At 32.1% G+C, this 143,685-nt stretch overlaps 11 protein-coding genes and 1 pseudogene across 12 annotated transcripts in view; 8 read left to right on the top strand and 4 right to left on the bottom strand.

Moving 5' to 3' along the window:
- The first annotated feature begins 31,083 nt into the window (after positions 1–31,083).
- LOC112719729 (protein STRICTOSIDINE SYNTHASE-LIKE 10) lies at positions 31,084–38,108 on the top strand. The gene is made up of 3 exons (XM_025770397.3): positions 31,084–31,488; positions 35,982–36,251; positions 37,012–38,108. Exons 1-3 carry the CDS (start codon positions 31,115–31,117, stop codon positions 37,607–37,609), a joined length of 1,242 nt encoding a protein of 413 aa, XP_025626182.2. The 5' UTR covers positions 31,084–31,114; the 3' UTR covers positions 37,610–38,108.
- A 1,519-nt stretch (positions 38,109–39,627) lies between these two features.
- Positions 39,628–44,358, top strand: LOC112719728 (cytochrome c1-2, heme protein, mitochondrial). Its single transcript, XM_025770396.3, has 8 exons — positions 39,628–39,795; positions 40,796–40,863; positions 42,389–42,603; positions 42,749–43,028; positions 43,116–43,187; positions 43,611–43,727; positions 43,842–43,907; positions 43,991–44,358. Exons 2-8 carry the CDS (start codon positions 40,807–40,809, stop codon positions 44,105–44,107), a joined length of 924 nt encoding a protein of 307 aa, XP_025626181.1. The 5' UTR covers positions 39,628–39,795; positions 40,796–40,806; the 3' UTR covers positions 44,108–44,358.
- A 1,957-nt stretch (positions 44,359–46,315) lies between these two features.
- LOC112719727 (choline/ethanolaminephosphotransferase 1) lies at positions 46,316–52,275 on the top strand. Of its 2 annotated transcripts, XM_025770395.3 has the most exons (20): positions 46,316–46,471; positions 46,925–47,118; positions 47,608–47,617; positions 47,717–47,767; positions 48,043–48,120; positions 48,378–48,453; positions 48,541–48,563; positions 48,647–48,747; positions 49,066–49,160; positions 49,264–49,332; positions 49,714–49,783; positions 49,895–49,958; positions 50,039–50,079; positions 50,195–50,279; positions 50,418–50,480; positions 50,847–50,905; positions 50,987–51,039; positions 51,287–51,359; positions 51,546–51,591; positions 51,963–52,275. In XM_025770395.3, exons 2-19 carry the CDS (start codon positions 46,982–46,984, stop codon positions 51,565–51,567), a joined length of 1,170 nt encoding a protein of 389 aa, XP_025626180.1. In that variant the 5' UTR covers positions 46,316–46,471; positions 46,925–46,981; the 3' UTR covers positions 51,568–51,591; positions 51,963–52,275. The 2 variants fall into 2 exon arrangements, with proteins under 2 accessions (XP_025626180.1, XP_072063963.1); XM_072207862.1 differs by lacking the exons at positions 46,316–46,471; positions 46,925–47,118 and having other exon boundaries at positions 47,598–47,617.
- A 402-nt stretch (positions 52,276–52,677) lies between these two features.
- LOC112723712 (transcription factor bHLH10) lies at positions 52,678–55,123 on the bottom strand. The gene is made up of 3 exons (XM_025775163.3): positions 54,272–55,123; positions 53,424–53,843; positions 52,678–53,001 (listed from the first exon to the last, which is right to left on the bottom strand). Exons 1-3 carry the CDS (start codon positions 55,121–55,123, stop codon positions 52,918–52,920), a joined length of 1,356 nt encoding a protein of 451 aa, XP_025630948.1. The 3' UTR covers positions 52,678–52,917.
- Positions 55,124–58,369: 3,246 nt separating this feature from the next.
- On the top strand, positions 58,370–59,063 carry LOC112723920 (uncharacterized). The gene has a single exon (XM_025775277.3). The coding sequence runs from the start codon at positions 58,506–58,508 to the stop codon at positions 59,061–59,063; it is 558 nt and encodes a 185-aa protein (XP_025631062.1). The 5' UTR covers positions 58,370–58,505.
- Positions 59,064–62,224: 3,161 nt separating this feature from the next.
- On the top strand, positions 62,225–63,090 carry LOC112719725 (probable calcium-binding protein CML15). The gene has a single exon (XM_025770394.3). The coding sequence runs from the start codon at positions 62,427–62,429 to the stop codon at positions 62,943–62,945; it is 519 nt and encodes a 172-aa protein (XP_025626179.1). The 5' UTR covers positions 62,225–62,426; the 3' UTR covers positions 62,946–63,090.
- Positions 63,091–64,251: 1,161 nt separating this feature from the next.
- On the bottom strand, positions 64,252–70,759 carry LOC112719724 (putative phospholipid-transporting ATPase 9). Its single transcript, XM_025770393.3, has 11 exons — positions 69,327–70,759; positions 67,757–69,114; positions 67,563–67,673; positions 67,140–67,416; positions 66,966–67,054; positions 66,761–66,869; positions 66,204–66,416; positions 65,985–66,110; positions 65,768–65,866; positions 65,473–65,664; positions 64,252–65,207 (listed from the first exon to the last, which is right to left on the bottom strand). Exons 1-11 carry the CDS (start codon positions 69,726–69,728, stop codon positions 64,575–64,577), a joined length of 3,609 nt encoding a protein of 1,202 aa, XP_025626178.1. The 5' UTR covers positions 69,729–70,759; the 3' UTR covers positions 64,252–64,574.
- Positions 70,760–76,126: 5,367 nt separating this feature from the next.
- LOC112723710 (ubiquitin carboxyl-terminal hydrolase 20-like) lies at positions 76,127–78,818 on the top strand. Its single transcript, XM_025775162.3, has 6 exons — positions 76,127–76,738; positions 76,872–76,986; positions 77,514–77,639; positions 77,765–78,222; positions 78,303–78,422; positions 78,543–78,818. Exons 1-6 carry the CDS (start codon positions 76,253–76,255, stop codon positions 78,633–78,635), a joined length of 1,398 nt encoding a protein of 465 aa, XP_025630947.1. The 5' UTR covers positions 76,127–76,252; the 3' UTR covers positions 78,636–78,818.
- Positions 78,819–78,863: 45 nt separating this feature from the next.
- LOC112719723 (putative phospholipid-transporting ATPase 9) lies at positions 78,864–85,362 on the bottom strand (annotated as a pseudogene).
- A 38,620-nt stretch (positions 85,363–123,982) lies between these two features.
- On the top strand, positions 123,983–126,823 carry LOC112719722 (F-box/kelch-repeat protein At3g23880). The gene is made up of 2 exons (XM_025770391.3): positions 123,983–124,527; positions 125,550–126,823. Exon 2 carries the CDS (start codon positions 125,626–125,628, stop codon positions 126,790–126,792), a length of 1,167 nt encoding a protein of 388 aa, XP_025626176.1. The 5' UTR covers positions 123,983–124,527; positions 125,550–125,625; the 3' UTR covers positions 126,793–126,823.
- An 11,499-nt stretch (positions 126,824–138,322) lies between these two features.
- LOC112719721 (uncharacterized) lies at positions 138,323–140,628 on the top strand. Its single transcript, XM_025770390.3, has 2 exons — positions 138,323–139,802; positions 140,416–140,628. The coding sequence occupies exons 1-2, from the start codon at positions 138,360–138,362 to the stop codon at positions 140,500–140,502; spliced, it is 1,530 nt and encodes a 509-aa protein (XP_025626175.1). The 5' UTR covers positions 138,323–138,359; the 3' UTR covers positions 140,503–140,628.
- A 1,523-nt stretch (positions 140,629–142,151) lies between these two features.
- LOC112719720 (phosphate transporter PHO1 homolog 1) overlaps positions 142,152–143,685 on the bottom strand; it is a 9,469-nt gene continuing 7,935 nt past the window's right edge. Inside the window, exons 13-14 of the mRNA XM_025770389.3 lie at positions 143,402–143,538; positions 142,152–142,526 (exon numbers count right to left, since the gene is read on the bottom strand). Of these exons, the coding sequence (XP_025626174.1) occupies positions 142,436–142,526; positions 143,402–143,538 (228 nt within the window). The 3' untranslated portion in view covers positions 142,152–142,435. The remainder of the gene's footprint in view (positions 142,527–143,401; positions 143,539–143,685) is intronic.

Genomic DNA, 143,685 nt, shown 5'->3' with positions numbered 1-143,685 from the left:
ATATGCCTGCTCTGACAGAGATCTTTGGAGATGATTTCGTACTCCAATTCGGTGGTGGAACCTTAGGGTTCTGTAATCGTTTGGGTGTATTTCTGAAGTTCCATTATCTTCAAATTTGGCAAGAAACTCATTTTCATGGAGGAAGAAGAAGAAGAGTCGTTCATAATGCATGGTGAGTAGCGCGCTTTGGAAACAGGAAGTGGTTGAATAACGTGCGTTTATTTACTCTTGAATGTGGGAGTGTAATGCGTGTGTTTTGTTTGACTTGTAAGACTTGTAAGCCAAAAAGACTTGTATGTGTAGCAGGCCTCATAAATTTAAACTTAATTTGCACATTTACACATAAATTAAATCAATCAAATTCAATTTATACTCAAAAAGTTCTAAATAAATAAATCAACTCCAACTACTTCAATTTAGTAATGTAAGAGTTTAGAATTTGGTAACTTATTAAATCGATGCGGTCAGGATAAATTTAAAAAGAGACAAAGATATAGATAAATCAAATCAGCTTAATTTGATTTATGTCTTAACGCATTACAAAGTAAGATAATCTGATTTAACAAGTGTTATGTCCTATAAAAACACCTATAATATTTGCTATGGTCTAAAATCAAGAGTGTTAATGGGACGGGTAGGGCAGATTTTTCTCTACCCGTCCCCTCCCCGCCCTATAATAAATAGAATCCACATGCTTCTACCTGCGGGTAGTAAAAATTGAATCCTAACTAACTCTCATGAGTATCCATTTCGTTTCTACTCACTCCTATAATTACTAAAATTCAATAAATAAAATTAAAATTAAAATTTTATATAACCATCGTTATATACATACATAAATTAAAATAAAAACTTAAAAACGATATAATATTATTAATTATTTTACATATATTATATATTAAAATTATATATATTTATACCGAGGTGGGTAGGGCGAATATTATTACTAAATCTGATCCCGTCCTGTCCAAGATCCTTACTAAAAATTCGTTCCAAGCGGGTAAGATCGGGGTGAAAATCCGTGAATTCGAGTAATATTGTCATCCCTATCTAAAATGACACTCGCAATAAGTAGTGATGATAATTTCTTAGTTCTTGTTAGTTATAGAAGAAGGATTAAGAAACAAAAAATGCAAGAGATAATAAACTTAACTAATAAGAATTCAATGAATGTATGTCTTTTTTTTTTTTTTTACAGAAAAAAACTTTCATTTAAGAAAATAGCCAAACGGCACTTACATATTGCAGAAGAAATATTAGATCTAAAACTAAACAAGAAAATGGATAAGTTCTATGTTGAACTATTGTCTGAAAAGAGGTGCAAAGTTCGATTACAAAGAATCTTATATAAGAGAATCAGAGATTCGTTACAATCTCTTTTGTTTTTAAATCTATATAGGAAGTGTTGCACCACAAAAATTTATATTCTCTTCTTCTCATAATCGGTCTAAATGCTATCTAAAACTGTAAATATTTCTATAGATAAAAGGCTCTCGTTGTATCTTCATCCTAAATATGCAAAAACATCACCAACATACCCATAAAGGAGACCAATACACCACAAATGGGAGAAAAACTCCACAAAAGGGATTATTTAATCTAGATCTGGATCTCAGATATAGATCTCTATAAACAGAAAATAACAAAACGAACAAGCAACAAAGCAACAACAGAATAAATAAGGAGAAACAAAAGAAAAGAGTTGCGAAGGGAAGAAGAGAATGATAGTGGAAGGTTGTGGCCGGCAGAGAGAGAGAGAGAGAGAGAGAGAGAGAGAGAGAGAGAGAGAGAGAGAGAGAGAGAGAGAGAGAGAGAGAGAGAGAGAGAGAGAGAGAGAGAGAGAGAGAGAGAGAGAGAGAGAGAGAGAGAGAGAGAGAGAGAATGTGGCTGGTAGGGGTGTTCATGGCCCGGCCCAACTCGAAGACTCGACCCGGCCCCGAACCTTTTAGGGGCTAATTTGGTGTGATTTCACCAGGTATAGGGCTGGGTAAGGGTCTCAAAATTAGATCCGGTCATTATTTCGGGTCAGGTCCGGACCATAGTTCATGTCACCCGAATTCGGCCCGGTGGCCCGGTCATCATACACAATTAATATTTTGTGTTATTAGTGAATGATGATGACTATTCTTATGTGAAATTTAAGTATTTTAAACCTTAATATTTTGTGTTATTAGTTATTATAAGACTATAAGTTAATGTTTTATGTTTAAAATGCATAAAACTTTAGACTAATGCATAATATTGTGTTATTTGTATTGATTTAAATATTTGGTGTTATTAGACAATATTAGTATTGATTGTGGTTATGCTTTAATTTTAGGGAAGGGTTGGTTCTTGTTATATTTTTCTAAGTGAATTTTACCATGTCAAATCATGGTTGGAGTCTTGGAAATTTGGATATTTTCACATGCTAACTTATAAGAAGGTAATGTTAACGACCTGGTTTTCACCCAGTATAATCGTGACCCGAAAGTGTGTAGGTTTCATCGGGTCTAGGGTCGGGTTCGGATCTAACAAATAGGCCTGGTATATATTTTGGGTCAGATCTGAGTTACATCAAATTCGGTTTCACTCGACCCATGAACACTCCTAGTGACTGGTGAGAGTGAGAGTGAGACACTGAGAAGGGAGATATGAATGGTTTGGGAGGAAGAGAAAAGAAAAGAGAACATGAAAAAAAAAAAGGAAAGATATTTCACATAAAAGAAAAGTAGTAAAGGAGAAGAAGAGGGCCACCGTAGCCCAGACTGAAGCGATGGCGGCGGCCCCCGGACCGCCCAGATCCCACGAGTGAATAGAAAGTTAGATCTACATTGAATCTCACCTGAATCGTCCCATCTATCCTCATGAGGAGAAGTTTGGTTTCAAACCCCAGTTCGAACAGGAGAAGTACGCCATGCTAATGTGCCTTGGATGATCCACATCTCAGGGTCAGGCGCCGATGAGCACATTGAACTATCTATGTGGCTGAGGGGCGCGCTCTACCACTGAGCTAATAGCCCGTCGTGTGGGCCTCGGAAGACTTCAAACTTATTTCTTTTGCGTGAGAGAGAACTTCAATAAATGTATGTCTTTATCTAATAGTCAACTAATTTTGAGAATAAATCAAATTTTAGCTAATTTGATTTTTGCATAAATTTATAAATCGAACTTAATTAATTTGATTTACATATATTTAAAAAGAACAAACACGTAATTAAATTAAAATAAGGATATCTATATAATTTTAAATTTTAATTATTTTATTAAGGTAAATTACCGTTATTCGAAAGTCATTTTTCTTGTATTGAATGGCTTTCAAAACTTTCTCTTTTTGGTAAAGTAGTTTAAAATTAATTTTTGTGGTTGGTTACATATATATTGGTAGTAATTTCCTTTTTATTAAGAAAAACTTTAATTGGAATGGTAAACTATCTATAGTTCCCAACCTGAAGGTGTGGTACAGCCCTAAATTTTATTTCGATTGGATAAGATTTATTTCATTATTTTCGGTTTCTAATTAAATATAGATAAGTGTGATTAAGTATTAACGAAAGAAAAACTGGAAAAGATATAACCAATAGACATTGGTTAAAATCTAAAATGATTTGTGAGTGCAAGTAACTACAAAATAATATAAGTTTAATTATTCTATTTGTTGAGTTTACAATAGAATTTTGACTTCTAATAGATACAAAGTAATATGAAATTGAACACTACTTATAATGATGTACTCGTTATATATTTTGTAAAGAGAAAAAAGAATATGAAAGATTTCTTCTAACTAACTCTATGAGATGATGTGAATAAGGATATTGTTATTGTTATTGACTTCAATTACAATTCTAGAGACGTATATATATAGTATTTTTATGCTATAATTTCAACAAATAAGAATAAAATTATCCGATAAAAAATTTCTTACTAAACATTTTGAATTCTCTCGCATTAAAACTCATTTATTTTACTTCCTAAAATTACTCTTATCCTTCCTTTATTCTCACAATTCTCCACCTCGGTCACAATTTAAAATCTACTCAAATTTTAGACGATCAAAGTATGGTATTTGTATCCTCATGCCTAACATGGAATAATATTGAGCAATTCCAAACAGTGTTGGAACTTGCTTCCTGATACTACTTTAGTCAGCATGTCTGCGGAATTTTCATCTGTGTGTACTTTTACAAGAGAAATGTTGCATTTCTCTATGACATCACTTACGAAGTGATATCTTACATCAATATGTTTGGTACGAGCATGATGAACCTGATTTTTAGCCAAATGAATTATACTTTGACTATCACAACTCAGATTCAGGTAATCTTACTGAAACCCCAAATCATCTAGAAGACCCCTTAGGCACAATGCTTCTTTCACCCCTTCTACTACTGCCATGTACTCAACCTATGTAGTAGATAGTGACAATGTAGCTTGTAACATCGATCACCAACTAACTGGAGCACCTTGTATTTTATATATATAACCGGCCGTAGAACGTCTTCTGTCTAGATCACCAGCATAATCAAAATCAACAAAGTCGCTGATTTGACATGATTTTCCACTAAAGCATAAACTGAAGGTTGTGGTAGGCTTAGAGAAGGGGGGTTGAATCTATGCCTTCCTTTTTAATTACTGTTGTTACCCTTTTAAAACAGATTTGCAATTCTGATTCTGTTTTAACTTAGCAGCGGAAATTTATGAGACAATTTATTTTTGTCTCATGAATATCAGAAAACAGAACACAGCAGAGAAGAGAAAAGCTAACACCAGCATGTATCCTGGTTCGGTTGCCTTGTGCTATGCAACCTACATCCAGTCTCCTCCACAACTGTGGAAGAATTTCACTATAGTTAACAGTATTACATACACCAATAACACAGGATTGACCCAATCCTTTCACACTCAAGTTCTAACCTAACTTGACATTGGCTATGCTAATACCTAACTATACCTCTTAGTGCTAACCCAACTAAGAAAGGGATACCATTCAGATACTAGATACAAGACACTTAATCAACCTAAAGAAATCAGAAAATAACTCTAGGCTTTTCTCTCAAGTGTATCTCTCAGCCTTTTTCCACTCATGGCTTTTTCTCAAGCTTTCTCACAATGCCTTTTCTCTCAAGAAATTACAGAAAGATAAACATTGAAAAGAACATTACAATCAGTAAAACATGAAGGAGATTGACTTCATCAACAGCCTCTGTGTTATGCGAAAAACCAGATTAGCAAGCCTCTGATTCAGTTCTTCATACTGGCGGAATGCACCTTTGATTAGGTTACACTGTCCAGTTAGTTGAACTTCTTCAAAGAGCTCTCTCAGAACAATAACCTCTATTCACTGGTTTTCTCTCCTTAGTTTCTGAATGAACAGCAAGCTTCTTTTATCTCCTTGCATGTGGCTGAGTTCTTCTTCCAAGGTCAACACCTTGAGCCTTGAGCTTCACCAACCCACAAGCTTACTTTTTCTTCTCAAGCATCAAAGTAGAACCTTTGCTTCTGACTCTTCCAACTTGACCGAAAGCCATGAAGAAGTAACCAAAATTGTTTTTCCAATGGTCAACCAAATCTGAACCATAGAGATGCAACTTGGTTCCCAAGTTTTGATTAAGTCCGTAGATACACAGCAGAATGGGGCAGCAAACAACTTTCCCTTCAAATCCATTTTCGGGTAGTGCAGAGAGTTGGGAAGAAGGGATAAAGATTTGATGCATGCAAGATGAGATGGATTACCTTTCTTAAGCTTGATTTAGCTTGGGATTTCTGTTTTAGCTTCTGTGCTTCAAGCTTCAACTCTCTCTCTCTTGCTTCTTTGGTTAATGGCTTATGGAAGAAGCTTTTCTTCTCTTTCTCTTTCTTGCTTTTTCTGAAATCTTGATGTGACTTGATTAGAAGAAAGAAGAACGTTGCTTTTGATTAAGCATGAGAGAGGAAATTTCAATTCTGAAACCGGTTCGGGCTTGGATTGGGAATTAGTATGTATGGCCCGATTTAATTTCTTTGGTTTCTTCCTTTGATTTTGCTTGGGCTCTATATTTTGCTTTCAGCCCAATATTCTTTGCTGAATGCTTTTTATTCCATTTGGGCTATTAACATTTGGCCTGCAACAATAAACAATTAGTTAATAAGTAGATATAATTAATCAACACTAATTATTTATTTTGCTCAAAAATAATGTTTGTCATCATTAATTAATTTAGTTAATTTCTTAACTCAACAATCTCCCCCTTGATGACAAACATGATTTAAGTAATAATCAAAAGGAAATAATTCTGAGTTAGGTTTAGAAAACTCCCTTTGATTTTATGTTGCTCCCCTTATCCTTTTCAATCGTAGCTCCCCCTTAATCTTTGCTTCCCTCTTTGTCCCTGTTTCACATTGTACTTAAAGAAAGCACAATAAAGAGTTATGTACAATATATCTTGTACAAGGGATATCAAATGAGCAACATCACATAATCAGCCCAACATGAGCAACATCACATAATCAGCCCAACATCAAGCTATTACCATCAGCAAACAAATTCAGCATGTGAGAAACAAGTAAATAAGTAAAAAAATAAGTAACAAAGTCTTGTATCATTACTCCCCCTTTTGTCATCAAGGGCGGATAACATTGCAAGATCAACAACAAAACAACACTATAAACCCTGCAAGAAAGGTTAGTGTACAGCCAAAATAACTGTCTAAATAACCAAAAGTGAATCAGTGTTCAAAGTTATTACAGTTATCCAAGACAACAAAAGTATACCAAGCAGTAGCAAAATAAACAGAGTTTATGAGACAAAAAAATGAGCAGCATCAGCAGATTTTATGAGACAAATCCTAGGCATCAGAACCATTCCCTTCCGAAACAGCATCCTCTTCAACATCAGTGGCAGCATCTTCATCAGTTTGAAGGTTATCAATGAACGTCATTAGTACAGCCACCCTATCCCTTGACTTCTTTAGGAAGTTCTCATGCTTGCTAGCCAGCTTCCTTTTCTCTTTGCTCAATTCAATCAAGTGGTTCGATTGAGAGATAAACTCTTGAGCAACATCCCTGACCACATTCAGCAGAGTGGATTTCTTCCCAGTGGAAATGGAAGTACCCTCAGTGGAAGGAGCAGTGGAATCCTCAGGGACAAAATCCTCATCTTCATCATCTAGGACGACTCGTTCAGATCGAGTGGGTCCTTTATTCTGTTTCACTGAACCACCCCCCTTTAGGTATGAATGTCTATTTTCATATTTCTCATTGGTCAAGTCAACACCAAAATACTCAAAAATACAAGTTAGAAACATGCCATAAGGTAGAGCTTTGTCCTTTTCACTTCTAACAGAATCAAACATGTATCTAACCATCAAATATGCAAATGAAATTTCAGTTTTGGTGAGAATGGCATATAATACAAGAGTGTCAGTGTATGAAACCCTTTGATATGAACCACTTTGAGGAAGAATAATGTGGTTGACCATGCGGTGCAACTGAGCACGTTCATATCCTAGGGCTTTGTGTGTGGGTGTAATGCCATTTATCAAGGAGATATGTTCACAAATACTAGCCAGGGCATCATTGTAAGAGACACCAACTCCTTCATCCCACTTAACTGACGTGTAGGCACAGGGCCCAACATCAGTATACTTCAAAGCTTCACTGATGGTCTCATTGTTTAAAACGATATCGCGGCCCTTGACATACGAATGAGCAGTGCCCTCATGATAAGTCATGTTTGCATAAAACTCTTTTACCAACAAGGGATAAACAGGTTTATTGATATCAAAAAGGTGATTCCAGTCCAGAAAAATCAAGTTATCAACAAAAGGAAAACCTTTTCTTTTCAAAGATGGCAAATCAGCGAGAAAAGAGGGACAAAGGGTACGATACTGGATAACCTTCTCATAAAAATCATTGTTCATGGCAGATTTGAATCTATAAGGGTTATAGTTCGAATGAGAAGTCAAAAAGTGAGCTTTGTGATCAAAAGGTCCAATGTCTGGTTCTTTAACATTCTGGAGAGGGACTCGAGTGTTACCTCGTTGAGATCGCATTGGAACCGACCTGGATTTGGGTTGTGTTGGCTCGGTTATGGGTTCCTCTGTCGCCTGACGTTTGCCTTTAGAGGAGCCAGGTTTTGCTGAACTTGGTTTTGAGGAGCCAGGCTTGGAGGGTGTGGCCTTCGGTGGTGGCGTCGGCTTGGCAGAGGCAGGGTACCTTGGGGTATTCTTGGTTCGTGCCATGGATGCTGTGCGAGGAGGAGAGGTAGGAGGAGAAGGAGAAGGGGTAAAGGTGCGGTCTTGAGAGCGAGTGGAAGGCTTTGTGGGCAGCTTGAAGATCTTTTCACGAGGAGGCCTTTTAGGAATGGTTTTCTTCCTCATTTGGTTAGAGTCAGTCTTTTGAGGGAAGAGAAGCAGTAAAGTGAGTGGGAAGAAACCGAAGAGTGTGTGGAGAAGTTATGGAGGGAAGAGAGGGAGTGTTGGTAACCGTACCCAAAAAGTGGATTTCCAAAACCATGCAACTGCATCACCATTTGAAAAGACTTGAAAAGACATGACCTCATTCAAGAAAGATTTTATTTGATTTTAAAAATTAATTTTAAAATTTGAAAAACAACAATATTAACCTGAAACACCCTTTTGGGCCAAAATTAGATCCTCTTGAAAATCTTTTGGGCCACAAAACCTTTATTAAAAACTTTTCATGAAACACATAAGTCATCAAAAACTAACACACAAGATTGTAACATTCATAGTTGGGCCTTGAGGTGATTTGGATTTAATAAAACATATAGGACAACCCAGATCCGAATTGAGGTTGGTCCAGATCAATTTTTTTTTTTTTTTACTTGAAGCAAGCCCAGAACACGTTGACATGAGGAAAACGTTCATCACCTGCCCAGAATTGTCTCATACCTGTTTATGAGACAAAAAGCTCCAGCAAATACATTAGCATTTTTCAAACAAGGAATTATAACTCAAAATTCCTAAACAAGTCCTAAGCATGCAGAATCTATCCTCAGCTAATGGTTTTGTAAAAATATCTGCTAATTGCTCCTCTGATTTAACAAATTGAATACTAATATCCCCTTTTTGGACATGTTCTCTTATTGAGTGAAATTTCACTTCAATATGCTTAGTCCTAGAGTGCAAAACTGGATTTTTAGAAATATTAATGGCACTCATATTATCACACAGCAGGGGAATATTTTCAGCCTTTAATTTGTAATCAGCAAGCTGTGTTTTTAACCATAAAAGCTGAGAACAACAAGAAGAAGCAGCTATATACTCAGCCTCTGCAGTGGAAAGGGCCACTGTTGGTTGCTTCTTACTTGACCATACATTTAAGGACTTCCCAAGGAAGCAACATAAACCAGAAGTGCTCCTTCTATCAACTCTATCACCAGCAAAATCTGCATCACAATAACCAACTGCAGAAAAATCATCAATCTTAGGATACCAAAGACCAAAATTGGATGTGCCATGAACATATCTAATGATCCTTTTAACTGCAGAAAGATGTGACTCTTTTGGTTTGGATTGGAACCTAGAACACAATCCAACACTTTGCACAATATCGGGTCTAGAGGAAGTTAAGTACATAAGAGAGCCAATCATTCCTCTATACCTAGTCTCATCAACATCTTTCTCAGTTTCTCCCTTATCTAATTTAGAATTAGGATGCATGGGAGTTCCCATGGGTTTGGCATTTTCCATACCAAATTTCTTAACTAATTCCTTGGCATACTTCTCTTGATGAATGAAAATACCTTTTTCAGTTTGTTTAATTTGCAGCCCAAGGAAGAAATTAAGTTCACCCATCATACTCATGTCAAATTCACTTGTCATGAGTTTTCCAAATTCAGAACAAAGGGATTCATTAGCTGATCCAAAAATAATGTCATCAACATATATTTGGACTAGGATAAAAGAATCATTAGAATTCTTGATAAATAGAGTTGTATCAGTGGTGCCTCTTTGAAAACCATTTTTCAAAAGAAAAGAGCTAAGTCTCTCATACCAAGCTCTAGGAGCTTGTCTTAAACCATAGAGAGCTTTAGATAGTTTGAAAACATGATCAAAATGCTCTTTATTTTCAAAACCAGGAGGCTGCTCCACATACACTTCTCTATCTATCACTCCATTCAAAAATGCACATTTCACATCCATTTGGTATAATTTAAAACCACAAAATGCAGCATAGGCTAAGAGAAGTCTTATGGCTTCCATTCGGGCAACAGGGGCAAAGGATTCATCAAAGTCGATTCCTTCTTCTTGGTCATATCCTTGTGCCACCAGCCTTGCCTTGTTCCTTGCAATGCTACCATCTTCTCCCAATTTGTTCCGGAATATCCACTTGGTGCCGGTCACTTTCTTTCCACTTGGCCTTGGAACCAACGTCCACACTTGGTTCTTTTCAAACTCAAGAAGCTCATCCTCCATAGCTTTAACCCAAGAAGGGTCACTAAGTGCTTCCTTGACGTTTTGAGGCTCTATTTGTGAAAGAAGGGCAATGTTTGAACCTTCATTTGCCTTTCTAGTGGAGGACCTTGTTTGCACCCCATGAGAGACGTCCCCAATGACAAATTCCTCAGGATAATTCTTCAAGAATCTCCATTCACGAGGTCTGGTGGACTTGGAGGCAGATTCAGTCACCAAGGGATTCTGTGTGCTGCTGTCTGCAGAATTTCCTTCAGATTCATGAGACAAAATGGAATTGTCTCTTGAATTTTCATCATTTGCTGTTTCTGGTTCAGCTTGTCCAGAATTCTCTTTTCCATGATTCTGAGCATTCTCATCCTCCTTTTGAGCTTGATTTCCTGCATCAACATCTTCCAAAATGCTTTGCACCAAGTTAGTATCACAGAATGTAACATGTATGGACTCTTCAATAATTCTAGCATCTTGATGATAAACCCTATATGCTTTACTAGTTGTGGAATATCCAACAAACAAACACTCATAAGCCTTTGGATCAAATTTTCCCAAATTTTCTTTGTTATTTAAAACAAAACATTTACATCCAAAGATGTGCAAGTAATCTAAGTTTGGTGGGTAGCCTTTCCAAAGTTCATAAGGGGTTTTCTTCAAAAATTTCCTTATGATTGTTCTATTTAAAATGTGGCAAGCTGTGTTAACCGCTTCAGCCCAAAGGAATTTTGGAACATTGCTCTCACAAAGCATGGCTCTTGTCATTTCTTGTATGCTTCTATTTCTTCTTTCCACAACACCATTTTGTTGTGGTGTTCTTGGACAAGAGAAGTTGTGAGATATTCCAAATTCCTCACAAAAGGATTCAAACAAATTATTTTCAAATTCAGTTCCATGATCACTTCTTATAGAAGAGATTTTCAAATCCTTTTCATTTTGAATTTTCTTGCAAAAAGGTTCAAAGGCCGAAAAGGCTTCATTTTTGTGTGCAAGAAATAAGACCCAACCAAACCTAGTGTAGTCATCCACAATTACTAAACCATAATGTTTACCACCTAGGCTTTGAGTTCTTGTTGGACCAAATAAATCAATGTGTAGCAACTCAAGTGGTCTTTTAGTAGAGATGTCTTCCTTTGGTTTAAAAGAACTTTTTGTTTGTTTTCCCATTTGGCAAGCATCACAAGTGATGTCTTTGTCAAACTTTATCAAAGGAAGACCTCTTACTAATTCTTTCTTTACAAGTTTGTTTATTTGAAACATACTTGCATGGCCCAATCTCTTGTGCCATAACCACTTTTCAGATTCTTTAGAGTGAAGACAAGCTACATTTTGATTCTTTAGTTCATCAAGAGTAAGTCCATACATATTATTGAAACGCTTGGCAACAAACATCACTTCATTTGTCTTTTCATTAACAACACAGCATTCAAGCCTTTTGAAAACAACTAAATATCCCAAATCACACAGCTGACTTATACTTAAAAGATTGTGCTTTAAACCACAAACTAAAAGTACATCATCAATGAAAGTAGATTGCTCATTACCTACTTTTCCAACAGCAATGATTTTACCTTTACCATCATCTCCAAAGGTCACAAAACCTCCATCATACTTATTTAGTTTGATGAAGTAGGTTGACCTTCCAGTCATGTGCCTTGAACATCCACTATCCATGTACCACATGTCCTTTTTGTTTTTGGATGCTAGGCAAATCTGCATGATGAGTTTCAAGTAGCCTTAGGTATCCAAATTAATTTGGATCCTTTGAAGTTAATCCATCTTGGTTGCCCAAGTGCATTGAAATCGCAAACAATATTGTAGACTTTGTTTCCTACAACTCTCTTTTCAATGAAGCATTGTGCATATGAGTGACCAAATTTCTTGTAATTAACACAATGATTTTTTGGTGTGTGTTGCTGAAACTGATGTGAGTTATATTGCTTGAAATGATTAAAGCTTTGAAATTTTCTGGTTCTTGGAGGAGATGCATTTCTTTTGACAAACTGATTTTTAGTAAAGTTATTCCTCTTTGCAAAGACATTTTCACCAGAATTTTTTTGAATATTTTTGCCTTTCGAAAATGAGGTTTTGTTGTAAAAAGTTGGTTTCTTGAAAGCAGCCTCATTTTTCGAAATATAACCCAAACCTGGCCGGTTTGAACTCGGTTCAGTTTTTGGTGAAGGGTCAGTTTCACTTGTGTATACTTCATCAAATTTTTCTTCAAATGTTGGAGCATTTTCAATACCAGATTTGTTTGGTATGGTTTTGGTATTTGATGAAGAAGCCACAAACTTTATAGAGGAAATATTAGAAGATGCATCTTCCTTGGCTATGTAGCCTAAACCAGATTTTTCAAACAATGGTCTTTGACTTGCAAGTAATTTGTCCAAGTTACTAGAACCTTGAGCAAATTTTGCTAAGTCACTATTCAGCCTTTTAACCATATCATTTAATCTTTTATTTTCAGCAATTAACTCATGTGAAGGATCCACAATATGCTTTCCTTTTAATTTTTCAAGTTCAGATTTTAGAAATCTGTTTTCTTCAATGATGTCCAAAGCACATTCAGTTTCCTTCACTTTTTCTTTTAAAAATTCATTTTCAGCTCTTAACACATTTCTTTCAGATCTGCATTCATTGTATTTATCAAGCAGTTTTGATGTGTTTAAAGTGAGATCATCAATAATAACATGCAAGTCCTCAATGGTCAAGTCATAATAGTTTACCTCATCAAGATTGTTGTTTCCAGCCATGAAGCAGTCTTTGTCATCTCCTTCAGATTCTTCTTCTTCATTTGAGTCATTCTCAAGATCCTCCCAAGCTGCCATGAGTACTCTCTTCCTTTCCCTCTTGTCTTTGTCCTCCTTTTTGAGCTTTGGACAGTTTGACTTGAAGTGTCCAGCCTCCTTGCAATGATGGCATGTCACCTTGCTCAAGTCCATCTTTTGCTTCTTTGAACTTGAACCCTTGTATTTGCTCTTGCTTTTCATCATCCTTCTAAATTTCCTAGCAAAAAACAAAAGTTCGTCATCTGAAATACCATCACTAGACTCACTCTCTTTTGGTTCTATTTGTGACTTGAGGGCTATTCCCTTTTTCTTTGAGTCTGTGTTTGTGTGTGTGGCTTCATAGGCAAGGAGTTTTCCTCTCAGCTCATCATAGGTTATGGGACTTATGTTGTTACTCTCGGTTAGGACAGTGGCAGTGTTTTCCCACTCTTTTGTGAGGCTTCTGAGGAGTTTTCTCACCAAGGTTTGTTCTGCATAGTTTGTACCCATAGCATCAAGGTTGTTGATTATGATTGAGAATCTCTCAAATGCTTCATCAATGCTTTCTCCATCCTTCATGCTAAACATCTCATACTCTTTTCGCAGCATATCAATCCTCGTTTCTTTGACTTGTTTAGTGCCTTCGTGTGTAACCTGGAGTTTTTCCCAGATTTCTTTGGCTGTCTTGCATCTAGACACCTTCCGGTATTCTTCGAAGCTGATAGCACAATGAAGAAGGTTGATTGCTTTAGCGTTCAGCTCTATCTTCTTCTTGTCATCTTCATTCCATTCAGCTTCTTCTTTCGGAGTCACCACTCCATCAGCACTTGTTTTTGTTGGGATCTTGGGACCACTCACAACGATCTTCCATAAGTTGTAGTCAATGGATTGGATGAAGATCCTTATCCTTTCTTTCCAGTAGGAATAGTTCTTTCCGTTAAAGAAAGGTGGCCGGTTGTTTGACTGACCTTCAGTGAGGGTGTAGGCAATTGTGGTTGTGCCCAGATTGTTCGCCATTGGATCTTTGCTCCAAGCGGTTAAGCTTGATTCTTGAGACCTTAGCTCCTGATACCAGTTGAAGGTTGTGGTAGGCTTAGAGAAGGGGGGTTGAATCTATGCCTTCCTTTTTAATTACTGTTGTTACCCTTTTAAAACAGATTTGCAATTCTGATTCTGTTTTAACTTAGCAGCGGAAATTTATGAGACAATTTATTTTTGTCTCATGAATATCAGAAAACAGAACACAGCAGAGAAGAGAAAAGCTAACACCAGCATGTATCCTGGTTCGGTTGCCTTGTGCTATGCAACCTACATCCAGTCTCCTCCACAACTGTGGAAGAATTTCACTATAGTTAACAGTATTACATACACCAATAACACAGGATTGACCCAATCCTTTCACACTCAAGTTCTAACCTAACTTGACATTGGCTATGCTAATACCTAACTATACCTCTTAGTGCTAACCCAACTAAGAAAGGGATACCATTCAGATACTAGATACAAGACACTTAATCAACCTAAAGAAATCAGAAAATAACTCTAGGCTTTTCTCTCAAGTGTATCTCTCAGCCTTTTTCCACTCATGGCTTTTTCTCAAGCTTTCTCACAATGCCTTTTCTCTCAAGAAATTACAGAAAGATAAACATTGAAAAGAACATTACAATCAGTAAAACATGAAGGAGATTGACTTCATCAACAGCCTCTGTGTTATGCGAAAAACCAGATTAGCAAGCCTCTGATTCAGTTCTTCATACTGGCGGAATGCACCTTTGATTAGGTTACACTGTCCAGTTAGTTGAACTTCTTCAAAGAGCTTTCTCAGAACAATAACCTCTATTCACTGGTTTTCTCTCCTTAGTTTCTGAATGAACAGCAAGCTTCTTTTATCTCCTTGCATGTGGCTGAGTTCTTCTTCCAAGGTCAACACCTTGAGCCTTGAGCTTCACCAACCCACAAGCTTACTTTTTCTTCTCAAGCATCAAAGTAGAACCTTTGCTTCTGACTCTTCCAACTTGACCGAAATCCATGAAGAAGTAACCAAAATTGTTTTTCCAATGGTCAACCAAATCTGAACCATAGAGATGCAACTTGGTTCCCAAGTTTTGATTAAGTCCGTAGATACACAGCAGAATGGGGCAGCAAACAACTTTCCCTTCAAAGCCATTTTCGGGTAGTGCAGAGAGTTGGGAAGAAGGGATGAAGATTTGATGCATGCAAGATGAGATGGATTACCTTTCTTAAGCTTGATTTAGCTTGGGATTTCTGTTTTAGCTTCTGTGCTTCAAGCTTCAACTCTCTCTCTCTTGCTTCTTTGGTTAATGGCTTATGGAAGAAGCTTTTCTTCTCTTTCTCTTTCTTGCTTTTTCTGAAATCTTGATGTGACTTGATTAGAAGAAAGAAGAACGTTGCTTTTGGTTAAGCATGAGAGAGGAAATTTCAATTCTGAAACCGGTTCGGGCTTGGATTGGGAATTAGTATGTATGGCCCGATTTAATTTCTTTGGTTTCTTCCTTTGATTTTGCTTGGGCTCTATATTTTGCTTTCAGCCCAATATTCTTTGCTGAATGCTTTTTATTCCATTTGGGCTATTAACATTTGGCCTGCAACAATAAACAATTAGTTAATAAGTAGATATAATTAATCAACACTAATTATTTATTTTGCTCAAAAATAATGTTTGTCATCATTAATTAATTTAGTTAATTTCTTAACTCAACATAAACATATGTCAATGGTACCCTTCAAGTACTTTAATATCCACTTGACTGCTTCCCAGTGTGCCTTACCCGAATTTGCCGTGAACCTGTTAATAATACTGACTGCCTGTGAAATATTTGGGCGTGTACACACCATAGCATACATTAGGCTACCGACTGCACTAGTATAAGGTACATTTTCCATGTAAGTCTTATCTTCTGCTGTTGTGGGAGATTGTTTACCAGAAAGCTTGAAATGTGGAGCCAATGGTGTTACTACTGGCTTAGCATTTTTTATTTCGAACCGTTCAATAACGCGCTCAATGTACCCTCTCTGGCTCAAGAACAATTTTCGGTTTGATCTCTCTCTTTTAATTTTCATGCATAATATTTTTCGTGCAACACCCAAATTTTTTGTTTCAAATTCTTTACCAAGTTGAACCTTTAACCTATCTATCTCCACCTTGCTCTTAGAAGCAATAAGCATGTCATCTACATACAATAGAAGATAGATATAATCACTTCCAAAAAGCTTATGAATGTATACACAACAATCATAATTACTTCTGGAAAAACCTTGTTTTAACATAAAGGAGTCAAATTGCTTATACCACTGTCGAGGAGATTGTTTCAATCCATATAGCGATTTCTTTAAGCGATATACCTGATTTTCTTTACCCTCAACCTTAAAACCCTCAGGTTGATACATGTAAATTTCTTCCTCTAAGTCACCATGCAAGAAAGATGTCTTTACATCTAGCTGTTCCAACTTAAGATCACCCTGAGCAACGAGACTCAAAAGCACCTTATGGAAGTGTCCTTCACCACAGGAGAAAATATTTCATTGTAATCAACACCTTTTTTTTTTGTGCAAATCCCTTTGCTACTAACATAGCTTTGAATCTTGTACCATCTGACTTAGTAGGATCTTCTTTTCTTTTATACACCCATTTACAACCAATTGCAATCTTTACCACGGGCAACGGGACCACCTCCCATGTCTTGTTCTTATAGAGAGATTGCATCTCTTTTTTCATGGCGACCAACCAATTTTCTCTATATTTGTCTTTGATAGAAAATTTGAAGGTGACTGACAATAGGATGCTGTATCTCTTTATGATCAAGTTCATCCTCTGCATTATCTCGAGTAGCATTAGGATGCTCCACCTGAACATTATTAGAATCTATTTATTGGTATTTAGACTCTATCTCCACCACTTGAGTATTTAAAGTTTTTCCAACATCACCATCATCTGGCTCGTATCTTTAGACAAAGCTACCATAAATCGTTCATCAAAGGTAATATCCCTGCTAATTACAAACTTAGAATCATTTACGCTCCAAAGACGATACCCTTGAACCCCTCTTGGATACCCCAAAAAGATTGTCTTTTTAGCTCTATCATCAAGTTTATTATCTTTGACATGATAATAGGCGGTGCATGCAAAAACTCTAAGTTTCTCGTAGTCTGCAAGTTTTCCTTACCCCACTTTATAAGGTGTGTCTCCATCTAGAGAAGGTTCACTATGTAGCAAGCTGTAGCAACTAACTCTGCCCACCACTCTCTGCCTAACCCAGAATTAGAGCGCATACACTGTGCCTTCTCAAGTAGCATATGATTCAGTCGTTTAGCGGCTCCATTTTGCTATGGTGTTTCTCTAACTGTCCAGTATCTCACAATGCCTTCTCGATCACAGAACTCCTTAAAAGCACCATCCGTGTACTCTGTGTCATTATCTGATCGTAGAGTTTTTAGCTTCCTACCTATTCGGTTTTCAACCATTGCTCTCCATCGCTTAAACGTGTCGAATACCTCATTCTTATGCTTGAGGAAGTAAACCTAAATATACCTAGAATAATCATTAACAAAAGTAACAAAATACCTGGAACCATGATAAACCCCATTTTTAGGGTTTATCTTGTGCTTAATTTAGGGGATTTTATCAACTTTTCTCACATTTATTCAATGAAATGGAATGGTTTCATGACTTTCTCCTAATTTGTGTTAAGAGTGAAAACATGTTTTTTAGGCATTTAATTGGTTAATTTTAATTCACCTTTGATTCCATTAGATGCCTTGATATGCGTGTTAGTGATTTCAAGTTTAAGAGGCAAGGACTGGATCAAAAGAGTGAAGAGTAAAGCATGCAAGTGGATAATTCATGAAGAAATGAGCTTGTGAAGATTTCAAAGCGACGCGCACACGTGAGAAGGTCATTTGTCAAGCGACGCGTACGCGTGACATGACGCGTACGCGTGACAAGGAGAATTGCAATATGACCTGTACGCGTGATCGACGCGCACGCATGGAAAGCGGCACGTGACCTCATTAAAGGCAATTCGCTGGGGGCGATTTCTGAGCTTCCCAGACCCATATCCAACTCATTTCTGAGCCTATTACATGCAGAATTCAAGAGGGGTCAAGGGAGGCAATTAGTGGAGTTTTTATCATGCTTTAGTTAGTTTCTAGAGAGAGAAGCTCTCTCTCTTCTCTCTAGAATTAGGTTAGGTGTAGATTAGGATTTCTTTAGATCTAGGTTTAATTCATACTTTGATTTACTTTTTCTTTATAATTTTTTGTTCCTTTATCTTTATTTTCTTAGTTTAGTATTCTACTCCTTGTATTTGTTTACCTTGTTGTTGATGCACTCTTTTTCCTTTGATTTCAATTAATGCAATTTATGTTTGATGTTTCTTTATGTTTAATTGAATTGTGCTGTTAATTCCCTTGCAATTGGTAGTTGTAGATTTACATTTCTTGTCATTTTATCTTGCTTTCCTTTTATGCCTTCCAAGTGTTTGACAAAATGCTTGGAAGGATGTTAGAGTAGATTTTTGTGTTCTTGCCTTGGGATGGTAACTTAAGTAAACTTGAGTTGCTAATGTCCAAGTGATTGATAATTGGTATCCATTGGCTCTAGCTTTCACTAAGTTCATTAGTGAGGAGGCTAGGACTTATGGATTAGGATTGATATAGCTCATTTGACTTTTCTTTACTTGTTAGAGGATGACTTAATGGAATTGATCATTTATCCTTGCAATTATCATGTTGTGGTTAGTGACAAGGATAAAGCTCCTTAACCATCAACCATTGCCAAGATCTTTTTATCATTTGAGTTTCATTTACTTTCTTGCCATCTATTTTTCATGTCCCTTATTCAAAACCCCAAAAATACTTGTCCCATAACCAATAACAAGAACACTTCCCTGCAATTCCTTGAGAGACGACCCGAGGTTTAAATACTTCGATTATTTTTATTGGGGTTGTACTTGTGACAAACAATTGTTGGTTTAGAACTATACTTGCAACGAGATTTCATTAAGAAATTCTTTACCGACACAAAATCTTCACATCAAACCACTATTGGAAGTAACTTTAGATGGGCCAATCATCAGTATGCACGTAGTCTAATAACAACCCTCTGCTTTTGTGTTTAGTTGTAGAAAACTTCACCCTGTATGCCTTTCCATACACGCAATGCTCACAGAATTTCATTTGTGGTTTCTTCATATTCTTCAACAAACCTTGTCCACAAAGCAATGATGGACCTTTCTCTGACATATGTCCAAGCCGCATGTGTCATATTCTTGTGCAATTTGTTTGATCTCTACTTTCACAGATTCCAACTGCTAACTCACATGTGACTGTTGTCCCCAAAAGAGAATAAAGATTACCGTGATGAACTCCCTTCATCACTACCAAAGAACCATGAACAACTTTTAGTACCCCATTTTTTGCAACTATTTTGCAACCATTTTTCTCTAACAAACCTATGGAGATAAGAGTCTTCCGCAAGTCTGGAATATGTCTCACATCCTTTGAGCTTCTTACTATTTCATCATACATCTTGATTCTTATAATACCCAACCCCACAGTTTTACAAGCATGATCATTGCCCATTAAAACTGTGCCACTATTTATGCTTTGATAGGTAGTAAACCACTTTTTATTTGGGCACATATGGTGAGATGCTCCTGAATCAAGAATCCACTTATCGAAGATTTCATAAGATTGTTTTGTCACAAAATAACAGTCCTCTTCATCATTTGAGACGTAGCTTGCTCTTGCTTTTCTTTTGAGTTGTCATTGTTCTGTTTCTTGAAAGTTATCTTTTTATTTGGATAATTTGCTTTGAAATATCCAGACTCTCCACATTTAAAGTATCTTCTCTCCGCATGAGGTCCAGATTTTGGCCTAGATTTTCCACGCTTATTACCTTTTCCTCTTTCATTAGTCCTTCCTCTAGTCGCGAACAATCCTTGTGCTTGATCATTATACTCTCTTTCATTTAGAGATGACATTACACTTGTAGCAACCTTACGTAGATCATCCGCTAAAAGTGATGCTCTCGTCTCATCCATGGTCAGAGTGTCACCCACCAGCATCAATGTCTACACCAGATTTTCATAGGACTTCGGTACTGAAAGTAACAATATGAGTGTCTGATCCTCATCAACAACCTTCACATCTATATCCTTTAAGTTTGATATAATCCCATCAAACTTATTGATATATTATCGGATTGAGGTACCTTCTTCCATCTTGCATGTATACAATTTGAATTTTAAGTAGATCATGTTCGTTAGAGTCTTTGTCATGAAGTTACTCTCTAACTTTGCCCAAACGCCTGCTGCAGTTGCTTCTTCATTTACCAAAAAAGCAACATCCCTCTCAAGGCATAAGATTATTGCAGCCCACGCCTCAAGATCTAATTCTTCCCAATCCTCATCTTTCATTTCCTCCGACTTTTTCTCTTTTCGTGCCAGTGTCTTGTGTAATTTTTGTGATATAAGCAGATTTTTCATCTGTATCCTCCAATAAGAAAAATAATTTTTTTTATTAAACTTTTCGATTCCATATTTGCCTACTTTGACATTACCACTAGTAGAAGCCATTATATTCAAAATTGAATTTTACCACACAAATAATGAATAATATAACGTTGGCTCTTGATACCAACTGTTGAGTCTACAGTGGAATTTTGACTTCTAATAGTAATATGAAATTGAACACTACTCACAATAATACACTCGCTATATATTTTGTAAAGAGAAAAAATAATATGAAAGATTTCTTCTAACTAACTCTATAAGATGATGTGAATAAGGATATTGTTATTATTATTGACTTCAATTACAATTCTAGAAACGTATATATAGTATCTCTATGCTATAACTTCAACGAATAAGAATAAAATTCTCCGACAAAAAACTCCTTACTAAACATTTTGAGTTCTCTCCTATTAAAACTCATTTATTTTACTTCCTAAAATTACTCTTATCCTTCTTTTATTCTCACACTATTGGTCTTTATAGTTTTACTAAATTTACAATTAAATTTCTATTTTCTTTTAATTAGATTCTTATACTGCGTTCAATTTTGTAATTAAGTCGTTTTTATTTTTAAAAATATAAAAATTAACAAAATATTTCTCTAAAAAAATATATATAATAAAAAATTTAATTATGTTCTTAATTATTGATATTTTTAATTTACAAAAAAATATTCAGTTAACTCTAATATTTTTTACACTATAAATAATCTAATTATAAAATTAAAAATAATAAATTTAATAAAATTACAGAATCTAACACAATAATTAAACTAATAATATATTAACTTCCCTTTACAACAAAAACGTAAAGAAACTAAGACAATAGAGATGTAGACGTATAAAATTTAATGAAAAAGTTTTTATATTTTGTTTGACGCTTATATACAAGATATAACTAATATATTTGTGTATTGTGGTTTCACTGGTTTGATACTTGAGAGAAAACAAAAAAAAACTTGAAAAAAAAAAAATAAAGACATTATTTTTTAGTCTTGTCAAAATCAAATAACTTTCATTCTTCCTCCCTTATCTTCTCATCAGCACCACCCTGGAAGGCATTGTAAAGTCAAAGATAATAAAAGTCAAAGCTTGAAGAAGAAGTAAGAGAGTTAAGTTAGTTGTGTTATAAGTTAGACATAAAATCAGTTACACCAGCAGCTATATATAGTGATAGTGTTATAAAGATGAAGACTCTTCTTATTTTCTCTCCAAATTATGTTCTTTTTTCTCTCTTAGCCTTATCTCATTCATCAAATATTGTTGTTATATTTTTTTTATGTATTCTCTCATGTAAGAACTTTTTTTTAGATTTGTGTAAACTTTATACAAATAATTTTTTTTCTTTTTATTTGCTAAAATTCTTTTTTTTTTTTTTTTTTGAGATCAATATGAAATAAAGAATCACACTTTGAAACTTTTGGTCATAAATATTTTAGTCATATAATAATATCACTTGAGTCAAAAAATTAATACTGATAAAAAAAATTAGCCACGCTATGCGTACACTACTAAAATCAGCCACTAATATAAAATATATTAGAATATATTTATACATAAATACATTGGTAATTGATTTTAGTGACTGAATTTAATGTATAAATAATATTTTAAAAAAAATACATAAATAGTTATATTTATAATAACTACGGTTATCAAAATGAGTTGACTGACATACCTATTTAACCACCTTAAATAAGAGAGTTTTTTGCTAAAAAAATAGACTCCTAAAAATAAGACGTTTAACAGACGCAAACCAATTAATCTGTGAATTAAATAGGTTGATACTGCTTATGAAATAAACGGACTAGTCTATTTAAATTTTTTATTTTTTAAAAATATTTTCAATAATTTTTGTAATAGTCTAACTCAAAATATCTCAAGTTCTAAAAAAAATATTTCAAATGCTAACCCAATAATATATGAAAAAGGCAAAAAAAAAAAGACCAAAAATTAGTATTTTAGGCCAAAAATTGATATTTTTAATTAGAAATTACTTAGTTAGATAAAAAAATAAAAAATAACAACCATATCCACAACCACCAACAACCATCAAACCACCCTTCCACACAAAGAGCTACCAAAATTTTGTATATGTATTTTAGAAAAGAGACATTTAAAAAAAAAAACTAAAAAAGCTTTTGTACTTGTCTCTATAATAACTAAATGGTTCATATATCACTTTTTTTTTTTCACTTAATTACGTCTTTACTCTTTAGTTTTCATGGCTGAAAATTCCTTTATTGAATAAGTTTAGATCCAATATTCAATTCTAAAATTTAAGAAACTCATAAACATTGACTACAAAAACATGAAAATGGAAAAGCAAAAAATTTAAAAGCTTGCAAATAGAGTGTTAAATTAAATAGTCAAGATTCAACAATATACAAAAATCTTCAAAATTAATCTCAAGTTTCTACTTACATGTAGTTTAATTACATATGCATATACATACATGGGAAATAGCTATTATAAAAATTCTAGTAGATAGCAAATTGAAAATATTTATCTATTATAAAAATCTAATTAAAAACTTGATAAAAAATAATAATATAAAAAGTTGGTAAAAGTTTTTATCTATTGACATAAATAATTAATAATTAAAAGTTTTTATCTTGGGGAAGACTTGGTCGCGAAAACCCTAAACTAACAAAAGGGTAAATAATAATGATCATTATTGTTATGTTTATTAAAATAAAATAAAAGGTGGAAATGATGTAAGTAACACTTTAGAGTACTTACACCTAAGAGCCAATGGATATCCACTTAATAAAGATAGATAATAATCAAGTTTGATCTATAATATATAAGTAGCTTAATTTGTTTGTGGCAATAAATGAAATAAAATAAATTTTTTATTTACTCTTGTTCGTTACCTGAGGTTCTCGAGTATTCGACGAGTCGGATGTTGGTGGAGGAATGGGATGGCGAGACTCTGAAGTAACTCGAAACAGGTTCTTGGCCCAGAGTCGGAGGTCGGCGAGAGCGGTGATAGAACGGACAAGGGGGGATGGCTACCTACAAGGACACTCCGATGATCAAATCAGTGTCCGTACAAGAAGATAGCTAAATTAGGTAAGATGATGCGTACCTTGAGTGAGTGCTGACCTTTCCCCTTATATACTGTGTTTGGCGGGTCCAAAGATGACCTAGCCCACTGGCCAGAATACTTGTGAGTTGTCCCTGTCTACGTGGGAGGAGCTGGTCATCCTGGACTTTGGGTCGAGACTTCAGGTGTGGCCCCGAAAAAGCCAACCCGACCAGTTTGCTAGGTGTAGTGCTAGATCGCGCGGGTGACGAGGCCGGGTGTCGGCATGGGTCGGGTACTAGAAACCGACCCGTTGGATTTTCCTGGTGGAGGATAGTTTAGGCCTAGGTCAAAGGTGGTGACCCGACTGGGCGGTTAATTGGACCGGATTTGTAGTCCATAACAACTCTATAGTATAAATTAACTTTTATTTCTACACTATATTTATCTATTTTGTAATTTCTTTCTTATTTTATTGAAATTAATAGCTAAAAGCTAGAATCTCTCCTTAATCTATGGAAAATTGAAGATTGCCTCTAAAACCAAAAAGAAATAAATTAAAAGTCCATAGAAATTAACATGGATGGAAGGACACAAACTTGATGAAAAATTCATAAATGCATGCTTACCTACATTTAGATATTGCCAATTTGCCAATTGAAGATCAATTATGAAACCCTTTTTATATATATATAGTGTCTATAGTTGTGATAGTTACGTTGATTATATAATTTTAAAATATTTAAAAAATATTATTATAATTAAAATAATATTTTTTATTATTAAAAATACTTTTAAATTAAAAATATAAAAAATATTAATAAAATAAAAAATATTATTTTAATTTTAGTAGTATTTTTTAAATATTATTGATTCGAGTTATTTATCCACTTTAGTGGTTTCATTGTCAAGGACGGATCTTTCTTTTGACAATGCAGAGCCATGTCCCCTTCCTTTTTGAAGCAAAAAAAATTGTAGTTTTGTTATATGAGTTCAATTATACATTCAAATATTTTTGGCAATTAAATTTAATTAAGTTAGCTTAGATTTAATAAAAATTATTTTAATCATACCAGCATGTATACATGGGTATTTTAATAATATAAAATATATTATTCTTCGTCTTTGTCTTCTCCTTCTTTTTCTCTTTTTCTTTCTCCGCCTTCTTCTCCTTTACCTCCTCCTTTTTCTTTTTCTTTCAAATTTATGCATATAGGTTCTTCTTCTTCGCACATACAAGTTCTTCTTTTTTATTGGTTCTGATTTTTTTTAGTGCCATCATTAAATAATTTCGGTTCATTTTTTATATTATTTCGATTCGTTTGTGTGTTAATTGAGGTTCACCTGATACTGCTGATAAGTATTGACCAAATTTTTCATTCCTTAAGTAATTTCGGTTTATTTCTTAGTTTATTTGAACTTCATTTGGATCCAGAAATGAATTTGATGTGTTTGTGTTAATTAAAGTTCACTTGATGCTGTTAATAAGTATTGACCAAATTTTTTACCAAAGAAGAATAAAATTATTCATTGTCACTTTATTCAATTGCATTAGATTCTATTCTATTCCATTCAATTAGTTCAGATTTGAACAAACAGTAAAAAAAACTCAATCATCAACAAAAACACATCAAATTCATTTCTGGATCCAAATGAACCTCAATTAAACTAAGAAATGAACCAAAATTATTTATGGAATAAAAAATTTGGTCAATACTTATCAGTAGTATCAAGTGAACCTCAATTAGCACACAAATAGACCGAAATTAGTTCAGATTTGAACAAACAATAAAAAAGATTCAATCATTAACAAAAACACATCGAATTCGTTTATGGATCCAAATGAATCTCAATTAAACTAAGAAATAAATCGAAATTATATAAAGAATAAAAATTTTGGTCAATACTTATCAGCAACATCAAGTGAATCTCAATTAAGACATAAATGAACTGAAATTATTTAATGATAGCAGCAGAGAAAATCAGAACTAATAAAGATGTTTGCAAAATAGTGTTATTGGTGATGACGATAACAAAAAAAAAGAAAAAAAAAAGACACAACATTAAAAAAGAAGAAGAATCTGCGTGCGTGAATTTGGAAGAAGAAGAAATAGGAAGAGGAGAAGAAGAAGGGAAAAAGAAGAACTTACCTACGTGAATTTGAAAGAAGAAGAAGAAAGAGGAGGATGAGGGAAAGGAGGAGCAGGAGAAGAAGGCGAAAGAGAATGAGGCACGTGATTTAAAAAGTTATTATAACAATTTAGTTAAATTTATTAGTTAAATATTTTGCTTGAATATAGAATTTTATTGATTGAATTAATAGATGAGATGAACTTAAATAATTGGTTTTCTTAAATTTCCACTAACTAAAACACTCGATTAAATAAACACAAACCTTCTAAAATTTCATAAACCTTTTAAATTCTCTATTTTGTGAACTTTTTTTTTTATCTACTTGACTTATTATTATTTGATTTTTTATTAGATTTTTTTTTCTAATCAAATACATTCAAATATTCAATAATTATTATAATTTTTAATGTTTATCATTCTAACTATAATTTTTTAAAATATTTTATAGTTTATATATTCTAAATTTTCTATAATTATAACGATAAAAATAAAAAAATTTATAAACTTTTAAAAAAAAAGACAAATATTTTTTTTAAAAAATTAAATTTAATAATAAATTTTATCTTAATTATTTACAACGAGAATTTTGTAATAACATCCTCAATAAAGTTAGACGAACTTAATTTAAATAAAATTTATATCAAAATTATTTTGATAATTATTATTTATTTGGTATATATATAAATCCCCACCCCCCAAAAAATTATGTTCAAGCTCCACCACTAGTCACCGTAGCCTTAAACCCTATAGAATCTACCATATATATTTTGCTTGATTGAACAAAACATAGTAGTTATTTCAAGTGGGCTTCATCTATTGAGGATTATATATTGAGCAATTAATAGCTATGGACATTGGACACCCCACTTTTTACCCTTCATAATTAATATCGTCACTGCTGCTATTGTACTATCTGAAGAAAAGTTTAGGTAATAATAAATACTAACAAATCAATCTATTCCTTATATTACTATATATATATATAAAATAAATTATCTTTTTCATTTTTTGAATAATATTCTATTTGGGGTGAAAGATCCTGCAGGCCAATATTTAATTTTATAGCGACATATAATTAACAATAATATTTAAAAAATAATAAAAAATTAGTTGTTTTTTTGTTTTTACCAAAGATAGGAGACTCGAACCCGCAACATCTTAATTGAGTATGGGGAGACTATGCCATTTGAGCTATTACTTATTGGCAATAAAAAAAAATTATATAAAAAAAATTACAAATATAAAAAATTAGTTTAAATAATTTAAAATAATTTTATTTAATATTTATATTAACTATCACCAAAATAATTATATAATTTTAAATATAATTACAAATATTATATATATATAAAATTATAAATATTATATTATATAAAATAACTTTAGATATTATTTTCTATCACTGCCCTATAAATTAATTGCATCCTTGGAAGAACTAAGAAATTTGTGGTTATCTTTTATGGAGTAGAAGATGATGAGAGTGATGACAAGTAGACATATTATTGTAGGTCATGGTAAGGTAATTTTGGTAGCTAGGTCAAATAATTATTAGAAAGGACGTGTGGTGTTAAAATTTAAAAAAATATTATTCATATACTAAAATATTTTTAATATTTTATGAAAAATATGATTATTATTAATTAATTATGTATTTAAATTATTTTTTAATTAACAAAATAAAATAAATTGTTTGATTGTTAAAAATAATGATGTAAAAATAATATTTATTATAAAAAATATAGATGTAATGTGGTTGAAAATTAAAATAACCTAAAAAATTTATAAAAATCACAAATAACCATCCAACTTTTTAAAGAACTGAAAATTCTGCATTCATTAAGTGTTTATATTTAAATCGAATCCAATAAAATAACTATCCGATTATTCATTAAAATAATCATCTACACCAACAATAACCATCTGATTTTGTATTGAACTGTGTCGGGGGCCGCAGCGGGGGTAGCACGGTCGGCGTGGAGGGGGTGGGGGATTGCAATGGCGCAGGTGAGACTATGGCAGCAAGAGAAAGATCGAAAATTGGGAGGTTATGATGAGATTAGAGTAACCGTACGTAGTGTGAATAGATTTAATTACTAATCTTAATTTTTCAAATTTTAACGTCTGAAAATTTGATTTTCAATTATAATTTTATCTTTTTTTTTTAATTTATTGTTCACATTGTTAACAATTATTATTGTTTTTCTATATTTTTTCTTATATTGGCTCGTTTGAAAAGTTTCAAAAGTTACTGTTTTAAGCTTTTGATATATGAAGAATAATAGTATTAATGTTTAATGCAATTTTCAACATTAAATTGTAACTTTCTAGTCACCAAAAAAAATTGTAACTTTCTAAAAGATTATTTAAGTGTTTATGAAAAAGTTAAAAAAATGATTTTTTTTCATAATAAATTTTTTTTATCATATTTCTTTTAAAATAAGCATTTTTAGAATTAAAAAATCAAATATAAAATAACTTATTTAATATTTATAAGTTACTTTTAACATAAATATTTATTATTTAAATTATTTAAAAAAAACTTAATTAAACTATTATGAACCTAATATATCTCCTTGTACCATTATTGGTTACCTAGTACTTAATACATATGTTGATAAGGATGATGATATTAGTGGTGGTGGTTGAGAAGAAGAGACATGGTAGTTATGGTGGCTAGAAAGGTGACCATAGTGGCAGTGGGGTGACGACCATAACAGTGTGATGGTGTACCACCATTGGTGTTACTAAATTGAGGAGATGAAAAAAGAATGATAGGAAAAAGAAATAGATAGTTAATAATTTCATGCATTTGAATAGTAATAATATAATTGAAATATTTTTAAAATTAATAAAATTACGTGGTCAAATAATTTTTTCTACTAAGTTCTAATCAAGTTAGATATGCGCGTTTCTTTTCTTGAATGTCATCGTCGTCTTCTTTTTTTCAATAATGTCGTTGTCGTTGTCATCTTTTTCAATTTCTTCTTCTTCTTCTTTCTTTTTCCTCCTCGTCCTCTTTTATTATCATCATTATCGATATTGTTATTTTAATCTTCTTCTTTTCTTATATATGTTAAAAAAATTAGAACACATAAATTTTGATGCACAACACAAAAGTTTTTGTGCATAACAAAAATTTTTAAAAGGCCATATACCAGAACATTGACATCCAACCAACAAAATACACATAGCACAAAAAATTTGATACAAAATATAAAAAATTTGGTGCACAACACAAAAATTTTAATGTATAATATAAAATTTTTATTTTGTTTAGTTTGAATCAATTTGAATAAAATTGGTTACAAAAATATTTATATATAATATATTTTTTTAAATATTACAAATTTAAGATAAATAAAACGTTGGGGATAGTTTTTAAATTTCTAGCTAATGTTAGAGATTGAGGAGATGAGAACAAGCATATTTTTACTCAAAACAACAAAAAATCTAGCATATTTCTAAAGGTCATTTAACACACATTTTAACAATAATACATCAAATTAAATTTATTTTATATATAGTAGAAAAAATTTATCTTAAAAAATTAAGAATAATTAAGTTATATTTTTTTTAAGGTTTTAACATTTTGAATGGGTTTAATGACCTAAAACGATCCAATCCAATTTCAATTGAATTAAATGGGTATATGTCAATAAATGACCATCTTTATATTCGACTAAATCAGACTTATTTATTACATATACACTTATCTATAAATATTACAAGTTATTTTTAAAATTTAAAAAAATAAAATTGAATACTATAATTACTAAACGGTAGTGCTATATAATTTATTTTGATAATTAAATTTAATTAAATTAATCTAATAATTTATTGACACAATAAAAATCAACTAAGAAAAAAAAGAAAATGATATTCATAGCTCCTTTCATCTCATAATAACATTCTAGTTTGTAATAAATATATGGAAAATGATATTGGGTCATAGGTAGTTCAATTCGGTATCAGCAGCCTCCAATTATTAGTGGATGTATTTAATTTGTTCAAATACTTTTCAAAGCTAATTAGGAGGTAGTTTAATCAAGCAACAAACTCACACTTTAATTTCTCATTGTTAATAAATTAATCAACATTCTTTTAAACAAAAATATATTAAAAAATGAATTTAACTAAATAATTAACATTTTCAGTCATTATTATTAGATAATTTTTTAAATTACTTTTCAATATTAAATTCTAATCCTAAATTCTAAATTTTCTAAAAAAATTATAATTTTATAATAAAAAATTAATTAATATTAGCTAACTAAAAATTGATTTTCTTTATTTATTATTAAAAAAATAAAATACCATATGTAATAATATCAAATCATCAACAATAATTTAAAGACTTTAATTAATATATGGCTATATGATGAGTATACATCACTGCCACTTTTTATGAGTTGGAGCAATAATAACCAAAATTAAACAAACATGTGTTAACAATAAGTTTAATTTTCCACACTTATTATTACATTTTAATTTAAAAATTGGAAAATATTGTTGAAACTACCAACTAATCATACTTAATGCTAGTTTTAGCCATTTGAAAAGTCTCCAATGACAACTATAATATTAAGAGAGAAGTCATTTTTTTTTAACTTCTCTATAAACTTCTAAATAGCTTCTTAGAAAATCGTAATTTGGTTTTGAAAATTACACTAGACATTAATACTAATACTTTTCATAAGTCAAAAGCTTAATTAAAAAAGTTACTTTTAAAGCTTTTCAAACGGGCTCTTAGGTAGCGTTTGGTGGAGAGACAGAGACAGAAAGACTGAGACTGAGAGACAGAGACTAAGAGACAGAGATTGAAATAAATCTCAGTATTCTGTTTGGTGCAAAATAGGAGACAGAAATTGAAACAAGAATGAAACTATAATTTAATTTGTATAAAGGGTAAAATTGAAATTAATTAATTGAAATGAGGATATTTTAGGTATAAAATGTTATTAAAGTTTCAGTATCTATCTCTAAAAATTTTAGTCCCATGTGTCCCTACTTTTTGGAGATACTGAAATACTGAAATTTTAGTACCAGTCTCTGAGCCAACAAACATAATACTGAATCTCAGTCTTTCATTTTCTGTCTCAATACCTCAAAACAAACACTATCTTAATGCCGATTTTAGTCATTTGAAAAGTCTTCAATGACAAGTATATATATATATATATATATATATATATATATATATATATATATATATATATATATATATATATATATATATATATATATATATATATATATATATATATAGTGCATGCATGAAGCTATGCTCATTATTACAAACCATATATACCATAATATATATAACAAACATTTTTCTTCTTTGTATCAAGAAAAAATAAAAATGAAGAAACTACTCCTCCTCCTCCTTAAAGTTACAATAATTGTTGTGTTGATGAATAATTTGGCATCAATAGGAGTGATGGGTTATGGACCAGTGTTGATAAGAGGGGGAGTGAGAGATTCTTGTTCACAAATTGAGCTGCCTAAAACAGTTCATGGTCCTGAGAGCATAGCATTTGATTGCCATGGCAAAGGACCTTATGTTGGTGTTTCTGATGGAAGAATCCTCAAATGGCACCAACAACATAGATCTTGGACTCAGTTCGCGGTTACCTCCGCAACAAGGTAGGCATCTTCGTCGTTGTTTTTTTATGTTATTGTCATGAAATCGTTTCTGTTAAAAATTTAAGCCGTTAAAAAGAGGTATATTGATGGTTATATTTTTTTATATGCCTTTTTACGTAAAAAAGTTTTTTTTTTTTTTGAATTTATGTCAGTTTTTATATAGATATTCTCCTCCTTAAAGTTTTATGATTTTTTTTAACATTATTTATACTTTTATATAAGGAGGATTTGGTAAGCTTTCTGGTGATTTCTTTCATATATTTGGTCTCTCATGTGGTTGAATTTAGTTTCTTCAAAAAATGAATGACTTTTTGAATTCTTTAATCATTAAGTTTTTTTTTTTTTGTGTTTATTATGTTTTGTAAAATAATAAATAAAAATACAACTTGACGGATATAAAATAATGCTAGATAAAGTGTTAGTTTGAATATGGAAAAGTTTCCAGAAACAAAAATTTTTAGCTAAAAAATGTGAAAACTTATTATTTTTTCCTTTATTTAATGTATTTTATAATAAATAAATACTAAATAAAATAAATTTAGATTTTTTTTTCTTTAATATTACCGTTTGAATATAAGACTCATCAAATTAAACCTAATTGAACTAAAGTTATATTTAAGGGTAAATGAAATTAAAGTATATAAATATTATATTGTATGATATACAAGTAATATATTTCTCAAATAATGACACACACCAATGCATCACTAGTTTTGTATGCAGTGTATGTTGTATTTTAGTTATGAATTTGGATCCATTAAAATGTTAATAATTAATGTTATGAAGTGGAGAGTTAGGCTCCATTTGGTCTATGTTCCAGGATAGAGACATAGAAATAGTGGAAAATAAAAACATGGAAGTTGTGCCTCAATATGTTGTTTAATTTGGCTATTGTGTGTATAATTTAAAACGAGTTTATATTTTAATTAAAAGTACATAAAATAAATGAGAATATAAAGAAGGAAACATGGTTTAATAATCAGTCAAGCCTAGCCTTTTAATCTGTTTCCAATCCTTAATTTCCATGATAGAAGATAATTCACACATATATATTGATGCATTTTTAGTGGAAAATAGTTTTACATGTGTAATTAATTATGTAACAATATATTAATAAAAATAATTATTTTTTATATTTATTGTGTAAATAATTATTTAAACAGATATAATTGTACGACTGTATGTGTAAATATTTTACATCGTTAATATATCAAAACTAATATATATAAATTTAATTTTAATGTATTTTTGTGTAAAATAGTTTTACACGTATAACTAATTACGTAACGATACATTAATAAAAATAACTATCTTTTACATTTATTATGTAAATAGTTATCTAACAAAATAGATGTAATTGCACGACTGTATAAAATATTTTATATCGTTAATATATATATATATATAGACTGCCCCATTTAATTTGTTAAACATCTTTTCTCCTTTTAATGTTTGTATATGTCCTAGATTTTTGTTGGACAAAAACTAATTATACAGCTATATATATCAACCTTTAAATTAGTTGATGGGACCCTGAAAGCTATTGGTCAAAAGATAAATAATTTCTAATTATTTTATCATCATTTAACGCACCTTTGTACGTACCATACTAATATTGAGAAGTCATGTCGTTCACTAAACATGTATTTAAGATTTTGTAAAAAAAAAAAAATATAGGGTACTAATATATTATCTGTCAATTTATTAATAATAATAATTAATTATTATATTTTAAACACATGTATAAAGAGATATATCTAAAAAATACATCTATAAAGACACTTCTATTAGATATAGCTATAAAAAATATTTTTATTAGACACATCCACAAAGTCACTTCATTAAATACCGTTATAAATCTGTGTTAACAGAAGTTGACAAAAATGCTGTTGGTAACGTAGCGAAATTAAAAAAAAAAAGGTAAAAACAATAAGACTGCATGTATGTGTTTTATTAATATTTCTTTCTGCTCTCACTTTTAGTATTTTAATTTTTTTTTTACTTAAATTCTAAAAACATAAAACATTAAAAATAAAAAAATAAAATAAAAACACATATAATTATATAAATCAAATGTATGCTAATTTTTTTTCTTTCACTATATATTTCAATTTTTCTTAAAATCCTCACAGCTGAAAATACTAAAAATAAAAATATAAATCAAACATACTTAGGTTTATTATTATTATTATTATTATTATTATTATTATTATTATTGGGTTGCTAATAATGTTGAATATAATTGACCCCCACAACAATGAACAAGGGATTTCCCCAACAAGGAAATAAAGATGGATATGATGTTTTACCAAAAAAAAAAAAAAAAGATGGATATGATGGGTTACCATTAACGTCAGCATTTATAGAGTTGGTTGGTTATCACAAAATAGAAGTATACATCAAATCATTTAATTTAATTCACATTGCTGGAACTTTCTTAATTAAGAATTGTTCGATAATGAAATTTTGTGAGCTATATATGTTTAGTGAACAAACTTAATTATTCGATAATGAAATTTTTTTATGTTTGTGTTGGTTGACTTGATTCCACTTGGATTTTATCTAATGGTAGATGGTATTAGGTTTGTATCAAGAAAAAGATATATAATGTTCATCTAACTAAAATATTTATTATTCTTAACATATTGATCTTTTAAGAAAAATCAAATTTTTAATTAATTTAACAAATCATTATTCTTATTATATTATATATATACATATATTTTTGCTCTTTTTCTAACTCTTACCTATATATATTTAATTGAGGATATATATAATTGAAAAAAATTATGATATCTATAAATAATAAATAAGTGCTGACTTTTTATCTAAAAAATATATAAATCTTTGATTAATTAAAAATATAAAAATGTCTCTCACTTTTTGAAACGCAAAATATTTAAGTTATTCCGAAGAATCGATTTGTCCTTATATAGTTTTGACAAAGAAACTTAAATAATCTAATATTTTGGAAGGTTAGAAGCATTTTTGTATTTTTAATGAGTTAAAAGTTTATGTATTTTTGAATTAAAAAGTTAAGGACCTATTTATTTTTGGTGAATTCTACTTAACTCTCTTTTAAATAAAGGATAAATTACCATCTATGACATATCTAATAATTATTAGATAAAATGAATTATTTCATGCTGGTTAACATTAACTCTTAATTTAACTTGAGTTTTGACAACTAATTATACTAATTAAATATAGTAATTTTTTTTGTAAATTATAAGAGTTACAAAAAAATCTTATTTTATAATTTTTTATTTTTTTATACCACATATATATTAATTAGATTTAACGATACAAAAAAAAAAAAAACTAAAAAGAAAAATCAAAAGGTCAAATTACAAATTTAAAATAACAAAAAAATAGATAAAGTGTTAATTGAGTAAGAATGAATTTCATAGTTATTAATAGAGTTGATATAAAAATTATGTGATTTTGTAAATATGAAGTTCAGATAGTTTACTATAATTAATTAGTTTGGTTGTTAAAATTTATGTCAAATTAAAAATTAATATTAATTATCTTGATGATATAATTTATTTTATCTAATAACTATTAAATTTATGATAGAGAATAATTTACTCTTTCATTTAAAAGAGGATTAGGTAGAATTTTTTTTTTATTTGGCTAGATAGTTATTTGAGAAAAAAATTAGAGCAGATAATTTTTTTTTTTTAAAGAGATAGACAATAAAATTGTAGCAATATACATGTACAATTCACAGGCCCCTGGCCCTAGTATTCAGTATCCCATCTAGCTATGATTTATTATTTTTGTCCGTTTTCTCTGTAACTATGTTGTAGCTAGGATCCTCAAATAATTAAGTCTACTTTTATTGCAAAATATTAAAAGATTAATAAAAGAAGTGTGGGACATCTGAAATGTAAAATTAGGTGATAGGTCAAATTAATTTCGAGTTTTCAACTGTACAATCTTTCATTGAATTTGAATGTCCCAAATCTAGGAAAGGAAAATTTTGAAGTGTGCCGTCGTACCGGTATTTCAGTGATTTTTAACCGTTAATCTTAATTATAAAAAATTATATATAATATATATAATTAAGATCAACAGTTAAAAATCACTGATATACCGATATGACGGTACACTTAAAAATCTTCCTATAAAAAAAAACATTGCCATTTATAATTGCTTTGCCTCCATATGACAAGGTTGTCCACTTATTATTAGTAGTCATATTATATATAATTATAAAACCCAAAATAAATATTAAGGACCAACATTTTATTTTTATATTATTAGAAATTAGAACGTAAGATTTAAAATTTAATTTTTAAAATTAAAAAGATATATTTGTTAACTAAATATTAATAACAAATAATATATTTTATTAATCATGTAGTATTGTTCAAAATTGATAATCAAACCCAATGAACGACTGGGATTAACTTTTAATTTAGTAGTTATGTTTAATGGCGGTTAATCCGCCACAAATTATTAAGTTATAATGGTTCATGATTGTGTAGGGACAAAAAACTATGTGATGGGTTGACAAATACAACCTTGGAACCGTTGTGTGGAAGGCCCTTAGGACTCAAATTCAACACTGTAACTTGTGATCTGTACATCGCCGACGCCTACTTTGGACTCGTGGTGGTCGGAGCTGCCGGCGGCGTGGCGAAACAGTTGGTCCATTCTGCGGATAAAGTTCCATTGAAATTTACAAATGCTTTGGATATTAACACTCAAACTGGTGAAGTGTACTTCACAGATAGCAGCAGTATATATCAAAGAAGGTAATTATATTATCCTAAATATATGATTATATTTTGCATTGCCTAACATAATATTGTTTTATTCCTTTTTATTATTAATTAAGTAGAGTATCAATAAACATATTGTTATAAATTAAATAATAATAATAATGATAATAATAATACATGTAAAGTTGGTAAATATGATAAGTATCTTTTCATTATATAGCCTTTTAATTATATAGTTTTCTCATTCCATTTCTATGTTGGTCTCAAGTAAAAACATTTATAAAAATATTGTAAAATTTTAAATTGTGTACACTACATTAATTTAAACAGGTAGCAATGGTATTTTGGCGACAGTTTTTATAACCGCCGCTAAATGGAATAGTTATACTATCATATAGATTTTGTATCAATATTCAATAATAAATTAGTAATTAATGTTACTGATAAATATATGTATCCTCTTCACAGTTGTAGCTCATCTTCTTAATGAATTAATTAACGAGAATTATTACATGTCTATTAAATATTATTAGTTTTTGTCAAACATTTAATCAGTAATAATTTGTATTTATATTTACAGTTATTTTATACACAATAAATATATAATTTGTACACATAAATTAAATATAATTTGCTCCTATATTTTTTAAAATTTGTACATAAATTAATAAAATTTATTTGTTAAAGACAATTTAATATTTATACTAGTCAAATAATAATAAAAAATATTAAAATTTGCTGACCCAAAAATTTTTCTTAATTAATTCCTTTTTTTTTCTTTTTTATTTTAAAGGTCATATTTGCCAATAATACTGACGGATGATTCAACTGGAAGATTGTTAAAATATGATCCAAGAACAAAACAAGTTCATGTTGTGCTCAATGGCTTAGCATTCCCCAATGGTGTTGCCCTAAGCAAAGACAACTCTTTCCTTCTCTTAGCTGTTTCAGACACATTCAAGATCTTGAAGATTCACATTAATAATAATAATAATAATATTAATAATAAAAATAATAAGAATAACCCTAATAATATCAATAACAACAACTACTACTATGTACAACATTTTGCAACGCTTCCACGTTACTCTGATAATATTAAGAGGAATGAGAAAGGTGAGTTTTGGGTGGCACTTAATAGTGGAAGGGGAAAGATTCAAGGGTTAGTGAAAGATCATGAAAATATTATTGGAAAAAATGTAGTTGATCCATTATCAGAAGATCCTGTGGGGATTAAATTTGATGAAGAGGGAAATCTTATTGAGGTCATTGATGGAGGGTTTGGTGACCAACTTGATTCTGTTAGTGAAGTCGAAGAATTTGGTGGAAGATTGTGGTTGGGTTCTAATGTGCAACCTTATGTCGGAGTCATAAACCCTACGCCGCTTTGACCGTGTTTGACGTGGTCGGAGAAAAATATAAATACTAATTATATGGGTGAATTTGGTTTGCGTTTTTATTTTTTATTTTTATTTTTAGAATTTTCTGTTAATCAAAATTTTGTGAAAGAAAAAGAAAAAATAGGAGGTGAAAATAGAAAATTTAATTTTATTGTTTTTATTATTGTTTTTATTTTTCTTGTTAAATTCTGATAACAGAAAATACTAAAAGTAAAAACTGAAAATAAAAACACAAACCAAACACACTCTGATATTTCGTAAAAGAACAAGAAAATATGAAGATAATGTCTTGTAGAAATGTGTAGGTTTTTTTTTTTTCTATGTATAAATTTGTTTTCTCCATTGAATTTCATGTATTTTGTTTGAAGTAGTTTTGTTGGAAAATTCTACTTCTTTAATTTGTAAGCTGGAGACTGCAATGGTCCACTTTGTAATTTTCTTATTAAATGTAGTTCTATCTTTGTTGTAAAAAAAATATTGTTTTGTACCATATTTAGTTTCAGATATACTTTTGTGTTTTTTATTTCTATATCTTTGTACTATTTTAGATATCAAATACAATAGACGAATATATATAAAAATTTTAATTACCTACTCTGTTGATGTTTACGTTGGTCGTCAATATTAAATTATGTGTTAAACCTTTTTAGCGGCGGAAAAAAAGGTTGTACAATTCTATTAAGTCAAAGTAATTTTTTTATGAACCATGTAAAATATGAAGTAAAAATAAAAAAACATAAAATTTGTGAGGTCTATATGTACGTCAAATCAAATCAAATTATTATATTAGTAAACAAATTTATTATACATTTTTTAAAAAATAAATTTTAATTTTTTTAAAATAGACTCAATATTAGTAAAATGAGGATTTCTTTGACAAGAAACAAATAATTAAAGGATATTCTAGTAATTTTGTATTTTAGCTTCTATTTTCTTAATACAAGAATATCAAATGCGAATAAAATTTTATATTTTATACAAAGAATTATTCCTAAAAAATCAACTATTGGATTTTTAAACTTCAAGCACACATATAATATATTTTAAAGAATAATTTTCACAAAAAAAATTAAAAATTTTCAAAACTAACGTTCACTTAAAAAATTGGGTAAAGTACTAAATTGGTTCCCTACGTTTAGACGTAATCTTATTTTGGTTTTTAAGGTTTAAAATATTCTATTTAAATCCAAAAAAATTTCATTTAACTTCAATGTAGTCTTACCGTAAAGTCAAAGTTAAATAATTAACAGAATGTCCTATATGACAGCAATACAAGAATAAGGTCAATAATCTGAAGAACAAGTACAAGCTCTAGAGGCACAAAATCGATTGTGAATGCATCAATATATTTATTTATCATTTTTTTTATAATTTAAATAAAATATTTTCTATAGAACTAAGGAGAATGATAAATAAATATATTGATGCATCACAGTTGATTTTGTGCCTCTGGAACTTATACTTTGTTCTCCAGATTATCGACCTTGTTCTTGTACTGCTGTCATGTAGGACATTCTATTAATTATTTAACTTTGATCTCATGGTTATATTCAATCTAAATGAAACTTTTTTGATTCAAATATGACACTTTAAACCTTAATGACCAAAATAGGATTATACCCAAACGTAGGGACCAATTTAATATTTTACTCTAATTTTTTTTTTATTATTATTGCGATAACTTGAATTTGAGGAACTAAGACATCTACCAAATGAATATGTTAAAGACTAATTCGTCTATATGCACAAAACGAGATTCGAATTCTCAATACGAGTTAACACGTAACTTAAATTGATTATCAATATTTGTTTTTGGTCGTGGGTTGCAAAGATTTATTTTTATTTGTTCACTTGTGTCACCAAAAAATGCTATGGGCTTTTGGCCCATTACTCAATTAGGAATGGAGTCTTCCCTGTAGGCCCAATTCTCTAACCCTAATTTCATACTTGCGCCATTATTGATCTCTCCCAATAGCCCGTAAAATCAAAGCCCAAAAGCCCAAAGCCCAGAGCCAGCAACACTCGTGGCTGCCACAATACAAGCGTTCGTGTCCCAAATCTCTTCTCTCGTCTCTCGTCTCTGCCATTAGTACCTTAGATTTTTCTTCTTCTTCTTCTTCTTCTTCTTCTTCGTTGGATCTATAGAATATCCTCAGTTCCCAATCGAGTTTCGCTTCGTGAGTTTCTATTTTCGTTCTTCTCTCTCTTTGTGTCTTTTTTTTCCTCCATTTTCTTCCGTGAGCTATGTTCAGCTATCACTGTGACTCGGATCTCTGACTCACTTTTGAATTCTGTGTTTCCTCAATTTTACGCTCGCTGTATTTATTTATGTATTTATCTATTTGCATCCGCAACCATTGTAACATGTTCATTTTTTATTTATATTGTTTTTTACCATTTTGGTGCATAATAAAGCTTCGTTCTTTACATGTTATGTTTGTTATTAGGAGATTATTGTATCTGTTCCCATTGAAATCCCCGTGCAATTTTATTTATTTGCAATATGCTGTTGTTTTGTCTAAGGCTGCTGCATTGTTGTGATTATGCAATGCCACACTTTGCCCTTAATTTTTAGGTATCTGTGGTAGTAGCAGTAGTAGACTGAAATTGCATCATTTTATACACATGAATGAATTAAATTCATATGTTATATAATCATTCCATGTGTTCTCTTCTCAAGTTAGTTGGAAAGAGGAAATTTGGAAGTTAGTGTTTTGAATTTGGCAATCCTCCCTTTAAACAGGAAGAGAAGGGTTTGCTATTTTATTAAAAAAAAAAAAAAACTTGATGGAATTTATATACTTTTCAAAAATTAATAGAGGCCCTAATGGCAATCTCAATGTGATTTGAATGCTAATTGCAAAACAGCAGTGATTACCTCTTGGCGTCTTGATGATTCAGGAAACATATGTTACACTCAGAATTAGATTAGATACCTATTTAATGTTTAAAGTGATTCTTTGCCATAATCATCTCACCACAATCCACACTATATGTTCTGCTTAGTTTCTTGTGATCGTTTTCATATTAGAGGTTAAATGTCATAGTTCTTAGTTACATTGTTGCATACCTAGTGATGCTGCCTTTATGACTTTTCCTAATGCTCATTTTATAGAACTTTATCACCCGTACTTGTTTGGATGTAGTATCTTAAAAGTTTTTATGAATGATTTTCAGTGTGAACTGAGATGGCTGGAGGTGTAATTCAGCAGTTATTGAGAAGGAAACTCCAATCTCATTCTCCTGTAAGCATTCTCCTTGCTCTTGAAAGTTTTATTCTACTATTTACTTTTCTAGTCGTTGCTTCAAATAAAAGTTGAGGGCTGAGAAGATGGGAAAATTAACTTCTTTTTGTTAATAGGGGAATGGAATATAGCTGCTGCTTCTTTTCTTTGCCCCTTTTTTGGTGGAGACGAGGGTGTTTAGAGCTTATCTTTACTTAGATTTCCCCTTTTAGCAATGTTTTCTTTTGAAGCCATACAACATCACTTATTACAAATTTCTCATTTGTGCAATAATTTTGTTTAGCTCATCAAACTTAGTAATTCCAGTACTGTTAAGTTAATGTGAAAATAATGTTGAATAGAAACCAATACCATATCATTAATCTAATAAATTGAAGCTCTTGGATTCGAAAGCTTATGCCTACAATTGTAGTTTATAATTTACTTCTCATAGGTTTGGACTTCCCCCTTTGCAAGGAACTTGCACTTGAGCCTTTTACACACAGAATTTGTTCTGGTCTTGCTTCATCACACACATCCTTTCAGTTTGAATATGTGTTCTATTTCTGTTTATATACTACCTATATACACATGAAACTTCTCATGGGACCTCATCATGGGGATTTCTTCAATGAAGTTCAGTGGAAATATTTTTGTTTTCTTTTTTTACACCTTATCACAAGCTGGGTGGGTAAAATGGAGAAGTGCTTTGATTGTTATTTGTGATAGAAAAGTATCACACAACTATAGTTCATAGGACATGTGATGTTATATAGGATTGAGTGTTGAGAGATGAAAAGAGAAGAAGGAAACAAGGATAATAAGTGAATGTTGCTTTGGATGTATGGGTAAACCAGACAAGATAGAGCCAGAAATAAGTACACTAGAGAGAAAGTTAGAGGAGCAGCTATGGCTACGGGAATGAATATAGTAGAATCTTGTCTAGGTGGTCTATTGTGTGTGAGGAGCAGCTATGGCTACAGTAACACACTGACATCTTTTGATTACATAGCTGACCACACCCAGTGAATCAACCTTTGATCATGGTGGTTGTTCTTGCTTACCATCCAATCAAGTGACTTGACCTAAAATGACATAATTCTCTAGTTAATTTTTTATTGTCTTCATGTCTTAAGCTTTATGTATCAAAAGGTTTAAATCTCCATCTGCATCACTTGATGTAGCTGCAACTTCTAACTCGCATTAACTGCCTCAGTTGTGTCATATTGCAAATTGCGGACTAGTTTGGACATTAACCCATTACTCTGGAACAGCATTACAATTTCTATAACACTTTAGAATCTCACTTCTCACGACAATTTCATAGTTTGATTCATTATTTGTAATTTTTACAATTTTGAGTACATATGAAAGCTATTTTCCATTTGAAGTTTTCAGTTGTTGTTTGACATACGATTTAAGCTGTTTTTGCAGACTAGTATGTGCTCTTGCACATGATATTTTCTTTATGATTCTATGAAAATTTGCCTACTATGGAATAAGTTGATTGTATCTTTTGCTGATAGCTACTTGATACTTATTGCAGAATGGTTCTCTTATGTCTTCCATTATGACAAAGAAAGATTATGCTGGCTCTACTGGCAGCAGCTCATTTAGAGCTCTTGCGTTGATTGGAGCTAGTGTCACTGGGTTTTTGGGTTTTGCAACAACAGCATCAGCTGATGAAGCTGAGCATGGCCTTGCATGCCCAAACTATCCATGGCCTCATGCTGGCATTCTCAGTTCATATGATCATGCATCGTGAGTTTTGCCCATTCTTTCCGTATATGTGGATCTTGATAATTCTCTATGCCACCATCATGTATTTGTATCAAATTTCACCTGAATGCTATATAACTATGAATCTAACTCGGGCTTTACTACATTCAAATAATTTGTTGAACAGGATTCGTCGTGGTCATCAAGTCTATACACAAGTTTGTGCTTCCTGCCATTCTATGTCTTTGATATCATACCGTGATTTGGTTGGTGTTGCTTATACAGAAGATGAAGTAAAGGCCATGGCAGCTGAGATTGAGGTGGTTGACGGTCCTAATGATGAGGGTGAAATGTTCACTCGCCCCGGTAAACTCAGTGATCGCTTTCCTCAGCCATATGCAAATGAAGCAGCTGCTAGGTTTGCTAATGGAGGAGCCTATCCTCCAGATCTAAGTCTTATTACCAAAGTAAAGTCTATTATTATCTGCTAGGAATGTGAAGAGATTTTCTATTGTAATGTGATCTTTAATTATTCTTGCACGTTGTATTTACAGGCTCGTCACAATGGTCAGAATTATGTGTTTGCCCTTCTAACTGGTTATCGTGATCCCCCTGCTGGTGTTTCGGTAAAGTTCTCTCTAAAGACTTGTTGAGAGTTAATACACTTTAACTTACGCATTATGAAGAAGTTATATAGATTCAACTATCTATTGCGTAGTTCAGGCCTAAAACAAACTTTTATAAAATCTGTTGTGGCTTGGAATCTGTGCAAGGAAAGGCAACAACAGCGCAACAATTTTTGTGTCCCTTTTTTGTGCACGAATGACTATAGTATCTGTGCATGATAGACTGGGGTTTGTTGTAGGTTCTTTGACATTTTCCATGATTTTCTTTTCGTATCAATTTACAACTAAGCCTGATGTTTGCCATTTTTACAACTCATGAAATGTTTCTTTTACTTTGCGACTCAAGTTGTTGTCAGTTATGAAGTGTAAAATGTATTTAACCATAGGTAAACTCATTTACTATTGTTTTCTTGAATAACGTAGATTAGAGAGGGTCTGCACTATAACCCTTATTTCCCTGGCGGTGCCATTGCCATGCCTAAAATGCTTAACGATGGTGCTGTTGAATATGAGGATGGTACTCCCGCCACTGAATCTCAGGTATTCTGTGTGTTTAGTATTCCTTTCGGTCAATCTCATCAAGGGAATGTGTATTACATATGAACTACGGGAGAATGGAGGTAATTTTCTTGCTGGTGTTGTGTTTTGCTGCAGATGGGGAAAGATGTTGTGTCATTCTTATCTTGGGCTGCCGAACCGGAGATGGAAGAGAGAAAACTGGTATGTTTCTTATAATATTTTGCTGTTTCCAAAATCAAAGCAGAAAATATCTTAATTTCTAACAAGACTGCTACTATGTGCAGATGGGATTTAAGTGGATATTTGTTCTAACATTGGCGTTGCTTCAAGCTGGCTACTACCGTCGCCTTAGGTGGTCTGTTCTAAAGTCTCGCAAGCTGGTTCTTGATGTTGTCAATTAACCGCCTTCAGGTTTCTTTTTTCAGTTATAAGGAAACAATATTATCATTGGCAGTAATTTTGTCGAATGATTAGTTGCCTTATCTTTGTCAAATTCGTTAATGGAGCTAACTGGAAACGTGTTCAATTTTTGGTTTGAGATGGAAATAAAGCTGTTCCATATAGGAGATTCAGTACTTTACATATTTCCCATGTCTGACCTGTGTATTGTTAGATTCTCCTGGAATCTTGTAATAATATCTTTATTCAGTTTCGTGCTTTTATGGCAAATAACCCCCCGGTTGTGTTTTGCGCCGGCTTAGTCGCAAACTCATCCGACATTACCCGGTTTCGAGTTGCGAAATTTCTCTGAAAACAATGATATTTTGCCATTATCATCATTCAGTTCATGGCATTGAGGCTGAAAAGGCCATTGTGCTTAGCTACATTGAAGGTGTGAACTAAGGCCATGTTTGGGAGGATTGAAATCATTTGTGGCATGTAATGCACTGGTTTACAAAACCTTAGAGATAGTAAAGGGAATATGAAAGAAAAATAGTAATAGGCCATGGTGCATGTTTTTTTTTTTTTTTTTACCAAAGATAGGAGACTCGAACCAGCAACCTTTTAATTGAGTATGGAGAGACTATGCCATTTGAGCTATTACTCATTGGCCATGGTGCATGTTAAATTTCAAACTTTGATGCAAGAAAATTGGAGCATAAATCATTGTTGAGAAGCATGAACCAAATGTAACAGGTTTTTGGCTTTTTAGCTAATATCTACAATTATCCAACAAATTAACTTTTGAGGTATTAGTGACTTTTTAAATTTTGTCCATTAAGTTTCATTTTTCTTATTGAAGAAATAAAATAAATACATGTAAAGACGCCATTAAGGTTAAGGCCGACTAATACGTTTGGAAACGACTTATTTGGTTGAATTTTAAACAATCGAAGTCACACAACGGCATCTACTTAGAAATTAAAATTTGTACATCGTTGACAAGTTAAGAGTGGAAAAAATGATTGCATATTATTTTATTTTCAAGTTGTAGAAACTAATTGCGTTGTAAGTGTTTAACTAAAAGTTTTGTTCGGTAACCAACTTGGGTTGGTTTAGTGGTCAACTCGCTAGTTGGTTTAGTGGTCAACTCGCTAGTCTGTTTAAGCAGATATTAGGTTCGAATCTCGTCTCGTATATGTAGCAATTTATTAGCCTGAAAAATACCGTAGAAAATGTTTTGTTCGGTATATTGAATTGCTTCTCCAAAGAAACATGTATATTTATTTTCTCTTGAAACAAAAATTACTCTCCAAGACTCCAACTAGCCAGCAGGTTAAGTTGTATTTTTAAAATATTAATATATTTATTATCTACTATTTCTACTATCTTGTTTATAAAATGTTCTTTGTTTTATATATTTATTGTTTGTTATAATTTGAAGAATTTGAACTTAAAATCTCATTATTGTGAGATATTTATTATTTTAATTAATCACAAATTTATTAATTACGATACATATTTAATAAATAAATAATTTTTACGTGTCTATTAATACACAAATATTTAAAACTTCATTTTCTTTTAGTATTGTTAAGTGTAGATAAAAAAAACTATGTTGATATAGTTTTCTTAACAATGTTGATGTATATTTTTTTTGAGTTAGAATAACTATATAACATGGATCAAATGTAATATAATATTTTATACAAACATTCAATCATATATTATTATATTAACAAAAATATTTGATTTAACTATTTACAAATAATATAAACATCTAACTTAAATGACAATATAAAATACATAATAATTAAACTCAAAACATTTTTCATGAAGTTAAAAAAAGAATAAAAGGAAATTGTAATACATTAAAGGGGCACCAAACAAGTAAATGTGTCTTAAAATAAAAAACCTACCTTCATCCAAAAATAAATAAATAAAGAGAAAATGAGAAATAGGTCTCTGACTTTTTGTTCTATGGATATTTTTGTCCTTGACCATTGAAAAATACTTTTAAGTCCCTGACCTTCACAAAATTTGGACGGATTAGTCCCTCCATTCAAATGCTTCCGTTAGGGACTGATCTATCCAAATGCCTCCGTCAGGAATTGATCCGTCCAAATTTTATGAAAGTCAGGGACTTAAAAGTATTTTTCAATGGTCGAAAATGTCCGCGGGACAAAAAGTGAAGAACCTATTTATACCTTTCTCATAAATAAAATTAAAAGAAAAATAAAAATTCTTTCTCCATATGAGAAGAGAGAGAGAAGTACCAAACATAGCAGCGAATTCACGCTTTTCAAATCTTCCGCTATTCCTCTCATTCCTGTCTCTCTTTCTCTTTCTCGCTCTTTGGGATCAACGAATCCTGTTTTTGTAGGGTGAGTTTTCAGCACCATTCCTCGATCCTATTCTTTTTCGCTAATTTCTCATTTCCGATGATTCGGTATTTCTCCATTGAACATTCCAATGACTACGAAAATTTGAATGTGTGAATTCTGGTAACTGTGTGTTTGAATGTTCAATTTATGAATTTTTTTTATTCGTTCTTTTAATCTGTGTGTTCCTCCATTATCACTTTTTCAGTGTATTTTTGGTAAATAAAAGTCTGCCTTTTTTGGTTAACTTTAGATCCATTACAAAAGATTCCTCTTTTAAACAGTATAAATTCATTACAAAACATTCTGGCTTTGTCTGAAAACACATCAAGTAGGTTTTGTTGAGTGTGAAATTCAATGTTATTCGTCATTTTGATAATTGAGTATCCAGCAAAAATTACTATATTTAACTTGATCATGTTTGTTCCTTTTTTTTGTTCCTTCCCAATAAAGCAGGTTGTGCTGAGGCCTAGCCGGTAATCGAAGCCGAATTCTGGAGTTTAATCCTTGAAAATGGGTTATATTGGTGCTCATGGTGTAGCAGCTCTGCATAGATACAAATATAGTGGTGTAGACCATTCATATGTAGCCAAATATGTATTGCAGCCTTTTTGGACTCGCTTTGTTACAGTTTTCCCCCTATGGATGCCGTGAGTAATTTCGGTTTTTGAACTAAGGTTCTTTCATTGGTTCTTGTTGTAAATATGAATGCTTGGTTTCATTGCATTTGCCTGTTTTTTCTTAGAAGCTAAACTGTTAAATATTGAGAATTGAAATGAGATATTCCCAGTTTATTTGTTATGTGACAATTCATGACCAAAGTTGCATGATCGGAATCATCAATAGTTTTAAACTGTAATCTGAATTTTGTATGCCATAGTGCTGTAGCTTGTTAATAGACAATAGCACACTTATGTTGATTATAAGTAGATATACATGTTATGTGCTCTGTCTATAACTTTGCCACTCTTTCTTGAGGGCGAAATGCTTTCATCTCCTAATTTATACATTCGTTTGATATATTTTTTTTCTTCTATATTTTCGCTATTGAATTCTGAGTTATTCTATTTCTAACTTGTACCTGGTTCTTCTGTTTACTCCCATCACTTGGCATTGTGGTATTCGTTCATCTTTTGCAGTCCAAACATGGTATACCTTTGCTTCCTCTCTTATTGACGTGTATACTTTACTGTTGCTATCGCACGCGATATCCTTGACACTGATATTCCATGAATTGTTTGGTTGCAGATTACTCTTATGGGATTTATGTTCTTAATGCTCTCTGCATTCATCGGCTATGTGAGTGGACTTTCAATTAATTAAACATTGTACTTAATGCTGAAGTTACAGTACTGCTTATCTTATTTCCAAACACTTTATTTTGATTCTCATTTTACTAGATTAGATGGCACAATGAAACTTTAATTAGTAATGCCCTGGTATTTAAGTGTTTTGACGACTTCTGATTAACTTCATGTGTTGCTGTTTACTTCTTTTGTTTAATTGTTCATTACCTAGCCGAATCTTAGGACATATTCTAATTCAATTTTCGCTTCTGTATATTTTCTATTCAGATGTACTCACCTCAATTGGACACAGCTCCACCAAGATGGGTTCATTTTGCCCATGGCCTACTGTTGTTTTTATACCAGGTCTAGTTAAGTTCTTTCATTGCAAGCATAAATTGCTCCCTTCTTTTGGCTTTTTGAATCCTGTTTATTTAGCTTGTTGAGTAGATCTCATTTCGTGCATCGTACTCTTTTTCCCCTTTTTTTGTATTTTTAATTTTTTGGTCACAAAATTCGTGCAATTCCTGATCAATGTACTAATATTATTTGATACTTAGAATCTTATTTTTCCTATAGGTAATTAACTTTCTTTATTTCTTTAAAATTGATGTGTATGCTAGACATTTGATGCTGTTGATGGGAAGCAAGCTAGACGGACAAGTTCTTCCAGTCCATTGGGGGAGCTGTTTGATCATGGTAATTTACTTGTGTCATGTTCATTTTATCATTTCTCTAATTAACTCCTGTTTAAGACTAACAAAAATATTTAAAACTCTTCTGCAGGATGTGATGCACTTGCTTGTACTGTAAGTTTCTTCACTTTGGCTGTTATATCTAACCTCTAAAATGGAACGAACAAATATGAAAATCTATGAGAACTGTATTTCAGTTTGAATCAATTGCTTTTGGGAGCACGTCCATGTGTGGGAGAGACGCTTTTTGGTTCTGGTTTTTATCTGCTGTTCCGTTTTATGGTGCAACTTGGGAGCAGTAAGTTATTATTCTTTATTATTATTATTATTATTATTATTATTATTATTATTATTATTATTATTATTTGATTCCCTACCTCTTATTTTTAAGGAATGATTATATCCCTTTTGTATATTTAATTGGGAGGGCTATCTATATATTTTATTTTTGATTTTTTAATACTTATGCCACCACCCCACGCAAACCATTTAAAATTTCTGGGTGGTGGAACTGTATCTAAACTTGCACTCCATACACCAGTGTGAATTGAACATCTATTATTTATTGACCATAACATATATAAACTTTTTAATTTTCTTTTAAATTTTGATGTAGCTATTTCACCCATTCACTTATACTACCAGTTATAAATGGTCCTACGGAGGGTCTCATGCTGATATACACCTGTCACTTCTTTACTGCTCTTGTGGGTATGCCCCTTCTCTGGGTTCTGTTTTATTGTACCAACCACCAACACAGTTTTGTTACATTTATGGTGTGGTCTTGTGATTACCTATTATTATTATTCTTCAGGTGCTGAGTGGTGGATTCATGAATTTGGGAAGTCTGTACCTTTCTTAAGCTGGTTGCCTATTGTTTCGGGTGAGATTGTCCTTGTCATGTAATATTTATTATATTTCCTGGAACAAAAGTTTGGACTGTGTCTTGTTTCCGATGCTATTTGTCATATTTTTGGTACTCATGCCAAGTTTTGATCATATTGTAAACATTACATTTAGATTTAGGGTGATATGTTGTATGGGACTGAATTCTGGGTGGTAAAATCCCACATGGACATGAACTTTACACTGCAAATATTAGGATGATTACATGGATGGGTGGATACACAAGATTATATAGGATTATGAACGATTGCATCAGATAAATTTGGGGCAGTGTTGATTATTGAAAGATGGTAGAATCTTGTATTTTTATTGAATAGGTTCTTTCTTAATAATTAGTTTGATTTTTACTGTATTTCAGGGATACCAACATACAAAGCTGCTTTAACTTTGCTGATGGTTTTTGGTGTTGGACCAACAGTTTTTGGCAAGTATGTTTTCTTCAAGTCCAAAATTTTCTTGATTTCTTATAATCAATCTACATAGTTTCATTCCCAAATAAGTGTCTTCAAATGTTAACATTGTATGTTGGTTCAATGCAGTGTGTCTAATGTCTGTAAACTTGTGAGGGCAAAAAATGGAAGCGTGTTACGTGCCTTGGCTATGGTGATACCATTTTCCTTATAGATGATGCTCCCTTCCTTTTCAAATTTTGGTTTGTTCGTTGACACATTTTTCTTGCGCAGCTTTATCCCTTTACCGTCCTTGTTGGAGCAGTTCTCTTGTGGTATAACCTAAGTTGTTCAATTGCTTTTTTGGCTTTTTGGTCATCGGTTTTGTTTATGAGAAACGTTTCTTCTATGCCTTTGTACATATAAGCACATGAGCGATCTTTTATGCAGGGATCATTTGTCGCCATCTGACATCATGGGCAACCACCCGTGTTTAGTAATTATAGGAACAGGACTTGCTTTCGGGTTTCTAGTGGTAAGATTTTTGAGAAACTATCCACGTTTATATGGTTTTTGATATTGCGTTAACATATTAATAACTTTTTTTCTTAGCTTTTGTGTGGACAATCTATTCTATGTTCCAATGTTAACTGAAGAAGGCTTAATTTTGCAGGGAAGGATGATTTTGGCCCATCTGTGCGACGAACCTAAGGGCTTGAAGACTGGAATGTGCATGGTACCAAACTCTTTCATTGGGATGTCTTCTGAAAATTTTCTTTTTTTTTTTTGTTTCTGTTTATTTATTTATTTTTAAAATAATATTTTCTCCAAATTTGGCTATGGTAAACAGAGCTTGTATGGCTGTATTTCAGTATTCTCCAACAAAAAAAAAAGCTACAAATCTTGGAGAAATTATAGCATGAAAAGTTTGTTTCTCTATACCATAGCGTGGAAATATGAAGCATTTACTATCTGTCATGCTATGGTTTTGTTTCAAATTCTGTTTTTTAATTGTTTAGTGCAGGTTTCAAATCTTGTAGTCATTGTTAAAGTTTTGACAGCACTAACAAAATTGATATGTGGTTTTATTTACATTGTGCAGTCCCTTCTGTATCTTCCACTCGCCATTGCTAATGCACTCACGGCAAGACTAAATGATGGGTATGTTTTGTGACTCTACCATTCCAAGTTCTGTTGATTATGATTTTTTGTCGTAGAAACTGATTGGTGTATTTATGGCAGGGTACCATTAGTAGATGAGAGATTGGTTCTTCTTGGTTTTTGCGCATATACAGGTACAGTTATCAAGTTACCGTTTAAACTTTGTCTGATAAAAGAATAAATATTACTGTATTATAGAATGGCAAGGAATAAGAGAAAATGATGACATTTTAAAGGAAAATCATAAAAAAAAAAAAAAAAAAGATGCAGATTATGAACATGAGAAACAAATGCGTTATATTGCTGCTGTTAGTTTACACCATTGGTGAAACTTATATACATTCGCTCTCTGACTTGACGATTTTTGCGCTCTGGACACAGTGACGCTTTACCTGCATTTTGCCACTACCGTCATTCACGAGATCACAAATGCCTTGGGGATATGCTGTTTCAGGTAAATAATAAAATATAAAAAAACATGCTATTGTTATATGTGAATCTTGTGTTGAAATTTTGGATCATTTGATTTGTATGAAAACTAATGTTGACTATTGCCAGATATAGTGTTGTGTGTTTTAGTCTATGACAAGAACAATGCCAATGGTTTTCTTTACTCATTGAATTATCATTTTTATTGCAGGATAACTAGGAAGGAAGCTTGATGTTTTTGGATCATTTTTCTCTAGGTATGAACTCTTAAAATTGTAACTTAAAAAAAAAAAATGTGTCTCAGGGTGTATGTCTTAAAGTTTATTTGATTTTTTTTTTTTTTGTTGAAAACAAAATCAATTTTTACATAGTTGAATAAATGTTTAAAAATAATAAGGATTAAAAAAGAAAGTTTCATTTTTTCAGAAGCTGAAAATAGAAACTTCAAACAAGAATTGGTTTTTTATTCTTTCAATTATATAGAAGAGTTTATTTTTTAGAATCTGTGTTATAGAAACCAATGAATGCACACCTTATGTATATATTTATGCTATCATTCATTTTTATCTCACGTCTTATATATTTGCTTTTCTACTCATTCTGAGTCACTTTAATTTTGTTATTTCAGCTTGCAAATCAGGAAAAATTGCTGGCAAAAAATTTTGGTCTATACCAAATTTCCCAATTTTGATAGAATTGAATTTAGTCATGGTTTTTCAATCAAATCATGGTACTTTGTAATTATTATTTATTTTTATTTTTAATATTAAAAAATGTGCTAATTCCATTTTTTAAAGCCATCTAGAGAAGAAAATTATTTACTCTATTAAGATGGGTCAATTAGATTGTATGTTATCATTCTTCCAAAGTCCTATGATAATTCAATTAGATTGTATGTTACATTTGATTTGCTTTGAACAATGATGGATGATAAGTGCTCATATTATGCTTTGGTGTATTAATAGGTATTAGTGTGCCTATTAATCTATTTTTTATAAATTAAAAATAGATAAGAATAATAATAAATTTGAGATTAGTCAAGATAGTAACTAAGTATGTTTCGTTAACATTAAAAGGTTTAAATTTTGGAGCTAATAAAATAATTTTTTATATACTTTGATTATCTGATATTTATCTTCCATCTAAAAGGATTTTTTTTTTCCTTTTTGACATACTATCTAAAAAAGATGAAAAAAATAAAAGTTTGGTGTTTTTCTAAACATATCGTGTGTTTACCTGTAACTGTAATAATTGTTATCAACAATCAACATAAATTAACTCAAATATAAAGCTAGAATATTATAAGGGATAATGTATCAACAATAAAGCAAAAACTTGATATGTGCTAGCCAAGTGTTATATTTTGAAATAGTAAAACATAGTTTGGAATAATATATATATTTCCATGTCTCACTATATTTTCCTATCCCTTAAAATTAAATGTCCAAAAAACTGTCATGACATAATTAAAAGTGAAAGTAAAGGAATACATATGCTAATTAATTGGAATAACTCAAGCTAGTAATTAACTTTATAGTAAGAAATTAAAGAACCACAGAACTCATTGGTCAAAGTCAATTGCCTCATATTGTTAACAAACTTCTGTCCATGACCTCAATAAGCTTGTTGGCTATGGCACTAGCATATACCGATGAACCTTCACATATCTGAAAAAATAAAAGGGAGAGAAAAAAAAAATTAAAATCACACATAATTTGCCATATAATAAAATCATATTGCTATATTATCATTAGCCAAAAAAAAAAATGACATTAACTTCTGAACTTTTGATTCATGTCTACTTTACATTCCAATTCTTAAGATGCAAAGTTTGATATTTTAACTTTGTCAATTAGTGCAAAAAATTATATATGTTCTGTTAAAATTCTCAAAATTATTATTCTCTTATTAAGGGATGATTTTGTCAATAAAACACATCATGCAAATTCTAATTATATATAACTAATTATGCATATAAAGTGTGATTTTCTTAACATATACATGTATATATATTTTTATGTACACAGTGGCATGTTACAATATTATTAATTAAAATTAAAATCAAACTCAATGATAAATTTACATATACCTTGCTATTGAAGAGAAAGCTGCAGAAATCACCAATGTGGCCACCACCAACATGTTGAAGATCAAGTTTAAGTTCATCAAGAACCTTTGAAGCATAAACTAATATGCAATTATTGTCATTGACCCTCTTCCTTTGAACAATCTTTATTGTTACCTCATTGTCAATGATTCTCACATCAACCTCACTTTCTTTTGATTTTCTTTGTATCCAAGAACTCCTTGTTAGGCTCTCACTATATGATGATGAATTATTCTCATCATCTTCTTTTTCTTCTTCTTCTTCATCTTCAATTTTGAGCTTCTTCTTCACCCTTTGTTTTTCATACCTCTTTTTCTCCACCAATGATTTGAGTTCATTCACTGTTCTTAGAAGCTCTTTGATGTAGTCAATAGCATCTCCTACCACTGATGCTCTATCATTCTTATTGATTTCATTTATTGGTTCCATCAAAAAAAAAAAAAAGGAATTAATTAAGGTCCACAATTTATGCTTATACATATAAAGATTAATTAACTTTGTTATATTATATACTATATAATGTTCTATACTACCAATCAATTATATTATTATATATCATGTATATGTTTAACTTTTGAGACATTTAATGTAACTAATTAACAATTAATAGCATTTAATTAAGTATTATTGGTTTATCCCCATAACAAAACAGAAAGAAAAGAAATTTAAGGTATGCACATAGATTCAATTTATGCACACTAATCAATCAATTATAAAATGTTCTATATATTGATGACAAGTACATTAACTAAATAAACAAAGTTATTTATGGATATGCAAATTAATTAAGAAAATTTGATAATATTATTAAATGTATGAAATAGTTTTACCTTGGTGGAGCTTGGTATGAGTTCTTTCAAAGCATCAAATTTGCCACCCAAATCCACTCTCCTTTGTCTCTCAGTGTTAGTACTACTAAATTGCTTAATATTGTTGTTATTGCTCCTTTTTCCTCCTCTCTTCTTATTAGCCACTTCTTGATGATGATTAGTGAACTCTTCTAGCACCCCATTTTCAAGAACATCTCTTCCATAACCACCGTTTTCTAATTCAACAATAATGTCATTATTATTGTTGTTGTTGTTGTTATTTTCCCCTAATCCAAACACAAAATCACTTCTTGATGTTGTTGGTACCATGTTGTAGTAGCCATGATGATGAAACAACTCCCTCATTGATGATGATGATTGATGAAGCAGAGGAGGTGCTTGAAGGTTCAAATGCAATAATGGGTCATTGAAAACATTGGAAAAATTTGAACTTTCTTGTCCCACAATGATGTTGCTACTACTGCTACTAGGGTTTGGAAGACATGTTATTATGTTGTTGTTGTGGTTTTCAAAGGAGATAGAAGAGTTCTTAGGACTTGTTGGAAAGTGGAGAAGGTTAAGGAGATCTGTTGTTTGTGTTGGAAAACAAGGAAACTGAATATTATTAGTATTATTATTATTGTTCATGTTGGAATAATAATGGTCAAAAGAATTTTGATCATGATGAGTTGAAGTAGAAATAGTAGTATAAGTACTATGATTGTTATTACTATTAGCATCATATTCTTCTACCAAAAGGGTGTTTAAGTAATTTCCAATATTGTTTTCCATTTGTTGATTCTGGCCAATAATAGTTACCTCCTCATCAAATGAATCAACAACTATATTAGTAGTAGAAAGAAATAATTGCATGTTGTTCTTCAACTACTTCATATGGAAGAAAGAAAGAAAGAAAGAGTAGAACAAAACAGATTCTCTGAAAAGCTGCTTTTGTTGTCTGTTGTTGTGATTTTGTACCTTCATTTCACCATTTGGAATTTGGATATATAAACAATTATACAAAGACAATAATTACGAAAAAAAATTATAAAAAAATGTATTTAATATATATACTTTTCTCTCTCTAAGCTTTTGTATAAATATGGTAGAGAAACAGAAACTGAAAGATTGATACTCAGAGACAGAGACTTAGAGACAAAGACTGAAATAAATCTCAGTATTCTGTTTGGTGCAAAGTGGGAGATAGAAATTGAAACGAGAATGATGCTCTAATTTAATTTGTACAAAGGATAAAATTGAAATTAATTAATTGAAATAGGGTATTTTAAGTATAAAATGTTATTAAAATTTCAGTTTTCGTCTCTAAAAATTTCAGTCTCCTGTGTCCCCACTTTTTGGAGGTACTGAAATACTGAAATTTTAGAGACAGAGACAAAAATTTTAATACCAGTCTCTGAGCTAACAAACATGATACTGAATCTCAGTCTTTCAGTCTCTGTCCCAGTACCTCAAAACAAACGCTACCTTACAGTCTTAAAAATAAATTACTTACATAGTATGATTGTTTTTGGAAAAAGTGTTATTTTCTTAAAAGAAATTATATTTAAATAGTGTGTTTTAAGAAATAAAACTTTAATTTATGGATATTTGGGGTTGGATATCGTAAGAATTCATTGTTTTATACGATTATTAAATAAGAAAATGTTTGGCTTTTGCTTTTAGTCTTTTTTTTACAATAATCGAAATTTTCACTATTAAAGAAGTAATTAATTTTTTATTAGTGATTAGATCATGTAACATAACTCTAAATGAGTTGTTTATTATGTTTTTTAAGAGAATAGTGAGTAATTATTGTGAATATTAATGAAGGTATAAATAAATATACATATATTCATATAAAAAGTATTTAATTTTGATATATTAACAATATAAATAATTTTATATAATTATTTAATTAAATTTATATGTTAAAATTTTTTTAAGTAATAAATTTAAAATTATTTATTTTTACTAATATTTCAATAATAATTGATTATTTTTGTAAAAAAATTTTATATTTCGAATTTACAAAATTAAAATTCATATGATATATGCTATAGATATTTAAAGTATGTGAAATGACTAAAAGGGGTCTCATTCTGTTACTTGTTGTACAGAGTGGCGTCATGTGGGCCCTACAAAATGATCTCCTATGATTATGAATCAGATAACACACTTTTTTTAATATAAAAGAAAATATTGAGTTATAATTTCATAATTTTTTATATAAGATTCACCTTCCAAGCCAATGCCTTTTGCATGAAGTACCTACAAGAATATGAGAAGGTGAGACTCTTTAACAACTCAGTATTATTATTTAAAAAAGAAAAGAAAAGAGAAAATTGAAAATAAAAGGAGTGAAAAGGACAAGTGTGATTATGATGTTGTGTGTTTCAGATTAGCTATAAATGAAACACCATATTATAAGAATTTTCGTAATATTTAATTGAAAATTTGTAAAAACTATTTCAAATGTCTTATAATATATTTAAGTTTTAATTATTCTGTTAGTCCTTTAGTTTTGTAAAATTTTTAATTAGGTCTCTATATTTTTTTTAATTGGGTCCTTATATTAATTTTTTTTTCAATTAAGTCCTTCTTAATAGTAATTAGCTTAATTTTATAGGGACTCAACTAAAAAAAAAATAGTACAGCAACCTAAATAAAAGGAAAAAAAAGTGTAGGGATCTAATTAAAAAAAAATTGGTGTAAGGACTCAATTAAAAGAAAAAAAGTATAGAGACCTAATTGAAAATTTTACGAAACTATAGGACCAGCAAAATAATTAAATCTATATTTAACTAATTAATAATAAATATTCACAAGAGCTCTTAATATAACACAAAGTTTCATTTATATATATATAAATTAATTAATTAATTAATTAGAAACACATCTTGACAATGCAGCAATAGTTAGTTAGCTTTTCTGTTTTTTTCTTCCAAGAAAACTGATACTAATTACTAAGAAATTTTGAAACAATTATCCTTAGCTTATACTAAATATAATTTATATTGATAACTGAATTTTGTTACTAAATATAATTTATATTGATAACTGAAACAAAATTAGATTACTAATAATTTTGTTACTAGTCTATATCAATTAATATTTCTAAGAGATATTTATTTAGCGAGTCATATGTATAGATATAATTCATTTTATAATTTTAAAGACTAATCATTCAAATTTATACTATTAATTAATAAATCAAACATATATAATGTATACAACTTAAAATACTTAATAGAAAATTTTTTTTCACTAATGTTGCACCAATTTAGAACTTTTTACATAAGTTTAATTTATCACTATTAGAGTGAGGGAGAAATCTTCCATTAAAAGCAAAGTGCCACGTCAATAACATAAGCTTGCTTAGAAATATAATAATATTAGCAAATGTGTATTTATACGTAGCTTGATATGATTGTTTTCTTGACTTAAAATATTCTATATATATGACTCATAAGTCATAACAATGATGACAACTTCATAACCCTTCTACACAAATCATGTTTTGCGTCTAGGTCACAACTAAATACTTCATATTATTACGGATAAAATATTTTTTTATTCTTAAAACTTGCTAAAATTTTAAAAATATTTTTATATTTTATTTTATTTTAATTTTATTCTAAAAAATTTTAATTTTCAGCAAATATCTCTTAACGACTAATTTTTTTAAAAATTTATGACCAATTCAGCAACAATTTTACAAAAACAATCATCAACACAAGTAAACCAGAGATAATTGTTATGCATTATTGTTAGATTAATCTTAAATTTTTTAAAAATTTAGCTGTAAAGAATATATTTAAGCAAATAATTTTTTTTTTAAATAATAAAATTTAAAAATATTTTTAAAATTTTTGATAAATTTTAAAAATAAAAAATATATTTTTTTCCTATTATTATTATTATTATTATTATTATTATTATTATTATTATTATTATTATTATTATTATTATTATTATGTATTAAGCCATGAATTATAGTTCTAAGTTATGTCATTATTATTATTATTATTATTCACCAATATAATGTGTCTTAGCTTTCCCTCATCATATTATTGCTCTTGCTTCTTCCTCTCTAAGTCCTCAATAGGGGGAAATAAGAAACCTCTTCTTTTAAACTATGATCATGTCTTCTAATAATCCAAACCCCCTTCATCAACAACAACAATATATTTATTTTTCATCATTATTATTGTTATTTTTATTATTGATCTCTCTTTAATTCTTCACAAATTGAAGCATGGAAGATTGGAACATGCTTGGTGCGGATTGTGTTGTGATATCATGTTGCTGCCAATGTTTAATGTTGCAAATTCTTGTTTATGTTTTGCTCAAGCTTCCATCAAAATTGGTGAGGAAAACAAGAAGATATGTTAAGAAGAAATTTTGTGGTAACAAGAGGATTAGGAGTAGTCTAATTAGTCTAGATCATAGATTAGATCATAGAGAAAAAATATTAATGGGGTCTTCTTCTTCTTATGATGATGATGTTCTTGTGAAAATTCATGACCAGTCTATTAGGTTTCGAGAAGAGATCGTAACGATAGCACTAAGAAATGGTACTTCAGGACGAAATGGTAATAATAACGGGTCGTGTATGGATGAAGTTGAAAAAGTGATGGAAAAATTGTATGAAAATGGAGAGTTAGCATTTGGAAGCTTTTGGGGTCAAAAGGAGCCATGGGGTGTTCCCAAAATTGTCTCTAGTGATTTATTACATAATCATCTCCATAATTGTGATTATGATAATAGTTTTGTACGATATGAAATAATTGAATTAATAAATTATCATGCATAATTATGGTTCTAATTGTGGTTTAAATATACATATATATATATATATAATCCATAACTTAGAGTTTGTATGTAAGACTTAAATCCGAATAAAGGTGTAAAGTATTTATTATTTTAAATTATATTATATTTATTATTTTTATACATATTAAATTTTTAATAGATAAAATGATAAATTAATAGCAGTTTTTTTTTAAGAGAAAAGGGGGCCTAAGGCCCAATTAATAGGACGTTAATAAATTAGTATGCATAAAGTCAAATTTTGAGGTAATTTTTTTCAAAACCTAAACAAAATTGAGGAACTTGTTTAGATCGGAGTCAAATTTTGAGTTTTAGACTAGTGGCTTTGAAGGAACATACATTTTTTCTTTTCCTGAAAATAGTTACCAAATGAAGGACTTTTTTCACTTAAATAAAATAAAAAATTTAGAATTACATACATTTTCTAAATCAAATTCTAACAAACAAATTTCTTTTTCTTATATTTATATAAATCATCCTAGGTCAGTTAACTTTAGGTTAATTTGTTAAACATTACAATATAAAACGATTTATGCTAACTGACGTTAGATGATTTATATAAACATAGAAAGAAAAAATTCGTGTGTTAAATTTTTTTTTTTTTTTTGGGTGATTCCGTGTGTTAAAATTTAATTTAAGAAATTCATGTAATTATAAATTTTTTATTTTATTTAAGTAAAAAAAAACACTTAAATGAAGTAGAGAAGCTCAATAAGGCCCAATAAGATCATAGTGTAACGTAGCCCAACAAAGCCCAATCAGAAAAAAGCCCAATCTGTATTTTGCTATAGGCATAACAACTAAGGCTGGGTTTGGTAAAGCTTTTGCTTTTTAAAAGTAGCTTATGAAAGCTGTCTTTTAAAAGATAGCTTTTTAAAAGCTGCAGCACTTGCGTTTGGTAAAATCAAATTAAAAATGACTTTTAATAAGTACAAGCACCACAATTGTGTTTGGTAAAACAGCTTTTAAAAGTTGAAAAAATTATAATAAACATGTTTATAACAAAAAATAATTTCTTTTTTCAAATTTTTTAAAAATTTATATAATATTTTAAAATAAAATAATGTTAAAATAAAAAATTCATAATAAATATAAATATAATAAATAAATTCTTTTATTTTTTAACTTTAAAATTTTATATAAGTATCATAAAAATTTATTTTATCAATTAATAAGACTAATAAACATACAATATTATTCTATTCTAGTAGGCCAATAATAATACAGGAACCAGATATATTATAAAAACAAAAGAATAATAGAATAATTAATTAACGTTACTTGAAAAAACATCACAAAAAACAATAAACTGATAATATGATTCATGAATCAAATTTTGGAGTTCTAATTGAATTAATTAACACTTTATTTTGATACTAACTCAAATTTTAGAGACTAATAATTAACATATTTACTTGATTTATTCACTGTACTAATATAAATAGATTTATCATTAGTCAATAATAAAATTTGTATGTAATCCAATGTTAGTACTGGGTACGCTCATTACCCACCTATATATATTGGCTCACCTTTACAGATCACAAAAAATAGGACACTTATCTCAAATAAACTACTCTTATGATTATATATCTATATTTACATATGTATATATATGTTGTTATTATAATTTTGACTAATGTTCATGCAAGGAAAATTTTATGATTGATTTTCTGATCAACCTCTTCCCGTTTCAAAGAACAGAAAAAAACAAACATAATAGATCTACTGAAAAAATACAAAATTAACGCAAAAAAAATAACATAAATAGATAGAAGTTCATACCTAATATGTGATAGAGATGTATTTGTATTGAAATTTGTGAAGATTAGGTTGAAAAATAAAAAATATATGAAGATTGTGTTAGAATTTGTGAAGGTTAGGATGAGAAGTTAGAAATATACGAGGATTTTAATGGCAATATAATAGCGGAAAATATGTGCGGGAAAATGAAAAAAATTTGGTAAGCATAAGCCAGCTTTGAAAAGCTCCCTCCTAGGTGCTTTCAAAAGCACCCCTAACTTTTAAAAGCCGTAAGCACAAGCACTTGGACTTTTTAATTTACCAAACGCAAAATGACGTGCTTGTGCTTTTTAAAAGCACAAGCACCTCTTGAAAAAGCTTTACCAAACCCAGCCTAAGAGTAATTAATCCTGGCTTTCTTTTCATAAATCAAACTCCGGTTAGACTAAGACCAATTCTTACTAATGATTGTAGAGGGATACTGAAATTGTTGCTTTATAATTTTTGGGCTTCGGCCCGTCACAATATAAAAAAAAAAAGTAATTAATGGCTAAAAAAAAGTAAGAGTCATTATTCTTTTACAAAATAGTTTAAAGAAAAAAGAAAATATATAATTAAAACTTTCTACTCCATAAAAAAAATGGAACCCCTCAACAAGAAAACTATCACTTATTTGAATTTTTAATATAGACTTGATAAGGAAAGAAACATATATACTTCCTATGAAATTTTCAAGTTACTAAAATGCGTATATATTTCCTCAAAAAAAAAAAAAAAAAAATCATATACAAACGAGCTTGAAGTTATTATTAATTTAGGAGACCACTTTAATAAAGATATTAAAAATGTCTTTTTTTAAAGACGTTTATATGTGTCATGTTATTATTGAATATTTTAAATAAATTGGTTAATAATTTATTTTTTAATAAATCAGAACAAAATCAGTTTATTATAGTAATAATAATAAATTCAATTGTTTGCATTATAATTATTAGACTCAATTTGATTCCACCGAATTACACAATTTAAACTGAATATCTTTAAACTTTTTGATAAAAAGATAAATATATCCCTAATTTTTTATTTTGTAGACATTTAAATTCCTAAAAATTTAAAAATACAATTAAATCTCTAAAAAAATAGGTTTATTGTTATTGTTATAAAAAATCGATTTTATTATAATTTATTAAAAAATTTAAAATAACTAATTCATTAATACGTACAAACCTAAATATCTTTACAAAAAGACGTTTTAAGCGTCTTTATGAAAATATCCCTGTTAATTTATTATACAATTTTCATAACGCTTTAATTTGTCCTCTTCCAACTTTTTTTTTTGGTGACTATCCTCTTCCAACTTTTAACTTATAACAACACGGTTTCTTCACGAGTCTCCTTCCTTGAACCATTCCAAGTGAGATCTATCATTATCAATAATTTCATAGCACACCCCTTTACACCAAATCAAATTCTTCATAAACAAATTATTAATAAACCCTATACAAACATACATTACACCATTATTATTAATATTTTTCTTCTTCTTCTCCTTCTTCATCTTCTTCTTTACCTTTGATTATTAGATACTATATCATACACAAATATGTCACACCAAAATAGTAACAATAACGATCAAATAAAGCAACTAAATGACATATTCAATCGCTTTGACATGGACTCGGACGGCAGTCTTACTCACTTGGAGCTCGCCGCCCTGCTCAGATCCCTTGGGGTCAAGCCATCAGGCGACCAGCTCCATGCCTTGTTATCCAAGATGGATAAGAATGGCAATGGATACGTCGAGTTTGACGAACTTGTCCATGTCCTAATTCCTCGTGAGGACCACAGCCACAGTCACAGCCACAGCCACAGCAATATTTTTCTCAACCAAGAACAACTTTTGGATGTCTTTAGAGTGTTTGATCGCGACGGTAATGGATTCATTACCGCCGCAGAGCTAGCCGGATCCATGGCCAGAATGGGACAGCCGCTCACGTACCGTGAGCTAGCCGCCATGATGGCTCAAGCCGACAGCAATGGCGACGGTGTTATAAGCTTTGAAGAGTTTGTTAATATTTTGGCAAAATCTGCTTCTGATTTTCTTGGTATTAAGGTGGCGTAGATCTTAATTAATTACATCTTAGAGGTTTGATCTTCTTTCACTTTTCTTAATTTTGTTTAACTCCAAATTAATTAGTGAATTGTTATTCAGATCCGAATGTAATAATTAACTTGTGATTATATTATTTATTCCATTTCTAACTTAATTGCTGTTATTGGAATACGAATATTTTAGTTCTCGCTGTGCACCATTCATTGTTTATATATTAATTAGTTTTGCAGTCACCAAAAAAAAAAAATATTAATTAGTTTTGCATATTATTATTATTTAATTCGTTAGAAATGTTGATATATAAATGTTAGGTATAAAATATTAAGGGTGTGGTGAAGACATTGTTTATTTATGCAATATAATTTTGAATAATCTTTTTTTATTTTGTTGAATATTTTATTTAAGATTTTATAATTTTTTTATGTAAAGATATTTTTTTTTAACTATTGGATAATAGATTATAAAGAATTTAATTTTTGTATGTTATAAAAATATTACTATTCCTTTTAAATTAATACTTTTTTCTATAAATTATGCTTCTAAAATATGACTAAATAAATATTTTTATAAAAAGATATTTTTGACATTTTCGTCTAGATGTTTTTTTTTTCTTTCTATTAGATGAAGCTCATACGTAACGAATAATAAACCTGCATTTTTAAAATGAAATGATTGCGATGAATGAGTATAGTGAATGAAAAAAAGATGAAATTGAAGGGTCAAGGATTAATTAGAAGCTAAATAATTTAACTATGGATAGTGTAAGCTGTTTAGTCAATGTAGATGTTGACTTATTGATGCATACCCAAACCAAAAGTGTTTGGTGAAAGTGATAAATACATAATAATTGAGTTACATGTGCATTATGATGAGGATGATATTGAGATGACAATTTAGTAATTTGAATAAATGATCATTTATACTCATAAAAGATGAAAATACTGACATATGTATCCACACTAAATCGAAACTAAACTTGTATCTATGCAAGATGTCCTCCGTGTGATAAAAGTACCTTGTCTTTAGAGGGTTGGAGTGTCACGTAGGGTACTTTTGTTACACAAAAGACATCTTGCGTGGATACAAGTTTAGTTTTAATCTAATATGGATACATATGTCAGTATTTTCATCATTTATGGATACAAATGATTATTTATTCTTAGTAATTTACATTCATTTTAATCACACGACATGACACTTTGTAAATTTGTCAAAAAGAAAATATATTAAGTCAAATAATATCGATTGCAACCAATTAGTTCTTGAACGTCGAATTCAGAGATATTATGGATAAATAAATAAAGGGAAATCTCTATTAGCACCAAAATTAAAATAATTCATATGATGATTGAAAGAAAATGTGGAACAACTCAAGTTCAGTTCATTGAACTTCATTTTCTACAAAAGATTAGAAACCACCTTCTCCTTCTACCCTATCCTACAAAGAATTCTTGCTTCTTCTATAAACTTAGTAACTCCTTCTATCTATGAGCCCAAAAAAAAAGTGTACATAAAATTTACCCTATTTTAATTTTTACACTTCTTCCCAACATGATAACAAAATGTTGGTTTTCTATGAACAAAGAGAATCACTATACTTTTGACAAATCTATACATAAACTACAGGACTTGATAGCATTATCTACGGTTAATCGTTCTGTCTCGTGTGTCGTTAGCCATGGCGGCTAGGCGAGCAGTTGATCCGACGGTTGTTGGCCGGAGCGATCTCTGGCGAACCATGTTACAATATTCGGGATCCTTTGTCTTCCCTTCATACCTTATCCATTGGACAATTTCATGAAACATGGGAAAGAACCTCATCTGAATTGCTGAGTAGGAAAAGTATGGTATGAGTGTTGAGATCACCACAAAGAATGTGACAAGCCAATACATCGGAGACGGCGCCAGAGTCTCGGCGAATACTCTATAGGCATTCGTCGAAAAATGTGGTGGCATTGCGCCGTATGCCAGAAGGAAGATGTACCAGAATGCAATGGAACCCCAGATGAAAATATGTTGGATCATGGTGAAGTAACTTATAGCTAAAGCTATCTGCAAATTTACCACCCAAACCACACAAGTGTACATGGTTGCGCCGAGTATATCCCTCCCGGCCGTTCTTCCCTCCGCGTCGAAGGCCTGAAGCTCCATGGCTTTCGTGCAGAAGAAGAAAACTAGTATGGCGCTGATGAATCCGTTAAGCATCCATGCGAGTATTCGCCGCCAGCTAAAGAGGACGTTTTGCACTCCTTCTTGATATAACAATGGAAACTGCCATCATTAACAAGGAAACTAACAATATTAGAGAAGAAAAGCAAGCAACTATAACAAAAATCAATTCAATGCTTATAGTAATATCTTGGTTAAATCAAATCTCTTAGTAGTTTTTGTAGTTTCACTCAATTTTTTCAAGAATTTAATTTTGATACACTGTCAGCGCATCCAATCACATAACACTATGTCAGGATAAATAACTACTTTCTAAATGACAGAGTGAATGGTAATCCAAAAGAACGACTGTAAGTAGAAACCATACCTTTAGGCAGTACCGAGCGGATACATCCTGGTCGAACACCCCGAGAGCAATCACAGGAAGCGATGAAAAGAAGACATTATAGATAGATAAAAGCCAATCATTGTATGCAGGTTCTCCAGAGAATGATGCATACACCTCATATAAGAACAAAGTGAATCCGAATGTGATGTTCTTGTAGAAAAAATAGCATATCTGCCAAAACAATGAAGCAAAAGTTGACATAATTAAGTATCATATACTCTTTTAGAACCTATCTTGAGAATGTTAAGATCAAAATATATTAGCATGACAATACCATAGATGAGATCCTCCGGTAACACCAATGTCCGTGCACGAGAAGTAATCGATCCAAGTATCGGAATTGCGCAATTGCAATGTCACTAGACATTACAGCCTGGTGGATGGGAAGAATGATGAATAAGTTGTTAGAATTTTATGTCTTTTATTTATTTTGTTAGGGACTAATTTACTCAGAAAAGAAAAATGAATCCATTTGAGGAATTTTTCATTACCTGCATTCCTTCAACTCCACTAATTCCAACTCCTATGTCTGCTTCTTGAAGCATTCCAACATCATTAGCTCCATCACCAATAGCTAATGTTGTTTTCCGAGTTCCGGATTTGACCAATCTAGTAACCTTCAAGACAGTAACAATACAAAGTTATTTCCAAAATCAAACTACCTTTTTATTTTATTTTTTATTACCAATGCAGCAATAATAGGCCAATACCAGTGCCTTCTGCTTTGGTGACGAGCGACAGCAGATAACAGATGCGCAGCGAATCGCAAGCTCTAGAAACATGTGCTTCACGTTATCGTCTAGAGCATAGACAAGCGAGTTTCCGTCGATGATCAAAGCAAATGCCTGCTGAGAACTTCCTCTGTATGCTGTCAGCTGTGCAGCACCTTCAGATATCTGTTGGAGGACACTTTGCCTAGATGCCTGAAAGACGAATCCGTATAAAACTATCAGAATATAGATTTTCAGCTCTAAAGTGTCACTTAACAACATAGCCGGCTGAGCAGTCGCACTTCCAAAGTTCCACAAAAGGCCACAACATGTTCTATCTTGAAAGGTTTAATTACTCTGATATTCTCTATAATTTAGCTCAGTTTTTAATTAGGTCCCTAAAGTTCAAAAGTTTAGACTCATGTCTTTATAGTGTTTACAATGTCTTTCCACTAAGTATCTCTAGTTTAAAATTTTGTAATCAAGTCCCTATCGTATACAAAAGAAAATAAAGAAAAAGATAGAGATTCGGAAAAGGATGATGAATTTCGTTTTACCTTGATTATAGCAAGCTTGTCTCCACCCTTTTCCAGTGCTTTAATTTCTGGACTCTCCAAATGAATTATAATCTGCTTCATTCCTTGTCTTAGCAAACTACAAGAAAAACTGCAATGCAATTCTTGTTTCAGATATCTCGAAAAGCAATTATTTTCGTGAAGTCGAAGTAAAAGAACAAAAGAAGGCATAATTAGAATTAAGTACCCTATATTGATTGCAGTCTCCATTTTATCCCCAGTCAAAACCCAAATCTTGATTCCTGCTTGGGCAAGCTTGTCAATGCAATCAGGAACCTATCAAAACAACACGAGAGGCGTCATTTCGAGTCATTTTACGAATCCTCATGAGTAAAACATGTATTTTCGCATCCGAACTAACCCCGTTTTGGAGTTTGTCCTCTACAGCAGTGGCTCCAAGAAGAATTAGATTCCTCTCAATCTTGTTAGATATTTTCTGAATCTGTCTTTCCTGATCCGCACAAACTAAATTCTTAGCCTTAGAGAATTTATTATGAAACTCCTTGTATTCTTCCACATCAAGCTCGCGATAGGCTAGTATCAAGGTCCTTAGACCTGCATCGGCATAATCATGAACATGCTCCATGGTCTTATCTTGGAACTCCCTCCCATTCTTGGCTAGCCTTTCAAACATGACACTGCATGAAAACATAAAGCCAACCAATCAAAAATCATTTAGACTTGCCTTTGATAAGTGTTTTAGGACAAAAACAATTGGACAAATATCTGAATAGGTTTGTGTCTTTCAATGTGTCTACATTTCTATTCTAAGACAGTTACCAACCTATCAGCACCTTTGCATAACAGAAAAATTTTTCCTTCTTCATCCTCCACTATGACCGACATCCTCTTCCTCGAGCTATTAAATTCCAAAACATTGAGAAGCTTGTACACCCTGCAAAATGAGACTAGCTAATGTAAATATAGGTCCCTAAAGCTCAAGATACTACTCAGATAAAACAGTTAAAAGCTACTGACCTTTCAACTTTTTTGCCAGATTCAGGATCCAACTCAAATGTTGATAAACTAGTCTGAGTCCTTTTACAGAACTCAAAACCAATTTCTCTGGCTGCAATCACAAATGCTGCTTCGTCGGGCGATTCAGCCTCATACGAGACATTTCCTGTGTCTTCATCCATTTCTGGTATAGCCGTATGACAGATAGCCAACAGGCGAAAGAATCTCTGGATGACATCAGCATGAGGTTCATTAACCCAATTTCCATTCATTATCCTTTCATCAATGAAGTTAAAGCCCTTTATGGAAACTTTTCCATTCGAAGATTCGTTGATGCTGTCGGCTTCTGACCCTATAACTTGTTCATGATTTAGAGGTGAACCTTTTCTTCTACCCATAGCCTTCTCAACCTCTGTAATGCCACGGCCGTAAGCAACCCCGGCAATAGAACATTTAACAAACTCCATTGAGTTGCATGTAAGAGTTCCGGTTTTATCAGAAAGTATTGTATCAACTTGGCCAAGTTCTTCATTTAAGTTTGATGTCCGGGCATTTGCCGGCTTGTCTGCTTCCTCATAGTACATATGGATATCTTGATTGATGAAAATGCTCTGAAGAACTTTGACAATCTCGATCGACACATAAAGGGATATTGGAATAAAGAAGCCATATAACATCAGTGCTGTCAAACAGTGAAATGCAGCAGCAGCTTCCGGTCTCTTCGGATCGAAGAAAACTGTAGAATCATCAGGTCTTAGATACCATCTTTTCATTGGTCCACTTTGCAAGTCATCTTTAGTTAAGATGTAAAAGAAAATAGATCCAACAAATGCCATTAGAAACAAGATACAGAACAAGAAGTAGATTACTCTATCCATCTTCCTCTCAATTCGGCTTCTTTTCGAAGGAGGATCTGTAGAATTTTGGATAACCTTAGTATCATGACCAGTGAAGATTACAGCTCCGAAAATGTAGTCTGTATTGCGAAGTTTGGAGTCTCGAAGAAGAAGCTGCTGAGGTGAAAGGGGATACTTTTGGTCTCCAAATTCTAGGCTCCCAATGAACGAGTACAGATTAGCATTCGGATCTTCACACTTGACCGTGGCTCTAAACTTTTGGAAGCTGAGATCGCCGTGTAAGGAACAAGTTATCTCTAAGCCTTGTTTCAACTTCAAATTTGTCTCGCCATCCAAATTCGTTGTCTCAACATAGCATACTGCATCCTCATAACTCGACGAAAGCAATAGGAGGTCTGCAGGGAAGAACTCATCCTTCTCTACCTTCACTACATTCCCCACTCTAAGATTCTTCCACTCGGTATATTCGAAATTTCCATCACCTTTATGCACTTTCACTCTTCTATTGTTCACCTCAATATCCTGCAAAAGCAATTTGCCAGAGAATTTATATAACATACTCACTTGTGCTGCAAGGCATAGTGCAAAATGGTTCAAAACATTAACCTTATAAAACGAAATTTGCAACAGATAACAGTTTCATCAAATACTATCTTAAAGATTCTTAATTTGTAACAAACTTTTTCATCAAATACGCTCTTATTCCTATTTGTGCAACATAGAGTTTAAGTTACCTGCTTTTTCCGGCGCCAGTCTTCGATGCCTTCCTTCACCATAGTCGCCCCTACGACGATAATCAATGGAAAGATAGCGCTGGCAGCGTTATAAGGCGCAAGTCTGGTGAATGCCAAGATGCCAGTAACCAAGAAATAGAAGTTAGCCACTCTCCTAAACTGCTCGAAGAGCGATTTAGGAAGGAATGTAGCAGGGGTGTACTTTGTAGACCTAACAGAGTTATCTGCATAGTTCCTAACAACCTCAGATTCTAAATCATTCAACTCATTGCACAACACTACTCTTGAATAACCCCTTCCCCCAATCTGAGAATAAAATTCATCTTCAAAAGATGATGCTCTACAGCATGTGAATGAGTATAGCTTGCTCAAATGCAACTTCCTTTTCCTACCACTCCTCATTCTCTCACAAAAACAGAACCTTTTTCGGATTCGATTATCCGAAATCAAGATTCAAGATGCAGGGGAAAATACCCTCTTAAGATAAAACCAATTCCAACTCCAAGTTTCATTAAAAATGGCAACTTTCCCTAACACCAAATCACAAATTAGCCTCAGTAACAAGAATTCCTAATGAAAAATCTAAACTTTTGAGGCTGAAAATCATAACCTTTCAATGGCATCAATGAACCAAAGACTGTTCAAAGAGGAACAACTTACCCAAAATCCCACACAACCCAAAACCCCATAACCCATTAACACATATACCAAGCAAAAATAGAATAAAATAACAACTATTATATAAAGGTAGCATCAGCAACCAGCAAGAGATACTAAACCCCAGAAAAGGTTCCCACAGAAAAGAGCTCAAAGACCAAGTAATTTGATAAGGCAGTGGAGTAACAAAGCAAAAAACAATGATGGGATAAAAAATAAAAAATAAAAATTTAAACTTTTATGAGTAAGAGACAGCAAGAGGGATAATAAGGTTGTGGTTTAGTTGGTCAAAGAAGATTATTATGATATCAAAGTTTGAGACTTTGAGACAAAACAAAACGATATACACAATGAATTGCAGCAGAACAAGGCCTGCAATGTTGGAATCTCCAAAAACAAACTCACCCCAGAACAATAGAACTAGAAAATATTGAGAAACTAGAACATTCTAAAAGCACAGTGGAAGAACCAAAGAAGCTTCTTTTTACAACAATCAGATCTCACATTTCAGTTTTTTGGTTTCAAAGAGTGAAGAATTCAGAAGATACAAAGTTCAATGGCAGGAAGAAAGAGAGTATGAAAATGGTAGAAAGAGAGAATAAGTGATATGAGAATGGAAGCTTAGAAATTTTGCCAGGAAGCTCAAAGAGTAAGAAATGGGGAAGCTTTAGTCAATGGCGATGACTCAAGTCTCTCTCTCTCTCTCTCTCTCTTTTCTCGTTATCCAATAAACACCAAACATTAACAACACTAATCAACAGAAGAAAAATAAGAACAAATTTTCAAATAATAATAATAATAATAAGGTGGTCTAATCAGAACTACTGTAAACTAAACAGTAAAAACAGGTCAGAAAATTACACAAATTGAGAAAAATAAAAAATAAAAACTGTTTTTTTTTTTTATTGTGTTGTTCTTATTCTTGTTCTTAGCCATAGATAATAGAAGGTTTATTATATTATATTATATATTATATATTATATTTGCATAATAAAAAAGAGACCCTAGAGAAATTATCATGGTTGATTATTATTATAATATTATTAGAGAAATATTTACGAGCATAACAAAATAAATATATATATATATACACTAAAAAAAGGTAATAATTAATTATATTCGATTATAACAATTAACTTAAAAGAATTATTAAAAAAAAATATTTCAAAAACAAAAAATATAATTTATCATATATTCTTTTGGTCTAAAATAAGTGTGACTTTAAAAAATATATATGATTTCAAGTCCTTGTCTATTTGTTTTTCTTAAAACAAACTCATGCATAACTTATTAATTTAAAGAATAAAAAATAATTAATAAAAATAATTTTATACATTCACATTTAAATTTTTTAACTAAATTTATTTCTAATAGTTACTGTAATATAAGATTTCACACCCCATTTAATTGTAAACAAATGATACATCACCTCACCGTGATGATAAATTGATCATTATTGTATCTATTATTATTATTATTATTATTATTATTATTAAGAGAATGTAAGAGATGTTTAAGGTTTGGAGAAAGAGTGGATGGAGTCAGAAAAGAGTGAGTGTTAGATGCGCCGTCATGGCAGGGAAATGGCAAATTGCATTGCAAATGCCAAATGCTGTTTCCTGACAAAGTCAAAACCTGAAGTCTACAGTTTTCTACTTTCTTTTTTGCCTTCATTTTTTCCCCACCCAAGTACCTAGTTATTTGCTAACTTGTTCTAACGTGCAAAATCCTATAGTACGGACATTTCGCTGAGTTATCGTACATTTGTGTGTCGGACATATTTTAAACATAATATTTGTTTAATATATGTGTTTGATGTGTCCAACCGTTTCTTAATAAAAAGTAAAAAATTTTTCTCCAAACAGACACACCTAAATACTATCACGTGACAGTATGTCCAGTCTTATTCTTAACATATATTCGTAAAATAAATTTAGATATAGTATATATTATTATTTATTAAAACAAAAATTATTTTAAATACTTGATATAATTAAAATAAAACGTTAAAAGTAATTACAAAAATTAATTTATATTTTAATATCAATAAAATATCAAAATATATTTATCTAAAAAATACTTTATATTTTATATATATACGTGTCTCCGTGTCTTATAAGATTTTAAAATTCGCGTGTCAATGTGTCCCATATCGTGTCGTGTCCCGTGTCCGTATCAGTATCCGTGCATTATAGGTGCTATGTTTTTTAGTTTTTACCTCTTCCTCTCTTTTCCGTTTTTCATTTTTATAAAGAAAAAAAAAACATTTTATTTAAATATATATTTGTTAAATATTAATACATTTCAAAAAAAATAATAAAATATATTTTATAAAATAATATACTATTAAATGTAACATTGGAATTTTACTTTTAATAATTTTATAAAAAATAATTAACCTAATTAATAGGTTATTTTTTTAAATTTTAAATTATCAATTTAAACTGATAATACTAAGGAGATAAAAAAAATTAGAACTTGTCTTTATTTAATATTTATTAATTATTACAATAATTAATAAATATTAAATAAGGTAAATTTTGATTTTTTTTGTTATTTTTTTATCGTTAAATATTTTCTTAATTTAAAATATAATAAATGAAAATTTAAAATTTATTTAATTAACAAAGGTGTAACATATCTTACTTAATAAAAAAACATTTAAGGATGAACGTTTTAGTTCTTAACTTCTTATACATTGTTAAAAATGTAGAATTAATTTCTAATAAATGATGAAAGAGAGAACGGAGAAACAAAAAGGCTTTTAATTTGCCCGGTTTAACCACCATAAGAAAAATGAAATGGAGAAAAATGTGTGGAAGAAAATAAGAGTGGATTTAGTGATTCTAGGAGTAGTTGATTTCATTGTTTTAACTTTAAAACTTCATGCATCAATTTGCACTTTTTCAAAAGTACTATTTTGTGAGGTGTTTCATCTAATTAAAATTTAAATAAGTCCTTATAATTAGTTTTAAGATACATTATTAAATTAAATTTTAAATTATAGCTAGGGAGACAAAAATATTTTTCTCCATATATCATTTTCTTAGTCTTGACATTTTAAGATAATTGATAAAACGCTACATTAATTTAGAATTGAGACAAACTAATAATAAGGGTTACATAAACCTTAAATATTACAATATTAGACTTATAGAATAATAATTGTGATAATTCTTTTGATTAAGATGTGACATAATGTCCATTATCATAATTTTACCCTTCAACCACTCTTTAATAAAGCTCTTCCGAAATTTCAGAATTATTTGCCGCTCTTATAATAAAAGTTAAAGTATAAAAAGATTTAATTATGGTTATAAGCATACACTTTTTAATAGTAGATATTAGTTTAATATTAGTATTTTATTAATAATTAATATGTATTATTTTTATTTTATTAGTTAAAAATAATTTAAATACATAATTAATTAATAATAACTATATTTTTATACAAATATCAAGAGTATTTAATTTATGAATATTGAATAATATTATTGATAAACATAATATTGTTCTTTTTTTTTTTTTTTTGGTTTTGTGTGTCTTACAAGTAATTTACTAATTTTGGTCTTTTATGGTACTAATTGAAAGTTGCTCCACCAAAGAAAAGATCCATATATAGAGTAAGAATCTGTTTATATAAATGCAAAGTCATAGAAGCACTTAAAATTATCTTAAGAGAGTGGTAAAGCCAACTTTTTCCCCAATATTTTTGTCATCTAAAGATTTTTTTTTTTTTGTTTCTTCCAGTAGAAGGAAAAAAAAAACTTTTAATTAATTATGAAATTGAATAATATATAGAAAAAGGTTAAATGAAACTTTTGATCTAAATTATCACTATATATGTAGATATATGGGATTTCAAGAATTATATTGAATTATTCTTTCAAAAAAAGAATTATATTAAATTATTTCGAGTTGAAATTGTCTAAATAAAACACATGACAAATCACTTCAATTATTGTTTTCTTTTATTTCTTTGTTGAAAGTTGGAATAGAAAACAATAAAACATAGATTGCTAACGTTAAGTTGAGGGTATAGTAAGATTAAATGGAAAATTAATAGGGTAAAGTATATTTTTTGTTTATGAAATTTGATAAAAGTTCTTTAAGTTTTATTTTGTTTTAATTTTGTTTTAAAAATTTTTTATTTGCATCAAATATACTCATGACGTCTAATTTTTTAAAAAATATAAGACCAATTCAACAATAATTTCATAAGAACAACCTTTAATACAAGCAAATCAATCATAATTGTTATGCATTATTATTAGATTGATCTTAAATTTTTTGAAAATTTAGCCGTTGAGGGTATATTTAATGCAAAAAAAAAAAATTTCTAGGATAAAATTGAAACAAAATAAAACTTAAAAATATTTTTAAAACTTTTGCCAAATTTTATGTACGGACAAAAAGTATACTTTATTAAATTAATATTATATATATATATATATATATATATATTTGAAAATAGATTAAATTACTAAATTGGTCTCCTACATTTTAGTTTCTAAGATTTAAAGTATCCAATTTAAATTTAAAAATTTTTTATTTAGTTTTAATATAGTCCTACCGAAAAGTCTATATTAAATAATTAACAAAACTCAATTTTCAGATATGAAAAGTTTATATAACCAAACTTTATAAAAAAAATATTTTTAACATTTTCATCGTAGATATTTTTATAAATGCTTCATTAAAAAGTTATTTATTATTATTTTGCAATAATATATTATTATTTTCCAAAACAAATCAATAATAATAATAATAATCATTATTTTTATTATTTTTCTTTAATTTGACAGTGATTTAGACAATATGGGTCAAAATTATTTTAAAATAAATTTAATTATTCTATTGGTTCTTATAGTTTATCAAATTTATAATTAAATTTTTATACTTTTTTTTATTGAGTCTTTACATTGTTTTTAATTTTGCAATTAGATAATTTTTATGTAAAAAAATATTAAAATTAATGGAATATTTAACTCAAAAAAATATGTAGTCAAAAATTTTATTAAATTTTAAATTGTGAATATCTTCAATTTACAGAGAAATATTCAGTTAACTCTAATATTTTTTACACTAGAAAGAACCTAATTATAAAATAAAAAAAATATAAAAACCTAATTACAAATTTAGTAAAATCATAAAGATCAACAGAATAATTAATCCTTTAAAATATTTCTGGCTATTACATATAATTATATTAATAGAAAGAATAATTATGGGACGTCAACAAAATATAGTCACATTAGTTAAAAAAAATCAATCATGAATAATTATGTTCAGTGTATTATTCTATTAACCAAAAATTCAATCATATATAACATATAAATTTAAATATAATCAATTAAACATTCTAACTTTTCTTTTATTCATTTATAATGTTAACATACAAGTTTATCTTATTTAAATTGTAATACTTCCATTTTAGATATTTTATTTATAAATGTACTATTACGTTAATAGTCATAATTTATTTCAGTCCTTCCCATTTTGTGATTAAATTTTGTTAAAAGGTATTTTTATAAAAAATATTTTATTATTTTTAAAAAATGAATGAAATTAACATTAGTTAATATAAATATTTTAAAATAAATTAAAGAAGAGATTTTTTAAAAATTATAAAAAAAGTATATATTTTATAAACAAAAAAAATATTATTTTAATATCTCTTAAAAAAGGAGAGTCAAATTTTGTTAAATTAAAATAATGAATACAATATATACTAATTGTTGTCTTCTTTTATAAGATATGCTTTCTCTATATTTTCTCATTACACCTTTTTTTTTTTTTTTGATTAACAAACGGAACACATTAGTCATTACACCTTGTTGTTGTTGTTGTTTTTTTTTTTTTGGTCATGTTTCTTATTGTTGATTAAATGAAAAGCTGTTTTTTTTACCTTGTGCTTATCATAAGATTTTTATTTATTTGTCACTCTAACTTAACTATTTTATATTTTATATCTAATTCCTACAAATTAAAGTCTAGTCACCAAAAAGATTTCCCACAAAGAAAAAAACCTGATTTTGCCTTGCAATTCCCATTATGCCATCACGTATATATCTTTCATTTTTTCATATTAAAAATAATTGATTAAAAGAAAATAAGATAAAAAAATATAATACAAAAAATTCAAGCATCCCTAACTAACTAATTTTCGCTCGCTCACTCGCTTTGTCTTAAACGGTTTTAACTCTTTCTCTCTCACTCCCAAAACCCAAAAAGCTTCAACCTTTTCTCCTTTTCTTTCTTTCTCTTACATGGCGAACCGCAAGAACAATGTCAAAAGACGGGAGAAAAGAGCGGCGCGGGAGAAAAGAGCAGCGCGGGAGAAAAGAGCCGCGAGAATGCGTAGAAAGCGAAATGCTCTGGACAGCGCCTCTGAACGACCGGTTAGAAGAAAACTTCTCGATGATTTTGAACGAGTTGGTGGTGCTGCTGCTTCTAGAAACCAAGACGCGCTGGAAAACTACTACGCCGCTCAAAATGCGGCTTCACCACCGGTTAGAAGAAAACTTTTCTGTGAAAGTGGAATCGCTGCAGGTGCTGGTTATAGTTCTGATCCTGGAATTCCACTAGAACGAGGAGCGTTCGATGATGATGATGATGAAGACTACAGATGTAAAGATGAATCTTTAACTGATGATGAAGACTACAGATGTAAAGATGAATCTTTACCTGTTTCTGTGCCTTCTGAGAGTGGAACTTCTGCTGATGATAGTTCTTCTCCTTCTTCACCCTCTGTTGTATGTTCTTTCTCCTCATTTGATTATTGCTTTCTTTCTTTCTTTTTATTACTTTTTTGCTTTGTAATAATGATATACTTTTTTGCTTTTTCTTTGTACCAAGTATGGGGTTTGATTTGTGTTTATTTTACAGGGTGCTGGAATGCATAATCTAGGAATGACATGCTACATGAATTCCATCCTACAGTGTCTAACTCACACTGTCCCATTTGTTCATGAAATCCGTTCTTGCAATCACACTACCCCATGTAAGTATACCTTGTATTCTTTACTTGTTTTTAATTTTCTTTTTTGTGGGGTGGGGTATTTAATTGTGTATCAGTTATCCTATTGAGAAACCATTCCCTAGGTGCTTGTTTGAGTCCATAAAGACTCTTAGTAGTAGCAATCAAGGTTTTAGGTTTTAAAACCCCTGATTTGGACCTTGTTGTCATATGATGTGTATTGACAGAGTTAGTATTATCTTGTAGAGGGGGTAGTTGGATTTGGGTGCCAGAAACAGGAATTTGACCTTCTGGAATAGTAATGTCATGTGTAACCTGAGCTGATGATGAGACTTGTGCAGTAGAAGTATTTGTAATTTGAGGACTGATAGTACTAGGAGGTATGGCAGTGACATGTGTTGAATTAGTAGCTGTAACATGAGTTTGTGCAATAGTGATTATCCACAATGTTAATATGATATGTGTCAGGATCTTGGAACATTATATTGCATAGCAAAAATCAATCTTTATTATTGGATTTTGAAGTTTTGAATAATCTGGGATTATTTTAGGTAGTGATTATCATTCAGAGAGCAGCAGCTACTGTGTTGTTTGTGCACTGCGCGACAACATGAATTCTTCATTCCGTACTCCCAGACATCCATTCAAACCTTCAAGGCTTGTTGACAATTTGAGCTGTATCCTCTTAATTTTTTCAATTTTTATTTATTCTTTCCCATTAAAATTTTATGACTGTGAAACTAGCATACTGTGTTTTGATTAGTTAAATATGTTTGTGAATCCATGACTACCCTTTTTACAGTTTTTTCACCTGATTTTGAAAAGGGCAAGCAGGCAGATGCTCATGAATTCATGCATGCTGCCTTTGCTAAGATTAGAGAGTGTTTACCGGATGAGGATGCTAATCCTGTGCACAGAGTCTTTGGGGGAAAAACTATTAGTAAGCTGCAGTGTTTGAAGTGTTATCAGATTTCTAATACATTAGAGCAACTAACAGACCTGAGCTTGGAGATAGAAAATGTGGAAACACTTGAGGATGCACTTGATTCATTCACCAATATGGAAATTATTGAGGTTGAATGCGAGAACTGTCAAGAACAGGTTTTCAAGGAGAAGCGACTCTTGTTGGAGGAAACACCTCAGATTGCAGTATTGCATCTAAAGAGGTTTAAGAATGACCAAAACACTGCCAAAAAGATTGATAAGTATGTCTCTTATAAATCTGTTTTGGATCTGAATCCTTATACCTCTCAGAATCAGGTAATATTGTGATTTACTCTAATTGTTTTTCTGTGAATGTTGTCATGTTCTTACTGATTTTTTACCTTTTTATGTGACAGGTAATATTCAAATATGATCTATATGCAATTGTTGTGCATTCTGGAACACAAGATTCAGGGCATTACTATAGCTATGTTCGCACTGCTGAAAACATTTGGCATAGGTTGAATGATTCACAGGTACATTAGCTATCATTTCCTTAATTATTAGTTCAATCATTCATGATTTGCCACAGAATTTAATATAATCTAAGATATGGTGATTCAACAAAAATAATATGAATGAATTATCTGTTTCAGGTAACTAGAGTTGATAAAGAAGAAGCACAGTTCCAGCAAGCATACTTGCTGTTTTATGCACAGCAGGGTACACCATGGTTTTTTACCAAGTGAAGATTTTTCCTTTTATTTCTGTGTAATAGTAAATTTAGAGTAAAACAATAATTGAGTTACATGTGTGCATTATGATGAGGATGACATTAAGATGACAATTTACCATTCATTTTAGTCACACAACATGGCACCTTATAAATTTGTCAAAAAAAAAATAGCAATTAGTGGACTCAATTTCTCAGTTATTAGCATTAAAATAACCAAAAAAGAAGGGGGAAAAAATCTCTATTAGCACCAAAATTAAAATAATTGATATGATGATTGAAAGAAAATGTGGAACTACTCAAGTTCAGTTCATTGAACTTCATTTTCTACAAAAGAAACCACCTTCTCCTTCTACCCTATCCTACAAAGAATTCTTGCTTCTTCTATACACTAAGTAACTCCTTCTATCTATGAGCCAAAAAAACATAAAATTTACCCTATTTTACTTTTTACACTTCTTCCCAACATGATAACAAAATGTTGGTTTCCTATGAACAAAGAAAATCACTATACTTTTGACAAATCTATACATAAACTACAGGACTGATAGCATTATCTACGGTTAATCGTTCTGTCTCGCGTGTCGTTAGCCATGGCGGCTAGGCGAGCAGTTGATCCGACGGTTGTTGGCCGGAGCGATCTCTGGCGAACCATGTTACAATATTCGGGATCCTTTGTCTTCCCTTCATACCTTATCCATTGGACTATTTCATGAAACATGGGAAAGAACCTCATCTGAATTGCTGAGTAGGAAAAGTATGGTATGAGTGTTGAGATCACCACAAAGAATGTGACAAGCCAATACATCGGAGACGGCGCCAGAGTCTCGGCGAAGACTTTATAGGCATTCATCGAGAAATGTGGTGGCATTGCACCGTATGCCAGGAGGAAGATGTACCAGAATGCAATCGAACCCCAGATGAAAATATGTTGGATCATGGTGAAGTAACTTATAGCTAAAGCTATCTGCAAATTTACCACCCAAACCACACAAGTGTACATGGTTGCGCCGAGTATATCCCTCCCGGCGGTTCTTCCCTCCACGTCGAAGGCCTGAAGTTCCATGGCTTTCGTGCAGAAGAAGAAAACTATTATGGCGCTAATGAATCCGTTAAGCATCCATGCGAGTATTCGCCGCCAGCTAAAGAGGACGTTTTGCACTCCTTCTTGATATAACAATGGAAACTGCCATCATTAACAGGGGAACTAACTATATTAGAGAAGAAAACCAAGCAACTATAAAAAAATCAATTCAATGCTTATAGTAATATCTGGTTAAATCAAATCTCTTAATAGTTTTTGTAGTTTCACTCAATTTTTTCAAGAATTTAATTTTGATACACTATCAGCGCATCCAATCACATAACACTATGTCAAGATAAACAACTACTTTCTAAATGACAGAGTGAATGGTAATCCAAAAAAACGAATGTGATTAGACACAATTGTTTAAAACATTTTACACTGTAAGTAGAAACCATACCTTTAGGCAGTACCGAGCGGATACATCCTGGTCGAACACCCCAAGAGCAATCACAGGAAGCGATGAAAAGAAGACATTATAGATAGATAAAAGCCAATCATTGTATGCAGGTTCTCCAGAGAATGATGCATACACCTCATATAAGAACAAAGTGAATCCAAATGTGATGTTCTTGTAGAAAAAATAGCATATCTGCCAAAACAATGAAGCAAAAGTTGACATAATTAAGTATCATATACTCTTTTAGAACCTATCTTGAGAATGTTAAGATCAAAATATATTAGCATGACAATACCATAGATGAGATCCTCCGGTAACACCAATGTCCGTGCACGAGAAGTAATCGATCCAAGTATCGGAATTGCGCAATTGCAATGTCACTAGACATAACAGCCTGGTGGATGGGAAGAATGATGAATAAGTCTTTTATTTATTTTGTTAGGAACTAATTTACTCGAAAAGAAAAATGAATCCATTTGAGGAATTTTTCATTACCTGCATTCCTTCAACTCCACTAATTCCAATTCCTATATCTGCTTCTTGAAGCATTCCAACATCATTAGCTCCATCACCAATAGCTAATGTTGTTTTCCGAGTTCCGGATTTGACCAATCTAGTAACCTTCAAGACAGTAACAATACAAAGTTATTTCCAAAATCAAACTACCTTTTTATTTTATCTTTTATTACCAATGCAGCAATAATAGGCCAATACCAGTGCCTTCTGCTTTGGTGACGAGCGACAGCAGATAACAGATGCGCAGCGAATCGCAAGCTCTAGAAACATGTGCTTCACGTTATCGTCTAGAGCATAGACAAGCGAGTTTCCGTCGATGATCAAAGCAAATGCCTGCTGAGAACTTCCTCTGTATGCTGTCAGCTGTGCAGCACCTTCAGATATCTGTTGGAGGACACTTTGCCTAGATGCCTGAAAGACGAATCCGTATAAAACTATCAGAATATAGATTTTCAGCTCTAAAGTGTCACTTAACAACATAGCCGGCTGAGCAGTCGCACTTCCAAAGTTCCACAAAAGGCCACAACATGTTCTATCTTGAAAGGTTTAATTACTCTGATAGTTCCTATAATTTCACTCAGTTTTTAATTAGGTCCCTAAAGTTTAAAAGTTTAGACTCATGTCTTTATAGTGTTTACAATGTTTTTCCACTAGGTAGCTCTAGTTTAAAATTTTGTAATCAAGTCCCTATCGTATACAGAAGAAAATAAAGAAAAAGATAGAGATTCGGAAAAGGATGATGAATTTCATTTTACCTAGATTATAGCAAGCTTGTCTCCACCCTTTTCCAGTGCTTTAATTTCTGGACTCTCCAAATGAATTATAATCTGCTTCATTCCTTGTCTTAGCAAACTACAAGAAAAACTGCAATGCAATTCTTGTTTCAGATATCTCGAAAAGCAATTATTTTCGTGAAGTCGAAGTAAAAGAACAAAATAAGGCATAATTAGAATTAAGTACCCTATATTGATTGCAGTCTCCATTTTATCCCCAGTCAAAACCCAAATCTTGATTCCTGCTTGGGCAAGCTTGTCAATGCAATCAGGAACCTATCAAAACAACACGAAAGGCGTCATTTCGAGTCATTTTATGCGACTAAAGGAAATCCTCATGAGTAAAACATGTATTTTCGCATCCGAACTAACCCCATTTTGGAGTTTGTCCTCTACAGCAGTGGCTCCAAGAAGAATTAGATTCCTCTCAATCTTGTTAGATATTTTCTGAATCTGTCTTTCCTGATCCGCACAAACTAAATTCTTAGCCTCAGAGAATTTATTATGAAACTCCTTGTATTCTTCCACGTCAAGTTCGCGATAGGCTAGTATCAAGGTCCTTAGACCTGCATCGGCATAATCATGAACATGCTCCATGGTCTTATCTTGGAACTCCCTCCCATTCTTGGCTAGCCTTTCAAACATGACACTGCATGAAAACATAAAGCCAACCAATCAAAAATCATTTAGACTTGCCTTTGATAAGTGTTTTAGGACAAAAACAATTGGACAAATATCTGAATACGTTTTTGTCTTTCAATGTGTCTATATTTCTATTCTAAGACAGTTACCAACCTATCAGCACCTTTGCATAACAGAAAAATTTTTCCTTCTTCATCCTCCACTATGACCGACATCCTCTTCCTCGAGCTATTAAATTCCAAAACATTGAGAAGCTTGTACACCCTGCAAAATGAGACTAGCTAATGTAAATATAGGTCCCTAAAGCTCAAGATACTACTCAGATAAAACAGTTAAAAGCTACTGACCTTTCAACTTTTTTGCCAGATTCAGGATCCAACTCAAATGTTGATAAACTAGTCTGAGTCCTTTTACAGAACTCAAAACCAATTTCTCTGGCTGCAATCACAAATGCTGCTTCGTCGGGCGATTCAGCCTCATACGAGACATTTCCTGTGTCTTCATCCATTTCTGGTATAGCCGTATGACAGATAGCCAACAGGCGAAAGAATCTCTGGATGACATCAGCATGAGGTTCATTAACCCAATTTCCATTCATTATCCTTTCATCAATGAAGTTAAAGCCCTTTATGGAAACTTTTCCATTCGAAGATTCGTTGATGCTGTCGGCTTCTGACCCTATAACTTGTTCATGATTTAGAGGTGAACCTTTTCTTCTACCCATGGCCTTCTCAACCTCTGTAATGCCACGGCCGTAAGCAACCCCAGCAATAGAACACTTAACAAACTCCATTGAGTTGCATGTAAGAGTTCCTGTTTTATCAGAAAGTATTGTATCAACTTGGCCGAGTTCTTCATTCAAGTTTGATGTCCGGGCATTTGCCGGCTTGTCTGCTTCCTCATAGTACATATGGATATCTTGATTGATGAAAATGCTCTGAAGAACTTTGACAATCTCGATCGACACATAAAGGGATATTGGAATAAAGAAGCCATATAACATCAGTGCTGTCAAACAGTGAAATGCAGCAGCAGCTTCCGGTCTCTTCGGATCGAAGAAAACTGTAGAATCATCAGGTCTTAGATACCATCTTTTCATTGGTCCACTTTGCAAGTCATCTTTAGTAAAGATGTAAAAGAAAATAGATCCAACAAATGCCATTAGAAACAAGATACAGAACAAGAAGTAGATTACTCTATCCATCTTCCTCTCAATTCGGCTTCTTTTCGAAGGAGGATCTGTAGAATTTTGGATAACCTTAGTATCATGACCAGTGAAGATTACAGCTCCGAAAATGTAGTCTGTATTGCGAAGTTTGGAGTCTCGAAGAAGAAGCTGCTGAGGCGAAAGGGGATACTTTTGGTCTCCAAATTCTAGGCTCCCAATAAACGAGTACAGATTAGCATTCGGATCTTCACACTTGACCGTGGCTCTAAACTTTTGGAAGCTGAGATCGCCGTGTAAGGAACAAGTTATCTCTAAGCCTTGTTTCAACTTCAAATTTGTCTCGCCATCCAAATTCGTTGTCTCAACATAGCATACTGCATCCTCATAACTCGAGGAAAGCAATAGGAGGTCTGCAGGGAAGAACTCATCCTTCTCTACCTTCACTACATTCCCCACTCTAAGATTCTTCCACTCGGTATATTCGAAATTTCCATCACCTTTATGCACTTTCACTCTTCTATTGTTCACCTCAATATCCTGCAAAAGCAATTTGCCAGAGAATTTATATAACATACTCACTTGTGCTGCAAGGCATAGTGCAAAATGGTTCAAAACATTAACCTTATAAAACGAAATTCGCAACAGATAACAGTTTCATCAAATACTATCTTAAAGATTCTTAATTTGTAACAAACTTTGTCACTAAATACACTCTTATTCCTATTTGTGCAACATAGAGTTTAAGTTACCTGCTTTTTCCGGCGCCAGTCTTCGATGCCTTCCTTCACCATAGTCGCCCCTACGACGATAATCAACGGAAAGATAGCGCTGGCAGCGTTATAAGGCGCAAGTCTGGTGAATGCCAAGATGCCAGTAACCAAGAAATAGAAGTTAGCCACTCTCCTAAACTGCTCGAAGAGCGATTTAGGGAGGAATGTAGCAGGGGTGTACTTTGTAGACCTAACAGAGTTATCTGCATAGTTCCTAACAACCTCGGATTCTAAATCATTCAACTCATTGCACAACACTACTCTTGAATAACCCCTTCCCCCAATCTGAGAATAAAATTCATCTTCAAAAGATGATGCTCTACAGCATGTGAATGAGTATAGCTTGCTCAAATGCAACTTCCTTTTCCTACCACTCCTCATTCTCTAACAAAAACAGAACCTTTTTCGGATTCGACTATCCGAAATCAAGATTCAAGATGCAGGGGAAAATACCCTCTTAAGATAAAACCAATTCCAACTCCAAGTTTCATTAAAAATGGCAACTTTCCCTAACACCAAATCACAAATTAGCCTCAGTAACAAGAATTCCTAATGAAAAATCTAAACTTTTGAGGCTGAAAATCATAACCTTTCAATGGCATCAATGAACCAAAGACTGTTCAAAGAGGAACAACTTACCCAAAATCCCACACAACCCAAAACCCCATAACCCATTAACACATATATCAAGCAAAAATAGAATAAAATAACAACTATTATATAAAGGTAGCATCAGCAACCAGCAAGAGATACTAAACCCCAGAAAAGGTTCCCACAGAAAAGAGCTCAAAGACCAAGTAATTTGATAAGGCAGTGGAGTAACAAAGCAAAAAACAATGATGGGATAAAAAATAAAAAATAAAAATTTAAACTTTTATGAGTAAGAGACAGCAAGAGGGATAATAAGGTTATGGTTTAGTTGGTCAAAGAAGATTATTATGATATCAAAGTTTGAGACTTTGAGACAAAACAAAACGATATACACAATGAATTGCAGCAGAACAAGGCCTGCAATGTTGTAATCTCCAAAAACAAACACACCCCAGAACAATAGAACTAGAAAATATTGAGAAAATAGAACATTCTAGAAAGCACAGTGGAACAACCAAAGAAGCTTCTTTTTACAACAATCAGATCTCACATTTCAATTTTTTGGTTTCAAAGAGTGAAGAATTCAGAGGATACAAAGTTCAGTGGCAGGAAGAAAGAGAGTATGAAAATGGTGGAAAGAGAGAATATGGGATATGAAAATGGAAGCTTAGAAATTTTGCCAGGAAGCTCAAAGAGTAAGAAATGGGGAAGCTTTAGTCAATGGCGATGACTCAAGTCTCTCTCTCTCTCTATTTTCTCGTTATCCAATAAACACCAAACATTAACAACACTAATCAACAGAAGAAAAATAAGAACAAATTTTCAATAATAATAATAATAATAATGTGGTCTAATCAGAATTCAGAACTACTGTAAACTAAACAGTAAAAACAGGTCAGAAAATTACACAAATTGAGAAAAATAAAAAATAAAAAATAAAAACAGTTTTTTTTTTTTGTTTTATTGGGTTGTTCTTATTCTTGTTCTTAGCCATAGATGATAGAAGGTTTATTATATTATATTATATATTATATATTATATTTGCATAATAAAAAAGAGAGCCTAGAGAAATTATCATGGTTGATTATAATTATAATATTATTAGAGAAATATTTACGAGCATAACAATATATATATACTAAAAAAGGTAATGATTAATTATATTCAATTATAACAATTAACTTAAAAGCATTATTAAAAAAATAAATATTTTAAAAACAAAAAATATAATTTATGTTATATTCTTTTGGTTTAAAATAAGTGTGACTTTAAAAAATATATAGGATTTCAAGTCTTTGTCTATTTGTTTTTCTTAAAACAAATTCATGCATAACTTATTAATTTTAAGAATAAAAAATAATTAATAAAAATAATTTTATACATTCACATTTAAATTATTTACCTAAATTTATTTCTAATAATTACTGTAATATAAGATTTCACACCCCATTTAATTGTAAACAAATGATACATCACCTCACCATGATGATAAATTGATCATTGTATTCTTATTATTATTATTATTATTATTATTAAGAGAATGTAAGAGAAGTTTAAGGTTTGGAGAAAGAGTGGATTGAGTCAGAAAAGAGTGAGTGTTAGATGCGCCGTCATGGCAGGGAAATGGCAAATTGCATTGCAAATGCCAAATGCTGTTTCCTGACAAAGTCAAAACCTGAAGTCTACAGTTTTCTACTTTCTCTTTTGCCTTCATTTTTTCCCCACCCAAGTACCTAGTATCTAGTACCTAGTTATTTGCTAACTTGTTCTAACGTGCAAAATGATATAAATTATGGACATTTCGATAAGTTGTCGTGTGTTCGTGTGTCGGACATATTTTAAACACAATATTTGTTTAATATATGTGTTTGATGTGTTCAACTGTGTCGTAATAAAAAGTAAAAAAAATTTTTCCGAACACGCTTGGACACACCTAAATACTATCACGTGCCAGTATGTCCAGTCTTATTCTTAACATATATTCGTGAAATAAATTTAGATATAGTATATATTATTATTTATTAAAATAAAAAATATTTTAAATACTTGATATAATTAAAATAAAATGTTAAAAATAATTAAAAAATTAATGTATATTTTAATATCAATAAAATATCAAAATATCATTACGATTTATCTAAAAAATACTTTATATTTTATATATATACGTGTTTTCGTGTCTTATAAGATTTTAAAATTCGCGTATCGGCGTGTCCCGTATCGTGTCGTGTTGTGTCCCGTATCCGTATCAATATCCGTCCATCATAGGTAGGGGTGTTCAAATCCAAACCGATCCAAATTAAACCGCTCATCCAATCCAATCCAAACCAAAAACCGATTAAAATCGCACTAATTCGGATTTGATTGGATTCTATTTTTTGCAAACCACTGGATTGGATCGGATTTCAGATCTACTTTTCATAACCGATCCAATCCAATCCAAACCGCACAATGTGCTATAATATTATTATTTTATTATTATATTTACAATTATATTTATAACACGTTCAATTTGTTATACATTTTTTTATTATTCATGTATTATTATTATTTAATAAATATTTTATGTTTAAAATATTATTTATTTATTTATTTTAACTAACCTATGATTTTATTTCTATTGTTATGTTATCGTTGGCTTTTTAAGATATGTTAAACTTGTTATGTCATTGTTGATTATTTAAAATTTGATATTAAGACTTGTTATATATATTTAATTTTTTTATTTAAAAAACCGCAAATCCAAACCGATCCAAACCGCTTGTAATCGGATCGGATTTTCAATAAAAAGTTCATCCAATCCAAACCGCACCGCACATAAATTAAGCGTTTGGATCGGATGACTTTTTTCCTTAAAACCGAACCAAATCAAACCGCACCGTGAACACCCCTAATCATAGGTGCTTGTGTTTTTTAGTTTTTACCTCTTCCTCTCTTTTCCGTTTTTCATTTTTATAAAGAAAAAAAAATATTTTATTTAAATGTATATTTGTTAAATATTAATACATTTCAAAAAAATAATAAAATATATTTTATAAAATAATATACTATTAAATGTAACATTGAAATTTTACTTTTAATAATTTTATAAAAAATAATTAACCTAATTAATAGGTTATTTTTTTTTTATTTTAAATTATCAATTTAAACTGATAATACTAAGGAGATAAAAAAAATCAAAATTTGTCTTTATTTAATATTTATTAATTATTACAACAATTAATGAATATTAAATAAGATAAATTCTTATTATTTTTTGTTAATTTTTTTGTTGTTAAATATTTTTTGTAATTTAAAATATAATAAATGAAAATTTAAAATTTATTTAATTAACAAAGGTGTAACATATCTTACTTAATAAAAAAACATTAAAGGATGAACGTTTTAGTTCTTAACTTCTTATACATTGTTAAAAATGTAGAATTAATTTCTAATAAATGATGAAAGAGAGAACGGAGAAACAAAAAGGCTTTTAATTTGCCCCGGTTTAACCACCATAAGAAAAAAAGAAATGGAGAAAAATGTGTGGAAGAAAATAAGAGTGGATTTAGTGATTCTAGGAGTAGTTGATTTCATTGTTTTAACTTTAAAACTTCATGCATCAATTTGCACTTTTTCAAAAGTACTATTTTGTGAGGTGTTTCATCTAATTAAAATTTAAATAAGTCCTTATAATTAGTTTTAAGATACATTATTAAATTAAATTTTAAATTATAGCTAGGGAGACAAAAATATTTTTCTCCATATATCATTTTCTTAGTCTTGACATTTTAAGATAATTGATAAAACGCTACATTAATTAATAATTGAGACAAACTAATAATAAGGTTTACATAAACCTTAAATATTACAATATTAGACTTATAGAATAATAATTGTGATAATTCTTTTGATTAAGATGTGACATAATGTCCATTATCATAATTTTACCCTTCAACCACTCATTAATAAAGCTCTTCCGAAATTTCAGAATTATTTGCCGCTCTTACAATAAAAGTTAAAGTATAAAAAGATTTAATTGGTTTGAATGGTTATACTTATAAGCATACACTTTTTAATAGTAGATATTATTTTAGTATTAGTATTTTATTAATAATTAATATGTATTATTTTTATTTTATTAGTTAAAAATAATTTAAATACATAATTAATTAATAATAACTATATTTTTATACAAATATCAAGAGTATTTAATTTATGAATATTGAATAATTTTATTGATTAACATAATATTGTTCTCTTTTTCTTTTTTTTTTTTTTTTTTTTTTTTTTTTTTTTTTGGTTTTGTGTGTCTTACAAGTAATTTTGGTCTTTTATGGCACTAATTGAAAGTTGCTCCACCAAAGGGAAAGATCCATATATGGAGTAAGAATCTGTTTATATAAATGCAGTCATAGAAGCACTTAAAATTATCTTAAGAGAGTGGTAAAGCCAACTTTTTTCCCAATATTTTTGTTATCTAAAGATTTTTTTTTTTTTTTTTTGGTTTCTTCCAGTAGAAGAAAAAAAAAACTTTTAATTAATTATGAAATTGAATAATATATAGAAAAATGTTAAATGAAACTTTGATCTAAATTATCACTATATGTAGATATATGGGATTTTAAGAATTATATTAAATTATTTCGAGTTGAAATTGTCTAAATAAAACACATGACAAATCACTTCAATTATTGTTTTCTTTTATTTCTTTGTTGAAAGTTGGAATAGAAAACAATAAAACATAGATTGCTAACGTTAAGTTGACGGTATAGTAAGATTAAATGGAAAATTAATGGGGTAAAGCATAATTTTTTGTCTCTGGAGTTTGATAAAAGTTTTAAAAATATTTTTATGTTTTATTTTGTTTTAATTTTGTTTCAAAAGTTTTCGATTTGCATCAAATATATTCCTGACGTCTAATTTTTCAAAAAATTTAATACCAATTCAACAATAATTTCATAAGAACAACCCTCAATACAAGCAAATCAAGCATAATTGTTATGCATTATTGTTAGATTGGTCTTAAATTTTTTAAAAATTTAGCCGTCGAGAGTATATTTAATGCAAATAAAAAATTTCTGGGACAAAATTGAAATAAAATAAAATTTAGGAGTATTTTTAAAATTTTTGCCAAATTTTAAGAACGAACAAAAAGTATATTTTATCTAAATTAATTTTATATATATTTGAAAATAGGTTAAATTACTAAATTGGTCTCCTACATTTTAGTCTAATCCTATTTTAGTTCCTAAAATTTAAAGTGTCATATTTAAATCTAAAAAGATTTTATTAGCTTCAATATAGTCCTACCGGAAAATCTATATTAAATAATTAACGAAACTTAATTTTCAAATATGGAAAATTTATATAACCAAACTTTTCAGTTGCCGAGGAGAGTTTCCTGCGAAAAGTAAGTTCTCGACAATATTCTTTTTGTGCTTGAACCAAAGCCAGTGGCTCGCGATATTGTATCCGACTATCCGCTGTTAATTATGTGTCTCTCAAATTTGTATCTCTTCTTTAGGGAGACATTAAAGTTTGGACATTTGGTGAAACCGTAACATTAATTATTTAACATTATTTCACGTATGGCATGACTACATTAAAGCTAAATGAAATGTTTTATATTTAGATAAGACATTTTAAATTTTAAAGACCAAAACAAAATTATGTCCAAACATAATAGACCAATTTAATACTTTATCTCTAAAAATAAATCAAATTTGATTTTTTTAAATGTTTAAATTTAAAAGATTGATGAATGCGCTTTTGAAGTTTTGAGTACTTCCTTCTTTAATTTTACCACTTTTTTTTTATTTTTTCGATACTTCAAAAGCATAACTGCCACTCTATTCTCCAAAAAGACCTTCCTTTACCACTTTATAAAAAGTTTTGGTTAATATATTTTTATTGTTTATAGGCTATCCCAAAATTTATATAGTGATTAAAATGAGTAACTAAATTTTTTTTATAATTATTTTATAAAATAATTCCATTCAAAGTATAGACAATTTAAAATTTATTTACTGTAGTTTTACTATATATTATAAAGTCCATTAAAATCGCCAACAAATTATAACTCAAATAATATAGTCTTCCTATATTCATTTAAAAATTACGAATTTAAGTCTCACTCCTAATTTAAAAAAAAAAAATCCACTAAGACTATTAATAATTAAAATCACGATACATATGTGACAAATAAATGCGACTTCATTCTTTAGTATATATATTATAAAGAGTCAAGTTTGATAAGAAATATAAATGAAACGTGTGAAACACTTACCTTAAGTTAATAATATTTTACTATTACAATTTTAACATTATTTCCCCCAAAATTTTGCAACATAATACCATTTCATGAATTACATTCACACAATTTAATTTATAACTATCTTTTGTTGAATTTTAGTTTAAACTTTACAAATTATATATTTTTGCTTTAAACAATATTTTAATAGTTTACCCTTTCTTGTGTTATGTTGACTTTAGAGATTTGTAACGTGAGTCTTTTTTTTTTTTTTTCAAAGTTAAGAGTGAAATTCGAATTCGTAATTTTTAAGTGAATATAAAGAAATTAGGTCATTTAAGTTATAAATAGTTAGTATTATTTTTTCTATTTTTATTTACTCTACAATAGTGGAATTAATTGATTATTATTTTAAGTATGGAGTCAACCAAATTTACTATTGATGAAACTTGGATGATTATCAATGGAAATGCTAAGCTGGAAATTAATTAAAGTGACTAACCTATATGGTGAAAGTTGTGAAAAGTAAGGTTAATTATTATTTTTTTTGATTCTTTTGTTTTTATGCTATTGCTTGTTATTATGTATCTTCGCTTAAGTAAATATTGAAAGTTTAAATCTCGTTTTATACATACAATAATTTATTTATATTATTAGTGACAAACTTTTAAATACAGTTCAAATCTGCGATAAATTAATTTTTTATCTCGGGAACTAAGAAATACCATAAAAAAAACTAAAATATATATATAAAAAATTGTGATAATTAATATGCATTAAGAAACATGTTACTAAACGGTTAATTTTTTTTTATATTGTTTAAATATATGTGTAATATATTGTTATTGGAAAATTAGGTGTTTTTTTATATGGTATTTTATTTAAATCGAACGGTCCGATTTGTTTGATGAAAAAAATAAATTACAAATCGGAAGGTCCGATTTGCTTGAAAAAAAATTAAACTCCAAATCAGAGGGTTCGATTTGTATTTTTTATTTTTTTTATTTGTTAAAATAAAAATCGAACGGTCTGATTTTAACATTAAAAATTTTTTTATTTTCAAAATCACAAATCAGAGGCACCGATTTGTATCATCCCATAGCCAAATAAAACACCTCTCTCTTCACACTATATTGTCATACACGTTTCTCTCACTCACAGGAAAAATCAAAAGCTCTTACTAAACATGTTACTCAATAATATTTATTTATTGAACAAGAAAACAGAGAAAAGAAGAAACCCTAATAATTATGTTTATGTTTCCCTATCAAATCACTGTTGAGGAATAGTTTTCTTAGCTTTTAGACTTAAAAGTGTAAGTGCTTCACATGAAAGTAAGAAAACACACTCCAATTTGTTTGAGAAGTTCTAAAAAAGTTACTACATTATTTTGCACTATTAATAATAGATATTAGTATTTTTCCTATAATAAAATTCACTTTTATTTGATAATATCATTAACATACATGTAATAATTTTACTTTTCACAAATTTTGATTTATTCCTTTCTTTTATTAGCTTTCTTAATATGTTTCATGACAAAGCAAAAAGAAAAAATAAATTAGAAAAAGCAATAAAATGTAAAATATGAGTCAAATTTGAATCAATTACGTCAATTATTTCCAATAATGACAATATTAAGAAAGAGTTAAAAAATAAAAAGAAAAAAAAACAGCAGAAAAACGCCACCTTCCACGTCATTGCATAGTTGAATATATAATTTGTCGGTAGTTTCATACTTTCATTTCAAATTAATGAAGTCACCAACTCCATCACGCAAATGAACATAGAAAGATTGATTACTTCAACCATTAATTAAATTATTAAGAAAATGTTACGATATAATAATTTATCTAGAATCTAGCTAATCCATTTGGTTTCTTAATTTTATAATGTAAATTAATTAAGCTAGTATCTATAACAAATTTCATCGTTGTGTCTCGCTAAAAACAAGTGACGTGCCACATATTGTTTGATATAAGTTGTGACCTATAAAGCACGGATATTTTATTGAGTTGTCGTGTTCGCGTATCAGATATATTTCATACACGATATTCATTGATATTCGTTGGATATGTGTGTCTGAATATGTCCAACCGTATTTTAATAAAAAGTAAAAGAATTTTTTTTGGATATGTTTAGACACACCTAAATACCATCATGTATCAGTGTGTTCAGTCTTATTCTTAACGTATATTCTTGAAATAAATTTAGATATAGTATATATTATTATTTATTAAAATAAAAAATATTTTAAATATTTGATATAATTAAAACAAGACACTAAAAATAATTAAAAAAATTAATTTATATTTTAATATTAATAAAATATCAAAATATCATTACAATTTATCTAAAAAATACTTTATATTTTATATGTATACGTATCTCCGTATCTTATAAAATTTTTTCGCATGTTAACGTGTTCCGTATCGTGTCGTGTCGTATGTCTGTGTGTATCATAGGTTGTGACACATGGTGCTTAACGATTTAGATCAAAATACATGTAAAAATTATTAAAGAACTAATTTGATTCATAATTATAAAAATTAGAAATTAAATTAATTAACGGATAAAATTTAAAAAATTAAAGTGATGATTGTTATCTCGAATCCATTGTTATCATTTATTTCATTCACGTGGATACGGTGGCCATCGTTCAATTTTTAAGATTTGTCTTTATTATGCATCTTTTAATTTTTCTTAGTTATTATTTTCTTATGGCATTTGTTCAACTCTTCATGTTATGATTGGACAACAAATTAAAACACTTAAAATAATTATTTGGTAGCTTAAACTATGGTATGATAATGTAAATACATACATAACTTCATGGAAATAATACAGTTTAATAAATTAATAATTAAATTAAATCCTTTGTCTTCTCTTAATTTGACGATTATATATATTATATATACGAGCAAAAAATTTTGTCTCACTATTGATGATTGGAGATTTCTAGCTATATTTAATTTAATTAATTTCAATTATATATAATTGGCTTATTAAGTCAACCCAATTAACAATAGCAATATACCTTAATTATTTTATAATTATATTTAATTATAATTATTGGTGATGGAAGATTGTTTATTTTATTAAATAATGGAAGACTCATGATCTGATAGATGTGAACATTTTATATATTATATATATATATATATATATATATATATATAGTAACGTGCTAAAAGTTTATTAAAACACTTTTAATTTCTTTCCAATTACAAATACGGTAAGATTAGAAGGACAAAAAATTAAATAAAATTTATCTTATAATTAATAAATATTAAATAAATTAAATTATAATTATTTTTAGTTAATTTTTTTTTAATTATTAAATATTTCTGTTATAAATATTAAATTTATAATAAAAATTTACATACAGTTATTTTTATGTAAAATTATAAATTAAAAAATTATTAAATAATTTAAAATATTTAATTAAATTATTATTTAATAATTTTCAATTATTAACTTCATATTACGAAAACTACAGATAATACTCACCTAACACACAAAAGACCTAATATTATTGGATTGAATGAGTTCTCATATCATATTTAAATTAAAATTAAATGAATTTAATTTAATTTTAAAAGTTAGTTCATAAAATGAGAAATATCACATACTTATAGATTCTGTAAAATTTTTATTTTTAAAAAATATGAAACTTGTGGTAGTAGTAATATGATTGAACATGCAATAGTTAAATAATTAGTGCAGTAGTGACTCCAAATTATTCACTACTTACTATAAATTAATTATTAAATCTAAAAGATAATAGCTGGTGTAACCATGAAATGGAAACAAACTAAACTAATCCATATATACAAGAATAAATCCTCTCTTCCTAACCAAACCACTACAACTATATAAATTTTATAGTGTCTAAATTTTACCTAATTTTTTATAATAAATTTTAAATATTTAAAATTTATTAATTTTTATGCTTTTAAAATAAAGATTAATTATTTTATTTTTTGACAATTAATACCAAATTTTTAAGCACTATCACTACAAGAAAATAGAGTTATTTTAACACTTTATTTTTTAACACCATAATTAAATGTCAAAATTAATATATATTTTTGACAAATATCGTAAATGTCAACTTTTCTATGTTTTCTTGATGAATAATTTGACTGTAGAGAATTATTCCTCAATTTTGATACTCATTTGTTTTTAATTTACTCCACTATTTTTCTTCTTCTTTGGGCTCTGTTAATTTTGACATCACACTGCTCTCAGTTTAGGATTATACTACTCATTCTTTATCTTCAAAATCTCAATTTATTCTTTAGTTTCAAGATCTCATTTCATTCTTTGTTAAAATTTTTTGTTGAAAATATTTTATAGTCAATAAGTGTCAAAATAAATAGTATTTTTGACAATTAATAAGTATCACAGAAAATATGTTCTCAAAATTTTCTAACAAATTATTTTTGACAGCCAATATTTATCAAAATAAGATTTAAATTTTTTTCACAATCACTTATATGTTAAAAATACTATTTTTGACAAAATTTTTATTAACATATTTTCATAGTTAAAATAGTGTCAAAATTTGTTTTTTTGACAAATTTTAATTTTCTTTTACACATTATAACCCTCAAAAATAATCTATATTGTTGTAGTGTATATATATCCATGCAATCATCTCAAATATTAATTAATGGGTTTGGTAATGCATACGTGCGTGAGACTATAATAATCTATATATAATTTCAATGAATAAATTAAATATATATCCATGATTATTATTATTTTACATATCTAACAAACTTGCTATTGTATTGACTTTTAGTTGTTATAGGTAAGCTTTGCTACTTGCCTAACAAATAAATATCTACCTCTAAAAATCTACAGTTCCTTTCATCTCTATCTTTTTCATTCATCAAGAAAGTTGGGAAGAAGATTAAATGAATGAATCTGTTTTTGAAAATGATTTGTAAACCAAGTTGGAGATAGAAGACAATATGGTAAAAAAAAAAAGCTTTTCTTCACCCTAGAAAGTAATTAGAAGTATGACCTTAAAAAAAATAAAAATAAAAATAAAAAATGTGTTCTACTCTTATCAGTCTTAATTCATGTTTGTAATTAAAATTATATTTATAAGTTAATGTATATTTTTGTTTCTCAAAAATTAAGAGTAAAATAAGATATAATTAATTAACCCTTAATTAATTATCCTTATTGATGAGTTTGCAAAACTCTAAATTAAGTTGATGATGATCAAACATTATTAACATAATTAATTGTAAAATTATTAATTTGAGCTTTAATTCACATTTACTAATTAATAATTTTGTGTTATGCGGATTTTATTATTGGGTCAAAAAGAAAAGAAAATCATTGCAAGCCCAATGTGAATTCAAGTTTTCAGCCTTATTCAAAAAATGTTTAAGTGTTATAGCTGAAGCAATATCTTGTTATTGGGCCAGATTTTTTAATCATTATTATTAGCCCAATTCAATTTTGGTTGGAAACCAACTTGTTTGGTCCGAAACCAATATTGAAAGAAAGCAAGTTCCATGATTTCAAAGATCCCACTTTCAATTTGTAATGGATTTCAAATTCAATTAACTTGAATTAACTTGCATTGGAAACATGAGAGAGAATAGGCAATTGATTTGATGGCACCATTAGTGCTACACGCTACCTAAAGCAAGAGGGATGTAAAAATTAATTTATTTTAATTCAATTGTTCAAATTCATTGAATATGTTTCTTTCTTCTCTCCCATCTCTCTCATAACTCTCGGTCACTTCTATCAGGAAAAGCATAGAAGCTTTTGCAAGCTATCAGAAGCAAAAAGAAGAAGCTAGAAGCAAGCTTGAGGCCATAGTGATGATGGCTTCAAGAAAAAAAAATCTGAAGTGTGAAGTGGCTCAGATCTTTGCCAAAAATGGGTAAGAAATGGTGAAATATTCTCAAGCCTTCCATACCCGAAAATAGAAGAAGATCCATTCGGTCAGAGGAAGAAGATCCTTAAGGGATGACTTGTCTCAGCTTTTGATTAACTACCACATGAGGTAGCTACTGTAGCTACGTGGAGAAGATGCAGAAGTTAGAGCAGAAGAAGCTGTCATCATCAAGAACTCATCAAGGGTTGGGGATTCTTCTTGGAGTGCAAATCAAGATGGATGGCTTGGATTGGTGAAGCTTGGTGTAAAGGGAAGACACAGAGGTAATTGCATGTTGGATTTTACATTCGGTTTTCTCTCCTCTCTCTCTGGCCGAACCGGTTTTGCATGAAGAAGAAGAAGTTGGCTCAGTTTAAGAGCTTCAACCTTGGAGGCTTCCTCTTCTATAAATAAGGGTGAACAGCCAGGGCTAGAAGTAAGGAAAAGAGTGAGCACAGAGTTCCTATAGCTTTCCAAGCTAACAGAAGTTCTTCTCCTTCAATATTTTTCAGTTTAATTTTGTCTGTCTTGAGTCTCATGAAAAAAGGCAAATAGTGAAGTTTGTAAGAAAAAGCCATAGAGCGAAAAAAAGCAGAGAGTGTAAAATTAAAAGAAAAAGCCATAGATGTCCTTAGAGGTCCTTTGTACATCTGTGTTGTGTTTCATGATTCTGTGGAAATTTCCTTACAAGTTGGGTTAGCACTTAGTAGTTGAAAGCATGGCAGTGACCAAGTCAAGTTCAGGATTGGGGATAAGATTCTGGACTTGTCCCAGATAGGAAGGGTAGTTCCTAGGAAGAATTGGTGTATGTAATCATGAAGATTATAGTGAAATTCCATCATTATTGTGATGGAGACTGGATGTAGGCTGCATTGCACTTGGTAGCTGAACCAGGATATTTCATGGTGTGATTTTCTCTCTTTCATCTACTCCATTTCTGTTTTTGCTGCATAGGAGATAAAATTGAAAAATATCTCGTGCTAGGTTACGAGATAAAAAGAAAAAGTCTCGTGGTTGGGTACGAGACAAAAATCAAAAAGTCTCCAGAAGTTGTTTCAAAGACCAGCAATTTTTAAGAAGCGAAAAGGGGGCTAAGATTCAACCCCCTTCTCTTAGCCACTGAAAACCATCAATTGGTATCAGAGCTTGGTCTCAAAGAGATCAAGCTTTGCAACTTGGAGAAAAGATCCACATGACAGAAAATAGTGGCTCAAACTTGGTGTCCTACAATCTGACAGAAGGACAGTCAAGCAACAAACCCCCTCTTTTCAATGGAAAAGACAACACCTATTGGAAGGAGAGAATGAGGATTTTTGTGCAAGCAGTAGATTACAGATTATGGAAGATCATTCTGGAGGGTCCTCAATATCCAACCACCACAAGTGCTGAAAGAGTAGTCTCACTTAAACCAGAAGTCAGTTGGACCGAAGAAGATAGAAAGAAGGTGGAGCTCAATGCCAAAGCTATCAACTTGCTCAACTGTGCAATCAACTTCGAGGAGTATCGACGGGTATCACGATGCACAACGACAAAGGAAATCTGGGACAAACTTCAAGTCACTCATGAAGGAACCACCATAGTAAAGAAGACCAGGATAGATATGCTGAACAGAGAATATGAAATGTTCTCAATGAAGGAAGGAAAATCCATAGATGAAATGTTTGAAAGATTCAACATCATCATTGTTGGCTTGGATGCTATGGGGATTAAGTATCCTGAATCTGTGCTTATGATGAGAGTTTTAAGATGTCTTACAAAAGAGTGGGAAACAAAAGCATTGATAATATCTGAGAGTAGTGGTCTTGATTCTATGACATATGATGACTTGAGAGGAAATTTACTTGCTTTTGAAAACACTTACTTGAAAAAGGATTCAAAAAGAAAAAGAATAGCTCTTACATCTGTTTCTAACCCTCTGGATGATGAATCCAGTGATAACTCCTCTGAAAATAAATTTGTATTATTTGCCAAAAAATTCAGGAAAATGGTGAAGCTCAAGGAGAGAAGCAAGGGAAGCAGCTCTAGGAAATAAAGGAAAGATTTCAGCAAGGTGATATGTTACAACTGCAAAGAAACTGGGCATTTCAAATCAGATTGGCGTAAGTTGAAGAAAGAGGAGAAGCCAAAGAAGGGAAAGAAGAAAGGTCTGATGGCTTATTGGGAGGACTTGGAAAACGATTCAGAAGATGATGAAGAATCAGAAACCAAATCCCAACCATGTCTTATGGCAGATCACGTTGAACAGGTAGTCATTCATAACCCTGACGCTGAAACTCTTCATCTTATGATAAATCACCTTTCTGAAAAAATTAGATGCTTCTTGCTTGATAACCAAGATCTTGAGCAACAAATCACTATTCTTAAAGCAGAAAATAGTTTTTTCAAAGATAAATTAAGGGAGGCTGAAGCTGCTGTCGAACTTGTTGAAGAAAACAAGCAGCTGAAAGTCCAACTTAAAAGTTGTGAAAGTGATCATTCTATTGTTGCATATGTAGACTGTTTTAAAAGAAATGAAGAGTTGCTTAAAGAGGTCAATAAGCTTAAAGAGTCAAGCTCGCTCAAAGTTCTGAAAATCTAAATCAAATCTTGGCTAGTCAAAAATCTCTTTATGATAAAGCTGGCTTGGGTTTCCTCAAATTTGTTGAGAAACCTTCTTTTGAAAATATTGCTTCATCTTCCAACGATACAAGGTTTCAAAACCCAGCAAGCTTTAACAAAACAACAACTCCAAAATTTTGTAGACTATGTAACCGAAATGGCCACTTTCCCATTCAATGTTTCTTTGGTGAAAGAATAATTGGTGACAAAGTTTACAAATTTATTTTTTATTATAATAGATTGGGACATAGGAGATGGTTTAACGTGAAAGGATCCAAGAAAATTTGGATACCTAAGGTCACTTGAGCTCATTTTGTAGGTATGCCTAGCATCCAAGCGGAATGACAATATGTGGTACATGGACAGCGGATGCTCTAGGCATATGACCGGAAAGACAACCTTCTTCATAAAGCTTGATAAGTATGAGAGAGGATTTGTCACTTTCGGTGATGATGGTAAAGGAAAAATAGTGGCCATTGGAAAAGTTGGTAAAAGCTTCTCATCTTGTATAAATAATGTTCTTCTTGTTGATAGTTTGAAACACAATTTACTAAGTGTAAGCCAATTGTGTGATCTAGGATATGAAGTTATTTTTAGAAAGTTTGTGTGCTTAGTTATATGTGAAAAATCTGGGGATATTTTGTTTGAGGCTAAAAGGTGTAATAATATGTATGGATTGACTCTTGAAGATTTAAAAGATCAAAATGTAACATGCTTTACCTCTCTTGAATCTGAAAAATGGCTATGGCATAAGAAATTGGGTCATGCAAGCATGTACCAAATTTCTAAACTTGTTAAGAAAAACTTGGTAAGAGGAATTCCAAACATTAAATTTGATAAGGATATTACTTGTGACGCTTGTCAATTAGGCAAACAAGTAAAAACCTCTTTTAAACCAAAAGATGGAATTTCTACCAAAAGGCCATTAGAGATGTTACACATTGATCTTTTTGGTCCAACAAGAACTCAAAGTTTAGGAGGTAAACACTATGGTCTAGTGGTAGTGGATGATTACTCTAGATTCGGTTGGGTACTTTTCCTTGCTCATAAAAATGATGCCTTTCATGCTTTCTCAACTCTTTGCAAAAGAATTCAAAATGAAAAAGATTTAAAGATTGCCCATTTGAGAAGTGATCACGGAAAAGAATTTGAAAACCAAGACTTTGAAAAATTCTGTGATGATTTTGGAATTGCTCATAACTTTTCATGCCCTAGAACCCCTCAACAAAATGGGGTTGTTGAAAGAAGGATTCCAAAATTCCTATGGGCTGAAGCTGTGAATACAGCTTGTTATATTTTGAATAGGACTATTATTAGAAAAAGGGCTAAAGAAAACTCTTTATGAGCTATGGAAAGGAACCCCTCCTAATCTTAAGTATTTCCATATTTTTGGATGTAAATGCTTTGTACTTAAGAATAAAGAAAACCTTGATAAATTTGATCCAAAATCATATGAGGGGATGTTTGTTGGATACTCCACCACTAGCAAGGCTTATAGAATTTACCTCAAAGATCATAGGACCATAGAGGAATCCATACATGTTTCTTTTTGTGATTCTAATTCAATTCTCAGTACTATGATAGAAGATGATACAGATTGTGAAGATGCTGTCAACAAGAAAACCAGTGAAGAAAATCCAAAATCTGCCCAAAATGAATAATCTATCCATCCAATTTTGTCTAGGATGGAGGAGACATTTCTGTTTTGTCTCCTGAGCTAGCAAGAGAATCTGGAACAGATCAACCCACTGAAGCTCATCAAAGCTCAACATCACTCCGGAAGCCAAGAGAATGGAAGTCCATGAGGGGTTATCCTCATGACTTTATCATTGATGATCCCTCTCAAGGTGTAACAACAAGATCCTCAACCAAAAAACAATCCGAACCAAGCAACTTTGCCCTCTAGTCACAAATGGAGCCCAACAATGTAAAACAAGCTCTTGAAGATCCATCAGGATCAAAGCCATGCAAGAAGAGCTTGCTCAATTTGACAAGAATGAGGTTTGGATACTAGTACCTCATCCGGATGGTAAGAAGGTAACGGGTACTAAGTGGGTTTTCAAAAATAAATTAGGTGAGGATGGAAAAGTTGTTCGTAACAAGGCTAGATTAGTGGCCCAAGGTTACGATCAAGAAGAGGGTATAGATTTTGATGAGTCTTTTGCTTCGATAGCAAGAATGGAAGCAATTAGGTTGCTTCTTGCCTATGCTGCCTATAAGGGTTTTAAAATGTTTCAAATGATGTCAAATGTGCTTTCCTTAATGGCTTTATTGATAGAGAAGTGTTTGTAGCACAACCCCCCGGTTTTGAAGATAAAGAATTTCCAAACCATGTTTTCAAACTCTCAAAGGCTCTTTATGGTCTTAGACAAGCTCCAAGAGCTTAGTATGAAAGGCTTAGTGCCTTCTTGTTGGAAAATCAATTTCAAAGGGGTACCACCGACACTACTTTATTTATTAAAGCATCTAATGATGATATTCTCCTAGTTCAAGTTTATGTGGATGACATTTGTTCGGGTCGGCCAATGAATCCTTGTGTGAAAAGTTTGGAAAACTCATGACTAGTGAGTTTGAAATGAGTTTAATGGGAGAGCTAACATTCTTTCTTGGCCTCCAAATTAAACAAACTCCTAGTGGCACTTTTATTCACCAAGGAAAGTATGCAAAATAACTAATCAAGAAATTTGGCCTAGAAAATTCCAAACCAATGGAACTCCAATGCATCCAAACACTAAACTTGAAAAGGATGATGATGGCAAAGATGTAGATGAAACACGGTATAGAGGAATGATAGGATCCCTCATGTATCTTACCTCTTCTAGACCGAATATTGTACAAAGTGTGGGTATATGTTCAAGATTCCAATCTCACCCAAAAGAATCCCATCTTTCGGCTGTCAAACGCATCATTAGATATATTAAGGGAACTAGTGATTATGGCTTATGGCATCCAAAATCTGATGACTTTTGTGCAGTGGACTTTTGTGATGCAGATTATGCGGGAGATAGGGTGGATAGAAGGAGCACATCCGGCATGTGTTGCTTCCTTGGAAGCTCACTCAACATGTGGTCAAGCAAAAAACAAGCCACAATGGCTCTATCCAAAGCCGAAACTGAATATATTTCTGCATCTGCATGTTGTTCACAATTAATTTGGTTGAAAACTCAGTTGGAAGATTACAAATTAAAAATTAATAGTATACCCTTATTTTGTGACAATATGAGTGCTATAAACATTTTTAAGAACTCTATTCTGCACTCAAGAACCAAGCACATTGAAATCAAATATCATTTTATTAGAGAGCATGTGCAAAAGGGAACTATTGATATTCAATTTGTAAAATCTGAAGACCAACTTGCTGACATTTTTACAAAACCCCTATGTGAAGACAGATTCTGCGCTTTGAGAAAAAGTTTGGGAATGACAGAATTAAGCTCTATTGATAATTTGTGAAAATTTTTTATTCTGTTTGGTTTTATCTCGTAGGAAAGCAGGAGATAAATTTCAGGCTGTGATGAACAGGCCATGATTCAGGGGGAAATTGAACTGATGTTAATTATCTTGGGCCCCACCAAATCTCTTTAACCTTACTCTGACCCGTTTTTGAGTTTCTCATTTTTTAATCACATTGTTTTTGGAAGGTGTCATATCAAATCTTGTAGGAAAGTGTTGTTGTCAAATTAAATCTTTATCCATCCCTCATCCCTTGATTCTAGGAGCTAACCATTCAGTTTTAATTTTAAAATCTCTCCTTGGTTAATAACCGCGCTCCTTAATGGGTAATAACTACCCCACTTCTCTCTCCAATCAGCATTTAATGCTTCCTTAACCTCCCACCTTTCTCCACTCACCTCGGCCCCTCTCTTCATATTCCCTCTCCCTTCTCCATTTTTTCTTAACATGAAAAAGAAGGTTGCCCCAAGGAAGAGTAGCCGAACCCCCTTACCAAAAAGTCCCCTATTCTCAACTCCTCAAACCCATACACACATTCATATATACTTTACATCCTCTTCATCTCACTCACCATCATCCAAACAAACCGAAACAATGAGAAGGAAAGTGATAGTGCAGAAAACTTCATCAAGGAGAAAGCTTGGAAAGAACAATGAACCAATCATGGAAGAAGAAGATGATGAGTTTCAAACCTCCATTCCTCACTCACCACCGAAGAAGGCAACACCACATGCGTCTGCTCGAAGCTCTCAGAAGACCAAAAGTTACGTGCTACGTAACACACAGGAACCACCGAACCTGGAATCCCTGGATTTCAAGAATAAATACAACAAAAATCATTCACATTTTGATCCTGGAAGGTTCAATTCTTGTGCGTCTTATGAGTTTCACAAGGATGTGTTGAAGAAACGTCACTTGTGTGCTTCATACATAGTGAACCTTGACTCTCTTGCTACTAAAGGAATCAACTTTATCACTCTTTTTGAGAATATGAAGTGGTCTCCTCTGTTCAAAATTCAGAAACCCGTATACCCTGCCTTGGTCCGAGAATTTTATGCAAACATGAGGCTGATTGATGGTGTGATTCACTCCTATGTGAAGCGGGTTTACATGACTCTGAGCAGAGAAACAATAAGTGCTGCCTTGGGTTATGTTGATGAAGGTCCAGCAGCTTATATGTCAGAAAAATGGGATTCTCATGTTGGAGTCACATATCAGATTGCTTTGCAACAAATCTGTGAAAATCTGTCTGGGCTGGATGGCACGGTTCCAACTCACAAGGCCCTTGGTTCAGAGAGAGCATTGCTGCACAGAATCATTACTCACATTCTGACACCACAGAGTGGCTCACACAATAGAGTAACCGTTTCTGATTCCTTTGTGCTTTTTGCTATCATTACCTCATCTCCTATTTTCTTTGCATACCTCCTGATAAGGCATATGTGGGAATGTGTTAGGAGCACCAAAAAGGCTAACCTTCTCTATAGCATATTTCTTACCTGCATCTTCGAATATTTCAATGTTGATCTAACCAATAAAGATGTAGAGAACAAAGTCTCATCAATTAAGGGAGGAGGAGTTTCAGGTAAAAGCACCAAAGAAAAACAGTCAATGCCCACTAACAGTGATCTTGAAAGCCGCCCAGCCGAGCCGTCCAAAATGGTAGAATCGATTAAGGAAGTCCTCACTGAATTTTTTAACATGTCCAAACTGATGGTGGACTCCTACAAGACCGCTCGTAAGCAAGCATACGAAAATGAAAAAGCTTGGACAAAGTGCCAAGAAAGAGTTGGTCTGATGTTTCAGAATTTCAAAGAGAAAATGGGGGCTGTTGATAAGGATGATGAAACTGGATCTGAGTACAATCTCTCTGATGATTAGCTTATTTGAACTCTAGTTCTGTTTGGATTATTTTAAAACTTTGTAGGCTGTTTGGATACTTTAGATCTCTGTTTTTTTGTTAAACTCTTGGATATTTTGGTTATAGTTATATTTGTGTGAGTTCCATTATCATTTTTTTGCAGGTTCCCCTTTGATGACAAAAGGGGGAGGAAAACTGAAAAATTGAAATTAAAAAGTTGAAAGAAACAGGGGCTAAAATCTTTTGGGATTCATGATCACCCCTGTACACAAACTTATGATTTGTTTTAGTTACTAGATTTAGAACTTAGATGTCATTGATCATGATATTCCTTGTTGATGCCTTTTGATGTTGGTGATTTATGTTTTGAATTGTTGGAAAGGGAAGGAATCCTAATATTCAAAGGGAATACTCTAATCTTTAATTTCCTTCCATTTCAATTTTTAATAATGTTTGTCATCAAGGGAGAGATTGATGAGTTTGGAAAACTCTAAATTAAGTTGATGATGATCAAACATTATTAACATAATTAATTACAAAATTATTAATTTGAGCTTTAATTCACATTTACTAATTAATAATTTTGTGTTATGCGGATTTTATTATTGGGCCAAAAAGAAAAGAAAATCATTGCAAGCCCAATGTGAATTCAAGTTTTCAACCTTATTCAAAAAATGTTTAAGTGTTATGACTAAAGCAATATCTTGTTATTGGGCCAGATTTTTTAATCATTATTGTTAGCCCAATTCAATTTTGGTTGGAAACCAACTTGCTTGGTCTGAAACCAATATTAAAAGAAAGGAAGTTCCATGCTTCCAACCGATCCCACTTTCAATTTGTGATGGATTTCAAATTCAATTAACTTGAATTAACTTGCATTGGAAACATGAGAGAGAATAGGCAATTGATTTGATGGCACCATTAGTGCTACACGCTACCTAAAGCAAGAGGGAAGTAAAAATTAATTTATTTTAATTCAATTGTTCAAATCCATTGAATATGTTTCTTTCTTCTCTTCCATCTCTCTCATAACTCTCGGTCACTTCCATCAGGGAAAGCATAAAAGCTTTTGCAAGCTATCAGAAGCAAAAAGAAGAAGCTAGAAGCAAGCTTGATGCCATAGTGATGATGGCTTCAAGAAAAAGAAAATCTGAAGTGTGGAGTGGCTGAGATCTTTGCCAAAAATGGGTAAGGAAAGGTGAAATGTTCTCAAGCCTTCCGTACTCGAAAATGGAAGAAGATCCATTCGGCCAGAGGAAGAAGATCCTTAAGGGATGGCTTGTCTCAGCTTTTGATCAACTACCACAGGAGGTAGCTACTGTAGCTACGTGGAGAAGATGCAGAAGTTAGAGCAGAAGAAGCTGTCATTATCAAGAACTCATCAAGGGCTAGGGATTCTTCTTGGAGTGCAAGTCAAGATGGATGGCTTGGATTGGTGAAGTTTGGTGTAAAGGGAAGACACAGAGGTAATTACATGTTGGGTTTTACATTCGGTTTCCTCTCTTCTCTCTCTGGCCGAACCGGTTTTACATGAAGAAGAAGAAGTTGGCTCGGTTCAAGAGCTTCAACCTTGGAGGCTTCCCCTTCTATAAATAAGAGTGAACAGTGAGGGCTTGAAGTAAGGAAAAGAGTGAGCACAGAGTTCCTATAGCTTCTCAAGCTAACATAAGTTCTTCTCCTTCAATGTTTTTCATTTTGTATTTTTCTGTTTAATTTTGTCTGTCTTGAGTCTCATGGAAAAAGGCAAATAGTGAGGTTTGTAAGAAAAAGCCATAGAGCGGAAAAAGGCAGAGAGTGCAAAATTAAAAGAAAAAGCCATAGATGTCCTTAGAGGTCCTTTGTACATCTGTGTTATGTTTCATGATTCTGTGGGAATTCCCTTGCAAGTTGGTTTAGCACTTAGCAGTTGAAAGCTTGGCAGTGACCAAGTCAAGTTCAGGATTGAGGATTAGATTCTGGACTTGTCCCGAATATGAAGGGTAGTTTCTAGGGAGAATTGGTGTATGTAATCATGAAGATTATAGTGAAATTCCATCATTATTGTGATGGAGACTGGATGTAGGCTGCATTGCGCTTGGCAGCTGAACCAGGATATTTCGTGGTGTGATTTTCTCTCTTTCTTCTACTCCATTTCTGTTTCTGCTGCATAGGAGATAAAACTGAAAAATATCTCGTGCCGGGTTACGAGATAAAAAGAAAAAGTCTCGTGGCTAGGTACGAGACAAAAATAAAAAAGTCTCCAGAAGTTGTTCCAAAGACCAGCAAATTTTAAGAAGCGAAAAAGGGACTAAGATTCAACCCCCTTCTCTTAGCCACTAAAAATCATCACTTATGAATGTTTTTAAGTTATCGTTTTTTATTTTTCCTATAATTTTATATTTTTATAATAGTGAAATATCCAACAACAAAAGATAAAATATATTCCACATGGAATAATAAAATGAGAAAGTCCTAATATCAATGAAAATAAAATAAAAATAATATGTTTTTTATTGTATTTTTTTATTGCATATCAACTTTACTTACAATTTAAAATTTTATTGGGTTAAAAAAGATACAATAAAAAAACAAAAACCTATAGTCATTATTTTTTATTTTATTTTCATCGGTATTAAGAGTTTTCACTTTATTATTCCATGGGTAATATATTTTATTTTTCGATGGACATTTCGCTTTTATAAAAATATTAAATTATAAGAAAAATAAAAAACAATAACTTAAAAACATTCATGAGAATAATTAATTAATTATACTTTTTTCTTTTAATTTTCAAAGACAAAAATATACGTCAGCTTACAAGCTATATAATTTGAATTACAAATATAATTTAATACTGAAAAGAGTAAAATATATTTCTAATTTCTTTCTAATATAAATAAAATCTCCCCGTTTTTTTCTCTCTATATTATCCTCTCCATCTTAATTTACAAATCATTTCCAAAAATTAGATTCATTCATTTTCTCGTGTTTTTTTAAACACCTATCCATTTTTTTTTTTGGACCAGTAACACCTATCCATTTTTCATCTCGTGTTTTTGGTTTATTCATACTAAGGCCCAGGTCTCAGAAATCCATTTTTGGCCGACAAATACCAAAATTGCCCACACGGTTAGCTATTCAAAATGACCGTTCCTAGCAATAACACTAATTCACGGAATAAATTACTATTTGTATCCATAAAAGATATAGATACTAACAAATATATTTATATAAGAATAAAACGACAATTATAACTACGGAAAATGGTTTTCGTGTGCCAAGAGTATCTGGACATTGGTTATACAATTAGTCTATTAGGATATTCTTGGCACACAGAAGCTATCTTCTGTGGGTACAATTATCATTTTATTCTTATATGGATACATTTGTCAACATTTGTAAAGATACAAATGGTAATTTATTCCTAATTCACTTGAGTAAGTGTTTGAAATAAAAAATCTTGTATCATAATTCAAAATTAATCATAGTCCTAAGTTACAGAGCTATTGTAATCAAAATTTAATAAAAAAGAAAATAAAAAATTGTAATTTTGGAAAAAGTAGTAGAAAGAATGAAAGAAAATAACAGAGGACGAACCGAAGAAGATTATTGAGAAATTATCGGTCGTTCTCGTCATCATCGACAAATCATCCAAACAAGAACGAGAGAGGAAGAATCGTCACCAAAAGTATTCTATGATGTTGTCCATAGGGTTTTTTTTTGCTGGGCGGAATCTTCTAGCGGCAACCTGGTGGCTGAAATGAGGGTTTCATTGCTAAGTCTGTATAATTTTATAAAGGGACAATTTTAAAATATTGAAATACTTGGAGTTAAGTACGATTTTAGTCTCTAACGTAGATGCCAAAAATTTATTTAGTCCCGACCTTTTTTTCGCTACAAAATGATCCCGAAGGTTTTAGTTTGTTTTAAAATCGTCCTTCGGACGAAAATACCCTTCTCCTTCTTCCCCAAAATCAACCAGAAACAAAAGGCCAAAAGCAGAACCTGAAGTTGAACCAGAAGCAGAAGAACAGCAGAAACAACAATAATGAAACCACAACAACTAGACGAAGAAGAACAACAACAACAATGGATCATATATACAGTTAACCATTAACAGAATTCAATAGCCAAAGCTAATTCTATCAAACCTAAGCTAATTCAACAACAACAACAACAATTCAGCATCAACTTTCAGCAATTCAACCTAAGCTAATTTTATCATACCCACCTAAAATCAACTAACAGAAAATCAAAATCCAGCTAAACTAATCCAGAATCAAATCAAGGAACTAACACTAATCAAAAACAGAAATTAAAAGCAAAATGGTAACCAGGATTAAGAAAATAGAATATAGGAAAGAGGGGACAGAGGAGGTAGTCGTGGAGCGCCAGCGGTCTGGGCATGACGAGAAGGGGCTGGAGGGAGGGGAACGGGCAGTGGTGGCTCTGGTTCCTTCTGCGACAGGGATTGAGGGAGGCAGGGGCGAGATGGCGCGAATGGACAATAGGGAAGAAGGGCTCCACGTTGCTGCGCGGTGGTGAAGCAGGGGAGGCTCGCCAGCGGTGAGCTCTGGTTTGAGGAGGTCCGCAACAGGGAAGGAGAGAAGGGGGGAGAGGGTCATGGTTGCTCTAGGGTAAGCGCGAATGGGATAGGAGCAACGGCGGTGGCGAGGATTAGCGGCGGTGGCCCTTCCCCTTCCCCTTCCCCCTCCCCCTCTTCTGAACCAACTCCCCCCCCCCCACAAGCGTGCGTGATTCCCTTTCCCCTTTCTTCCTTATTCAACGTTTTTGCGTTTAGTTTTGGTTTTCTTAGTGAGGGGTATTTTTGGAATAAAAATTTAAAATTTGGTAAAAAAAAAGGACGATTTTAAAACAAATTAGAACCTTCAGGACCATTTTGTAGCGAAAAAAAGGTCAGGGACGAAATAAATTTTCGGCCTCTACATTAAGGACCAAAATCGTACTTAACCAAATACTTGTTATTTTTATTGTAATATTTAATAAGTTATTTATAGATTAAATATGAGCGACATGTCAGCACAAATTTTTGAAATTCGATATATGAGCGTCATCTCAGCAAAATTTACAATTTATGATATGTAAACCCCGATAAGTTAGTAGATAATTAGTCAATAAATTAGTTTTTAATAAAGAAGATTAGAAACATGAATATTATATCAAATTAGGATAGAGTTCATCGAAATAAGAATTTTGACACTAATTTCGAAGAAAAAGGTCCAATATTGGACCAAACAGGGCCGAACCGGTTAAATCAGGCCAGCCTTTTAAAATGAATCAACGTCCTCTTCTTCTTCATTTTCAGCAAAACGCTGAAGGCTGCGTACAGGAAGAAGAGAAATGCCGAAACCCTTGCAACAAATTTCAATTCGCCGTAACTTTTCCGTCCGAGCTCCGATCGCCGCACCATTCGCGGTCACGCGTTCACCGTGTCGAGCTCTACGTTTTTACTGGAATAATTTCATAGGTAACTTGTTATTTCACCCTTAGCCTCCTCTTCCCCCAATTCTTGAACTATTGAGTAGGAAGTTGAATTTCTTTGATTTCTGATGTTTTAGGATCCAATTAGCTTGAGAAAAATGTTCACTCTTGCTTATGTGAAGCTTGGGTAAGGTGAGGATACGATAATTCTATTTTAATTTAATTGAATTTGAGCTTTGAGTATTAAATTGGATATATATGTGTTATAAATGTGTATTAGGTTGAAAATAAATAATTGGAGCTTGAAATTGTGAATATTGGAACTTGGAGGAAGCTGAGCTTAGAATTTGTTGAATTTGGAGGGGCTGCCTTGATTTTGAATAAATCGCTTTGGTCATTACGTGAAAATCAGCCATGGTATGGTTTAGGTTTCTTCCATTTAATATATAATGTTCTGTGAAAACTTAGGCTAGATGACTTTAAGATAAGTTGAATTGCAGGTGAACATTCATTGTTTAGAAATTTATTAATGAATATGTTTAGTTGGTGTTTGTTGGATAATTGATGATTTGGAGAAGTATGGACTTGTGGTATGTTTATGATGATAGATTGATCAATTATGGTTTTTGGTTGACATTGATTGATAGATTTGAATATTGAAAGTGTATTAGTGTTAATTGAAAATAGGTATTGTGCTGATTGTTGAATGATGAGGAAGGGGGAATGTCACATTGAGGAATGTAGGTTTAATGGTAAAGGAATGGAGTTTTGATTGAAAATTGAGGATTTGGGTATTTTTGTAAAGGTTAGTTTTTGGCTGAACTTTGACGAGGCATAACTAAGTTTTCAGACCCTTAATTTGTTTCCAACTTATTTAAAATGAAAATTGGGTTCATGATGTTTATGCCACTCAAAGAACGGGTGAAAAATATTGTAAATCGAAGAAGTTATGGAAATTTGAAAATTATGCTTGCAAACTGTACTGTTTTAGCAGTTTTGTTTTCTTGCTACTACAACCTAGCTTCTGCATCTGCCTTATTTATTCTTAAAAAGAACGTACGCCCACGTGTCCCACGCGTACGCGTGGGGTGGATTTTTTTTGTGATGCGTACGCGACGAGTCCATGCGCGCGCGTAAGGGGTAAACAAGCATGTCCACGCGTACGCGTGACCCATGCGCACGCGTGACATGAAGATTTCACCTACGCGTACGCATGACGAGGGACGTGCGTGCGAGATGCATTTTTACAATCCCACGCGTACGGGTGGCACCTGTTCCAGCAAACATGATTTTTAAGGTTTTTAAAACCTATTTCAAACTACTAAACCTCTATTTTCATTCGATTGGTCATAAATAATAGTGTTAAACCTGATAATCAGATGAAGTTAGGAAATAAAGATAACTTGAAGGTGAAGTAAAGTTGAAAAGTGATGAATTGATTATGAGATGTTATGGATAAGTCATATATGTTACTTGACTGGATATTCTGATGAAAGAATATGTATGAAATTTGGCTTGAATGATTTAATGATCTGAAATACAAAATTCTATGGGTAAAGTGTCGTGGCTTGCCACCACGTGTACCAGGTTGAAAGCTCGATACTCTGTTGATCCTACGACGTAAGTGTGACCGGGCACTATAAATTCCCGGGAATATAACCCCCATTGAGCAATATTGATTATTTGAGAAAAAACTATGCATAGACTCTTGGGGATGCACGTCGGGGGACAGTCTAAGGTTTTCAGACTTGTCGCCTTGTCGGGTTGGCTGGATAACCGACAGATGAGCCTCATCAGCCATAGGACAGGTATGCATCATATGCATATTACTTGAATTACTTGCTTGTGCTTTAATTGGGTGTGCCTAAATGTACTTGCCATGTTAAATGTATATTTGTTACCTGCAGTATTTGTAACCTTCTTGTGCTTGTCTTTATCTGTTTATTTGTCTGTGAAATGCATGATGGGTAGGAGGTATGGAGGAATGACAGCATGGGACTTAGATTTTAAGATTAAGTTAAGTTAGGTTTAGATACTCTTAGAAAACCACCTTTTTATGGCTTCTGTTTAATACTTTAAGCTCTATAATCTGAGTGTCGGAGTTCTATGATTGCCTCTGGCATTCCCAGGGCCTTATATATTATGTGTGTGGCACCTTTACCATACTGAGAACCTCCAATTCTCATTCCACACTATGTTGTTATTTTTCAGATGCAGGTTGAGAGGCGTCTGGGCTCCTGAAGCGAAGTGGTTATTGGGCTATTTTGTCATACAGTGATGTATGTATATATATGTACTTAGCTTACTCTCCACATAACTTGTTCTTTTTTTTATCCTCTTAGAGGTTTATAGAGAGACAGAATTTTGTTTATGTACATTTGAGTTTTGGATATGTATGTGTGTGTGTGTATTCTCCGGCCAGCCTTGACTTCGCAGGCTGAATTAGGAGCTTGTTATTTTGTATCTTTGGTTCTCTATTCCTACTTTTGTTATTTTATGTTTGATAGATATAGTTTTCTTCACACGCAAGTTATTCCATTTCCAGAGCGTTGCGCTTTTTATTTCGTGATTTTGTTTTACCCATTTTTTTAAGGCTCCTAGTTTATTATATTATTTTTGCTATTATATATACATATTTTATTTTAGAGGTCGTAGCGCTTCACCACCTCTGTGTTACATCCTAGGTGTAATACTATGTGTGGTAGAGTGTTACATAATATGTGTTTATAAGTACATATTTTGTATTCTAGAATTAAGAGACAGAATGATAATCTTATCATTTTTAAGGATCTGAATAATAGAAGAATTATGCTATGCCAGTCTTGGACATTAAGGAGACTAAGAATTTGTCTAAAAAACAAGTGTGCTAAAAATGACGACACTCATAAGGTCTATTGGATTAAATTAAAATAGCAAGAAGTCCATTAGTATATTTCAAGTTCAGTGGAAGCCATAAAATTAGCACTTAATTTTAAATTATTAGATTTATATTTTTGTTTGTTTTATTGTTAGAGTGTTAAAAGATTTGATTTGATTCTCAATCGTTTCTAGTATTTTTTGAAATTTTAAATTTAAATCAGTCTGATCTAATCTAATAAGATTAAATCTGATTTAAATTTATTTATCTTATTTTATATTTTAAGAGATTTAAATTAAGTTTTCTTATCTTATCTTTTAAGCTCTTAGGGGCTGTTCATACTCTGGCCCAATAAATAGGGCCCAGGATCCAAGCAAAGACGCCCAACCCAGAGGGTTGGCCCTCCATCCAGTATCAGCCTTCATCCCAGAAGTCGGTACTGAACACGACCTGTTCCAAAGAAGTCGGACACAAGGGTTAGCTGGCAGATAACACTCATTCGAATGAGTAACTGCCCCTAGAAACTCTCTAACCACTTCATAGAGCCATATCTTAACCTCCCTAAGATATGGGGACGGTTATCCACCTAAAAAGGTGGCACTACTTCAGCGGTGGTTATTGGATCACCACTATAAATACACTGACACCCTTCAGGTATCTCTAAGTTCCAATACTCTCTAACCTGCTCACACTCTTGCTAACTTAGGCATCGGAGTGTCTTTGCAGGTACCACCCCCCATTCTTTCACACGTACAAGTCGGACGGAGGAACACCGAGTAACAGGTCCACTCGAAAGCCACCTCCCTCACACGTTTGGGCCAACCAACGCCATCCAGCCCACTAATCTCCGGTTACCCACCGTAACATTGGCGCCGTTGCCGGGGACCCGAGAGATCAACCAGTGATGGCGGATAGATCCCCTGAAGAGGGTCACGTGGAGACTGATTCTGAACAAGAGAATCTGAACATTGGAAACAATGAGGCAGACCAGACCCTTCACCAGGAAGCCAATGATCAACACAGGGAAGGCACCTCCGGAATCAAAAACCCGAAGGTGAATTCCTCGGAGGGGCGCGAATCAGAAAAAGAAGGACCATCCCACGCAATTGAGCTTATGGGATTAATCCACAGTCGCCTCGAGCAGCTAGAACAGGAACGGGAATGACAAAAGGAAACCGAAAAGAACCTAAAAGAGGAGATGGAGCGACGAAAAGAGTTAGAAAAAAAACTCTTAAAGTTAGAATCCTCCCTCAAAGGCCAGAACTCCCACGACGGTAGAGAAGATTCTCCCTTAGGGGAGAAAGATCCTTTCAGCGAAGACATAATGAGGGCAAAAGTTCCGAGAAACTTTAGAAGCCCCGATATGGACCTCTACGACGGAACCACCGATCCAAAGCATCATTTAAGCAACTTTAAAAGTCGGATGTATCTGGCTGACGCTTCTGACGCTACGCGATGCAAAGCTTTTCCGACAACCTTGTCGAAAACAGCGATGAAGTGGTTCGACGGCCTCCCTCCGAGGTCAATTACCAGCTTTGAAGACCTCTCCAGAAAGTTCTTGATGAGGTTCTCCATCCAGAAAGACAAAGTAAAACATGCACCAAGTCTCCTGGGAATAAAACAGGAGGTCGGGGAGTCCTTACGGGCCTATATGGAAAGGTTTAATAAAGCATGTTTGGAGATTCAAGACCTGCCCACCGAAGCAGTCATCATGGGGCTAGTCAATGGCCTTAGAGAAGGTCCCTTCTCACAGTCCATATCAAAAAGACACCCCGCCTCTTTAAGTGATGTACAGGAAAGAGCGGAAAAGTACATCAATATGGAAGAGAACGCTATGCTAAGAGACCCGAGTTTGCGACTCGGTCACCCTCCCTCAACGAAAGAGAGGGAGAGGGAATCTAAGAAGAAGGAAGAACTCGGCCTCGATAGGCCAAGAAAATACCACTCTTATACTCCACTGAAAATTCCTGTAGTGGATGTATACAGAGAAATTTGCAATACCGAAAGGCTGCCTCCCCCCAGACCCATTAAAAATAAAAAAGGGGGGAGCCGCGGTGATTACTGTGAGTACCATAAGATATATGGGCACTCCACAAACGACTGTTACGACCTTAAAAATGTGATAGAAAAGCTGGCCAGAGAAGGTCGGCTTGACAGATATCTCATAGAAAGGTCGGACGGTTATGGAAAAAGAAAGCGAGATGATATGGACAAAAGAGACCCACCACCACAAACTCCGGAGAGACATATCCATATGATCTCAGGAGGGTTTGCGGGAGGGGGACTCACGAAATCCTCTCGTAAAAGACATCTCAAGAGAGTTTACCAGGTTGAAGAGGGGTCCTCCGATCTCCCAACCATTTCATTCACAAAGGAAGATGGGCGAGGAATAATCCCTGGGCACGACGACCCAGTAGTAATCACCATGATCCTGGCAAATGCCCATCTACACAGAACACTAGTAGACCAAGGAAGCTCGGCGGACATCCTCTTCAAGCCCGCTTTCGACAAACTAGGATTAGACGAGAAAGAGTTAAGAGCCTACCCCGACACCTTGTACGGGTTAGGCGACACGCCAATAAAGCCACTAGGATTTTTGCCCCTCCACACCACCTTTGGAAAGGGGGAGAAGACAAAGACTCTGAGTATAGACTTTATAGTCATCGACGTGGGGTCGGCCTATAATGCTTTAATCGGCAGAGCTACCCTTAATCGACTCGGAGCGGTGGTATCGACACCCCACCTTTGCATGGAATTCCCGACCTCAACAGGGATAGCAACGGTGAGGGGAGATCAGAAGCTAGCAAGAAAATGCTACAATGAAAGCCTAAACCTGAGAGGAAAAGGCAAAGAAGTTCACACAATAGAGCTCGGTGGAGCAAGGATTAAAGAAGAGCTGCGACCCCAGCCCGGGGGAAAAACCGAGGAGATTCAGGTCGGCGAAGAGGAAGGAAAAAATACTCACATAGGAGCCAACCTAAGGGAAACCCTAAGACAAGGGTTGACCAAGCTTCTAAGAGATAATTCCGATCTCTTCGCCTGGAAGGCCTCCGACATGCCTGGGATAGACCCCGAGCTCATGTCCCACAAGCTTTCGGTCTACTCGGGATCTCGGCCTGTACAACAACGAAGACGCAAGCTCGGCCCAGAGCGAGCTCTAATAGTAGAGGAACAAGTACAAGCGCTCCTAGAAGCCGGTTTCATCAGAGAAGTCAAGTATCCAACATGGCTAGCCAACGTAGTGCTAGTCAAAAAACAAAATGGTAAATGGAGAATGTGCGTCGACTATACCGACTTAAATAAGGCATGTCCCAAGGACCCTTATCCACTACCAAGCATTGATGCCCTAGTAGACTCTAGCTCGGGGTATCAATACTTGTCGTTCATGGACGCCTACTCAGGATATAACCAAATCCCGATGTATGAACCAGACCAGGAAAAAACATCATTCATCACGCCCAGAGCTAACTTTTGCTACGTGGTCATGCCATTTGGATTGAAAAATGCAGGGGCCACATATCAGAGGCTGATGAATAAGGTGTTTTCCCCTCACTTAGGGAACTTAATGGAAGCATACGTCGACGATATGTTGGTAAAGACCAAGAAGGAAGCCGACCTCTTGTCCGACCTCTCATAAGTCTTTGACACCATAAGGTTGCACGGGATGAGACTAAATCCTGCAAAGTGCGCCTTCGCAGTGGAGGCAGGAAAATTTCTAGGATTCATGCTAACACAAAGAGGGATCGAAGCCAATCCCGACAAGTGTAGAGCTATCCTAGAGATGAAAAGCCCGACTTGTTTGAGAGAGGTCCAACAGCTGAACGGCCGACTAGCAGCTCTCTCCAGATTTTTGGCAGGATCAGCATTAAGATCCCTTCCACTGTTCTCCCTACTGAAAAAGGGGCACCAGTTTGAGTGGACTCCCGAATGCGAGGAGGCGTTCCAGGAGTTCAAAAGGTTTTTGAGCCAACCTCCTATCTTGACTCGACCTATAGCCGGAAAAGACCTCGTCCTATACCTATCCGTGGCAGACAAGGCTGTCTCAGCAGCCTTGATAAGAGAAGACGAGGTCAGTCAACACCCAATCTATTTCATCAGTAAAGTTCTACAGGGCCCTGAGCTAAGGTATCACAAATTAGAAAAGTTTGCCTACTCCTTAGTAACAGCCTCTCGAAGGCTACGGCCTTACTTTCAGGCTCACACAATAAGAGTCCGCACGAACCAACCCATGAAGCAAATCCTCCAAAAGACGGATATTGCAGGAAGAATGGTCCAATGGGCAATAGAGCTCTCCGAGTTCGACTTGAAGTACGAAACTCGGACGGCGATTAAAGCCCAGTGCCTCGCCGACTTCATTGTAGAATATGCGGGGGACCAAGAGGACAAACCGACTACCTGGGAACTCTACGTAGATGGATCCTCCAATAAAACAGGAAGCGGCGCAGGCATAATACTGGTAGATGAAAGGGGAACCCAGATAGAGGTTTCCCTCAAGTTTGAATTCCCAGCTTCAAATAATCAGGCAGAATACGAAGCCTTGATCGCAGGATTGAAGCTGGCAGAAGAGGTCGGTGCTATGAAGGTGATGGTATACAGCGACTCCCAAGTGGTGACCTCCCAAATAAGTGGGGAATATCAGGCAAAGGACCCAAATATGAAAAGGTACTTGGAAAAAGCTTCGGAGCTCCTGGGGCGCTTTGCAGAAACCGAGGTGAAACACATAACTCGGGATCTAAATAGCAGAGCAGACGCCCTATCCAAGCTAGCAAGTACCAAGCCGGGAGGAAATAACAGAAGCATGATTCAAGAGACTCTCCAGGAACCTTCAGTGGTAAAAACGGAAGACACACTAGAAGTCTTTGAAGTGGTCGGATTAAACCTCGGATGGATGAACCCCTTAGTCGAATACGTAAAATTTGACATCCTCCCTAAGGAGAAAAAAGAAGCCCAGAAAATCCGAAGGGAAGCACAACACTATACCTTGGTGAAAAATGTCCTCTATAGAAGGGGGATATCAACACCATTGTTAAAGTGTGTACCGACCTCGAGAGCCACCGAGGTGTTGGAGGAGGTACATAGTGGAATCTGCGGGAACCATCTCGGAGCCAGGTCATTGGCCAGGAAAGTGATCCGAGCTGGATTCTACTGGCCAACCTTACAGAAAGATGCCACAGAATTTGTGAAAAAGTGCCAGCCATGTCAGATGCATGCAAATTTCCACGTGGCTCCCCCAGAAGAGCTCATTAGTATCACTTCTCCATGGCCCTTTGCAAAATGGGGAATGGATTTGTTAGGTCCTTTTCCCCAGGCGCCAGGACAAGTTAAATACCTAATAGTGGGAATAGATTATTTCACAAAGTGGATAGAAGCAGAACCACTGGCCACCATCACTGCACAAAGAAGTCGGAGGTTCCTCTACAAAAACATAATCACAAGGTATGGGATACCTTATTCCATTACCACAGATAACGGAACCCAGTTCACCGACTCCACCTTTAGAAGCCTAGTAGCCAGTATGAACATCAAACACCAGTTCACCTCAGTGGAACACCCACAAGCCAATGGGCAAGCCGAAGCAGCCAACAAAGTCTTACTAGCAGGGCTGAAGAAAAGGTTACAAGATGCGAAAGGAGCTTGGGCTGAAGAGCTCCAACAAGTACTATGGGCTTACAGAACAACCCCCCAATCCGCCACTAGAGAAACACCCTTCCGACTAGTCTATGGCGTAGAAGCCATGATCCCAATAGAGGTCAATGAGCAAAGCCCAAGAATGATTTTCCACGACAAGATCAGGAATATACAGGGGCACAAAGAAGAGCTCGACTTGCTCCCTGAAGTCCGAGAAGAAGCTCAGATAAGAGAAGCAGCGTTGAAACAAAGGATGACTACAAGGTACAACAAAAAAGTCATTCGAAGGAGTTTCACCCCTGACGACTTAGTCTTAATCAGAAACGACATTGGAGTCAACAAATCGGGGGAGGGAAAGCTCGCTGCTAATGGGAAAGGACCATACAAGGTCAAGGAGGTCTTAGGAAAGGGCTATTATAAGGTGACCGACTTAGGCGGCACCGAGTTACCAAGGTCATGGCATGCCTGTAATATGAAAAGGTACTACAGTTAAAAGCGAACTCTACTCCCTGGTGTACTCTTTTCCCAGCTTCATGATTTTTTCCCAGAATCAAAGGGTTTTTTCTGGAGAAGGGTTTTTAACGAGGCATCATAGTAGGGACTAAGGGAAATAAATTATCAAAAGCCCTTAGTAGCAATAAGGTACCTCCTCAATTAATAAAGATCTCTTTCATCTTAAATATCTCTTTTAAATTCCCTTTTTTATTCTCTTTCTACGAAACGCGCCGATTTAAGCTCGACAAAACGTGAAAATCCCATGAACCGACCAAGATGGTCGTCAGGATAAAACGACGAGGTACAAGTCGGCGTAAAGAGGCTATAGAAGTCGATCATGATAAAACTCAGAAGCAATCTGACTCATAAGTCGGAAAACGAAGCCGAGTAAAGTTAAAATGAATCGCAAAAGTAGCCTAAGTCACGAAAAACTCAATAAAACAAAATTGAGTACTAAAAATAACAAAAAGAGATAAGAAAAAACTAAGAAAAAATAGTAAGGCTGCCTTGAGAATCAAGGAAATTCAGAAAAGCAGGCAAGCCCCAAAGAAAAGGTTTTTTCTAGAAAAGATCAAAGAGTCAAAAGAACCACGAACAGAAAAGGCATGCGCGCATAAGGTAACTCAAAACCCTTATCCAAAAAAGGGCATTTATTTAACGCTAAATTAAACCCTTGTTAAGAAAGGGCATCATAAGTTGTTTTGTTTACGGCCTTAAAAGGCCAAAAATTGTTCAAAACACCAACAAATAAATATAAAGAGTTTAAAAAGAGGGGCCCACAGGCCGGGCCCCAATAGCCAAAATCACTTTTTAAGAGGATCACCACCAGCAGAGTCAGGGGGAACGCCAGGAGCAGAAGTCGAAGAGGAAGTCGGAAGAATGGTAGAGGAACTCGGAGCGTCCTTAGAGCGAGGAGGGGACTCTACGATCCTCTGCCCCCGAGTCTTCAAATCAGACTCAGACTCCACCACGGGGACAGGAGGATCCACGATGGCACCATCAATAACAATCTTATCAGGGTCCAAAGGAGAAAGGTCCAAGTCAGGAGCAATAACTCCGACCTGTTCCTTGAAAATCCTCCAAGCCTCATCAGCACCATCCGCAATAGAGTCCTCCAACTCGGTGTAGGCCTTCCGAGCATTCAGCAAGTCGTTCTTTACAGACACAAGATCAGCAAATAAACTGTTGTAGCTGGCTTGCGCTGCTTTCCTCAAATCCATCTCCATGTTACATTGGGCTTGCAACTTCTTCCCCTTCTCCCGGAGGCTGTCTCTCTCCTCCTTCAGCTTGGTAACTTCCCCCTCCAACTCCCTCTCATGATCCTGATATATGCGAAGCCTACCTTCTAACTCCTCGACCCTCGAGGTCGTCCCTAAAGAGCTGATAGGAGTCTTCTCAAATATATCTAAGAGTTTGCCACAAACCCCCGCCGTCTTAAGACTCTCCTCAACCACAGTGGTGAGGTAGTGCCGAACAGAAACATCATCAATACTCATACGAGCATGAGGATAAATGTTCTTTCGGACGAACGCAAGAGCGTCTGCCTCACCAGAAGCGCCAGACTCTAAGGTCTTGCGCTTCTTTGGCTCTGGTTCGGGAGTAGGTCGGACGGGAGGGGGTGGCAGAGAGGGAGCAGAGGAAGAAATTACAATAGGTTGAGAGGGAGTCCCAACGTTCCGAGGAGGAGGAGGAGAGACAACCGTCCTAACACCACCAGATCTGGCTCGAGACTTTGCCTTGGCTTCCTGAACCCTCTGGTAAGACTCTTGAGCGTTTTTCTTTGCCATCTCTGCAAAAACAAATTGGTAGCTAAAAATCATACAAGTCGGTAAAAGAAATTGCAAGTCGGAAATAAGCGAGAAACGCAAAAATCTACCTAATTGTGACTGGACAAAGGCCGGCGACCCCTGGAGAAATTTTTTAGTATCCAAGTATGGGGCCCTCCCCCACACTTCTCGGAGGAACCCCACAATGGCTGCTTCTACCTCATTTAGGTCATCTAGACCATATTTCTCGCAGGGGGAGGCCTCCAGCCAATATAAAGGAAATCGGGGAGAAGAATGATCATCCAGGAAAAAGGGGTGGTGACCCTCTACAGCTTGCACTTTGAAAAATTAGTTCTTGAAGTCGTGAAAGGACTCGTCAAAAAGGGTAAAAAGCCTCCGACCTTGTATGGCTCGGAAGGACACCCACTGTTGCTTATTATTTAGCCCACTGAAGGGCTTGGTCATATGGAAAAGGTAAAAGAAAATCCTCAGAGAAGTCGGAAACTCTAGGGCCTGGCTGATAGATTGATAAATTTTCAGAAAACCCCAAGAGTTGGGGTGAAGCTGGGTGGGAGCAACCCGGCAATGACGCAATACAGACATTTCAAACTCTGAAAAAGGGAGAAAAACGCCCAAACGAGTGACCATACTCTCATACATAAAAAAGAAATGAGGGGCCGACGAGAAACAAACCCGGTCTTCTGGACCCGGGACTACCAACTCGTACTTTGGCTCATCTTCTTCAGAAGTACAAATTCTATAGTGAGTACGAAGGTGGGTGATAAATTCAGTGTCAACTGAGGGCTCCTCCCCTAGGACCGTAACGTCTACCCACTGGGAGAGAGCATCTACGGAAGCCATTTTCTTTTCTTAAAAAGGGGGTGACAAGAAACCTACAAAAGAAAAGGAAAATCAATACACGGTCTCTAAGGGAAGGGGCACGGAACTAAAGCCTACAAACCAAATCTACCTACAAGATAAAGGCACGCAAATAGAAAGCATGTTACAGAAGGGGAAAAAACTAACCTTTAAGTCTGAAATCAAGACGGGAGGAAGTAAGAGCCTTCGAAACGCAAGAATACAGCACGAACAAATGCAAGGAAAATTTGAAAGATTGCAGAAACGAAACAACGAAAGAGAGGGAAAGTATTTATAAAGACGTTAGGGGCATAATGGTAAAACTGGGGCAACTCTTAATAAAGGTGCACCGTTACCAAGGCCATTAAATCCCTACGCATACCCAACGGACACGACGCTTGATTAGACGTAACCGTCAGAACCGAAAGGTCAAAGAAAAATCACGTCGGTTCTTAATCATCACGTCGGTCCTCTCGCAAATCGGCCAAGACCCCGAGTTGAATACTCGAACCCAACTCTTAAAAAAGGAATTGGGCTCGAGTAGGGGCACTGTTCATACCCTGGCCCAATAAATAGGGCCCAGGATCCAAGCAAAGACGCCCAACCCAGAGGGTTGGCCCTCCATCCAGTATCAGCCTTCATCCCAGAAGTCGGTACTGAACACGACCTGTTCCAAAGAAGTCGGACACGAGGGTTAGCTGGCAGATAACACTCATTCGAATGAGTAACTGCCCCTAGAAACTCTCTAACCACTTCATAGAGCCATATCTTAACCTCCCTAAGATATGGGGACGGTTATCCACCTAAAAAGGTGGCACTACTTCAGCGGTGGTTATTGGATCACCACTATAAATACACTGACACCCTTCAGGTATCTCTAAGTTCCAATACTCTCTAACCTGCTCACACTCTTGCTAACTTAGGCATCGGAGTGTCTTTGCAGGTACCACCCCCCATTCTTTCACACGTACAAGTCGGACGGAGGAACACCGAGTAACAGGTCCACTCGAAAGCCACCTCCCTCACACGTTTGGGCCAACCAACGCCATCCGGCCCACTAATCTCCAGTTACCCACCGTAACAGGGGCCTATTTAAATAATCTTTGTTACTCGTACTAATTAACTTTTGATGATACCAATTTCTAATTGCTTTTTGCACGTTTTGTGTGTGTGATCAAGTGAGGTGAACGATTTGCTTTGTTTGTTGCATGAAAAAATTTAAAGGATCTAACATAAGGTAATTCTTAGTGTTAGTTCTTTTAATTTTTACCCATTTAATCTAGGTTATCAATGACATGTTCTTTGAAGGTCGAATACTACTTTCTATCCATCTTATTTTCTCATTAAATTCTCCATCTTTTTCAAATTTTGTTGTTGTCTTCTTAATTATCTCCTTTTGATTTTGCCGCTATTTTCTATCTTTTCATTTTTGTGGTTATTTTCTTATTAATTTATAAATAAAATTTTAAAAGTTCATAATGATGACATCTAAGCAAATAATCTCCAAACTTAATATATAAGTGCCATGTTATAAAAGAATTCCTTATTTATATTTTTATAAAGATAAAGATAAAGATATGATACAAAAAAAATATTGGAAGACCATCATAATTTATTATTTTTTATTATTAGTTATATATAATTAAAATATGTTGGATGTTCAATTTATTAAGTATACGAATGATTATTTTTATTCTTGCGTGGATGGTTATTTTTACTATGGGTAAGCGACGACAGTGATGACGTGTGGCAAGCCAAGTAGCAACAGTAGAGTAAGATGATTATTGATGAAGATGGAGTGACAGTCGGTTCGGAGAAAAGAGGATATTAGAGTGAAATGCTTTGATAAATTAGAGTTTGAGATGATCATTTTTTTGGAATAATTGAGTGAGTTTTTTTATTTAGGTAATTTGTGAAATTTTTTTATTTTTTATATGTATTTAGGCCAAATTCAAAGTCTATTGTACATGTTGTCAAGATTTCTCATTGTCTTTTCCGCTAGGGAGCCAATGTAGTATTTATACAATGGGCTATTTATTTGGCCCAATATGAGTTAAAAAAATTGAACATCCAAGATAAAGTACTACTAATTTCTCAAACATAATACACTAATACTATCCAGAATAACCATCCGGATACCAAGGATAATAAACATCTGATATCCTACTGAATCGAACATCCCTATACCCTCATTGTACACATTGTATAAATACTCCATTGGCTCTTTATATTTTCTCTTATTTATAATATGTGCAATGTATATAATATCCTGCTGAATTGAACATCCCTATACCCTTATTATACACATTATATAAATACTCCATTGGCTATCTATACTTTCTCTTGTTTATAATATGTGCAATACATATGATATTTTCTTTTTTTGAAATTTTATTTTTTTAAAGATTTCCGGTTTTCAATTTGAAAAGGATTAAAAAAAAAGTAAAAAACACATAACCCCCTTTCTCACGCTTTCTCGCAAACGGGAACCCTAGCAGCCACTCTCTCTCTCCGAGCTCCAGCAGCCAGCCCATCGCCGCCGTCACCAACGAACTCTTATCCTCAGTCAGCCCAGCGCCGCCTTCACCGACTTCACCGATTTCACCGACGAACTCTTCTCCTTAGCCAGCGTCCAGCCCCTCCGTCACCGATTCTCTTCTCCTGGGTCCCTTCTCCTCGCGTCGCCAGGTCTGCTCGGAGCTGCTGTTGGCGTCGCTGCCTCTGTCATCATCGTCGTCGGCCTCCCTGAACTCGCATCTTTGACGCCAGAGAGAGAGAGAGAGAGAGAGAGAGAGAGAGAGAGAGAGAGGGTGTATTCGATCTCCCCTCTCTCTGTTCGAGCTCGCTTTCGTTCCTCCCTGGCCGTCACTTCTCTTCCTCCCTCGCGGCCGTAAGCAAAGCTGCTTCAATTTATGATTTCTTATTTTGTTAATTTTACTGATTCTGAGTTGCTGATTTTTCCCTTTTTGTTCATTTTTGCTTATTTTGTTAAATTTTGATGGATGATGGTTGATGGTGTTTTTGTTAAATTTTATGAAATAATTGTTATTCTGAGTTGCTCATTTTATGAAAAAAATTTGTGTTTTGAGTTGGGATTGTTGCTGATGCGATTCTGAATTTAGTTTGGATGCTGAGTTTGGATTCTTTGCTTAGTTTTTTTTTTTTTTTGGATTCTCTGGCTTTGTATGGCTTTGGATGCTGAGAAATCTTTGGATTCTCAGCTTTTGTTGAATACTTGATTAGTATTGAGAATACAAATGTAATAGAATAAGATTTGCTTCAAAAAAGAGTGAAAGAAGAGCAGTTAGACTCTTGATTACTTAGTTATTTTGTTTCAGGTCAATAGCTTCTATATATATAGTGCAGACCTTGTATTTGGAAGTGTGATTCAATTTTTATTTCAAAATAATATGATCAGTGTGTATTGATTCTCAATAATTTCTCAATTCTAAGTCTTTGATTTCATTTATTTGTTTCTTATATCACAAGAATTTCCCTCTTTTTTTCTTGTGCTCGTCACCATTCTGTTCAGTGTTTATATAGATTGTTAAGCAATTGAGCTTATTAGAGATTAGAAGTTAATTAAAAATCTTTTATTGTTAATTTTGAATGATAAAATATGAACAAGTTACTATGTGAAATGGTAAAACTTTGAATTTTATTAGTTTAGAAAATATTAAATTTGAATATTTGAGATTGTATATTGAATTTTTAATGATTTCATTGTATATTCGATGACAGGTTTGGTTCTCGCAAGTCGCAACCTTGTGCTTTACTGTACCATTTTCGCAAAACAAATCATGAAATAATCAATCTAATAAATACAGAATATATCATTAATTAGAGTATAATTTAATTAATATTCAAATATTTTAGAATATTCTAACATTTATGATTCATTCTTTTCTGCAGAGGCCACAACCTAGAGAGAGAAAATATATATATACTTCACCTCAGCTTCTTGAAAGACGGAAACCCTAATTGTCTTATGACTACGAGAATGAAACACCTTGAATGCGAAGATAATCTTCCAAGAGATCTGATTAGAGAAATCTTGCTGAGGCTTCCAGTGAGGCTTCTCCTGCAACTGAAGATTGTATGCCGTTCATGGAACTCCCTAATCTCCAGCCCTGAATTCGCCAACCACCAACTTCAACGCTCAACGCTAACTCAGCCGCCGCCATTGCTGTGTTGGAAGGTACCGAAACGGGCGGGTGACGTCATGCATTGCTCTTCACAATCTCTTATTCTTGATCGCCAGCATCAGCCAACTACATTCGGTTCACATCCGGCTGATGGAAAAGTCATCTGGGGATCTTGTAACGGATTGCTCTGCTTGCTCCAAGGTTATCCCTTTGACACTCTTACTCTTTTGAATCCCAGTACCCGGTCGGTATCCCCATCCGTTCCATTCGAGTGCTCCCACAAGTGCGGGAAGCTTGTTTTTTTTGGCTTTGGCTATGATATTCTACATGACCAGTACAAGTTTGTTATGGGTTGTCGTGGCTCATCTCTTATAACTGATTCCAAGGTGAGATCTGGGGCTATAGTTTTCATTTTTGGTGCAAATCCTTTTTGGAAAACTGTTGATCATCCGGTGTTTCCGTATGATATTCATGGCACAAGTAATGGAATATTTGTGAGCGGCACCCTCAATTGGATTGTGTATGATCCTACTATTAGTACATCTTATGAATTTGAGTGGTTCCTTCTTACCTTCGACTTGAGAACGGAGTTGTTTGGTCGATTGCGTCTGCCTGTTACTAGATCGGGCTATGACTTCTCCGAAATGCCTCCCTTGCAACTCCACAATAACTGTCTTTCTGTTTGTTATCCCACTCCGCATATGCCAATTATTTGCACTCTCTGGATAATGAAGGAGCATGGAGTTGAAACGTCTTGGACTAAATTGCTGGCAATCCCATTCGATGTTGGAATCTCGCCATATGTTTCGGTAGCATCCCTCTATATCTCACAAGATCATAATCTTTTGGCACTAAATCAATCTGATGGCAATTTTTTTGTGTATAATTTACGTCAAAACCAATTAGTTTCTCGTGTGCCTTACGAACATTTTGGGGCATGTTTATTCCTTTGCCAGGAGAGCTTGGTCTCACCATCACATTATTGTGGTCTTAAAACTATTCAAGTTTGATCATCAATAAAATTTTATTATTTTTAATAAATACTTAGTTTTAATCATATTAGATGTATATTAAAATTAGTTATTAGTATGAAACAAGTGTAATAACTTCTGTTATACACGTGATAAGATTAAAATTATAATTTTAAGTTATTTTGTTAAAATTAATTTGAATTATAATAATTTGATTAATAAAAAAGTAATATGTTATGCATTGTTTGTTTTTTTCTTAATCTAGTGTTAAGTGTATCTGCGACTGAATCTAATTTCAAATAATGAAATATTACCACTCTATCAAAAGTTGGAATATACCTTTTAAGGCTAGTTTTCACCTATGGTTAATTGTATATTGCGTTATCAAGAATAAAGAGTAAAGATAATCTACGAGTGCTGTTACAAGATTACGAACACTTAAAGGATAACTGTACGATGAATGTGGTATACAGAGAAGTTTTTGAGAGTTTACGATGAAACACTAATTTCTAAATCTCTTAATCAAACGGATAAATTGGGATAAGAATAATACTTTCAACTTTTTTTCTGGTTAAAGTCTTGCATTCTATCACATGATTTTCCATTCTTCTAACTTGCATTCTCGTTTCATTGCACAAACCATTAGTTTGGTCTATATTCCGCAGCAACATAACAGGAGCGCTAACCTTCACGATCAATTTGTATGGTAGTAGAACTGAACAATTTATTCCATTTAGAATCTTTGGTGAGAAAGCATCTAACTCAAATTTCATATTTTTCTCTTCAGCACACACAAAGTCAGAACTTAAGTAAATTTTTTTTTGTCTAGGTAACCCTGCAGTCATCTTATTGTTGATATCAGTGACACAATCTAGAGTTGGTGCAAAAATTGTTCTATTCTTAAAATAATTTTCAATAGATAAATTGGATAACATATTTAGATACACAAAATTAATAAGGTCATCCAAAACTGTCTCAGTTTTTAACCAAAATGTTACATGATATATGAATGATCGATTTTTAATTAACTTCTAAGCTCTAATATACTCAATTGCTTGATAATCAAAATAAACACTCTAAGAGAATCAGAATATAATGGTAATGAGCATAAGAAAAAAAAAAGAGAAATTCTTGTGATATAAGAAACAAATAAAGGAATTCAAAGACTTTGAATTGAGAAATGATTGAGAATCAATATATACTGCTCATATTATTTTGAACTAAAAGCTGAATTACACTTCCAAATACAAGGTCTGCACTATATATGGAAGTTATTACCGTCGGATATATGGTAAGTTTTTTTTTTAATTTTTGTTACTATGTTTACTAATTATGGCCTGCATCACTTAGACAGAGATAATCAAAATTAATTTGGTAATTAACCCACTAAAATTAAAATTAATGTTTGTCATCATCAATTTAATTTAGTTAATTTTTTAACTCAACAAAAATAATAATATATTATAGCAAAAAAATAATAAATAATTTTTTAACTATTTATTTTTATTTAATAGATATATATATTAAAAAATCTATTTCCAAAACAATGAATAAATATTTTTTTGGATATTATATTGATTATTTAATCAGGGTCCTAATTGTCCCACCAAGACTATGTAAGAACTTTTAAATATTAATTTATATAAAAATAATTGTATGTAAATTTTTATTTTATTTTAAAAATTGAATTTTTTTAAGAAGATATTATAACTTTAAAGACTTCAAATTTTAAATAGGGTTTGACGAGTAATATACACCGTCGAGGAGAAAAAAAAAGCCAAAGGTGTGGAAAGGAAAAATACAAAAAACTAAAAGAAAACCATAATCCCCTTTTCCTTTATAGTTTTTAATTTCACCTTCTTGTTCTGGAATAAATTTATTATCATGGTTTCTTATTGTTTTTTCTTATCATTTAATTTTTTTATATTGCATTTATTGTTGTTTAAATTAAATGTGAAATTACAATCTAAGGTTTTTTATTTTCTTTTCCTCATCATAAGTGTTTTAAGAATTACTTGACGGTAATTTAGGCATGAACGTGAGGTTAAAATTTTTTTGGAGACTACGACCGACTTGTTTTGACCAAAGTGCTGCCATCTGAGTTCTTTGTGAGGAGATGGGAGTGATACTTGCAAAAGACTCTGATGTTTAAGTTAGGAAGAACTTTAAATAGGTATTTTAGTAGATTGGGACGTGAATATATCTGAGGGGTGTCAGTAGAGATGACAAACGAGCCTAAACTCGCTAGGCCGACCCGCGTAAACCGCCAAAAAGGTGGGCCGGGCTGAAAAATTGAGACCGTCACACATTAAAAGTCCGCCTAACCTGCACTGCTTAAATTGTGGTTTTGGCGGGCTTCTCCGTCGGATTTAGGATTTTTTTGAAGATGTTCTGATTTAGTGTTTTGGATTATATTTTACATTTGATTGATTATGTTCTAAACTTGTAATTGTTTAATTATATATTTTGGACAATATTTATTTTACTTTGGACAATGTTGGTTTTATTATTTTGTTTCAAAAACTTGGTTTATAATTATGTTTATTACATATTTATAATTATAAAGACTTTATAATGTTTGTAAATTTAAAAATTATAATTTTTTTATGTCTTTAAAAATTAAAAATTTATTAAAATAGTTGTGAAATTATATATATTATTTAATATTTTGTTGGCAATTTATATTATTTAACATTTAATAATAAAAATGTGAAATTTGGCGGGCTTGGCCCGTCAGACAATTGTTAGGTGAGGCAGGGTGAAATTTTAGAACCGCCTCATTAGGTGGGGTGGGGCGGGACGGGCTTCCCCACTTGCCACTTCTAGGTGTCAGTATATTTAATTATTTATAGTAGAAAGATAACTAATTTTTTTTAGTAGTTCCACTTTTGTTGGTGATAGTCGTTCCTTTATTTTGGAAGTTTGTTGGGTCTATCTTTTAAAAGAAATAGAGATAGTATGAGAGATTTGGAGAAACAGTTGCTTATTTAGATAAGTGGAACTGAACTTCTTTGTCGCGTCCGACCTCTTAGGAGGTTGGGCGAGTAGAATGTACCACTTTTAAAGGGCTTTTATTCTTAATGGGTTTAGGCTGGATTTTGGATCAGGTATGAACAATAAGGCTTTAATTTTTTTTTTGGTAACCCATAAGATTTTATTTATTGGGTGTCCAAATATTGATTCTTTTTTTACATCTTTTTTGGTGTTGTTTGCCACTCTAATAGTACTAATTTAACTATTTTTGTTTTAGGTTCTATTCCTATAAGCCCCACAGGGAAAAATTACTTCAATAGAGAAAAATTACTCAAACTTCTAAATTCTAGCAAATATCAATAATATATATGTTAAAGGATTTTTACTAAAACATAGGGAAAAAAATAAATAAAACAAATAAAGAGAGTAGTAGCAGTCCAATAATAATATTGTTTATGGTTTTGTTGTGATTGCTGCGATATCCTATCCCTTCTGAAAAACATCAGAAAAATGTAGTCAAATAAAAGGATAAACCCAAATATAAAAATGACAATTGAGTTAGTGACAAAAAGAAACTTAGTCGTTTCTCAATATAATATTCCCTTAGAATATCTTATGATGCAACAAAAACAAATTAAATAAATCGCAGCGAGTCCCAGAGTATTTAACACACCATCAATATTAGTCTTATGAATAATTTATTAAAAATATATAGTAAAAAAAAATAATAAAAAGCAATTAGAACTTATTTTATTTATTTATTATTTATTAATTATTTTAATAATTAATAAATATTAAATAAAATAAATTTTAATTTGTTAGTATTATCAATAATTTATATATAAAAAATATTTAATAACAAAAAATTAACTAAAAATTAATAATAATTAATAAATACTAAATAAAATAAATTTTAATTCTTTTTATTTCTCTAATATTACTATTTAATGACGTATATATTGCCAATATATGTGTTTCTTCTAGCCACCTTTCTCCCTCCTTTCTTTATTAGAATATATGTGAATTCATAAGAACGAAATTCTTTCTTTAAAAATGAATTTCTTACCTTTAGTTTTTTTCCTTTTGTTATGTTCAAATAATAATATTTTTAAAATTAAGTTGGTTTAAGATAATATTTTATATATCTCTGATAAAAATGTGTTGATACCGTCATACCTATGAAAATCAAATCGAACGGCCAGTTCAATTATGCTAATCGAAAATTAATTATTATATTAATTTGATTTAAATAAAAAAATTAATTGACAGTAATTGATTAAAGAATTAAAAAATTTAGTCAAAGAATTATTATAAATCTAATTTTTTAATAGTTAACTGATTTAAAATAATAAAATATAAAAAATTATTTTTTTAAAATATTATATATTTTATATATAAATATATTATTTTATTATATCGTATTCAATTTCGGTTGATTCTTAATTGAATTTTAAAATTTTAAAATTTTTAATTCTATTCCTTCAATTGAATCTTATTATACACTAGGAATTTTTATTTACTACTACTAGTCTCTCAACCAAGTCTTGATTTGAGTGCATTTATTACAATGTAAAAATCATCACTACTAAACTAAGACTTTGTATGCATTATACAAATAGCTTACCTTCTTTATAAATGTGAAAATAAACTATAATTTTTATTTATGAATATTTAGAATGTTGATAAGTTTATTTTAAAAAAAATAATTTTAAATCCATAAAAAATAAATTTTTCTTGCCAAAATTATTTAAAATTTTTAAATTAGTGCGTTTAACAATTCCAAATTTAATTTTCTATTTCTGTTGTGCTAAATCAAGCTTTTTTTTCTCCTACCAACACCAATTGTGTGTTTTCGTTTTTGTGACAAACTAGAATATTTAAGGAAGTTAGCGATTACTGTATTAAAATATTTTTTACCATCGAAGTGGTTGCAATGGAAACTTTGGGCGTTAATGTTAATATACCAATCAATCTATTGATATGAGGTTTTATGCACATAACATGGAGAGTGGTTTGAGCTTGGAATTTGTATTGTGTCAGAAAATTTAAAAAAATGTTAAAGATAATCGAGACATATCTACTACATAAGAAATTGGGAAGAATTTAATGTCTAGTTCTATATAAAAATTAAAACAAGATATACTCATTTTTAATTGATCAATTAATCCTATAAAATATTAAAAAAGTATTTGTAATTAATTGTGTAGAGAATTTTGGTTTATTATTAGGTATTTTAGGTTTTTATTCGATAGTAGATAATTTAAAATTTCGAGATAAAAACACATTTTAACTAATTCCTAAAAAATATAAATTTGGATCAAATTCGAACTAATAACTACACCGAAAAAATACTCAGTTTGATCCTAAGTGTTGTGACTAGGTGTTGCAAGGCCAATGATCTTTAGGGGAATGTGAATTAGCAGTTTTGGTGTAACTATATGTCTATATTTGGACCGAATCTACATAATAGACTTTTGTTAGAAAGTAGAATGTAGTGTTCCTGAGCAACATGTTTTTTATTGGCCAAAAACCGTAGAACAGTTTATTTTATTTTGTTAGATTGGTTATATTATGGGTGGGCAAAATGATTTCACATGCAACAAATGGATTAGTGGACCTAATCCCAGAACTTAATATTAGGGGGATCAAATTTTTAATCTGTAATTAGTAATTACTATTTATTTTGTGTATGATTTAATTATTCTGTTGTTATACTTTTTATTAAATAAAAAGATAAAATATTAAATTGGTCCCTTACGTTTAAGTTTAATTCTGTTTTGGTCCCTAAAGTTGTAAAGTATCCTATTTGAATCCAAAAAGGTTTCATTTAGCTTTAATGTATTCCTACTGTAAAGTCAATATTAAATAATTAATCTCACCGTTCCACCAAACCTTAATATCTTCTTCTCTGAAGAAGAGGTATAAATTCAAGAGACACAAGATCAGCAACAGATGCATTACCACGAGCTACTAGCCTTGATTCAAGCATATGGAGAACATTATCGATTGTCGAAAACTCACTTTTCTCGGAGAATTTTGTTGATAGCGACGAGAACAAGGCTATCGTTACCTTTACCGCAGGAAACTCCCCTCAACAATCGAAAAGTTTGGTTATATAAGTTTTTCATATCTGAAAACTAAAGTTTCATTAATTATTTAACATTAACTTTGCGGCAGGACTACATTGAAGTTAAATGAAACTTTTTTGGATTCAAATAAGACACTTTAAACTTTAGGTACCAAAACAGGATTAGACTCAAACGTAAGGAACCAATTTAATATTTTGCCCTAGATAAAAATTATGGAAAAGTTTAGGGGGCCAGCAGTTTTGTTGAATTTTGGCCAGCATGTAGCCAGCAGAGAAAGGTGAATCATTGGATGAAATCTCACACCAATCTCACACCATTAGATCATCATTGATGGCTATTTGATGGCTACCAATCACAAAAGTTGCTGGCCCCCTAGCATTGCTCAAAAATTATAAATTAGGTTTCTTCAAGCTATTTTCTTCAAGCTATTTTTTATTAAACTGAGCTTCCCATGGTCATCCATTTCATTCTTATCCTAACACTCCCCCATGGATGACCATTTAGAATTATGCCTCGTTAAAACCTTACTAAAGAAAACCCAATAGGAAAAACTTTAGTGAAGGAAAAAGAGTACAAAATCCTTTGTGATGAGGACTGCCTCATTAAAAACCTTGTCAAGAAAAACTCAATGGGAAAAAAACCTGACCAAGGAAAAAAGAGTACAGTCTCCCCTTCTTGTCGACATCATTTAATTTCTCGAAATTGGCGCATCCCAATTTCATGTAGCAATCTTTCAAAGGAGGATTTTGGGAGTGACTTTGTGAATAAATATGCCAGATAGTCACTTGAGCGGATCTGTTGGACATCAATTATCCCTTGATTTTAAAGATCATGAGTGAAGAAGAATTTGGGAGAAATATGCTTTGTTCTATCACCTTTGATGTATCTGCCTTTAAGTTGAGCAATGCATGCTGTATTATCTTCAAACAGGACAGTTGGAGCTATCTTATGATCAGTCAGTCCACATGATGACAGAATATATTGGATCAAACTCCTGAGCCAAAAATATTTGCGACTAGTTTCATGAATCGCTAGTATTTCGGCATGATTAGAGGATGTTGCAGCAATCATCTGTTTCGTGGACCTCCATGATATAGCTGTACCTCCATATGTGAACAGATATCCTGTTTGAGATCTCGCTTTATGTGGATCAGACAAGTATCCAGCATCTATATAGCCAACTAATTGTGACTTGGATCCATAGGGATAAAACAATCCCATATCAACTGTCCCATGAAGATATCGAAAGATTTGTTTAATTCCGTTCCAATGTCTTCTGGTTGGAGAGGAACTATATCTTGCTAATAAATTCATAGCAAATGATATATCGGGTCATGTATTATTAGCAAGATACATTAGCACTCCAATGGCACTAAGATATGGTACTTCAGGACCAAGGATATCTTCATTCTCTTCTTTAGGACGAAATTGATCCTTTTCCACATCTAAAGATCTTACAATCATTGGAGTACTTAATGGATGTGACTTATCCATATAAAATATCTTCAAGATCTTTTTTGTGTATGTTGTTTGATGAATAAAGATCCCACTTTTTATATGCTCGATCTGCAGGTCGAGACAAAACTTAGTCTTTCCAAGATCTTTCATCTCAAACTCTTCTTTTAGAGTTTTTATAATTGTTGGAATCTCTTCAGGAGTCCCAATGATATTTAAATCATCAACGTACACAGCAATTATAATGAATCCAGATGCAGATTTCTTTATGAAAACACATGGACAGATATCATCATTCTTGAATCCATTTTGGGCCAGATACTCAGTAAGACGATTATACCACATTCGTCCAGATTGCTTTAGACCGTATAAAGATCTTTGCAATTTAACTGAGTATAACCATTGTGAATATTCATTGGATGGTTTAGATATCTTTAGTCTTTCAGGAACTTTCATATAAATATCCCGATCTAATGAGCCGTATAAATCCACATTCATTAAATACATATGCAGTTTATGATATGCAGATAAATTGACCAAATAACGCAATGTTATCGCATCCACTACAGGAGAATACGTTTTTTCATAATCTATACCGGGTCCTTGTGAAAAACCTTGTGCCACAAGTCGGATTTTGTAGCGCACAATTTCATTTTTCTCATTTCGTTTTCTCACAAATACCCATCGGTATCCAACAGGTTTTACATCTTCTGGTGTACGGACTACAGGTTTGAAGACTTCACGTTTTGCAAGTGAGTCTAATTCAACATTCATGGCTTCTTTCCATTTTAGCCAATCATTCCTTTGTCAACATTCTTCGACTGATCTTGGCTCAGGATCCTTACTTTCATGCATGATATTTAATGCCACATTATATGCAAATATTTCATTGACAATTGTCTTATTTCGGTCCCATTTCTCTCCTGTAAAGACATAATTTATCGAGATCTCGTCATTTTCACAATTTTCAGGTACCTGAACGTTTTCTGGCGTTAAAATTATATCAGAATTTTGGACAACTGCAGGTGTCTTTACTATGTCTTTTTCAACAGGAATAGTATTTACCTCTTTTCTCTTTCGAGGATTTTTGTCTTTGGAACCGACAGGCCTGCCACGCTTCTGGCGTGTATTTGCTTCGGTGGCAATTTGTCCAACTGGGACATCAATTCGAATTGGGACATTTTTTGCTGGTATATACGACTTGGTTATCCTCTTTGTATCGAAAAATGCATCAGGCAATTCATTTGCTATTCTTTGCAAATGTATAATCTTTTGAACTTCTAGTTCACATTGCCCTGATCGAGGATCTAAATGTATCAAGGATGATGCATTCTAATTAAGTTCCTTTTTAGGAAGCTTATTCTCTCCCCCTAATGTTGGAAATTTTGATTCATCAAAATAAATAAGAAAGATGTAATAAAGTATAAATAGAAAAACACTACTATCAGTATTTATCAATACTATTATGCTACTATAAAGATAATATATTAATATTATATTAGTAGCATGTAAAGAGAGAAAGTAAAAGTACTATATATTGTAGTGCATATAAAAAAGAGAGAGAAAGTATTTGTTTTTATTATTGCTGTATGAATTCCTTTTGCCTCGTTTATGCTTTTATAGACAAACAAATTCTACTTTTCAAATTTCATTAATTATGCTTTGTCATGAGAATTGTTCCTTTTAGCATAGGAAAACTGAGCCTCCTATGGTCATCCATTTCATTGTTATCATAACAAGTTTGGGTAGTTTTTATGAATAAAAGCTCATCTTTGTTTTTTTTTTTTTTTTGAATAGATTTGTCATATAATATAGATTTGTCTTCAATGTGGTTAAAGGTAACTTCCCTAGGTCTATCGGTTAAGGTGGATCAGTATTTTTTTTTTATGAGGTTCGCATTATTTTTGGGGGTAGGTTCGCAATATTTTTTCAACAAACAATGAATTTTAAGCGATGCAGGAAATTTGGGACAAAACAGGCATAGGCCCAATTATAAGAGACAAATGATTGACCAAAAATATGTTTTCTTAAGAAGTTTTTTTTGGGGAAAATGCTCTATTCTTGTGTTATATTAAGACAAAAAAAAGAATACATTTTTTATTTAACTAAGTTGGATTAGTCAGGTAGTTAGTTCACTAGTCCGCTTAAGTAAGTATTGAGGTTTGAATCCTACCTTGTGTATACAACAATCCATTAATCAGCAATAAATCCTTAAATGAAGTTTCGATCTGGGATAGATTAGTCCTTAATTTGTTGGATTAGGAGATACTGTGGGAAGCTAAAACAAAAATATTTAAATAATAAAAAGCCTCGGACATTGTACATGTGACTAAAACTGTATAGTTTTTCATTAGTGTATCCTATAAAGCTTAATTTATATTTATCAGTTGGAAAAGTATAGGTAAACAATAAAAATACTAAACAATGTGAATAATGGATATATTGGATGTTCATTTTACTAGGTGTACGAATGATTATTCTAATATTAAAATTTAGGTGGATAATTTAGAAGTATAGTGTACTTTTATTTGATTGGTGGTTGTTCATATTGTTCAAAAAGGTCATTAATTATCTAGCATATATAGATGTTATATTATATAAGGTAATTTTAGATATTATCTTCCTAGTATTATCGTAAATAAATACAGAGAAATAAATAATTCCTGACCAAAAAATAATTTTTTTTACCAAACATGCAAATACAAAAAAAAAAAAAAAAAAAAAAATTCTTTTTCCGGAAGACAACAAAAGTTCCTATGCTAAAACTGAGATTTATATAGATTTTAATATGTTGAGATGAGTTTAGTAAATTTATTACTTTCTTATATATTTAAACTTTAAATATTTTGATGATTTTAGTAAAACTTTTCAATTTTTTTATTTATATTTACTATTTTCTTTACGTAAAAACTAGAAAGGTAGCCTTTCATAACTGAAAAATAAAAGGACATAATTATACAAGTTTTAAATCCAAAAGACGTATAACTAATGAAAGGTTTAATATAAGCGTAATATTTTCTTTCTCATTCCATCAATCATGTTATATTATCCATTCACCCAACAAAGAAGTAAATAAATAATAAAAAAGGGACTAATATAAAATATATAATTGATATTGCAATGCAAGGAAGGAAAACATATCAATCACATTGGTATATTGGTTCATCAGAAAATAACATAATAGGTTACATGTAGATATAAAAGGTAATATTTTGTTCTCATTATTAACATGCAAATAAATAAATAAATAAATAAATAAATGTGCACTTTTGTTTAATGAGGTAGATAGTTCATTTTCCAGTAGCCATTAAATATAAATGTGTTTTAAACCTATATATTTTAGAAAATACTAATGTATATAATAATTAGAAATTCTTTTTTTTTTTTTTGGTTTCCCACGGTATCCCCCAACCCGGCAGGTCAAGGACTAATCCGTCGCGGTACTGAGCTCCATTTAAGGGTTTGCCGCTGGCCAATGGGTTGCTGCATGCACAAGGCGGGATTCGAACCCCCGACACTTGCTTAAGCGGACTAGTGAGCTAACCACTAGACCAACCCAACTTGGTTTAATAATTAGAAATTCTAATTACATATTTTTCACATATACACATAATTAATTAGTAAGAAACAATTTTGTATCTCACAAATATTCAACTCAAATTAAATTATCATTGTTAATACCAACATCACAAAGAATGTTCATAAGAAGTATAACTTGAAAGTACTAAATTGGACTACAACCATTTTATTTGTGTTCAACCCATTTAATATTTTAATTATATATAGTTATAAAATATGTGTGCATATGTATAAGTGAAATAAAAAAAAAAAAAACAAAGAAATTAAAAATATACATTAATTCTTATCAAATGATCCCATATTGAATTTACTTAAACTTTTACCTATGTTTTTTTTTTCTTCCTTTTATTTACTTGTTTAGTGGTAATGTATCAATGATGACAATAACACTACATCTAAACACACATCTCAACCTTGAAATGATTCATCACAAAACAATACATAATGGCATATAAATAACAACCCAATTCTCCTAACCAAACCATGTCCTAGGTTACACAAACAACAACAATGTTGTCAATATTTTGGGCATTGGCATTGTCATTATTAGCATGCCAAAGCTACCACCCTATAACATTAACCAATGCCCAAGCACCTTCAAAGTTACCAACTTCAACTTCAACTCCAAAATCACCAATTACAAACACACACACACATCCAAATGGACCTTCTAATAATTCACCAATTACAAACACAAATTCAAATGGTGCACCTTCTAAATTGCCAAGTGCAACTTCTCCAACTTCTTCTTCTTCTAATACACCAAAGGTGGTAGCATCATCCCCATCTACTAGCAAAACACCAATCACAACCACATCTTCATCACCAACCAAATTGCCAAATTCCCCAACTTCTACTACTACTACTACTTCCCCTTTGAAACAACCTCAACAACCAATTCCCAAGGCTACTTCTTCTCCTTTCAAACAACCTCAACAACCAATTCCTAAGGCCACTTCCCCAACCTCTTCTACTTCTTCCCCTTTGCTTCAACCCCAACCAATTCCAAAGGCCACTTCACCAATCTCTTCACCAACTCCTAAGGTAATACCCACACGTCCAACATCTTCTGCTCCTATCAAACCGCCCCCGGTTCCTTTTGTTCCGGTTAAACCACGACCAATTCCTATTGCTCCAATTAAACCACTACTACCAGTACCCATTGCTCCTATCAAACCACCACCAATTCCCATTGCCCCGATTAAACCACCTCCGATTAAACCGCCTCCGATTCCTGTCGCACCGGTTGAACCACCCCCAATTCCAATTGCCCCAATTAAACCACCACCTATTAAACCTCCACCAATTTCAATTGCTCCAATTAAGCCACCACCAATTAAACCACCACCGGTTCCTATTACACCCGTTGAACCGCCACCAATTCCAATTGCTCCAATTAAACCAATTTCAATTACTCCGATTAAACCACCACCGGTTAAACCACCACCAATTAAACCACCACCGGTTCCAATTGCTCCAATTAAACCACCAGCAATAGCACCAAAAGCACCCACACCAAAGATCCCACCACCACATCCACCTAAAAAAGCACCAATTGTACCACCACCACTGCCACTTCCACCAACACCATTACCATCAGCACCAGCACCACCACCTCCTAAACACAAGAAGAAGGCACCCGTAATATCACCGGTGCCTTCTCCAGCAAGTAACACTCCTACACCTGCACCCTCACCATTGCCATACACCCCAGCACCTTCCCCTGATGACTATGCTCCTCAACCTCCACCACCACACAGGCATAGAAGAAGGAGACACAAGCACAAACACATCAAGCATCACCATCCACAATCTTCTTCTTCCTTTGATCTTGCTCCAGAACCATCATCATCATCATCAATCATTAGAAAGAGTCCACCAGCACCATTAGTTGATGATACTACTCCCATTGATACTCAAGACACACCATCACCTGCACCAAGTGCAAATGGGGTAATCTTTATCTTTTAAATAACCAACATGTTTAAATAAATAACGTCCTTTAAATTTGATAAAAAATTTTAATAATACCTCTAATATTTATTAACTATGTTATGTGTACACTAAAATCAGCTATTAGTATAAAATACATATTGAAATATAAATATATATTAAAAATAAATTAAACCACACGTGTATTTATACACAAATATATTTGTGACTGATTTTAGTGGTTGATTTTGGTGTACGAATAGTATTTTTGAAGATTTATTTATTTTAATTTTGTCTTAAAAATTTGTTATTTATATCAAATATATTATTTACAGCTAATTTTTAAAAAATTTTAAAATCAATTCAATAACAATTTTAAAAGAACAACTTTTAACATAAATCAGGCATAATTATCATGCATTATTGTTGGATTCGTCCTAAATTTTTTCTGAAAATTTAACCATTATGATATAGTTGATGTAAATCGAAAATTTTAAGGACAAAACTAAAACAAAATAAAACTTAGGAGTAATTTTTGACAAACTTCAGAAACTAAAAATATATTTTATTCGATAAATAAAAAAACAAATAAAAATACTAATTTATTTTTTTTCCCCTTTGTTTTGACATGTAGAACGGTGCATCATCATACAATGATCAAGTGAGAAAGATGTTGGCAAGTGTTGGATTTGCTATTGCCATTTTGTTTTGTCTCAATTGATAATATGTTGCTTCAATCTCTAAGGAGCTCCATCTTTGCTTTGCAAATTAAATATAAAAAAAAATGAAAATGATTTGCTATATATATGATACTCAATAATATGAAGCTATACATATAATTTATTTATTTTTCTTTGTTCTTTGATTTATGTATTGTCATATTTTTCTCACAATTATTACTGAATATATGAGCCTCTTTTTTCAAATAAGCAGTTAAGCACTCTTTTACTAGTATCAAAATATACAAAATTCATTATATTATTATATTTTTTGGCAATTTTTTGGTGACTAAACAAGAAAAGAAACAAAGCAAAAACTATTCTAAATTCGAGCGGATGATTCGTTGGAGATCAACACCAGGCTCATACCAAATAACATGATTAGAGTTACTCTTGGCACCATATTTAGCCATCAAATCCGGCAGCTCTATTTGCTTCTCGGGACACCCATTCAACGTGAACAAGCCAAGGACGAGATAAAAGCTCCTGAATCTTGTGAACCAAATCTGTTACTTCAGATGGATACCCACTTGTAAGCTCATGCATGATGGGCAGAATGTCAAAGCAATCTTTTTCACATATAATATCCCTCAAACCGCAATCCCAAGCTAAAACCAGTCCCCTCCAAACAGCAAATAATTCACATCTGATTATAGACCAAGGGGGAATGCTTCCAGAGCAGTCCGAGATCCAATCTCCCTTAGAATCTCTAATAATACACCCAAATCCCGCTAAATTTGAATCCATATACAAGCTTGCATCACAATTAACTTTAAAACTATTGCCTACCGGTGGTTCCCAACACAGGCAATTTCGGAGAGACCTAAAGGCATTGCTTCGATTCCTGTAAACCTGTAAGTCCTTGGCGGTAATTCTGGCCAAGGCAACAACCTTATGGTCTGTCCAAGGATTGTCAGTGTTGAATATGTCATTGCACCTAATTAATTATTATATAATAATTCTATTTAATTAATATAATGAAAGGCCTAAGAATTTTAAAATTTTCCTAAGACCCAAAATAATGGCCCATCCCTGATTTCCAAAATTGTTTGGTGAGAAACGATTGATCTTATTTGGGCCTCTCCTGGCCCATTCTAGAACAAAAACCTCTAAATCTTATTTGTGTTTTTCAGACCCAACAGCATAATAATAAATATTTGTAATTAGTAACTATCAAAAAAAATATTTGTAATTAGTTTTCTCTTCTTTGGACTTTAGTTTCGTTTTAATACAAAAAAAAAAATCCAAAAAAAAAATTATTCCAACCAAAAAATAAAATAAAATAAAAAATACCGTAACAAATTATTGAATGAAATTCTAATCTGCAAGGAATTAATTTTTATCTTTTTAAGTTGGGAATACATTGAGAAACCACTAAATAATAAAGAATAATTTCATCCATAGATTAGGAATCATGGTCTTTAGATTCATTAATCATGGTCATTAGATACATATATGGACTATTGATGTATAAAATATAAAATATTTGGTATTATACTTATATATGTATACAGTACTATTGATCTACAATATTATTCATAAATATAGTTTATTTATTAAATTTATTTCTTTATCGTTAAAGGTCAATTTTTTCATCCAAAAATGTGTAAATTTAAATAACAAAATAGAAATGATAAGACAAGTACTAAAATAGCATTGCAATTGCACCTTTTTCTTTTCATTTAATTTCTATTTCTTGTTAATGAAAAATTGTGTATACAATTGATGATGATGATGATGATGATGTCCCTACAATCCACATTAAAAAAAAAAAAAATTCTGATCAAGTTGATCAAATCATACATCAACTTGAATGAGGATAACTAATATGCACCACTGAAAATTATTATTAATTATTTCTCTTATGCTAGCATAACCCTACAATAATAATACATCAATCCAAAATATGCCAATTGGCATGCATTATTAGTAGTACTAGTCTTCCTCATCCACTTCATGAAAAGGAAGTGGTATTATTTTCACTGCTCTAAACTTGCCAGCATTATTTAGATGCTCATTCTCCAATCTGAAAATCAATAAAAAAAAAATATTAAATCAGTTCAAAGGTATCTATCACATAATATATGCCTTAGCGTTTGTTTGGACACCATTATTTTGATAAAAAAAGATTTTTTTTCAATAAAAAAATATTTTTTTTATTTTTTAGCGTGTTTGACAAATTTCGAATAGTAAAAGTAAAAGTACTAGAAAAATTAGAAAAACATCTTTTTTTAGAAACTGTAATTTAAATAATTTTTTTAAAAGATCTTTTTTTCCTTAAAAAAAGATGTTTTTCATGTAATAAATAAATAAAAAAATACTTTTATGTTGTTATATTCAAACATAATTGATAGATAAAAAGATCTTTTTGCATGAGATACCCAAACATAAAATTACTTTTACTTTTTCACAAGATCTTTTAAAAAAAGATAACTCGAAAAAAGATTTTTTTTAAAAACTCACCCAAATAAGGCCTTAGTTAACAAGTTCTTTTTCTTTTTCTTAGAAAAAAAAAAGCAGACTTCATATACTTGCATAAGTTTTCAAAAATAATCAGGTATTTAAAAAAATTAATTATATAAAATATTTAAGCTTAAATACATTTTTGTCCCTCTAAAATACATATATATTTTTTTTGGATCCCTATAAAATTTTTCTTTTTCTAATAATTTATATCATTAGTTTGTTCCGTTAAATTATGACATGTCACGTTAAATGCTAAGAAAATTAATAGTAAAAATTAAAATAAAGAATTTTAAAATTTTACTGGACAAAAATAAAAAGAAAAATTCCATAGGAATTAAAAAAATGATTATTTTATACGGATAAAAGACTTATTAAATCCAAAATTTAATTTCACTTTTTTTTAATAGAAATTGAAACAAATATTAACCAATTTACCTGTAGAAATTCCACATTCCTCTTCTAATAACTTCAAGTGCTGCTAAAAATATGCTTGTTACTCTGTAATCAACATGTTCAAAGCTTGAATGAATAACTGTTTGCAACCATGCAAGCCTCAGAGTAAAATTTAATCCCTGCACAAACAATTTTCCATGGTAAGAACATGTCATTTCATATTATGATTTCTTTTGTTAAACATTAGCAAATTATATTCTCTGATGTGAACTTAATTAGCCTCTTCGAATTAGATTAGGAATCTATCTTTCAAGTTGTATAATAAT

Source organism: Arachis hypogaea, chromosome 11 (assembly GCF_003086295.3).
Source record: "Arachis hypogaea cultivar Tifrunner chromosome 11, arahy.Tifrunner.gnm2.J5K5, whole genome shotgun sequence".
Lineage (NCBI taxonomy): Eukaryota > Viridiplantae > Streptophyta > Magnoliopsida > Fabales > Fabaceae > Arachis > Arachis hypogaea.
Note: the sequence above shows the minus strand (reverse complement) of the source record. Positions and strands in the feature narration are given on the sequence as shown.

What these genes read in the sequence shown, in the direction of transcription:
- LOC112719721 (XM_025770390.3), top strand. Translation starts at nt 138,360, where the DNA reads ATGTTGTCAATATTTTGGGCATTGGCATTGTCATTATTAGCATGCCAA. An exon ending in CTGCACCAAGTGCAAATGGG is followed by an intron (nt 139,803 to 140,415) that starts GTAATCTTTATC and finishes TTTGACATGTAG; the next exon opens with AACGGTGCATCATCATACAA.
- LOC112719728 (XM_025770396.3), top strand. Translation starts at nt 40,807, where the DNA reads ATGGCTGGAGGTGTAATTCAGCAGTTATTGAGAAGGAAACTCCAATCT. An exon ending in ATCTAAGTCTTATTACCAAA is followed by an intron (nt 43,029 to 43,115) that starts GTAAAGTCTATT and finishes TTGTATTTACAG; the next exon opens with GCTCGTCACAATGGTCAGAA. An exon ending in ATCCCCCTGCTGGTGTTTCG is followed by an intron (nt 43,188 to 43,610) that starts GTAAAGTTCTCT and finishes TGAATAACGTAG; the next exon opens with ATTAGAGAGGGTCTGCACTA.
- LOC112719727 (XM_025770395.3), top strand. Translation starts at nt 46,982, where the DNA reads ATGGGTTATATTGGTGCTCATGGTGTAGCAGCTCTGCATAGATACAAA. An exon ending in GGGGGAGCTGTTTGATCATG is followed by an intron (nt 48,454 to 48,540) that starts GTAATTTACTTG and finishes ACTCTTCTGCAG; the next exon opens with GATGTGATGCACTTGCTTGT. An exon ending in TGGTTTTTGCGCATATACAG is followed by an intron (nt 51,040 to 51,286) that starts GTACAGTTATCA and finishes CTCTGGACACAG; the next exon opens with TGACGCTTTACCTGCATTTT.
- LOC112719725 (XM_025770394.3), top strand. Translation starts at nt 62,427, where the DNA reads ATGTCACACCAAAATAGTAACAATAACGATCAAATAAAGCAACTAAAT.
- LOC112719724 (XM_025770393.3), bottom strand. Translation starts at nt 69,728, where the DNA reads ATGAGGAGTGGTAGGAAAAGGAAGTTGCATTTGAGCAAGCTATACTCA. An exon ending in CACCAAAGCAGAAGGCACTG is followed by an intron (nt 66,111 to 66,203) that starts GTATTGGCCTAT and finishes ACTGTCTTGAAG; the next exon opens with GTTACTAGATTGGTCAAATC. An exon ending in CCGCTCGGTACTGCCTAAAG is followed by an intron (nt 65,208 to 65,472) that starts GTATGGTTTCTA and finishes TAATGATGGCAG; the next exon opens with TTTCCATTGTTATATCAAGA.
- LOC112723710 (XM_025775162.3), top strand. Translation starts at nt 76,253, where the DNA reads ATGGCGAACCGCAAGAACAATGTCAAAAGACGGGAGAAAAGAGCGGCG. An exon ending in CTCCTTCTTCACCCTCTGTT is followed by an intron (nt 76,739 to 76,871) that starts GTATGTTCTTTC and finishes TTTATTTTACAG; the next exon opens with GGTGCTGGAATGCATAATCT. An exon ending in TTGCAATCACACTACCCCAT is followed by an intron (nt 76,987 to 77,513) that starts GTAAGTATACCT and finishes GGATTATTTTAG; the next exon opens with GTAGTGATTATCATTCAGAG.
- LOC112719729 (XM_025770397.3), top strand. Translation starts at nt 31,115, where the DNA reads ATGCATGAAGCTATGCTCATTATTACAAACCATATATACCATAATATA. An exon ending in GCGGTTACCTCCGCAACAAG is followed by an intron (nt 31,489 to 35,981) that starts GTAGGCATCTTC and finishes ATGATTGTGTAG; the next exon opens with GGACAAAAAACTATGTGATG. An exon ending in AGCAGTATATATCAAAGAAG is followed by an intron (nt 36,252 to 37,011) that starts GTAATTATATTA and finishes TTTATTTTAAAG; the next exon opens with GTCATATTTGCCAATAATAC.
- LOC112723920 (XM_025775277.3), top strand. Translation starts at nt 58,506, where the DNA reads ATGGAAGATTGGAACATGCTTGGTGCGGATTGTGTTGTGATATCATGT.
- LOC112723712 (XM_025775163.3), bottom strand. Translation starts at nt 55,123, where the DNA reads ATGCAATTATTTCTTTCTACTACTAATATAGTTGTTGATTCATTTGAT. An exon ending in TCATACCAAGCTCCACCAAG is followed by an intron (nt 53,844 to 54,271) that starts GTAAAACTATTT and finishes GAAATCAATAAG; the next exon opens with AATGATAGAGCATCAGTGGT. An exon ending in GCTTTCTCTTCAATAGCAAG is followed by an intron (nt 53,002 to 53,423) that starts GTATATGTAAAT and finishes TTATTTTTTCAG; the next exon opens with ATATGTGAAGGTTCATCGGT.
- LOC112719722 (XM_025770391.3), top strand. Translation starts at nt 125,626, where the DNA reads ATGACTACGAGAATGAAACACCTTGAATGCGAAGATAATCTTCCAAGA.